Here is a 144,179-nt window from a genome sequence, read left to right on the forward strand (position 1 = left end):
TACGGGAATTGGGTGATCTTTGCAAAGACATCTGCCGCACACGTTAGAAAACATATCGAGAACATTACAAAGGAAGTGTTCATCTCCACTGACGTACTGTGTTGCCGACATCTGACGTGCTTAGTTAGTAACTTTTGCAAAAGAAGTCAGTGCTGTGGCGTCAGTGGAAGGCAGGGTAGAGGTGTACGTGTGTAGTCCCAACATTTCGTCAGCGCGCACAAGCCCTCTTCTCTGTGCTGTTGTAGCTGTAAGATCTGCCACTGCTGGCTGCCCTTAGAATGCTACGATCCTAGCAGGCGTCTGTGCTGCGTGTGGACGTACAGAGTCTCGTCTACCGCTGTCAGACTCTATCACGTCATCAATGATAACAGAAACAACAGACGCAGCACGTCGAACGTGTGTGACAGTTGTCCGAAAGTACAATCCCGCTACTCGGAAGGGAACAACTTGACCCCTTTCAGACTATCTGGTTGACTGTAGGAAGCACGAGTGCGTCTCTGTGGCATGGCCGCCTGCTTGCTTCATACGTTTGCACCACACTGTCTGTGAATATTCCCTATTAAAGGGTAGACTCAGACGGCACTTTCGTACCTATGCCACTAAGCTGTCTGTTGGCAGACGATGTTCAAACCAATATCAGTACATCTACATGCCGTCATCGGATCCAAATCGGCGTTGTCTTTCCAATTGTAGTAATTTTTTTTATCGGCAGTGTATTTCAGTAACGTGTACCTTCTGTATGGACGAATATAGAAACTTGGAGTAAAATTCAACTTAGACATTGCTGGTTTTTATGAATGATGGCTGCAGGATTCCTGCTGCACCCATCTCGCTTACTCAACTGCTTTCTCATCCATGGTACACAACAAGGGGAACAAGGCACGTACATACCACGGTCGTGTGATGGAAGGGTAAATCCTCGAGTGCTCGTTTCATATGTAAAGAGGACTGAACAGAGATTTGCACGTAGTCCACAGAAATCTGGTCGTTGTGCCAGTTAGCCATCCCTAATGTGTCTATCTGGTGTGGTTTGAGGCAGCTTTTGTGTTTCATCACATGTAAGTTTCAATCACAGGTAGCCCCTCATTATTGTGATAAACAATTATGCGTAGACTTTTATGAATTCATCCAGGACTTGTAGATGGGAGATAACTTGTGTACATCTTGGCACAAAATAATAAGGAAAGGTGGGCTACAGAGTGCTGCAGTAGTTTCCGTCATAGGAAAGCTGTGGAGGGCCAGAAATGTTTAGCGAACAAGTTAACACGATTAATAGAAGATTTACTTAACTTGTATTTCTCCAAGCATACAAAGGCTGATTACAATTAGAGCAGCAAGAGATAAAGTCCATCTATCACAAGGTTACCAAGGATGAGGCTCTGAAACAAAGCCAAAACGCCGGTGTCGGAGTTTCGACTGGGTGGCGTCTACATAGCGTTACACAGCGAAGAAGCACCAAGTGCGAGTGGGCCACTTGGCTGCCGCCTGGCATCTGTACTGTGGTGTCTGAGGGTGTTGGTAATCCAGAAAAGCTGTAGCTGTGGCTCAGCTGGAGTGTACTACTTAGTCCTCCGGATCCCACACGTCCGCTATCGGCGTCTGATGGCACCTTGCAGTTCTGTTGCCAACTTTGACAACTTTACGGTGGTATCGATACGTGATACCACAATAACAACGCCCACTCACGTTTAGTGTTAACTGATGAGACCACGTTGCATTTGAGTGTGAAAATGAAACCTACATCGCAATAATATGGGGACACTGCAGCCACATATATTCAGTTACTGAGAACCTCTCTGGAGCTTCGTCTGTTTGCACCGCTTCCCAGGAGAGATATATGACTTATTCTTTTTTGTGGAAAGAAGCAGTTAATCACGTACCTGAACATGTTGGAGGCAGTTTTTTTTCATAATTGGGAGAATACGCCCCAAATTTCATTTTTCTGTAGGGCACAGCATTATTTCAGTGGCACCTGCATGTACGAGAGGACTTCAGAAACTGAGTTACACGTTACTGCGGTAGGCCAAGTAACTTTTATTGGATGTTGCACTATTCCTCAAAGAGACGCAGATACATAACATGGTCGGATTGTCCTACCGATCATTCAGTTCCTCGACGACAGAAATCCGCTCCTTGGTCACGGAACTGTTCTCGAACCTCTGTATAAAGGTCCTCATTGTTCGAAAATCTCTCTCACTGTAACTGTCCACACAGCCTGCTGACAATGTGGAAAAAGCGTAGTGCTAGAACTCGACTTCCCAGTCAGCATCACCGTCGTCTGTGCGACCTTGGGTCCAATTGCTGGCCTCATATCGCCATATCTGGACGCAGAATTGCATTTGGTCCATATACTGCCGGAATTTCATGGTGAATCTGTCTGCGATTAAGACGTTTTGCTGACAAGAATCAGACTGTCCTGCGTTCTTCAACCTCTGAGTATTTCTGGTCGCTGCACCATTGCAGTCACATCCCGTGATGCACGGGTTTTCTGTAACACAGCAGAAATGTGTCTGCAGGAAACCCGCAGCATTTACTCTCTTCTAAGAACACGCTAGTCTTGTTATTCTCTGCTCGTCTCGAGGATGGCATTTGTATCTTAATTTCTGAAGTTCATAAGTAAGAACATTTCTTAAAATCACTGTACTCGCATTCCGGAAGACGACAGTTCAAATCGGCGTCCGGCCGTCCAGATTTAGGTTTTCTGTAATTTCTCTAAGTCGCTCCAAGTACACTACTGGCCATTAAAATTGCTACACCAAGAAGAAATGCAAATGATAAACGTGTATTCATTAGACAAACATATTATGATAGAACTGACATTTGATTACATTTGCACGCAATTTGTATGCACAGATGCTGAGAAATCAGTACCCAGAACAACCAACTCTGGCCGTAGTAACGGCCTTGATACGCCTGGGCATTGAGTCAAACAGAGCTTGGATAGCGTGTACAGGTACAGCTGCCCATGCAGCTTCAACACGATACCACAGTTCATCAAGAGCAGTGACTGGTGTATTGTGACGAGCCAGTTGCTCGGCCACGATTGACGAACGTTTTCAATTGCTGAGAGATCTGCTGCTGGCCAGGGCAGCAGTTGAACGTTTTCTGTATCCAGAAAGGCCCGTACAGGACCTGCAACATGCCGTCGTGCATTATCCTGCTGAAATGTAGGGTTTCGCAGGGATCGAATGAAGGGAAGAGCCACGGGTCGTAACACATCTGAAATGTAACGTCCACAGTGCCGTCAATGCGAACAAGAGGTGACCGAGACGTGTAACCACACCATCACGCCGGGCGATACGCCAGTATGGCGATGACGAATACACGCTACCAATGTGCGTTACCGCGATGTCGCCAAACACGGATGCGACCATCACGGTAATGTAAACAGAATCTGGATTCATCCGAAAAAAAGACGTTTTGCCTTTCGAGCAGCCAGGTTCGTCGTTGAGTACACCATCGCAGGCGCTCCTGTCTGTGGTGCAGCGTCAAGGGTAACCGTAGTCATGGTCTCCGAGCTGATAGTCCATGCTGCTGCAAACGTCGTCGAACTGTTCGTGCAGATGGTCGTTGTCTAGCAAACGTCCCCATCTGTTGACTCAGGGATCGAGACGTGGCTGCACGATCCGTTACAGCCATGCGGATAAGATGCTTGTCATCTCAACTGCTAGTTATACGAGGCCATTGGGATCCAGCACGGCGTTCCGTATTACCCACCGATTCTATATTCTGCTAACAGTCATTGGATCTCGACCAAAGCGAGCAGCAATGTCGCAATACGATAAACAGCAATCGCTATAGGCTACAATCCGACCTTTATCAAAGTCGGAAACGTGATGGTACTCATTTCTCCTCCTTACACGAGGCATCACAACAACGTTTCACCAGGCAACGCCGGTCAACTGCTGTTTATGTATGAGAAATCGGTTGGAAACTTTCCTCAGGTCAGCACATTGTTCGGTGTCGCCACCGGCGCCCACCTCGTGTGAAGTTCTGAAAAGCTAATCATTTGCATATCACAGTATCTTCCTCCTGTCTGTTAAATTTCGCGTCTTCAGCACGTCATCTTCGTGGTGTAGCAATTTTAATGGCCAGTACTGTAAATGCTGAGATTGTTCCTTTGAAAAGGCAAAGACGATTTTCTTACCCATCCTTGAATGTGTCCGAGCTTGTGCTCCGTCTCTATTGACCTTGATGTTTGCGGGACGTTAAATCGTAATCCTCCCTTCCCTTGCTCAACGACGGAATAATCGTAACGTGTGTACGGATCTCACAGCCCAGCAGCATCGTACTCCAAGGTCGCCAGATCTCAAGATATGTGATTCTCTCGTTCTCCCCGCCCCCTTTTTTATTTTCTTTTTTTTTCATAGCAACAGTTTTGACAAATTGTCTATTATCTCGACGTTTATTGTGTCTGGCCCTGAAAAGCGCATTGAATATTTATGAAAAGTAAATGAAAACCTTTAACTTAAACGTAAGAGGAAAAAAAATCAACACAAGGTCCTGTAGGAATGTACGTAATAATTAAACCCTCAGAAATGTGGATGGATTTTTTGAAAAAAAATAAGTTTTTAGTGCTACCTATATGTCAAATTGAAATCAAGTGGCGGCCGGTGTGGCCGAGCGGTTCTAGGCGCTTCAGTCTGGAACCGCGCGACCGCTACGGTCGCAGGTTCAAATACTCTCTCGGGCATGGATGTGTGTGATGTCCTTAGGTTAGTAAGGGGACTGATGACCTCAGATGTTAAGTCCCATATTGCTCAGAGCCATTTGAACCATTTATACTCTAGTTTATATTCCCATTCAAATCGGATTAATCTTTCAGGAAAACCCTGTCTTACAATGTTAACTGCGGGTTGACAGTTTGTAAAAGTCCACTTTACCGGTGGGAAATCGCACCGGACTGACTCCAATCTTTTTACTCCTCGGCATTCATTAGTGACTATGGTCCACCGCACGTAAGCTCATCTGGAAGGATGTGCACAGAGCACCCGCAGCAATGCCTTTACCGATTAGCTGGCAACGTGGGCCGCAGTGCTGACATTCACACCATGTGTGGGCGCGGCGGTCCACATACTCAGCGACCGAGTCGGCCATGACGTCTGATTACGTGTGGGACGCCACGCAGGCGTTTCTCACCACAGACATCACTGTCGTAGTGAATCTACATCTACACTCACACCCTGAAACCATTGTCAAGTGGCTGGTACCCACTATACCTCGGACTTTTCCCGTTCCATTCGGCTACATAATGAGGGGGAAACGAACGATTAATCGTATCTGTGAGCGCTGTAATTAGTGTATTCTTGTCGTAGATACGCCTCTGGTAGGGATACTTAGGACATTGTAGTATATTCCTACAGTCCTCAGTACACTTGACCTTGGAACTCGGTAAGTAGGATTTCTCAGTATACTTGGCATCCACCTGTGCAAGCGCACAAATACCATTACCACTACGATGTATCGAATGCTCCTCTAACCCTACTCTACTGGACCAAAGATCACAGGTGAAATGGCCGCTCAGTTGGAGAGAGAGATGAGCATCTGTCTCCAGCAGAAAACGTGAGAAGGTGATTAAGCCGTTGGCCCGTAAGATCGACTCATGAAACGAACCAATAGTAGTTGAAGTGGGGCCCTTTCTTTTTTTACTTATTTTTTTTATCAGTCTTGTGAATGATTTGATGAAAACCCACCTCGAGTTTTTGTGCTATGCCAACCTCTTCATCGTTCATCCCAGAGTAGCACATGCAACCTATGTCCTCGATTATTTGCTGTAGTATTCCAATCTTTATCTCCATCTACAGTTTGTACCCCTACAGCTCCCTATGCTACCATGGAAGTTATTCCCTGATGCTTTACCATCCTGTCCTTTCTTCTTGTCAGTGTTTTCCACATATTCCTTTCCCCGCCGATTCGGTGGAGAACCTCCTCATTTCTTACCATATCAGTCCACCTAATTTTCAGCATTCGTCCGTAGCACCAAATCTCAAATGCTTCGATTCTCTTCTGTTCATGTTTCCCACGGTCTGTATTTCATTGACATGCAATGCTCTACTCGAGACACACATTCTCTGAAATTTCTTCCTCAAAGTAAGGCCTCTCTTTTTGGCCACTTTTCATTACTTTCGTGTACCTTCGATTTACTCTCAGTCCATATGCTGTACTCATTAAACCGTTCATTCCATTCAGAAGATCCTTTCACGTACACCCCTTTTAATCACAGCGCTTAGTTCTTGATCTTCCACTCTTATTATTCCATCTCGGCTCTTGAACATATTCCCACGCCCGGGTTCCCGGGTTCGATTCCCGGCGGGGTCAGGGATTTTCTCTGCCTCGTGATGGCTGGGTGTTGTGTGCTGTCCTTAGGTTAGTTAGGTTTAAGTAGTTCTAAGTTCTAGGGGACTTATGACCACAGCAGTTGAGTCCCATAGTGCTCAGAGCCATTTGAACCATTTGAACCTCTTGAACATATTGAATATTATTTTTTCCCTATAACTTACCCCTATTTTTCTAAGAATTTCGAATATCTTGCACCAGTTGGCATCCAATGTTCTAATGTGTGTGAATACTTACGGGACGAAACTGCTGAGGTCATCGGTCCCTCGACTTACACACAGCTTAAACAAACTTAATCTAACTTATGCTAAGAACAACACGCACACCCATACCCGAGGGAGGACTCGGAACCACGGTCGGGAGGGGGGGGAGGGGGGGCGTGCAATCCTTGACATGGCGCCTTAAACCTCACAGCCACTCGGCGCGGCTAGCTGACATCGTCGAACGCTTTTCCAGATCGACAAATCCTATGAACTTTTCTTGATTTTTCTTTAATCTTGCTTCCAATATGAACTAGAATGTCAGAACATCCTCTCAGGTGCCTTTACCTTTCCTAAGGCCAAACTGGCGGTCATCTAACACATCCTCAATTTTCTTTTCCATGTACACGGAACGGTAAACTTGGCTTTACAGCAACTCTACATCTACATCTGCATGAATACTCTACAAATCACTTTTAAGTGCCTGACAGAGGGTTCATCTAAACACCTTAACAATTTTCTATTATTCCAATCTCGTACAGCGCGGAAAGAACGAAGACCTATATCATTCCGTACGAACTCTGATTTCCCTTATTTCATCGTGATGATCGTTTCTCCCTATGTAAGTCGGTGTCAACAAAATGTTTTCGTATTCGGAGGAGAAAGTTAGTGATTGGAATTTCGTGAGAAGATTCCATCGCAACGAAAAACGCCTTTCTTTTAATGATGTCCAGCCCAAATCCCGTATCATTTAAGTGACACTCTCTCCCATCTTTCGCGATAATACAAAACGTATTGCCCTTTTTCGATGTACTCCGTCAGTCCTATCTGGTAAGGATCCCACACCGCACAGCAGTATTCTAAAAGAGGACGGACAAGAGTAGTGTAGGCAGTCTCCTTAGTAGATATGGTACATTTTCTAAGTGTCCTGCCAATAAAACACAGTCTTTGGTTAGCCTTCCCCACATTTTCTGTGTTCCTTCCAATGTAAGTTGTTCGTAATTGTAATTCCTAGGTATTTAATTGAATTTACGGCCTTTAGATTTGACTGATTTATCGTGTGACCGAACTTTAACGAATTTCTTTTAGCACTCATGTGGATGACTTCACACTTATCGTTATTTAGGGTCAACTGCTAATTTTCGCACCATTCAGATATTTTTCCTAATTCGGTTAGCAATTTGGTTTGATCTTGTAATGACTTTATTACTCGCTAAACGACAGCGTCTTCTGCAACAAGCTAAGACGGCTGCTCAGATTGTCTCCCAAATCATTTATATAGATAAAGAACAGAAAAGGGCCTATAACACTACCTTGTGTAACGCCAGAAATCACTTCTGTTTTACTAGATGACTTTCCGTCAATTACTTCTCTGGAAAGAAGTCACAAATCCAGTGACATAACTGAGACGATATTCCTTAAGCACGCACATTGACTCAAAGCCGCTTGTGTGTTGCAGTGTCAAAACCCTTCCGGAAATCTAGAAATACGAAATAGATCTGAAATCCCTTGTCAGTAGAACTCAACATTTCATGCGAACTGCAGAATCTTAAAAGGCAATGGATAACTCTACTGATAATATGAATATTATGTATGTTCATGTAAGCTGATTGAGCTTTACACAGACGTATCAATTTCTTTCCAAACACTCGACATATACTATACTCAGTAATATTAATAAACTGCTTCATTTAGAAAGCCCTTGTTTAACGTAGTATATTTACTGAGTTTCTTATATTGAACTGTAGACCGAGGCTGCACACGTCTCATTTCCATACAGTTAAGGGAATTATTGCAGTTATATGTGTACCTGGAGAGTAAGTTGTCCGGTAATGCCGTCTACAAATAGCCCGATATTAAATCAGATCTATGGCAAAAACCAGGCCAAGCAAATGAATAATCTACAAAATCGTCAAACCACAAGGAAACTTACACTTTCAAGCATCTGCTGGTTTAGATTTGCTACTATCCACATGAAGCTGTCCCATGTGTGCAACAAACCTGTGACCACATGTGTTTCCGTTCTTTGAATAAGTTCAATGCTTCTTATAGCCCTGTTTGTTACGGGTCCCGCACACTTTAGCAACATTCTAGAATGGGTTGTGTAAGGATTATGTAAGCAATCTTCTTTGTCAACGGACTGTATTTTCGCAAATTCTGACAGTATCCTACCAATGAAATGAAGGCTACGACCTGCTTTACCTGTGACAAAGCCTATATCAAAATACGATTTCAGATCCCTGGAAACTGTTACACTCATATATATGAACGAGTTGATTGATGAGGCAACAAACTGATTAATCTTTCAAACTCTCCCACATATTCTACCCACGTATAATGTTTCTTATCACAGTAGGCTCTAAATAATCTATTGAGTTCTCTCATCACTCTCTCGCTCATGTTGGATTGAGGATGGTACTTTGAAATGTAAATGGGTTTTATATCTAAGTCATTTAATATTCGCTAGAAAAATTATTACCTTTGATAGAAAAGTTATGAAATTTGTAAGCATTGCCCCTGACCACTTCATTAGTATGAACGTCACCCTTACGTTTGTCTGTTCATCCCAAATTTTGAGTTTATTTTAACGCTACTTCCATATTATCTACATTTTTACTCACCTCACATAGTTTAGGTTTGTTTTCTACTTTCTTTTCTATTTCTCTCAAACGATCCTGAATCGTATTTGTATTACCATTACAAACAGCTTCTATTCATGATACTTCACGGCTAAGGACTGCATTTCCATCCTTTAAGTTAACGACTTGTTTGTTTTGTCTTCCATGGGTGTCTTTGCAAATTTTTTTTTACCCTGATCATTTGTTAATTTAATGACTTTATTCCTAACTGACAATGCAAAAGTATCTTGAGCTTGCATGAGATCATCTACTTTCACTACTTCATCATCAATCTTACGATTAACCTCTTTCTTACATTTGTCTAATTTTTGACCCCATTCTTTAATCTCGTGTTCAATTCTTTTCTCACAAGCCCCTATTCTAGTTTCATGAGAATCAATCATGGTCTCTTAATGTTTAAACTTACGATTAATTTCTGCTATCCGCTCGGTTGTTGATTCTATCTTATCAGCAAGCAATTTTTGCCCTTTCTTTAATTAATTTGAATCCTTTTTTAATACTTTTTTCCCCAGTTCGATCTTTTCTTCTACATTTTTAAATTGTTTTTGTCCCTGTTCTACCTTTTCTTCTAATCCTATTTTTAATTCTTTTTGCCCAGATAACAACTCCATTAATATTTCAACCACACTTTGTTATCTTGTGTAGACAATGTATCAGCTGATGCTGTTCCATGGCTTAATCTACTTCTTCTATTTGTTTATTCATTAGCAATGATGGTGTCAGAAATCACCTCTGACATCACGATTCATCATATTTAACTTATCATTAAAATTCAAGTCATCTACATCAGAATCCACCTCTCCAGTTTCACTATTGCTACTATCCGAAATTATGTTTTCTTGGAAAACTTCAGTTCCTACATCACACGATTCTGGTATGTAGCTATCATCCATTTCATTTTGTACACTTTCCTCATCTACCATTGAATCTAATTTTTCCTGTACATTCTCCATTAGTGACTTTAGGTTAATACGCTCTTATATTCGTAATTTCATCTGGCATGACCTGTAATTTGCTTGCCTCTTCTATTTCGTTACCCTGAGGATAAACTGCCTGTCTGCTTCTAAGATAGTACTGCATTTCGCGTTCCCCCGACATTTTGTTATTAAAGAAATTATTACGAAACAATTTAACAATATTCTTAAAAATCGTTGTCAATACTAGCTTCCTCTCCATACCTGTAAAGTGATTAGCCTACAAGCTACCTTCTTCCCGGCGCGATGCTGCTGCTTTCCGCGTTATTTTTGCCCTGTTTGGTGTCTTTGGCTGTCGTAGTCAAACACAGACACTTATCTCTGACGTTGGACTGCAGCTGGTGGAGGCGACAGGTTTTCCTTCCATCTCATCCGCCTCGCCTGCTGTAAGCTGCTCTGCTAATCACTCCCTCGTTGTGGTGAAGTAAAACGTAATCCCTCTGGACCGCGCACACACTTATAACTTTTGGCGTTTTCGCCTTTTCATTTTCAACTACACGACGCGGATTAATTGGCGGCATTTATAAATTTTGTTGCCCAACAGTTCGCCGTTTAACAATCAGAGCAGTGTCTGAGTTAACAGGAGTTGACAAGGAAAGTGTCGAACAAGTTTACCGATTTTTTCAATGCTTGCATCAGTTTTTGCTGACAATGGTCTGCCAGTGCGAGTGTCATCACTGGTGTCTTCGCGGCCATCTTTAAATCGTTTAAACCACTCAATCACTTGTGTTCGCGATAAACAATCATCGCCGTACACTTGTTGTAACATTACAAACGTTTCACTTGCAGATTTTCCTAGTTTGAAACAAAATTTGATGTTAACACGCTGTTCTTTCTGTACACTCAACATTTTCCGACGCACAGACAAAACGTCAACTACTTAAAACAGACGCCACGGGCAGACTGAGTGCAGGAGGCAGATGAAACTCGAGCAGTAGGCGGAGCGAGAGTCACGTGACAGGCCACGCGACTTTCAGCCTTATTGCATTCGTTTTATTGTTTCACCAGTCCTAGTCCGGTTTTTTTCTAGCCACACCTCGTAAAGGTAGGCGACACTTCTCATTAATGTATCCTGTTTGGTTATTATTCAAATATTCACGTATTTACGCTGTCTTTTACAACACTCGATATAGCTTTCTTAATTGTATGGTAACTCTTCAATCCAACTTCCGAAATATGATGCACATGTCCGGCTCTCCGGTACGCACTAGACAGAGAAAGTATTACATATACACACCTAAGTTACGCCCGATATAGAGTACAACATGTTCGGCTCTGAAGAACACCCATAATAGAGTGACTATTATGTATTCTCATCTAAGTAACACACGATACAGAGATACGTATTGCCGTGCGGTTCTAGGCGCTTCACTCTGGAACCGCGTGACCGCTGCGGTCGCAGGTTCGAATCCTGCCTCGAGCATGGATGTGTGTGCTGTCCTTAGGTTAGTTAGGTTTACGTAGTTCTAAGTTCTAGGGGACTGATGACCACAGATGTTAAGTCCCATAGTGCTCAGAGCCATTTTTTGAGATACGTATTCAACCCTCCAGAACGCCCGAAACAGAGTGACCAGCGCGGACGAAGTACGTCGTTTCTCAGGCGCACCAAAGCGGCCCGAAGGTGTCCGAAGCACTTCGGTTGCAATATCGTTACTCTCATGTTTATCAAAACTAGTTAAATTTAATAGAAAGAAAGATAGACTATTGGGGTAACCATGGGAGATTGTCATACTAAAAATTGAGTCAAATATAATGAAAAGTTCAGTACAAACGGCGGGCTCTCCCACGGGACTGGTACATACTATACCATTTTTTGCTTGTACCTCACTCCACTTTGGTACCACGTGCTCCTTCACGTGTAACAAGCTGCATCAAGGCGAGCTTCTAGCAAAATAAAATACTGGCGACCACAGCCAGGAATATCACACTCGTATTTACATGTGTCTTACAATTCATGGTGATACAGTTTTTTTTCTAATCAACGCCTACAAATACTCGGAAAAATGTTTATATGGCTCGCTACGCACCATAGCTCGCTCTTCCCAGAGTCCTTCCAACAAATGTCTCTCCCATTCGCCTCCCCTAATATTGTTTTGGGTAATCACTCAGCTCATATTACTTCTTAACATTAACCCTCAACATTTAAAATATTTGTTGTTCTCTAGATGTCCACTAATTCGTAATCACATGCTGTCATTTTTTTCTCTTTGTTACAGGCATTATCTTACATTCATTGACTTCTAAACAGAGCTGCCGCTCATGACACCAAGTGCAAAAAACCCTGTCCAAGTCTTTGCGTACCCCCTTACTGTCGTCCAACGACGGTATTATCTTGTAAACAACAGCAGTGTTAAGGAAAAATCTTAGACAGCCGCTTATCCACTATGATAAATCATTTATATAGATTCTGCTAACTGTACTGGTTGTGTCAAGCTTCGTTGTGTCCCAAGCCATTCGCCTCCAGAAGAGGATGCTGCCTTATATTGGTCAAATATTCATCAATCCAGTCCCATATTTGATAAAACACTCCGTACGATCGTATCTTGGTTAGTAGTTAATGATGTAACAGAGTGTCCAATCCCTTTCGTAAATCTGGGAAGACAGAATTTACCCATTACCTACGTATAATGTTTGCAACATGTCGTTTGCAAATAAAGTCACTTACGTTTCAACCAGGAGTATAATACTGTTTGAGTACAGAATGTACTCTATGATCCTCCAACAAAGGACCCAAAGGCGTGGGGCCTGTCTGGTGGCCGAGAGGTTCTAGGCGCTACAGTCTGGAACCGCGCGACCGCTACGGTCACAGGTTCGAATCCTGCCTCGGGCATGGATGTGTGTGATGTCCTTAGGTTAGTTGGGTTTAAGTAGTTCTAAGTTCTAGGGGACTGATGACCTTAGAAGTTAAGTGCCATAGTGCTCAGAGCCATTCGCACCACTCAAAGGCGTGGCGCATTTTGTATTAAACACAACTGGGTATCCGTCAAGCCTTCATGCAGATTTATTTGATTCTCAACCAAGCGTATGCCAATATTCATATCGGTCATTTGAGAGTCTGTGCCGTGGCCAAACTATATATGGTAGTTTCATGACCCGTAAAAACATTGTTAGTTACAGAATTGCTGATTTCTGTTTTCCGTCTGCTGTCTCTAGTTCTAATGGCAGACGGATTCAAGAGACATTGAATGAAAATTCTGAAGCCGCTCATTCAGCCGCTCATTGACTTTATGACGAGAATTTTCTAGGATATCTGTTAGGACATGACTGTGGAAATTATTTTACGCATCACGCATAAAGGTTCTCGCTGATGCATGAGCTGCTATTAACTTTTCTCAATCAGCTTCCTGTATTCCCTTCTGTGGCGATAATTTCATACTCTCTATTTTCGAAACATCGTTCGAATGGTACTTTCGCTATCTTTTATTGCCTTATTTAGAGATTACTTACCAAGATCGCAATTTATAACGTCCCTCAGTTTTAAGTACAACTGTTCTATGTTTGCCAGATCTCAACTAAATTTTTTAGTTCGTCCCAAAGGTAATTTGACAGTGATTACCCACCAACGTGATCAAACGTAAGCACTCTGTCGTTCTTGGCAACATTTTTCCCTTTGGTGACCATCGTTCCTGTAAGACTATCGAAGTTACTAATCTGTATCCCACCGGTAAGACTCACTAAAAGTTCGGATCTCTTTGTGGCAAGGAGGTCTGAAATACTTTTTGGCTTGTGGTTTTCGTACTGATTGTTCCATATTGATGTCAGACAAAGTTTACAGCATTATCAAAATATCCACGGGTGTGCTGCCGGTCTATAGTGTCCAACGGGCACAATATTTCGGCGATCATACATGTCGCCATCATCAGGTGAACTGACGGACTGAGCTCCTGTGAACGTACCGGCACGGAAATCCGTACGCTATTGCTGCTCAGAGGGAACTGGGTTCGGTCGCGGTGGCGGCCGATTTAAATACCCTCCGCCCGCGGCGCGCTCCCTCCGCCGTCCGCGCCCCGCGCCACGGTCGCGCGGTGTAACAGCATTAAATCGCAATTATGTTCACCATTACCGTTCGGCAGCGAATTTGCCTTTTTTTCAGTCGGATCTTGGCAGGTTACAGTGAACAGTTGAATGGTAGGGTTGTTCTTGTCAGGATCGACAGCAAACCAACACCGACAACAATAGTTCAGGTATAGATGCCGACGTCGTAAGCTGAAAATGAAGAGATAGAGAAAATATATGAGTATATTGAAAGGGTAATACAGTACGAAAAGGGAGATCGAAGTGTAATAGTCATGGGGGACAAGAATGCAGTTGTAGGGCAAGGAGTAGAAGACAAAGTTACAGGAGAACATGGGCTTTGGACAAGGAATGAGAGAGGAGAAAGACCAATTGAGTTCTGTAATAAATGTCAGCTAGTAATAGTGAATACTTTGTTGAAGAATCACAAGAAGAGGGGGTATACTTGGAAAAGGCCGGGTGATACGGGAAGATTTCTGTTAGATTAAATTATGGTCAGGCAGAGATTCATAAATCAGATACTGGATTCCACGGCGCATCCAGGAGCTGATATACACTCAGATCATAATGCGGTAGTGATGAAGAGTAGGCTGAAGTTTAAGACAGTAGTCAGAAGGAGTCAAGTTACAAAGAAGTGGGATACCGAAGCACTAAGGAATGAAGAGACACGCTTTAAGTTCTCTAAGGCTGAATGCGGTAGTGAGGAACAAATGAGTAGGCAGTACAGTTGAAGAGGAGTGGACATCTCTAAAAAGGGCAATTACAGAATTTGTAAAGGAAAACATAGGGACAGGAAAGGTAACTGCGAAGAAGACATGGGTAAGAGAAGAAAAACTACAGTTAATCGATGAAAGATGAAAGCACAAAAACGTTCAGGGAAATTCAATAACACAGAAATACAAGTCGCTGAGGAATCAAATAAACAGCAAGTGCAGGGAACGTAAGACGAAATGGTTGCATGAAAAATGTGAAGAAATCTAAAAAAAAAGATTGTTGGAAGGACTCAATTAGCATATAGAAAAGGTAAAGCAATCTTCGGTGAAATAAAAGCACAGATGCTAATACTAAGAGTCCAAGTTTAATTCCACTGCTAAACGTAGAGAAGAGAGCGGATAGGTGGAAAGAGTACATTAAAGACTTCTATGCGGTGGAAGATTTGTCTAATATGATAGAAGAAGAAAAAGGAGTCGATTTAGAAGAGAGAGGGGATCCAGTATTTGAATAAGAGTTTGAGAGAGCTTTGGAGGACTTCACATCAAATAAGGCAGAAGGTATAGATAACATTCCATCAGAATTCCTAAAATCATTGTGGGAAGTGACTACAAAACGACTACTCACCTTGTTGTGTAGAATGTATGATTCTGAGGACATACCATCTGACTTTCGACCTGGAAAAAGAGTTCGACAGTGTGAAATGGTGCAAGATGTTCGAAATTCTCAGACAAATAGGAGTAAGCTATAGGGAGAGACAGGTAATATACATTATGTACAAAAACCAAGAAGGAATAATAAGAGTGGACGACCAAAAACGAAGTGCTTGGATTAAAAAGGGTGTTACACAGCGATGCAATCTTTCGCCCCTGCTGTTCAATCTGTACAGCGAAGAATCAGTGATGGAAATAAATGAAAGGTTCAGGAGTGGAATCAAAAGGCAAGGTGAAAGGATATCAATGATACGATTCGCTGATGCCATTGCTATCCTGCGTGAAAGTGATGAACAATTACATGATCTGCTGAATGCAACGAACAGTCTCATGACTACAGTACGTGGACTGAGAGTAAATCAAATAAAGACGACAGTAATGAGAAGTAGCGGAAGTGAGAACACCGAGAAACTTAATATCAGGTTTGACGGTCACGAAGTAGATACAGTTAAGGAATTCTGCTACCTAGGCAGAAAACCAATGACGAACGGAGGACATCAAAAGCCGACTAGCACTGGCAAAAAGGGCATTACTGGCCAAGAGAAGTCTAACAGCATGAAACATAGGCTTTGATTTGAGGAAGAAATTTCTGAGAATGGAGCACAGCATTGTATGGCTGTGAAACATGGACGATTGGAAAACCAGAAGAGAATCAAAGCATTTGAGACGCGGTGCTACAGACGAGTCTCGAAAGTTAGGTGGACTGATAAGGTGAGGAATGAGCAGGTGCTGCGCAGAATCAGAGAGGAAAAGAACATTTGGAAAACACTGACAAGGAGAAGGGACAGTATGATTGGACATTTTTAAGACATGAGGGAATGACTTCCATTGTACTAGAGGGAACTGTAGAGGGCAAAACTGTAGAGGAAAACCGAGACTGGAATACATCTAGCAAATAATTGAGGCTGTACGTTGCAAGTGCTACTCTGAGATGAAGAGGTTGGCACAGGAGAGGAATTCGTGGCTGGCCGCGTGAAAGCAGTAAAATAAAAAGGTAGAGAGAGAGAGATGTGCAGGTTACAGTCACTGCCTAATGCTAACGTATGCTCGTGGCACTTCGGTGGTATCGAGTTTTGGCTATCTTTGAATGACACTTCTACCAATGTGTCTGAATCTGGACGTCAGTAGAAACATTTACCTATTAATATCTGTCCGCCAACCTCTGTTCCTCATATCTATATTAGTCAGCAGTCAGATTTAATTTGTGACTCGTTAGACCTAATGATTCTGCTTGCTCCTCCTCTTGAAGAATTTAATCTACCTTTCTGATATACGTTCCACGCGATAACGAAACTATCATTACTCTTGGGTTTGAACCATCAGGTCCTAGAATGACGAGGAGACGACTGCTGTCTATGAGAGAGGTGAGATTTGGGACTTCGACCCGAGTACTTCGGCAGTTAACAACCAAAAATCTGAGGTTCTCAATGTCTGCATTTGCTATCTGCTTCTTGAAGAAACATTTTATTTATTTATTAATCTTATGGCGTATTTAGATGTCAGGCAAAATATTAGATACAAAGGAACATTTCAATGGTAAAAGACAAACAAGTGTGCGTTGTAGTCGAGTATCGAGAGCGGGTAAAAAGTATCAATCACAGCAGAGATACTGCATTGCAAAGCGTTAGCGTGAGGCTGCACTGAGATGTTAAGAAAAGCCGTACCTCTCGTAGTTCTGAGGCATCACTGCCACGCCTCTGCCTTCAAATAACGTTTCAAATGGTTCAAATGGCTCTGAGTACTATGCGACTTAACTACTGAGGTCATAAGTCGCCTAGATCTTAGAACTAATTAAACCTAACTAACCTAAGGACAACACACACATCCGTGCCCGAGGCAGGATTCGAACCTGCGACCGTAGCAGTCGCTCGGCTCCAGACTGTAGCGCCTAGAACAGTCCGGCCACTCCGGCCGGCTCAAATAACGGTACCAGATGCCAGGAGGGTAGTTCTGTTAGAGGCCAGATCCTGGCCACTTCCAAGAAGTTCCTGTCGGAGTAACGTCGTTGTGCTGCCTACTCGCCGTGCCGCAGGCCACGTCAACCGTCAGGGAGTGAAAAGAGACTTTCGTCTTCTGTGAACTGTGCCTACAACGCAACGCTGTCAAAACTGTGTCAACAAGTGTCTACAAACTTGTGTATTCTAGTAACTGTAGTGAAGTCACAGAACAGCCATTCTGAACTTGTACCATTTCACCGCTCAGTAATTGTGGCACATGTTGTGTGTTCTGAACCACAACTCCACGTGTGCAGTTTCATAGCTACAGCCGAGCCCATCCAGCTATGATAAGTTTTGTTGTAATTAATAAATTATTACTTATGAAGAGTATTCTAATTCACTTGATAATTACCAGCCACCTCATTGTCCAAGACGTCGGCCACAACAAAGTGTAAATGTGAAAGTAAAATATATCAATAATAAATTGTTTAATCAACTCTATCGCAGATGAGGATAATTTGACCAGGTCCACCATATCACCTTGATAGACTCGTGCAAAGCTAGTTCAAGTCTGTAGTAGAAACTCTACAGGTCCACATTGCATAACGCAGAGGAACTAGAGTACTGGCCATTAAAATCGCTACACTAAGGAGAAAAAAGGGTATTCATTGGATAATACCTGATTAACGGGTATTCATTGGACAAATATATTATACTAGAAGTGATATATGATTACATTTTCACGCAAATTGGTTATATAGATCCTGAGAAATCAGTACCCAGAACAACCATCTCTGGCCGTAATAACGGCCTTGATATACCTGGGCATTGAGTCAAACAGAGCGTGGATGGCGTGTACAGGTACAGCTGCACATGCAGCTTCAACACGATACCACAGTTCATCAAGACTAGTGACTGGCGTATTGTGACGAACCAGTTGCTCGGCCACCATTGACCACACGTTTTCAATTGGTGAGAGATCTGGAGAATGTGCTGGCCAGGGCAGCAGTCGAACATTTTCTGTATCCAGAAAGGCCCGTACAGGACCTGCAACATGCCGTCGTGCATTATCCTGCTGAAATGTAGGGTTTTGCAGGGATCGAATGAAGGGTAGAGCCACGGGTCGTAACACATCTGAAATGTAACGTCCACAGTGCCGTCAATGCGAACAAGAGGTGACCGAGACGTGTAACCAATGGCACCCCATACCATCACGCCGGGCGGTACGCCAGTATGGCGATGACGAATACACGCTTCCAATGTGCGTTCACCGCGATGTCGCCAAACACGGATGCGACCATCATTATGCTGTAAACAGAACCTGGATCCATCCGAAAAAATGACGTTTTGCCATTTGTGCACCCAGGTTCGTCGAGTACACCATCGCAGGCGCTCCTGTCTGTGATGCAACGTCAAGGGTAACCGCAGCCATGGTATCCGAGCTGATAGTCCATGCTGCTGCAAACGTCGTCGAAATGTTCGTGCAGATGGTTGTAGTCTTGCAAACGTCCCCATCTGTTGACTCAGGGATCGAGGCGTGTCTGCACGATCCGTTACAGCCCCGCGGATAAGATGCCTGTCATCTCGACTGCTAGTGATACGAGGCCGTTGGGACCAGCATGGCGTTCCGTATTACCCTCCTGAACCCACCGATTCCATATTCTGCTAACAGTCATTGGATCTCGCGGCAATGTCGCGATACGATAAACCGCAATCGCGATGGGCTACAATCCGACCTTTATCAAAGTCGGAAACGTGATGGTACGCATTTCTCCTCCTCACACTAGGCATCACAACAACGTTTCACCAGGCAACGCCGGTCAACTGCTGTTTGTGTATGAGAAATCGGTTGGAAACTCTCCTCATGTCAGCACGTTGTAGGTGTCGCCACTGGAGCCAACCTCGTGTGAATGCTCTGAAAATCTAATCAATTGCATATCACAGCATCTTCTTCCCGTCGGTTAATTTTCGCGTCTGTAGCACGTCATCTTCGTGGTGTAGCAATTTTGATGGCTAGCAGTGTAACAATATACTGGTAGCCAAACAACCTTATGATTGCCTGGCTAAATACATGTGAAAAATTTTGAACAAATAATAATTGGTCTATCTAACACTGTATTTTTATTGGCGGGTCGCAACTCCAACTAATCTAATGACCCACGTTCATCGCATAAGTGTTCTGCCACCTAAGTGACTTTTGGTGCTATATTGGAGACGCAGCGTACGATCAAATCACTGTATGTATCGGTCCAGATCATTTTAATTGCCTTATTTACAAAATTTATTTATTTCTATTCATGGGTCATATTCGAACCAAAAATTCGTTTCCAGTCCATTTACCTCAAACAGGCTTTTAATGACTATCTTAGCAGAAGCCAGAAAACCTGGCAGAAAGGCAGAGACACGTATTTAGTGGGGAAGTATAGCAGACTGAGTGTACGCTCCTTATTACAAAAGGTTATTAATTATCAGTTGTCCAAAAACGTTTTCTATACATTATCTGACCAGTCAACACCGTGCCCTACCATTTCATTTATTTTGCTAAAGACAAATGTTAGTCTGTTCCCTTACATAAGATCCAACAATCATTAGTTAATCAGTTCCACTTTACACTGAAATCCTTTTGTTTTGTTTTCAAACATTGACTTACAAGATCTTATGCAAAGAATACCCCAAAAGAATTTAAACAGCAATATTAAAACAAGTTCTTTTAAATAACCTCCATTGAACAAAGTAACATTTCAAGTAGAAATTTAAAAAAAGAAACAGACCATACTAGAGGACAGTTGTTTTACAATACTCTATAAATTCACAATTCCAGAGGATAATTTTTATTAAATTTTCACAAGTTAAATCAGTCTACCAAAAGCATTTATGAGAGCTCTTGATAACAAATAATTTAAGCAAAACTCACGCAGAAAATGATCAGCTTAAGTTCTCATGCGATCAATTACAGTTAGTTATCCAAAGGAAACACAGTTTATAAAATTCGGTTAACCGTCAACAGTTATCAACATATTAACCTGAGAGCAGTCCACTATTTGCGGTAATTACTACATAGTGCCAATACACACAGTTGCTAAACAATAAAAAGTCCAGAGTACGCAGTGGGTTGTTACAATAACAGAAAAGATAACCTTTTACCAATGTACGATGTATAGACTAATCTTACTTAAAATTACTTAGCTTTTACCCACTCCTTGGACCGGTCATGCCTTTGTACTAATCGTACCACACTTTCCAGGCCTGACTACCAGAACAACAGGTTCTTCTCGGCCAATACAGAAGGTTACAGTTCGTCCCTTATTTCCACCAAACCGAATCATCTTATTCGTTTCCAGCGCTGTCCATACTTCTCCCCCCCTCCCTCCTTAGAAGATCACCTTTACAACACGGTTATACAGGTTCTAAAACAAGATCACTTCATGAGATGAAATCGAAACCAATCCTCTCACTTTCAAAGATCAAAAGTTTCAAAAGTTCCAAAAGCGAAATACCACGTATCTAAACAAAATGGCTACCAAGGCGTGCCATCTTCTTCGTCTGAATTAGCGAAAGTCTGATCCTGAGCCTTCGTTGACACAATCACGCTCCTCTGCTCCCAGCAGCCTCACCAGAGCCATCCATTCGCTAGCCGTTACTCTCACAAACTCTGACTGTGCATGCAAAGCCACTCCCCTTCCTCCTTGCCTGTGGGCGCCCTTTCCTTCGCTGGCCTCGCACGCTTCTTTCAAACCACCAAAGACATAGTGTATGGTCAGTTTTAATCGGACTCTGTTGGTGATCAGAAGCTATTTTCTTTTATATTAGCAATGTTTATTATAGATCAGAGATGGTATTCCTACAGCTTCACAGGGGAACATCCCTTTATTTTAGACTATCCTTTCACCCATGTCTTTGTCTGTGTACGTTTATGTCACATTTAATGCACACATCTCTTCCTCCCTCCTCTCTTGGTCCTCCTTCGCCTCCCCATCTGCCTCTGTCATCCTCACCCTCTCTCTGACCATCTCCTTCTCCCCCTCTGTGCATACCCTTCTCTTTCTTTCTCTGTCCCTCTCTTCCTTGCTTCCTTTCTGCTAATCCTGTCCCACTGCCTCTCTGCCCACCTCCCCTTCCGTTTCTCTCTGCCCCTCTCTGCCCCACCCCCTCTCTCTGCCCATCTCCTGCACTCCCTCTCTCTGCCTCCATATCATCCCCACCCTCCCTCTGCCCATCCTCTACTACCCCTCGCCATCTGTCCAAATCATCTTCTCTACCTTCTCTGTCTGTCCCCTCCTTCTCATCCTCCTCCTCCTCCTCCTTTCAGTCTATTTCCTCCTCCACCTCTGTCTGTGGCCTACTTCCCAATCCTCTGTCAATCTTCTCCTCCCCCTCTCTCTGTCCATATACTCCTCTGCCTTGCTCTGTCCAACCTCCTCTCTATCCATCTCAAAGTGCCCCTGCCATGCTCATCGATATGTTTAGTCGCTGCAATACACTTCAACAAAGCATGTCAATACTACTCCCACAACAAGCTTGTCATGCAGGGCAGGCTAAATGTCAGGGGCTTCAAAATCACTCATTTGCCCCTGGTGCAGAGGCCAACATGCTAAACAGATCAGTTATACAGACTAATACTACACCAACACATCATACCTGTCATGCAAGGCTGCCCCCATGTTAGAGAACAGAGAAAACCGAACTTTACCCTAATAGGCAGGCAGCATTGCAAAGCAAGTTGATTTGAGAGGCCAATACTGCTTTTTGCATAGGGCAGCCTATACACCAGAGTCTGGAAGAAACACATTTGTGCCTGTGTCTCCACTCTTATAGGAGCTAGGAGGTTATAAATGCTACAATGCTGATACACATTAGGATGATGTTTCTGAAATCTATTCTGGGTTTGGTAAGAGATCTTGCATATATATATATATATATATATATATATATATATATATATATATATATATATATATAACAGACTAGCCTCTTCCCCATGTCTTCAGTCTCTTGTGTATCTTCAACAGATTTATTGCATACATCTCCTGCTTCCCCCTTTCTGTTTACATTACTTTCCCATTACTCTATCTCCCATCCTCTCTCTCTCTCTCTCTCTCTCTCTCTCTCTCTCTCTCTGTCTCTCTCTCTCTCTTTCTCACACCCCTCGTCCTGCCTCCTCGCTTTCCCACTTCATCCATTCTTACCCCTTCCCTCTCCCAACCCCCTCTGCTCTCTCTCTCTCTCTGACAATTCGTTTCTCCCCCTCCTTCTATCATTGTAATCCTGCCCCTCTCCCTGTCCACCTCCACCTCATCCCTCTATCCCTCTCCCTGTAAATCTCCTCCTCATGCTCTCTCTTTCCATCTGTTCCTTCTCTCTGTGTTCAACTCCTCCTACCCTCTCTCCCTGTCCATTTCATCTACCTCCCCTCTCTTTGTCCATCCTCTCTAGTGCCCATCCCTCCATAGCCATCTGTTCCTTCATCTCTCTCTCTCTCTCTGTCCAGACCATCTTCCTCACACTATCTACCTCCTTCTTCCCCACTTTATCTCTCTGTCTCCTATTCTGCAACTCTCTGTCTACCCCAGCTCCTCCCTCCCTTATCGTATCCCATCAATAGACTCTGTCTGTCCGTCTCTTCTGCCATCACTCTCAGTATCTGTCCATCTCCTTCTGCCCCATTCTCCCTATCTGTCCGTCACCTCATGACCTCCCAATACCTATCCTCATCACATGTATGCCCATCTCTTTCATCCCTGGTTCGCTGTCCATCTGCTGCTTAACCATGTATTTCCATCTGCCCACCCCCCTACATCTACTGTATTTCTCATACCTCTAACAATTCCCTTCTCCTCACAACATTTTTGACAATCTCCTCCTCCCCTCTCTGTCCACAATCTCCTTCATCCGTCTCAACATCCCCACAACCATGTAGACATGCATGTTTTGGCACTACAAATTAGGCTGTCACTTCAACTTTCAGGCAAGGCAGGGAGGAGGAGATGGATAGAGAGAGAGAGGGGAAGAAGAGATGGATCAAGAGAAGTGGTACATGGATACAGGCATGAAGGGAGTGCCTTTGTTTCCTGCTACTTGATGTGTAGTGTGCCACACAAAGCAAATTAATTACACAGGCCGATATTACACCCACATAACATGCCAGTTGTGCAGAGAAGACTATATGGAATGGGCTGTAAAAACAAACTTTCCCACCACTCCTGTCGGACTATGAAGCCTGCTGTTTCTGTACGAATTTTTTTAAAATCAGTTCTTGGATTTAGAAAGAGATAAATAGATCACAGACATATATATATACACATACAATCTCCTTTATATACAAACTGGCCAAATTCTCACATATATGCCCATGTGCATGTATTCACATATGTTGCATATATCGCTTCCCTCACTCTGTGCTCATCTCCTCCTCTGCCTTCTCACTGTCAATCTCCTGCCCCCTCAGTCTGTCTCCTTTTCTACCTTTTTCTGTCCATTTCCGCCTTCCTTCTCTGTCCAACTCCTCCTCCACCCTCTCTATATGCCTATCCTCTTCTGCCTCCAGTCTCTGGCTATCTCTCTTTCTCACCACACACTCTTTCCATCCCCTACCATCTCCTTTTTCTCCGACCATCTCCTCCCACCCTCATCTCTCGTTCCATTTCCTCCTGCCCCAGCTTCCTATCAATCTCCTCCAGACCACAGCTCCCTATCCATTTTCTCATCTCCACCTCTCCATTTTCATGTCCCCTTCTCCATCTTCTTAAGTAACGTCTATCTCATCTCTCTTTCCACCTCCTCCTACTTCTTCCATGTCCATCCCCTTCTCTATCCACCTCAGTGATCTGACACCCATTCTCTTCATGTCTTCCTCTTCCTCAACACTTTGCCCATCTTTCCCAAAAACTCTGTCTGACCATATCTTCCATCATTATCTCTCTCTTTTTACTCCTCCCTTTTCTCAGTTAATCTCTTCCACCTGCCCACTGCCTTAATACTTTTTTCACCTGCCTCCTACTTCTCATGCTCCTCCACTCTATCTGTCCCTTCCCCTCTGTCTCTCACTTCCCTCCTCCACCTCACTCTGTATTCATCCCCTCCTACTCCCTCTTTCTATCCACCCTCTCCTCATTCCATTTCAGCCTTCCCCCAGCTGCACCCATCTGCACGTGTAGGCCTGCAGAACAGGTCAGTAAAGCAGCTGGGGACTACTCCAAGACAAAAAACCTCTCACATAAGGCAGTCTATATGTCTTGAGCTGCAAAACTATTTCTTGCCCCTGCCCTTTGGGTTGTTCTGTGAAGCACACCTCTTGGTCCATCTCTTCCTGCTCCCACAATACCTATCTGCCCCCTTCTCTCTGACTGTCTCCTCCTTGCTCCAAGTGTCTTTCAGTACTCCATGTCATCCTCACTCCCTGTCATGACCCTTCTCCTCCTCACACCTGTCAGCACTTTCTCCTTCTCAACCACCTCTCTGCCTATCTCCTCCTACCTCTGCCCCTCTTTCCTCTCCTTGCTTTGCCTACAACCTAGCCTCCCATCTCTCCCATTAATCCTGCCCCTCTCTCAGTCCATCCCCTCCTGCACCCTCTCTCTGTACATCTCCTCCTCCCTCTTTCTTTGTCCACCTCCTCTTCCCTCCCTTCTCTGACCATCTACTTCTCGCCATCTCTCTCTCTTTCCATATCCTCCTCACCCTTCTCTTTCTGTCTTATCCTCCCCTTGTCCCTGATAATCTTGTAAACGCTGCGCTAGTGCACACGATACTCCTTAAAGCCTGTACTACAGTAAGTTGACGGGCTTCACCTTAAGAGAAAGGATTTTTGTATAGACATTGACTGTGTGTACCTGAATGGAGGCAAATCAGACTTACACCCACTCAGTAATAACAATGATACGCCAAGCAAGTCCGAAATGCAACTACACGTCAGGACGGACAAGAAACAACACAGAAGATGTTACCAATTTGTTAATAATACGGTCGCCAGCCTAATTAGGCAGTAACTGACTTTCTTCCCTGTACAAGTTGATGTACGTTCGAGCATAACAACACGTAGTAACACTGCATAATATAGTAAATTTTAGAACCAGAAAATCTACTGAACTGATAATTTCACTTTCTGTACCAATATGGATAAACCATAAATACACAACATTACACTATAATGTTTACTACGAAACTTCGTACTGTCTATTGATCTGATTAAAATCGGGCATAGGTTACCCTAGAAATAGCACTTTCGAAACACACACACAATGTCAATTTTGATAAATGTAAAACACTGACAAATTTTGGTTTTTGTATTGGCTTTAACTTTGCTGGTCTAATCAGTTTAGAACACTTCAGAATTCAAATGAATAAGAAAAAGGGGGGGGACCCTGAAACTGTTACGATCACTGTATTAAAACAATTAATTTATTGAAATCATTAAGCACTCAAAATTTCCACTATATAAGTTACTACTCTTTTTAGCTTATTTCCTGCTCATTTAATTACCATTATATCTGCCTCAAAATAGTTAAACTTCATTACTAAACCAATTTCAAAATTATCTTCCCACTTTGTCAGACCTTTGTTATTTACCTATAGATTCATTAACAAAACAGTTCTTTAAACATCATTCTAACATAGCTAGGTCTGCAAGTAATTATTATTAACCTAAACTTTAAATCTTCATCTCGGGACACTCGGATTGCACAACATGTGGAAAGGACCCTGTCTAGGTTAGTTGTGAGGATAATTAAATGATAGGACAGTTCTGGTAAAATTTAAGTTGTTATTGAACAGTATGGAACAAAAGTAGCACTGGTCCACACGAATACAGTACTAAAAGCTTCAACCTGTTCGTATCGATGCGGCGGTCGGCAGGCAGCGAGATGGCGAGGCACAGGGCACACATACAATCACAGCAATGGCTCTTGATGTATCGGCACTTTGATTCTTCTTAGCGTCGCAATTCTTTTCCATTTAGTGCCTATGGAATTTTGCCATGCTGTATAGGGGTCGGGACGGCACATCCGAGGCTCAATGAAACTACGTCTTCCAGGAGAGCCTCCTCGATCCAGAACGTGTGGCTCAGACCAATGCCCAACTCCGACTACTATTGCTGAGCCCGTTATGCCATGCAGCGCCCGTGTGCATTTTCCCGCGCTCGCCTGCCATCCACCTTTTACCGCTCCCCTACAGACAGGGTATTCACCAGAGGTTTTGCATTCTACATATCCCAATACATTGCCTACGTATGGACCAGACGCACAATTAAACATCTTACAACAGATTCAACGTTTCTTATATTTCAATTCTGTTACAATATTGTTTGACATTTGACATAAACATTAATATTCACATCGAAATTTGTTTACAGTTTTCTTAACACAATGACATGAAAAGAAAAGAAATGAAATCAGAACATCGATTACACTAATTTATCGAAAATCAGAAGAAAAAATTATTATATGTACAATAGTACAGCGTTGTTGTTGTTACAATCTCCTCCTCTACTTCTCTATTTCTACACTTTCTCCACCCCTTTTCTTCACCCATGTTAGCTTGCCACTCTCCTCACATCACCCAATTCATCTCTGTTTACCCCTCTCCCTGCCCCTGTCACTACCCTTCTCCTTCTGCACCATCTACTCAAATATGTTCAAATGTGTGTGAAATCTTGTGGGACTTAACTGCTAAGGTCATCAGTCCCTAAGCTTACACACTACTTAACCTAAATTATCCTAAGGACAAACACACACACATGCCCAAGGGAGGACTCGAACCTCCGCTGGGACCGCACCACCTACTCCTCCTCCTCACATCAGCATATTCATCTCTTCTTACCCCTCTCCCTGCCCCTGTCACTACTCATCTCCTGCACCACCTACTCCTCCTCCTCACATCAGCATATTCATCTCTTCTTACCCCTCTCCCTGCCCCTGTCACTACTCATCTCCTGCACCACCTAATCCTCCTCCTCACATCAGCATATTCATCTCGTCCAACCCCTCTCCCTGCACCTGTCTCTAACCATCTCCTCCTGCCCCACTCCCACTATCTGTTTACTTCTCAACCCTCTCATTATCCATCTGCTATTCCCTATTCCTTGTTCCTCACTCTCCCCTCCACCTTTCTTTTTGTGGTCTAAGCAGAGCTGGTCTTTGAAATTGCAAGATTTTAAAACTCTTTGGAAAGATGTAAACAGATGTTTGTGAAAATGCTAAGTTATGATTTACCTGTTACTTTGCTCTGTGTATGAAATCGCCAACACAAATGTAAGTAAACGTATTAACATATTACATAATCAAGCTATTAACATAATGTACACACTGTAACAGGTTTATCCTTCCACACAGGTTTATTTTTCGATTCTTAACCCCACTGGCACACACAGTTAAAATCAGCTGAAGTATAAGTAACTGTGTAATGCACCTGATGATGGCAGCATGCTGTCGAAATGCATTGTGCTAGTAAAATATTAGTAAAAAGTGACTGCAGCAGTATAAATTATTCCACGTAACTATAAGTCTATTTCAACTCTATTTCTCTTCGAGTCTCCTAGACCCTAGCATTTTTTACAACAGAAGTTTTGATAGCGACAGGAGGACAGTAGATCGCAAATTATGAGTTTTCAACTATTTCAGTGTCACATGTTGAATGGGTGGCAAATAACTAAAACTAGGTATTAAACAGAACTCAATTTTTCTGCAACAAGTATCGACTTTACAGCATCATGTGGCAGGTTTTGCAGTTCCAAGTGATGTAAAGCACATACCAATGATAGCAAAGTATGCTAAATACATTATCATTCAAAATGTTGCCCAAAAAGGAAGGAACTGACAGAGGTGTTGAAATACAACTTCCGAATAGGAATTTATTCTCTTAGCAGTAACAGTGGCACACCCGTGCAGTGCCTGGTGCATTTGTTAGACTGCACTTGAAATTGCAGAATGGGCTGTTGCCACTTTTACGATTTTGAACACTTTCTCCAACGTACAACATTTCTGAGTATCTTTGCTGGACTTATGGAACGTGACCTCTAATTGTCCATGTTGTTTCGGATATTCCAAATGTTTCACTGTCTCAGGATTACGTGTAGTGTCATACGATGGTATGTCCAAGGTGTTCGTATTTTAACTCCTCTGCCATTTCCTTCAATTTTTGAGCAACATTTGAATCATCATGTAAATAGTTAAGTTTGTCAGAAACGATGAAAAGTTGAACTAGTTTTGTACGTTTACTCGAAAAATTACCTGGAAGGCTTGTAGCTCAACATAAGGATTTTGAAGATAATTATTCCCAATGTTAGCAATAATCGCAAAGAAGGAACCAATCCGAAAGACTCTTCTCCACAATCTAGGTACGAGTTTCGCCTGCTTAAGAATTATTTTCATTGCAGACCTAATTATATCTCCCACTCCATACCGTTCCCTGATCCATTTTTTCCTATCCTAGTAATTCCCAACATATTCCCCATTACTGGCAGCGTATACCGCAGTTTTCGAATAGTTTCTCGTTACGTGATCATGTCCCACTGTTATTAAGTCAAAGGTGGCAACAGACCAATTTTGAACTGTACTTTTCACACGACAGTAAAACCTTCGTTTGGGAATCCATTTTTCATTTTCAAAAACACTTCAGGTTATTTTTACTCTTATCCATTTCTTTTGTTACTCGTGCAGTCATTGTCTTGCCTAAATACAAAAACCCATCCAATGCTTCTAGGAATTAATTGTTCATTTTTACTATTTCTGGTCAGTAATTTGGCTTCATATTACTTTGCCCTCGTTACAATATTTCTCTGTTACGTTTATCCACATCTGTTGCCTTCACTAGAGCCCACCATTACAATATTGTGTCATCAGGGCGACAGATATTTCTTTCTATTTTTCCCAATTTAAGCACAGAAATTTTCCTTTGTGGCTGCTGGGAATAGTTTTGTTGGTACATAATCTCCCTATATGACTCCTCTTTTAATTCCTCAACTGTCACTCCCCTGCTGAAGTATAATAGAAGCTCTAGCATTGCACATACGTTGTTCCGTGTACCGACGTGCAAGATGAACCCTAACTCCATAGACAAAATTTCGAAGTATTTAAAGGGATGTTTTCCGAGAATTTTCATATGAGACAGTGGTGGTCTCCTGTGGCTGGTTACTGAATAATTGGAAAACAGTAGATTGATCGCTAAGGTCCGGTCTCATGGCCAGCTCGATCAACGAACGTGACTCCTATGGACTTCTTCTTCTGAGAGCTTCTGAAGAGCGTAGTATACAAGGCACCTACCGAAAGTTAAACGGACCTGGTTGCTAGGATTATCGCAGCCGTGCAAGCAGTCCATAAGACTCCAGGGCTTCTCGATCACTTAATACAGTCGATGGTGCGTCACTGTACACTCTTCCGTGCTCTTAGTCGTCGATATTTTCGTCGATACCTGAGCTGAACAATTCTGCATTTGTCGCGTCCTGCATTATACACAGACAGAACACAGACTCAAAAGTGTGCGTTTTTCGTCTGTGGTTACTGAATTACTCTGTGTTTTGTGATTGTACCGTATCTTTTTCGCTGTTGCGAAGATATTTGCACAGAAAAAAAGATAACTGATGTAGGTAACGGAAGAAGTCTCCTTAAAACAAAATTCTAAGAAAATATCATCGAACAACATCCGAAATACTGTCGGTGAAGTTCAGGTTTGCCATGTGTATTGAATTGGTTCTAGTTACACAGATTTTCGAGTGTAATGACTTTACTGGAGACTAGAAATCTACTCTGTAGGAATGAGCATGGGTTTCGGAAAAGACGATGGTGTGAAACCCAGCTCGCGCTATTCGTCCACGAGAGTCAGAAAGCAAAGGAAGTAGGTTACCGTACACTTGTTCGCCCACTGCTCGAATATTGCTCACCAGTGTGGGATCCGTACCAGATAGACACAAGTTCCCAGGTAGAGGCCGTGTTTCTTGACTTCCGCACGGCGTTCGATACGTTCCCCACAGTCGTTTAATGAACAAAGTAAGAGCATATGGACTATCAGACCAATTGTGTGATTGGATTGAAGAGTTCCTAGATAACAGAACGCAGCATGTCATTCTCAATGGAGAGAAGTCTTCCGAAGTAAGAGTGATTTCAGGTGTGTCGCAGGGGAGTGTCGTAGGACCGTTGCTATTCACAATATACATAAATGACCTTGTGGATGACATCGGAAGCTGACTGAGGCTTTTTGCGGATGATGCTGTTGTATATAGAGAGGTTGTAACAACGGAAAATTGTACTGAAATGCAGGAGGATCTGCAACGAATTGACTCATGGTGCAGGGAATGACAATGGAATCTCAATGTAGACAAGTGTAATGTGCTGCGAATACACAGAAAGAAAGATCCTATATCATTTAGCTACAATATAGCAGGTCAACAACTGGAAGCAGTTAATTTCATAAATTATCTGGGAGTACACATTAGGAGTGATTTAAAATTGAATGATCATATAAAGTTGATAGTCGGTAAAGCAGATGCCAGACTGAGATTCATTGGAAGACTCCTAAGGAAATGCAATCCGAAAGCAAAGGAAGTAGGTTACCGTACACTTTTTCGCCCACTGCTCGAATATTGCTCACCAGTGTGGGATCCGTACCAGATAGGGTTGATAAAAGAGATACGTAGAGAAGATCCAACGGAGAGCAGCGTGCTTCGTTACAGGATCATTTAGTAATCGCGAAAGCCTTACGGAGATGATAGATAAACTCCAGTGGAAGACTCAGCAGGACAGACGCTCAGTAGCTCGGTACGGGCTTTTGTTGAAGTTTCGAGAACATACCTTCACCGAGGAGTCAAGCAGTATATTGCTTCCTCGTACGTATATCTCGTTAAGAGAGCATGAGGATGAAAACAGAGAGATTAGAGCCCACACAGAGGCATACCGACAATCTTTCTTTCCACGAACAGTTCGAGACTGGAATGGAAGGGAGAACCGATAGAGGTACTCAAAGTACCCTCCGCCACACAGCGTCAGGTGGCTTGCGGAGTATGGACGTAGATTTTGTAGAAAATGAGTAAAATACTTTCTCAAATCTGTTCGTTGCAGAAAAGTGGTGTTTTGACACTTAGTTTTTGTACAGATGTGTATGTTGATAAAGGTTTCAGAAAGATGGAAAGCGGCATCCAAACATTCTTACAACAGACGCCTTTGCACAAAGAGATCAATAAATTAGGCGCAGTGGAGTTCAGAAGGCAATCAGATTGTAGTGCGAAGTGTGATACTTAACGGAAAGAAGTGTGATACTTAAAGGAAAAAAAAGTATGTAAAGGACTGTGTCACAGCTCAGTAGGTAGTTCCGGGAGTTGCAGCTGCGGAGCTCATCTTGTGAGCGGCTGCGCTATTAAGGCGTGCAGGGCTGCTGTGACGCGGGTTGTCTCGTGCGTAGACTGCTTTCAGCGAACTGGTGGCTGGCAGCTTGTGGTCGAGTGGCCGCACACGCCCCCCGCCTCCAGATACGCATCGGCTGCAATCAACAGCAATCACCATAAATGTTTGCGGAATAATATGGGCCTCGCGGCGCGGCGCGGCGGCGTTGGCAGGCCTGCGCGGCGCTCCTCGCCGTGGCGACGCTGCCGCCTGTCACCGCCGCTGAAATACGGCGCCATTACCTGGCCGCATCCCGCTAATGCCCCCGTTATATATACCTGCGACGTTTCATCACCGCCGCTCGTCCGCGGTCGCGCTTAACACGCTGTGGCGATTTGTGCCAGGCACGTTCCTAGACTGTGCGATCTATTAAAATTTTCCAGCTCTCTCGATAACTCGGGAAAATCAGTGGCCAGCACTGGAGAAAACTGCCGCAGCCACTGGATAAAATACGATTTACATGAACTCTGTGACTAAACAAATACGTCTACATTTAAAATAAATCAAATTCAAAACCCTTATAGCTGCAAAGTTGAATCACGTCATTTTCTCCCACTTTAGATGATAAATGTACCACGTTACTCTACATCTACATCTACACGCATACTCTGAAAATCACATTTAAGTGCCTGGCATTGGGTTCATTGAACCACCTTAACAATTCTCTATTATTCCAGTCTCCTATAGCGCGCGGAAAGAATGAACACCTATATCTTTCAGTACGAGCTCTAATTTCGCTTATTTTGTCGTGGTGATCGTCCCGCGCTATGTAGGTCGGTGTCAACAAAATATTTTCCCAGTCAGAGGAGAAAGCTGAAGATTGGAATTTCGTGAGAAGATTCCGACGCAACGAGAAACGCCTTTCTTTTAATGATTTCCTGCCCAAATCCTGTATCATTTCTGTGACACTCTCTCCCATATTTCGCGATAATACAAAACGTGCTGCCTTTCATTGAACATTTTCGATGTACTCCGTCAGTCCTATCTGGTAAGGATACCACACCGCGCAGCAGTATTCTAAAAGAGGACGTACAAGCGTAGTTTAGGCAGTCTCCTTAGTAGGTCTGTTACATTTTCTAAGTGTCCTGCCAATAAAATGCCTTTGGTTAGACTTCCCCACAACATTTTCTATGTATTCTTTCCAATTTAAGTTGTTCATAATTGTAATACCTATGTATTTAGTTGAATTTACGGCTTTTAGATTAGACTGATTTATCGTGTAACCGAACTTTGAATTCCTTTTAGCACTCATGTGGATGACTTCACCATTTTCGTTGTTTATGGCCAACTGCCACTTTTCGGACCATTCAGATATTTTCTCTAAATCGTTTTGCAGTACTTTGATCTTCTGATGACTTTGTTAGTCGATAAACGACAGCGTCATCTGCAAACAATCGAAGGCGGCTGCTCAGATTGTCTCCTAAATCGTTTATATGTAAGGAACATCAATGGGCCTATAACACTACCTTGGGGAACGCCTGAAATCACTTGTGTTTTACTCGATGACTTTCCGTCAGTTATTACGAACTCTGACCTCTCTGACAGGAAATTGCAAATCCAGTCACATAACTGATACGATATTCCATGAGCACGCAATTTCACTACGAGCCGCTTGCGTGGTACAGTGTCAACAGCCTTCCGGAAATCCAGGAATACGGACTCGATCTGAAATCCCTTGTCAATAGCACTCAGCACTTCATGTGCACTCACACAAATCATATGAGAAAATGATCATGAAGTGCCAAATGACCTTTCTTTGTTGGATTAATTGCTATAAGATCTAATCTTCTTAAGAAAAAACAGCTACAAGTTACATTTTTATCATTTGTTACAAAACTCAAGTTCAGTGTGTATTACGGATGTCAGTAATTTGTGCCATTAACCTGCCTGACGAAACTGGAGAGCATTACACTATGAACACCTAGAGCGAACCTTATTGGACTAATGGTGCGGTAGATAGGAGTGAATAAAAATAATTTTCAGTTAAAAGAAAAAAAGAAAAGAAAAGTGGCACTTCACTTCACAGAGACCGTTGAGTAGAAACAACAGTGTTAATCCTGTTATTTCCTTATTTATTGGTCTTTGTGGTGAATAGGAACTTGTCGAACTCTGTTATGGATGTACGACAATAAGAAAAATTTTCCTTCAAAAAATGTTTTATTCAGTACAAAAACTAAAAATATTACATGAATTGTGATATTGTGTTCCGTTTTCCAAATAAATATTGTTATATCTCTAACTGTTATATCTCTAATTACTTCCTAGCAACAACAGACTGATGAACTTGGTTTGTTTGTTGATACAGTAGGTCATATGTGTTACAAAACGACTCCACATTTGTTAAAATAGATGTCATTAATCGATCTTGTTTTTCTTTGTAAAACCGATGTGATCAGTGTGTTTGCTTTCTTAATAACATATTTTACATGATTGCGATGTAAATTACTGCTTACTTTTTTCATATAATTTAATCACAGCATGACCTCCTGTGTTGGGAACAGTGCCCAGTGGTTCTTCATTTCTATCAAATACTTTGTTTATCCATAGAAACATTGAGTATTAGTCTTTCTGTTCATCCCACAAATTCCGAAAACACAACAATACATTTTCGATTAGAAAAAACACATGTCAGATTAAAGTATACTTTAAAATTAAACTTTTGATTAATGAAACTGGACTGTAAATTTGCTTACAGTAAAACAACACAATTTAGATTGGTTCTTACAAATAAAGTTCTATCATACAGTGAACAAAACCTCAACTGACAGTACCGCCCACTTTGAAATTTGTAATTTCTCCGTTAGACTGGTTCACTACCAACCTCGACAATCAGATCGTTGAATTATATTCTCATTTGTCCTGTGACACGAAGCTTCGTTCCTATTCACTCCACTGTCTCTATCACCACACTTTACGCTACTGCGGTAGTTCCGTGCCTGTGGGGATCGTTAACTGAAATGGCACCCCTGTACGAGCATATTTTGTGTATTTTCTTCACAGAGTATAATTTTTCCTACAAATGAGAAATGGTGTGAGTATATGATGGGCAACGGGTTTACATAATGATATTGAGAGGTTTACATGAAGGTCGCAACACAGTCAGTTATTTATATATTCGTCAGGTCATGTCAATGATTCTCTTATAGAAATGCATAACGACTAAGTTTGCAGGATATGTACACATGATTAATGATAACATTAGTTCTGTTCATATACATCTACAACTACATGGATACTCCGCTAATCACACTTAAGTGCCTGATATAGGGTTCATCGAACCTCCTTCAGAATAATTCTTTATTATTCCATTATCGAAGAGCGCACGAGGAAAACGAATACCTACATCTCTCCATGCGACCTCTGATTTCTCTTATTTTATTGTGACGACCGTTTGTCAGCGTCTAGGTCGGCATCAACAAAATATTTTGGAAATGGAACAGCCCAAGCGATTATATTAAATGGACCTATAATCTTCCGTGGCTGCAGGGTTAATTTTACTCTGGACGTCTCTACTCGATGAAAAAATTCATGTATGGATGAAAGGACTTGGTGTACTTGCTGAAAATGTAACTGTAACTGGAGATATTACCTAGTTCTATAATTATTAATAAAGTGAGATCCCTCACTTTAGTAACCGGGGAGCGTACTTTGCGAACCGGGGACTGAAGGATACAGCAGTTTGAAAAAATTCGAGAACATAGTGCCGCACTGCCTGCTGAGCGCCTAGCGAGTCGGTGAAGCAACCCGCACGACTTGGCTTGAAAAAGTTGGTGATGGAAATTTCGTGAGAAGATTCCCCCGCAACGAAAAACGCCATCTTTTCAATGATGTCCATCAAAAATCCGGTATCGTGTCCGTGACACTCTCTCCCCTATTTCTCGATAATGCGAAACGAGCTGCCCTCCTTTGGACTTTTTCGATATCCTACTTAAAAAAAATGGTTCAAATGGCTCTGAGCACTATGGGACTCAACTGCTGAGGTCATTAGTTCCCTAGAACTTAGAACTAGTTAAACCTAACTAACCTAAGGACATCACAAAAGTCCATGCCCGAGGCAGGATTCGAACCTGCGACCGTAGCGGTCTTGCGGTTCCAGACTGCAGCGCCTTTAACCGCACGGCTATATCCTACTTAAATCCTGTGTGGTAAGGATCCCATACAGAACAGCAATACTATAGCGGAGGACGAACAAGCATAAAGTAGGCAGCCTCTTTAGCAGATCTGTTGCATCTTTTTGTGTTCTGCCAATAAAACATAGTCTTTGGTTTGCCTTCCCCACAGCCTTATCTATGTAATCATTCCAACTAATTATTGTGATCGTTCCAGATCATTCATTCATTATTTTAATTTATATGTATTTAATCGAATTGACAGCCCATAAATTTGTGTGATTTATCGTGTAATCGACATTTAACGGATTCCTTTTTTGTATTCATGTGGATGACCTCACACTTTTCTTACTGAGATACAATTGCCACTTTTCGCACCATTGACATATCGTGTCTATGTCATTTTGCAACTGGTTTTCATCTTCTCATGACTTTACTAGACGGTAACTGACACCATCATCTACAAAAAATCTAAGAGAACTGCTCATATTATCACCTAAATCTTTTATGTTGATTATGAAAAGCAGAGGACCTATGATACTTCCTTGAAGAACACCGGATATCACTTCCGTTTTACTCAGCGATGTTCCTTCTATTTCTACGACAGGAAATCACGGATTCAGTAGCACAGCTGATGCGCTGATCTAAAGCACGCAGTTTGATTATGAAGTCTCCTGTGAGGAACTACATCAAAAGCCTTCACGAAATCTAGAAATTTGGAATCAATCTGAGATTCCCTATTGATAGCACTCACTATTTCGTGCGAATAAAGAGCTAGTTGTATATCACGAGAACATTGTTTTCTGAATTCGTGCAAACGGTTTGTTAAAATACTGTTACCTTCGAGGTAATTCACACCGTTCGAACGCAGCGTACGTTCCAAAATCCTAATGCAAATCGACGTTAGTGATATGGCTTTGTAGTACATGGGATTACTCCTATTTTCTTTCTTGAACATTCGAGTGACCTGTACAACTTAATACTTACTTTTCGGACAAAATCATGATGAACGTTTTGTGGGATGCCAACGTTGGGAACTAACAACCGATGCTCGTAACGGCCAAAGCGACACATGAGTGTATTTTTTAAGTCTCCTGAGGACATAATAGGACGCTGTCGAGAGGAAGGGCCCTGAGAAACTGTCCAAAGTGGCATCTTTGTTCCTTGATCGAGACCCAGCTGAATCTTAACAGGACCCAGTAATATATGCTATATCTTTGGGCTGCCAAATTTTGCCTCAAGCTCCTCATTGTCCTGCTACTACACCTAATGACTTCTTCCTCTTTCTTTGAATGAAGAAACCATTGCTTGGCAGGCATTTGCAGGAACACGACGAAATTATTTGACCAGCAGAGTATTTCCTCAACAGCTAAAATGCAAATTTCTCCAACCAACGTCTCCGTCTACTCATCCAACGTTGAGAGAAATGTTAGCAGTGAAGGATGAATATGTGAGGGACCAATAACTTCAGCCGATTTCATAGTCGAATCTTCACATTTTGAGAGGTGTCAAGTGAAGAAATACACTAAGATGAAATATGCTGTTTTGTGAGTAATGGGATATCGTCGTTAATTCGTAATAGATTGATTAAGAAGTGCACATTACACTTCTCCTCTTCTGGTGGACATATTATAATAATTTATTTTTTTAATACAATCGTCTTGATCACTTAATATATTTGTTTATTATAATGTAGTTATAAATTAGAAATCGTAGAACAACGCTCATTGTCACTGTTAATGCTAGCCATAATTTTATTTGTCTTCGCATTCAATAAACGAAATGAACGATGGTGGTTCCAACAAAACAACGTCCTCTTCCCTCCAGGGATTTCCATATTAGCTCACGCGGGATTAGCCGAGCAGTCTAGGGCGCTGCAGTCACGGACTGTGCAGCTGGTCCCGGCGGAGGTTCGAGTCCTCCCTCGGGCATGGCTGTGTGTGATTTTCCTTAGGATAATTTAGGTTAAGTAGTGCGTGAGCTTAGGGACTGATGACCTTAGCAGTTAAGTCCCATAATATTTCACACACATTTGAACATTTTTGGATATTTCCTATAATCTGACCTGGTGCGGATCCGAAAAATTCGAGTAATGCTCAACAATGGGTGGCGCTAGTTTCCTTTATAGATAAGCTACGTTTGCCTTGAATTCTCCTAGTAAACCGAGTCAGCCATACGGGTTCCCCACTATTTACCTAACGTGCTCGTTCCATTTCCTACGGCTTTGCAGCGTTACGCCTAGATATTTAGTCTATGTGACTGTGACAAGCAGCACAACACTAACACTTTATTCCAGGATTACACGATTGTTTTCCCGCCTCACCCGTATTAACTTAGTTTTTCTGCATTTGCAGCAAGTGGCCTTCATCACACAATATAGAAATTTTGTCTCAGTCATACTGTATCCTCCCACATTCACTGAATGACAACACTTTCTCGTAGATTACAGCGTCGTCAGCAAACAGTTGCCGATTGCAGTTCATGCTATCCATCGGATCATTTATGTTTGCGCTCCGTCTGAAAAGCTGAGGCATTGTAATAAAAAATTATGACCAGGTTTCAAGATAATTACTCGTCTTCCATCGGCCAATACACCATTAGTAATCGTCGTGCAAAGTAAATGAAAGCAGCAGCAGCAGCGTGATTTCAGCGCTGAGGGCGCATCCATACGCTCAGTCCTCGTTATTTCCAACAAACTTCGCGTGACGTCACTTACTACCTAGGACAGTAGCGTGCTCTACAGCTGACGCGCGTTGCCGGCGCCCGTCTACTCGGGGGGCGGCGCCCACCTGTGCTACACCCATTTTCACATCACAGTCTAATTCACCGTCGTGATTTCAGTATCTGGTGCTTTCTGATTGTTCCTACTATGTCTCAATTTGCGCCAATCCCATTGTTGTTGTTGTGGTCTTCAGTCCAGAGGCTGGTTTGATGCAGCTCTCCATGCTACTCTATCCTGTGCAAGTACCTACTTCAACCTATATCCTTCTGAATCTGCTTAGAGTATTCATCTCTTGGTCTCCCTCTACCATTTTTACCCTCCATGCTATCCTCCAATACTAAATCGGTGATCCCATTGATGCCTGAGAACATGTCCTACGAACCGATCCATTCTTCCAGTCAAGTTGTGCCATAAATATCTCGTCTCCCCAGTTCTATTCAATACCTCCTCATTAGTTATGTGATCTACCCAACTAATCTTCAGCATTATTCTGTAGTACCACATTTCGAAAGCTTCTATTCTCTTCTTGTCTAAACTATTTATCGTCCACGTTTCACTTCCATACATGGTGATACTCCATACAAATACTTTCAGAAACGACTTCCTGACACTTAAATCTATACTCGATGTTAACAAATTTCTCTTCTTCAGAGACGCTTTCCTTGCCACTGCCAGTCTACATTTTATATCCTCTCTACTTCGATCATCATCAGTTATTTTGCTCCCTAAATAGCAAAACTCACCTACCACTTTAAGTGTCTCATTTCTTAATCTAACTCCCTCAGCATCACCTGATTTAATGCGACTACATTCCATTATCCTCTTTTTTGCTTTTGTTGATGTTCATCTTATACCCTCCTTTCAAGACACTGGGAATTCCGTTCAACTGCTCTTGCAGGTCAATTGCTGTCTCTGACAGAATTACAATGTCCTCGGCGAACCTCAAAGTTTTTATTTCTTCTCCATGGATTTTAATTCCTACTCCCATATGGTTTCTGAAATATTGTTCTGGGGCATTTCTATAACTTCTTGTAGTAGACTTCAGCCCGGCGACTGATTTTGATTCAGCTCTCCACACTGTTCTATCCTGCGCTAGCCTCTTCATCTCGCAACATCTACTGCAATCTACATCCATTTCGATCTGCTGACTGTATTCATCTCCCTGAACAATTTCTATCCCCCCCCCACACACACACACACACAGACGTATACACTTCCATCAAGTGCTGAATTGGTGGTCTATTGATGTGCCAAAACGTGTCCTATCAATCCATCCCTTCTTTTAGTCAGGTTATGCCCCAAATTTCTTTCCTCCTCAATTTTGTTAGGTACTTCATTATTTATGCCACCTGCCACCTACTCTCCAACATTCTTCTATAGAACCATTTTTAAAAGCTATTTTTCTGTTCTCCGATTTGCTTATTGTCCATGTTTCACTTCCATGAAACGCTAACTACAGGCAAATACTTTCAAAATAGACTTGACAGCGTTTAAATTTATATTCCATGTCAACAAATACCTCTTCTTCTCAAACGTCCTTCTTGTGTTTTCGAAAGGACATTTTCTATCCTCTCTATCTCAGCCCTCATCAGCCCAAATAGTAAAACTCATCTACTACTTTTAGTAACTTATTTGCTTATCTAACACCCTCAGCATTATCTGATTTAATTCGACTACAATCCATTACCCTTATTTTGATTTTGTTGATGTTCACCTTATATGCTCCTTTCAGGAGAGTGTCAGTTCAGTTCGCCTACTCGTCCAAGTCCTTTGCTGTCTCTGACAGAAGCACAGTGTCATCGGCTAACTCTAGTGTTTTTATTTCTTCCCCCTTAACTTCAATTCCTTTTCCAAATTTTTCTTCTGTTTCCTTGCTGTTTGGCAACATACAGATGAATATAATCAAGGATGGGATACAACCATGTCTCACACCTTCCCCATTCACTCCTTCGCTTTCATGCCCTTCGACTCTTATAACAACAGTCTGGTTTCTGTGCAATATGTATATAACCTTTTCCTCTCTGTATTTTGCCCTTGCTGCCTTTATCTGTGCTAAGAATGTACTCCACTTGATATTGTTATAAGCTTTCTCTAAGTCTACCAATGCTAAAAACATCGATTTGCCTTACTTTACCCTATCTTCTAAGATAAGTCGTAGTGTTAGTATTGCCTCACGTGTTGCTACATTCCTCCGGAACTCAAGCTGAATTTTATCGAGGTCGTCTTCTATCGGTGTTTCCATTCTTCTGTAAATAATTGGTGTCAGTGTTTTGCAGTCATGAGACTGAGGTGAAAGTTGGATAGTATTCACACCCGTAAGCACCTGTATTTTTTAGAATGTGAACTGTTACGATCTTCCTGAAGTTTCGAGGGTATTTCCCCTGTCTCGTGTATCTTGGGTACCAGGCGTTTACTTATTTTAAAGCTTAAAATAGTACATACCATCCCCATTATTTGCAAATTTAGTTAACGGTGTTGAAGTATGTGAGCCTATAAACACAAGTGTAATATACATCTGAATTATCATACTGTCTATCAGATGTGGCTACTTTCCAAAGCGATTAACTAACTACTTGATCTATATGACGAGTAGTATGGCAGTCTATGTGGTCAGTATTGACTTATTTTCGTAATTTGTATGTACAATATACAAAAACAGAAATTAGACTTTTAGAACATGTTTGTAGGCCCACTTGCTTCCGAAGTATTTTGAAAGCCAAGCACATATTGTATATCATTTTATGTTTTAAATGAAGCACTTAATTATAATGTGATTACAGACCTGACATCTCCATTTTATCAGAAAAAAATTATTTTATTGTTATGTCCATTTCTGCGAGATCTTTTTGGTGGTGTATCTTCTTCTTTCGTTTCACTCTCTTTGGAATACGACGTATCAGTCATTTCTTTGCATCCAGTATTTTTTCATACTTTCTGACCTTTTTGGATTCACTGCTACATATCATTTGCTGTGATGTTGCTGCGGTGTGAATAAATCGGCGTTTTGGATCCTATGGTTTTATAAAGTTTGTTGTTACGTGTCTTACTGAGCAATATTTTGAATGGGGTGGTTTTATACTATTTTTGTCCTATTGTGTGACTACGTAACAGTGATAGGCACCACGACAACGAGTCGAGACGTTAGTTTGTTTGCATTCCATATTTAACCTTTCGCTGAGAACTGAATCAACCGTATTTCACAATACGGCAATAATTGTAAATTTCGACACAGTAATAGTGACTACACCTCATAATACTTAATTTTTGTAATTATAACAGGTTGGTGCCACTGTAATGCAGTCATTATTCTGTTACGCAAATTGTACCTTGCAATAGAAATGTCAGAATTAAATTGTATAGTGCTTTACTCATTGTTTGAGAACTTGGTTGCTTTCTTAAAGAATATGAAACACGTTATCTCTCGCAGTCACGGGCTACTCCTTTTGTACACTGTGCAAGCCACACCTGGTTTCTGACACCTGTGGAAGATGCTTTATCTAACTTGGGGTTATAGAACGATCTCTTCATAATTCTTGTAAATGGAGCTTTCTTCTAATTATCTACAGCCTATAGATGCTTGGAAGAAACCTTTTCTTGTGCTAGCTGCTGTAGAGTTTTATTTATTCTCTACCAGTTTCAGTATTGGTAATCATCTTTACAGGAGTTACTCCAAGATACAAGACAAGAATTACACAAGTATGTGATTTCCTACAGTCTTACAACATGACAGTAGAAACAAAAACATAACGTTAGTCAATTGGTCTAAAATATTCCTCTGCCAACTCTGCCAAATGCGGAAGCGTCATGTACAAAATGTGAATAATTATGACAACAAATGTTTCCGTTAATTTCCTCTAATTATTTGATTAGGTAATAATTGGAAATTTCTGTGTTATATGCATCTAATGAGTAAGTCAGTTTAGACTAATAATTTCAGGGTGCTCCACCATTATTTTTATTGGACTAGACTGTCCTTAACTCAGTTATCTTTCCTTTTTTGTGAAATAATGGCTCATCTAGTGGTATTGTCGCAGGTTGTCCGAGATCTCAGTTTGTAGGCAGGTATAAATACCATATGGGTAATGTAGATAAATTACTGACATTCGTACGTAAGTAACTGATTGAATTACCAAATCATAGAATGACAATGATGAGATAGTAGAAAAAGAGAAAAGGGCTTTTGCGGGCGGAAAAATGTTTGAATGTAAAATTTCGAAGCTGAAATACTTTTTGTGTGTAGTAGTTATTGTTATGTATGACCTACATAGATTTCGTTGAAAAATATGACTCTCGCTAATACTTTTGCTGCTATTTAGATTACAAGTAAAATTTGTTACTATCACGATGTATGACAGTTAACTATCCTCATGTAGTATAATCTTCCACAAAACCTTTTTATTTTAATTTAATGACATGTTTGTTAATAAATATTCTTCCAAATTGAAAAAATATTTTTAGTGCATGATGCTGTGTAACACAGTAAACACCCAATACATATGGAGGATTTGAGTGCTATAGATTCCTTCAGTTAGTGAAAGAAAAACACGTGTCTTGAGGGCTTATTTAGTTTTGTATGCAACTGTGACATATTCTTGGGTTTTTTGGGTACTGTACTCCTCTCACCATTACTACCAGACGCCATCTTGACTTGAATGCTTATTCCATGTGTGGTCAAACAATAATACAGTAGACATATCTCAAATACGTAGCTGTAGTGTGATATTCTTTGATGTATATGTAATGTCTAATTCTTTCAGTATTGCAATTTTATCTTTGAGCTGTATTATGCCCTGTATACTGCACATCGATGGACTACTTTTTCCTGTTAAGATTAAGTGTGTGTAAGCTATCAAGCTTCGATAGTGTAAATCTACTACAGTGCGAACTCTCTGACACAAAAATGGTGATAATTAGTCACATTTTATAGTTTATGTTGCCGTATTTGGTAGAGATGTATTTTTGAGCAGTTGATGTACATTATATAAGTACGAGTATAACGTTGCTTCAAATCTTTTTGTCTGCTTTCCTGTTATAAGTTTGTAGGAAATTACATACTTCTGTTATTCTTGTCTTGTACCTGTGAAGATGGTTGCCAGTACCGAAAACGGCAGATAATAAATAAAACTCCACAGCCTTTGCCATAAAAAAGATTTTTTCCTTGTAAATGTGTTAGAGTTGGGGCACTGTATGATGGCTAACTGGCTATCTACTTTCCCCTTATTCCAGGTGTTTTCCAGTTGTTGTTAGAAATAAACTTTTGAAACGTGTTGACAGGAAGAACCACTTTGCTACTTGGTGCTATTAGTGGGCGGAGCAAATGGTCATTGCAATAGTCTCGATTCTGCTCCTGAGTCCAATTGGCTGAAAGCCCTGGACGTATAACAGCTTTGAGGAGATGGTTGGAGAGCTGTGTAATCGTGATGCGGCTGTGAGTTCTCCCATTTGTAGGGAGCAGGTGGTTGGCCCCGTCGGTCTAGTTAGCGTGCACATGATCGGCAGGAACAGCCAGCACGACAAAACGTAGATCCATTAGCCAGCTAGAAGTGATGTTTACAGTTCCAGGTAGACGTCTTTCTTCTTTCTTTCTTTCTTTATACTCGCCTTGTCACACGTCACGTAGGGTCGGCGTTGCCCTTCTGGATCCTTCTCCTCGATAGTACTCTATCCATGACCTCTTCCTCCTTCCATCCTTTCTCCGTTAGGTCCCCGGATATCCTTCCACCTCATCTTCGGTCTTCCTCTCCTTCTCGCTCCTTCAATCTTTATATCTTCAACTCTGTTTCCGACATACCCTTCCCAGTTTCTCTGTAAGTGTCCGTACCACCTTCGTCTGCTCTCTTGCATCTTTTCCCCATGGGTCCCACTTTCACAGCTACTCTAACAAATTCATTTCTAATCCTGTCCTTCCTTGTTACCCCACACATCCAACTCAGCATCCTCATTTCCGCCACTTCCGTCTTCCTTTCCTGGGCTACTGTGATTGGCCATGTCTCTGCCCCATATATCATAGCAGGCCTTACCACTGACTTGTATACTTTTCCTTTCAACCCAATGCTCACCTTGTTGTCACACAACACTCCATTCATTTTCCTCCAGTTGTTCCAACCGCAATTTATTCGGTGTTGTATCTCGCTTTCCAGTCCTATGTCCCTCTGTATGTTCGACCCCAGGTATTTAAATTTGCAGACCGATTTCAGCTCACCATCCTGGATCTTGCACGACCTCATCTGCACATCCTTCAGTACTAAAAATTCTGATTTTGTCCTGTTAATTTTCATCTCTCTTTCTTCTAGTGCCTTCTTCCAATCCTCCAGTTTTTCCTCAAGTCTGCATCGACAGAGGATGACAGCTGGAGGATTGGAGGAAGGCACTAGAAGACAGAAGGATGAAAATTAGTTCCAGGTACACGTATTTGAATCTAATTGGAAGTAATAAATTCCGTTTTTTTAATAGAAATCTTCAGTGTACCTTTTCCAAAATAGTACTCAGCACTTGAAGTCTCTCTGAATAGCGTTCGATTGCTACAGGACATTTGTTAACAGTATAGTATTAACAATTTTACCAGCGCCTTTGGTGTCATAGCAGAGCCGACCGCCCTTATTTAGACTGATTTAGCGGTGTAGCTCTTCCGATGATTAATCTGCGTCCGGAAACAAATGTTTCCCAGGAAATCTGGCGGAGCTGCACGTCGCGTGATTTCTCAAGCGCCGCAAAGCGCTAAAAATGTGTGGGTCAGTTTGAGGCCACTGGAGGTGTGATGACGAGGCGAAAGGAGCAGTTGGAATACTTTGCCTGAACTGTTGCAAACTGACTTTTATCAGCGCAAAGGAAGTTCATGCACAACGGAGTTCCTCCTTGTCTCAGCCGCATTGCAGATTGCTCGATGCTGGAACTGGAATTCTCAGGAGGTACGACGAATTGGTTAATACTGACAGAAGTAACAAACACAGTCGTGCACGTAGCGTTTTAGTTTATTGTGGGACACCTGTGAGAGGGAATGGTTCAGAGTCCAAGTTGTACGAGGGCTGCCACGACCCCCTGGAATCCGGCGTTGAAGTCGAGCGCGACCTCGTTGTGCTGGTAGTCGGTGCGGTTGTCGTAGTAGGCGTCGTAGGCGTCCGGCCCTCCAACCAGACCGCCGTAGAGCACTTGAGGGTTGGGGTCCAGCGTGCTGAACTGCGTCCAGTCGCAAGTCGCGGGAGCTTCGGGGCACGACCTGTCGATACAGAACAGCAGGAAACTGTAACTAGGATACACCAGGCGGCTTAGGAGACTTGGTCAGAGATGTACATCCAAGACACAAAACCACAATGTTTAATGCAGTGTTAGACATTTTCATCACTCTTTTGTGACTAAATGCCACAGAAAGGGGCAGGAAAATGAGGGTGAGATGCCTTGTATGTTGCCATGCGAACATATGAGGGTCACTCCAAAAGAAATGCACACTATTTTCGTAAAAATATAGTTTTCATTCTGCACGTGTGAAAGTTTTACAGTTTGTAGATACATCCTTCCCGCTTGTTTTCAAACATGGGATTGATGGCATTTCCAGGAGGATAATAAAAGCTTGTTCCCAAGAAATAAATGGTTCAAATGGCTCTGAGCACTATGGGACTCAACTGCTGAGGTCATTAGTCCCCTAGAACTTAGAACTAGTTAAACCTAACTAACCTAAGGACAACACAAACATCCATGCCCGAGGCAGGATTCGAACCTGCGACCGTAGCGGTCTTGCAGTTCCAGACTGCAGCGCCTTTAACCGCACGGCCACTTCGGCCGGCCCCAAGAAATAAGTGGGATTCTTAGCCACATATGTAATAGCTCTCTAAAGCAGGGTATTTTCCCAGATAGACTGAAGTATGCCATTGTTATACCACTGCATAAAAAAGGGGATACGTCTGATGTCAACAACTACCGCCCAATCTCTCTTCTGACTGCCTTATCCAAAATTCTTGAAAAAGGAATGTATTGTAGAGTAGCTTCACACCTTTGTAAAAATAAAGTTTTAACAAAATGTCAGTTTGGTTTCCAGAAGGGTTTTTCAAAGGAAAATGCTATATATACTTTCACTAATGAAATATTAAATTCTCTAAGTAACCGAAAGTCACCCGTTGGGTTTTTTTGTGATCTATCAAAGGCTTTTGATTGTGCAAATCATGGAATACTTCTACAAAAGCTCAAGTACTGTGGTATGAATGAGACAGTCCTCAAATGGTTTAAATCATACCTAACTGGAAGAGTGCAGAAAGTTGAAATAAACAGTTCACATAAAATGCAGAAAACAGAGTATTTCTCAAACTGGGGAACAATCAAGAATGGGGTGCCGCAAGGTTCGGTCTTGGGTCCTCTGCTGTTCTTAATATATATTAATGACTTGCCATTCTATATTCACGAAGATGCAAAGCTGGTACTTTTTGCCGATGATACAAGTATAGCTATCACACCCGATAGACACGAATTACCTGGTGAAATTGTAAACGTTGTTTTTCAGAAAATCATTAAGTGGTTCTCTGCAAATGGGCTCTCATTAAACTTTGACAAAACACAGTATACACAGTTCCACACAGTAAATGGAATGACCCGATTAATAAATATAGACTTCGATCAGAAATCGGTAGTTAAGATAGAATATTCAAAATTTCTAGGTGTATGCATTGATCAGGGGTTGAACTGGAAAAAACACACTGAGGATCTGCTGAAACGTTTGAGTTCAACTATTTATGCTATTAGGGTCATTGCAATTTTTGGCGATATACATCTGAGTAAATTAGCTTACCACGCCTATTTTCATTCCCTGCTTTCGTATGGCATCATATTCTGAGGTAACTCATAATTGAGTAAAAGAGTGTTCATAGCACAAAAGCATGTAATCAGAATAATTGCTGGAGCTCATCCAAGATCATCCTGCAGACACTTATTTAAAGGGCTAGAAATCTTCACTGTAGCCTCACAACATATATATTCACTTATGAAATTTGTTATTAACAATCTGAACGAATTCAAAAGTAATAGCAGTGTACATGGCTAAAACACTAGGAGAAAGGATGATCTTCACTACTCAAAGTTAAATCTAACTTTGGCTCAGAAGGGGGTAAATTATGCTGCCACAAAAGTCTTTGGTTACTTACCTAATAGCATCAAAAGTCTGACAGATAGACATATAGCATTTAAAAGGAAATTAAAAGAATTTCTTAATGGCAACTCCTTCTACTCATTCGATGAGTTTTTGGATGTAGTAAGTGGGTAATTTCCCAACTTCCACAAAAAAAAAAAAAAAAAAATTTCGAGTGTCATGTAATATTTTGTCTAATGTAATATCTTGTATAGACACATTTTATTAACCTGACACGTTCCACATCATTACGAAGTGTCGTATTCATGATCTATGGGACAAGTACTAATCTAATCTAATCTCTAATCTAATATAGTTCAACTTGTTCCCGTATGTGGCGCAGTCACAGCATGTCTTCAAGATGGCTGCTACACTTGACGTTCGTCAGAAGCAACGTGCTGTCATAGAAGTCCTGTGCTGTGAAAACGAGACAGTGGGAAACATCCACAAGAGGTAGAAAAAGGTGCATGGAGATGCTGCCTGTCGATTGCAGTAGAGTTAGTCGGTGGTCAAGCAGGTTACGTGAGGGAAGCGGGCACGGCAGTATTGAGGATTGTCCTCGCAGCGGCAGGCCTCGTACTGCACACACTCCAGACAATGTGCAGTGAGTTAACGAATTGGTGACTGCTGACAGACGCATCACAGTGAACGAATTGTCACGCTACTTTGGGATAGGGGAAGGAAGTGTTTGCCGAATACTGCAAGTGTTGGCGTTAAAAAAGGTTTGTGCCATGTGGGTTCCCAGGATGTTGACTGTGGCTCACAAAGAAACAAGAAAAACGGTATGCAGCGAACTTTTGGAACAGTACGAGAATGGTGGAGATGAATTTCTTGGAAGAACTGTGACAGGTAATGAAATATGGCTCCATCATTTTTCACCAGAGGCAACCAATGGAGTGGCATCATGCAAATTCACCCAAGAAAAAAAATTCAAAACCACACCTTCTGCTGGAAAAGTTAAGGCTACGGTGTTTTTCGATTCCGAAGGACTCTTGCTTCTGGACATCATGCCAAGTGGAACCACCATAAAATCTGATGCATAAGTGACGACACTGGAGAAACTTCAAGCTCTACTGAGTCGTGTTCGACCACATCGGCAAAAGCAGGATGTTTTGCTGTTGTACGACAATGCACGGCCACATGTCAGTCAAAAAACCATGGAAGCGATCGCAAAACTCGGATGGACAACACTGAAACACCCGCCTTACAGTCGTGACCTGGCTCCACGTGACCATCATCTCTTTGGGAAACTTCGTGGAACAAGGTTTGAAGATGATGACTCCCTTGTGCACGCTGCCAAACATGGCTCCATCAGGTTGGTCCAGAATTTTTACCGTGCGGGTATACAGGCGCTGGTTCCAAGATGGCGTAAGGCAGTTGAGAGGTATGTAAATTATGTGGAGAAATATATTGTTCGTAAAGGATGTATCTACACACTGTAAAACTTTCAAAACATGTAGAATGAAAGAGGGATTAAAAAAAATAGTGTACATTTCTTTGGAGTGACCCTCGTAAGTAGATCACTGGCTGTGCGTCTTTAGACTTGCAACGGGGAACTTAAAGTGCTACCAATGCGGTAGCAGTGAGGTGGCAAAGAGCGAGCGCATCCTCTGCACTACCCGCCCTCCTACTTGCACACCACTGTAGCTGGCCGACTACTCACGCGGCACGGTGGTGCGCCCTGAGCGGCGGGTTCTCGCCGAAGCCGACCAGATAGCTGCGACCCGTGTCCCCCAGGATGTAGCCGATCTGCTCCTTGGCCAGCGCCTGGTTCTCCTCCGTGTTGATGCCCAGTGCCGCTGCCTGCGAAGACGCAGAGGACAATCGTATCTGTGGTCATCCCTGCATTAGCAATCTAATTTGTGTACTTCTATTTCCGTTAAGCACACTTTGCAAACTGATTTATGAGATGACGCATTTATTACAGTAGGGAACATTAAAAACTAATACATATATTACTTAAAGAAATCCATGTAAGACCAGCATTATCAATCGATGGTTATTTCACTTGCAGGAAGGTAACTAATTTATATCACAACTACTTCGACTCCCAAACATTTACCTAATTTTCCTATGTTTATTCTTTACAATAATGTATTCCTAAAAATTTAATATCTTCTCATCATACACTACTATTAAATGGAAACCAATAATATGCCCTGTGTATCAATACTAATTTCAAGGTCACTGTCCTACGTGTTACTTTTCTTGAGTGAAATGGAATACTGACTGGTTGAAAGCCTCCTATTTCCGTATTTGAACTAAGCAGAATAAACAACTAGAGTTTCGGAAGAGAAAATGAGCACAAAATATTACCTCTTTTAAACAACTTTTTTTCCATGAAGGAAAAGTTATAGTGATCTGACTTATTTGATTTAAGAAGCAGGAAAGACCATAGCGCAACGAGTAATTCAGTGAAAAAGGGATTGGAACATATATTTAAATCAGTGCAACATTACGATCAACACATTACAATCTCCTAATACGACCTCCATGTACAACCTCCAAGTACATTTATTACCTTTGCAATAAGAGGATGTAAAACGTCACTTTGTGTGGTCTAACACCTATTCACAATTAACATCAAGTACAATAGTCAGTCTGAACATATTCAAGATCAGCAGGAATACTCGAACTTCTCTGCAACATACTTGCTGTAAAATGCATGCAATGAAGTTGAAAATACTTCTCCTGATAGCTCAACCGGAAAACGATTCTGCTGAAAGCAGAACATGACTGGTGAAAGGCTCTAGCTTAAACCAATGCATTTAACCTTGATCTCAAAGACAGTACATTTATAAAGCTGAAAACGCTGAGAATGAAATACTACGCCAGTGAGTGCATACAAGCCACGATCACCGTAATTGTCTCTCGGTTGCAACGTAGAAAATGGTCATCGAAATGAAACACCAGAGAAAGAGTCCCCGTAATTCATCTGGTCCCAACGATCCAGGAAACACAAGTATTCTCTCTCGGGACGTCTACTCGGGGATGCTCATGAAACTGCCATAGTGACACGGAATTGGTCAGCTTCTCCTCCGAGGTACAGTGTACAGATGTACCTCTGCTGCGCAGCCAAAAACTGTAACATTCGTGACACACTAAAATCATGCATAGTGTATCCTTGCACTAAGCCAGCAACTAATACCCCGCAGTAAAGATAAATTACTGAAAGAGGTTTTCTAATGGACGACTTTCAACGTGAAAGATTGCTAAGTTGCATTGCTATACTTCTCTCCCAGGGGGGATCAGGCCGCAGTAAAGATAAATTATTGAAAGAGGTTTTCTAATGGACGTCTTTCAAGGTGAACCACTGCTGAGTTGCATTACTATACCTCTCTGCCAGGTGGATTAGGCCAGTACGTGACATTAAGGACTCGTGACACCCATTGAAACATCATGCAGTGCCTTTTGCATGTCCACAACTTAACAGAATTGGTGGAAGCTATAGCACCAAAGTTGAGGTGGATGGTCACCACTTACGCACACGCCCCAAGAATTGAGCACCTCCCAGCAAGAGCTAGGGAGTGTCACATCAGTTCTATCAGCAAAAGTTGATCATCTCTCGCTGTCTCTTCTCTAACATTCTCAAATATTGGCCTTGAGCTAGTTCTTACATTTTATTGGCCACTTTAGGTTCCTTGCTTCACTGACAATACATCTTAAAAACATTTGTTGATCTTTCATGACATCCCATGCTAAGAGAAAACATACTTGATAAAATTCTTCATCCTGAAAGACTTCTAAAATAGTGCTTAGTTTCCCGATGCACGACAATCCTGCAAGGTATCGTGCACTCTTACCTTCACTGTGCATTTTTACTGCACACGTAGTGACCAAGCAAGTAGAGTCTTTTCTGCGTGTACAATGGAATGGGGCTTGACTGGACTGTCATTGTCTGTTTACATGAGCTATCTCCATATGTTTCCAGAATGCTCTTGTGCAGTCACAAGACAATACACGGTATAGACCACGATGTGAACCAATAGGAGATCAATAAATCTTCTGACTGCATGTGTTGCGGTTATTTATTTATTCAAATAATACAATGTGTCTGGCTGGTATAGGTACAAACAATAGGGGCAAGTCAGTGGTAGTGAAACAATAACATAACACTTTAAAAAGTCTGGAATCCAGTGTTCACACCAACTTGATGCATGCACAACTACAGTCATACCAGTGTCACAACACTGTTAATGTCCTAGGCTTCGTTTATTTTGAAACACAGCACCCATTTACAAAGCGATAAACTCTCGATGGATTTATCGTCCTTTTGGATGTTGAGGTGTTTCCAATCCAAATCGCTGATGCGTAGCCTTCATCCAATTGGCAGTGTGAGGGCAGGCGTTATCGCGCAACAGGATGATCCTGTACAAGAGCATTCCAACAGCCCGAGAGCAAACATCAAAACCAACAGTGGAAACATCCCACACCTTCCAGCCAAATAAATCCCAAATTCTTCACACAAGTTCCGGTAAGGTCACGATGACCCCCTTCTTCGACTGCAGAGCCACTCTGTTTGGTTAGTTGCTCGAGCGAGGAATCAGAATCAATGTGCAACGCTTCTAAGGCACTTTGCAGAAACTGCAACGCGCCATAAAATCAAAACGCCCACGAGTGGTGTCAGACGTATGATACCGTTGCACAATAATGCCCACCTGCACATTGCTAATCAGACGAAGGCTGCGCTTCAGCAATTTGGTCGGGAAACACTGCAAAATCCTTTTGTTGAATACACATCTTTCTCTGTGTGATTTGGCGACATGAAGAAAGACAAGCGTGGACATCGGTTTCAGTCGGACGAGTAAGTGCAAGAGTGGGTGAGGCTGTGGATCCTTCAATGGCCGGCCGCTTTTTATAAAACTGGAATTGATCGTCTCGGCTCCCAGTGGGATAAATGTCTTAACACGCGCGGTGATTATTTTGAAAGGCGGATTTCGGTTTTCAATTGACTGTCCCTTATATGTTTATCAGGATTATCTACTTGTTTCATTGTCCACCACTCGCCGTCTTAGTTTTTACCTATAATAGTGAAACTACCTTTATATTACAGGAAGCAGACATGACTTGCTCATATTATTGCAAATAGAGACCAATGACTGCAGATTCACCAGCTGCGACATAGTCGCGTATACGATCAGTGATCCAATACTGTCAAATATTTTTTATTCCAATCTTTGATCACAATAGCAATTCTTTTGACGATGACCGGTTTCAATCCGTAATGACCATCCTCAGATCTACAATATACAAATATATACACCTAGTGAGCGGAGTGTCTTTCAACACAATACAGCAATACGAATCACAATATACTATGTATAACTAGGGAAATGTACAGATAAAATACGGTAAAATGTCGCTATACAGTAGCGACATCTAGGTAGGATGTAGGCAAACAGATTTCTGGCAGCTACTGTACTTCAGTAGCCACTTGCAATAATGACTGTGTGGACGATGTGACCTATTCTACACCTTATTTTAGATCTGTGTGACGATGCTGTGCTGATTATATTTATATGTTTTGACGATGCCTTTATGGCCTTATCACTTTAGGACATGGTGTAGAAAAGGTACGTTTTACCGTATTTTATCTGTACATTTCCCTAGTTGTATATAGTATATTTTGATACGTATTGTGTATTGTGTTGAAAGACACACTGCTCACTAGAGCTATATATTTATATATTGTAGATCTGAGGATGGTCATTACGGACTGAAACCGGTCATCGTCAAAAGAATTGATATTGTGATCAAAGAATAGAATGAAAAACATTTGACTGACTGTACAGTACAGCGCAGGAACGGAGTGTGTGGATTGTTGGTTCAGTCTGTCTTTTATTGCGTAAAGACTTACAGTAGAGTTAAACAAGAACACACACCTCAGTTTCTGTTAGTTCTGACATTAATGGCAAATGGAGAGAAAACAGAGATGTATCGGTTTTTCTACTTCACTAACGGCTGCTCATGCAGATGACACTATCAACGGGTAAACAAAGATAATGATAACGTATTGTTTAAATATTCACGAATTATTATCCCCTGAAACGACAGTCACGTTAGTTCTGGACGAAGCCGCTCTACAGATTATTTCCGACAGACTTACCTTGAGACAGGTCAAGGCGACGTTGGCGGCCAGTCGGAGGTTCCCCCAGTCGGAGAGGTAGAGCAGTCTCAGGGGAGTCCGCTGCTGCTGGTGCACCATGTACGTGCAGTGGTTGGTCAGCAGAGTGATGAACTGCTCGTCACCCGTTATGTCCGCCAGGAGCGCCTGCAGCCCAGGCAATTATGTCACCCACAAACCAATCCAAAAGCCTCCCAAATCTCATGCTTCAATTTGACCGAAGAACATTAATCCTTCTGTTAACCCTTTCATTAACGATAAGCTCTTTAAAGTCTGTTGTGAAATTTTGAGTCCCCTTCAGTTCCGTAAATTGTTTCTTAGAGCACCAAAAATTGTTAGACTTTGTGAAATAGTGAGACAATTATTATAACTCTTTTTTACGAGAAGAGTTATTCAGTCTTTCAACCCTGTCTTGATATTGTAGCTGTACAATGAAATTTGCCATCAGTACTTGCTATATACACAACTTGTTAAGTATTTTCAGAACGGAGGTAGAGTACTATAATCAATGCTACGTACAAATCCTCATCAAAGATGAAACAGAAGAAATGCTTATCAAATACAGCTCAAGAAGAAGGGAAAGCAGAATGGTGGAAGGAGTATATAGAGGGTCTACACAAGGGCGATGTACTTGAGGACAATGTTATGGAAATGGAAGAGGACGTAGTTGAAGATGAAATGGGAGATATGATACTGCGTGAAGAGTTTGACAGAGCACTGAAAGACCTGAGTCGAAACAGGGACCCTGGAGTAGACAACATTCCATTAGACCTACTGACAGCCATGGGAGAGCCAGGCGTGACGAAACTCTACCATCTGGTGAGCAAGATGTATGAGACAGGCGAAATACCCGCAGACTTCAAGAAGGATATAATAATTCCAATCCCAAAGAAAGCACGTGTTGACAGATGTGAAACTTACCGAACTATCAGTTTAATAAGTCACGGCTGGAAAATACTAACGCGAATTCTTTACAGACGAATGCAAAAACTGGTAGAAGCCGACGTCGCGGAAGATCAGTTTGGATTCCGTAGAGATATTGGAACACGTGAGGCAATAGTGACCCTACCACTTATCTTAGAAGATAGATTAAAAAAAGGCAAACCTACGTTTCTAGCATTTGTAGACTTACAGAAAGCTTTAGACAATGTTGACTGCAATACTCTCTTTCAAATTCTGAAGGTGGCAGGGGTAAAATACAGGGAGCGAAAGGCTATTTTCAATTTGTACCAGAAATCCAAATGGCAGTTATAAGAGTCGATGAACATGAAAGGGAAGCAGTGGTTGGGAAGGGAGTGAGACAGGGTTGTAGCCTCTCCCCGATGTTATTCAATCTTTTATTGAGCAAGCAGCAAAGGAAACAAAAGAAAATTTCGGAGTAGGTATTAAAATCCATGGAGAAGAAATAAAAACTTTGAGGTTCGCCGATTACACTGTAATTCCGTCAGAGACAGCAAAGGACTTGGAAGAGCAGTTGAACGGAATGGATAGTGTCTTGAAAGGAGGATATAAGATGAACATCAACAAAAGCAAAACGAGGATAATGGAATGTAGTCAAATTAAGTCGGGTGGTGCTGAGGGGATTACATTAGGAAATGAGAGACTTAAAGTAGTAAAGGAGTTCTACTATTTGGGGAGCAAAATAACTGATGATGGTCGAAGTAGAGAGGATATAAAATGTAGACTGGCTACGGCAAGGAAAGCGTTTCTGAAGAAGAGAAATTTGTTAACATCGAGTCTAGATTTAAGTGTCAGGAAGTCGTTTCTGAAAGTATTTGTATGAAGTGTAGCCATTTATGGAAGTGAAACATGGACGATAAATAGTTTGGACAAGAAGAGATTAGAAGCTTTTGAAATGTGGTGCTACAGAAGAATTCTGAAGATCAGATGGGTAGATCACATAACTAATGAGGAGGTATTGAATAGAATTGGGAAGAAGAGGAGTTTGTGGCACAACCTGCCTAGAAGAAGGGATCGGTTGGTATGACATGTTCTAAGGCATCAAGGGATCACCAATTTAGTACTGAAGGTCAGCGTGGAGGGTAAAAATCGTAGAGGGAGGCCAAAAGATGAATACACTAAGCAGATTCAGAAGGACGTAGGTTGCCGTAGGTACTGGTAGATGAAGAAGCTTGCACAGGATTGAGTAGCATGGAGAGCTGCATCAAACCAGTCTCTGGACTGAAGACCACGACACAACAATAGCTCAAGAGTACAACTTTCCAAATCAATCGAGGTCTAATTGTACAGGGGTCTAATTGTACAGGTGATCTTCAAGCAAGTTTCCAACTGTTACTGAAATATTACCCCAATATATTTTTTTTTTCAACACTATCACCAATGAAAATATGATCAAGTGAGCTACTTTATTATCGGTGACTATTTCTAGTAATAAGCCCACCTTTAGACGGCGGCATGCTATCTTGTCTAATTTCAAATGCTTCTCAGGGAACAGACCAGTATATTTGTAAGACTTCATTTTATCGTATGTCGTACGGTACCAGTACATAATTCATTAAGAGGTAAATATTGTCGCAAGGCTTGACTATGATGAATATTTACTGCATTTCCAGAGATTGGACAAAAATATGGAAACATCGTCGAAAATACCTGCTTGAACTTAAATGCAGATGCTGGCCAAACCTGATGTTACGCTGTCGTATTTGACCAGGAGCGGCAGCTGTGCAGTGTCCTCAGTACAGTACAAGTATCAATCGCGGTCAGAACAGTGTTCTGTGCAGCCGTGATTATATCATGCCGCAGGAAAGTGAATTCGAACGTGGGCAAATTATTGGTGTTCGTTTGGTGCGTACTTTCGTTATCAAGGTAGCCGAAGTGTTTTGTGTTTCAACAGGCACCGTATCGAAGATGAAACCGCATACAGGGAAGCGGATACACATCGTCCGCTAAGTCACAACGCTTACGAAAATATACGCTGAGTGTGCGTGACGCACGTTTACTAAAGACAATTGTGATGAAAAATAAGATGACGACACAGCTTCACCGCAGAACTGAATGCCGCTCTTGCAGAAAATTTCAGCACCAAGAGAGCTCCATAAGCTGGAAATTGAAGGAAAAACCTGACGCCGAAGCCGTAAAACCTGGACTGTGGACCAATGGAAGAAAGTCATTTGGCGACATGAGTCTTGTTTCAAACTGTTCCAAAATTTATTTCCAGTTCATGTCTCTAGAGTGAAACACGACGGGGATTCTGTGATGATCTGAACTGTCATATCGTGGCATTCCATGGGCCTCATGGTTATTCTGCAAGACTGCGTTACTGTCGAGGATTATTTGACAATTTTGGCTGTACCTCCCATCGTACAATGTTTGTTTCCTAATGATAGTGCTGTGTTCCAAGACCGCAGGGCCGCTGTTCACACATCTCACATGGTCCAGGACTGGTTTTGTGAGCACGAGGATGAAACGTCACACCTCCCCTGGCCACCAGTCACCAGACCCCATGTTACTGAATCTTTGTGGTCTACTTTGGAGAGAAAGTTGCGTAATCGCTACCTCCAATGTTACCTGAACTTGCCACTGTTCTACAGAAAGAATAGTATAAGATCCCCTTGTAACCCATAAAGAACCTGTATATACCCATTATGAGACGACTAGAACCTGTTTCAAACGCCAGGTTTTCCCACAACATATTACGCGTGAGAATGTGTTATTTTGCGATGTTTTGATATTTTTCCCGCCCCCGTATGTACCGTATCTGACATGCTTTCCAATTGGAGATGGCTAACACCACGTTTTCATGTTAGGTAAGTGGATATAGCACCATCCTGAATTTTAACTTTACGATGTTCTTTAAAAAGATGATCACTTTTGTGGATTTTATCCTCAGTATCATTAGTGTTAATATGACAGTATGTTTTCCATGTACAAATTAGCATCAGTAGGACGAAGAAATGTTTTGAGCTATGTATTTTCTTACTACATGTTCACTTTAGGGGAATGAGGCACCGTTTTATAGTGCTTTTAGGTGACAGAAGAGGTGAGTTAAGTATCCCGAAATCCTTTGCTTGTGAGTTAGTAAATTTTCAATAAATACAACTGTATGCTCAAGCAAACTGAATGAAAAGAAGTTACATATTTCTTCTGTACATACTCAAGAACCTCAGATTGTCTGGAGTGGTACGACATTCAGTATATTCCATGAACATTGAGCAATACTCGATTTTCCACTTTCATATACTGTCACCAGTCAACTCTGGCGATGGATATCTTAAGGACGGAATATTATTAAATTGAGACATTTCTTCCGTTTAGTAAGAACAACAAATGTATTTTATCTTCATCTTGAATGGGTTCCCAGCAGATCTCAGGATACTTATTGGATGCTGCGACATTTCTATCTTCGGTTTACTGTTCCAAATGGTTCAAATGGCTCTCAGCACTAGGGGCCTTAACATCTGAGGTCATCAGTCCCCTATACTTACAAGGGGAGGCCGCCAATTGTGAAATTCAGATTCTATTCATACTGCGCATAATAAAAGCCCATGGCCAGAGGTGTAATGTGGCAAAGCACCAAGATGCACTTCTCAGCCGTTGTCGAGAAAATCGACAGTTAAAAGAAAACGTTGCCGTGAAATACACTCTACGATTAACAATTTTCTGCAGCGTCGTGGCGCACCGGTATGCGCTCGGGTTCGTAATCCGAAGGTCGCCATATCGAATCTCGCGCCATGCAACATTTTTTTATTATTAGTTTTTTGTAATTCATATATATATATATATATATATATATATATATATATATATATATATATATATAAACTATTAATGAATTGCTTATGCATGTTGGTGAAGGCGGATCGCTCTCCACTTGTACCGCCTCCATTTCTTCGCTTGTTTAACAGGGTGTAACAAAGCTCTCACGTCCGCACTGATTTTCGAGGATGTTATAAATTGCGCTAGGGACCGCATCTACCTTCTTTCGAAGTTAGCAGGCAACTACGCTGTTATGCGGCGGCTCGTTTCGGCCCATTCAACATCTGTCCTTCAAGTGTAAAGAGCGAGTAACTGAGTTTATATTTCATACCTGCCACAGCAAATTTGTGTTCGTGGGGTTTCTATTCTAATTCGAACGTGTGACTTACGCTGTACGTATTCGTTTCGGAATATCGTTTCTACGTCTTCCGTTAACTATACGTGGTTAACATTATGAAGACAATTAATAACATTTGTGAAATATAACTTTGTTTGCGGAAAACATAATGATGTTCGAAGTCGCCAGTTTTTCCACGACAAACGACTTTCAACAACTTATTATACGCATAATTGTTGCAACTGATTGCCGGGAATTTTATATATATATATATATATATATATATATATATATATATATATATATGTGTGTGTGTGTGTGTGTGTGTATGTGTCTGTGTGTGTGTCTGTGTGTGTGTGTGTGTGTGTGTGTGTGTGTGTGTATATACACACATTTGAATTACAAAATACAAATACTAAAAAAAAAAAAAATTGCATGGCGCGAGATTCGATCCGACGATCGTCGGATTACGACCCCAAGCGCTTACCGCTGCGCCACGACGCTGTAGAAAATTGTTAATCGTAGAGAATATTTCACCGCAACGGTTTATTTTAACTGTCGATTTTCTCGACAACGGCTGAGAATTGTATCTTGGTGCTTTGCCACATTACACCTCTGGCCATGAGCTTTTATTATGCGCAGTATGAATCGAATCTGAATTTCACAATTGGCGGTCTCCCCTTGTTAGAATTACTTAAACCAAACTAACCTAAGGACATCACACACATTCATGCCCGAGGCAGGATTCAAACCTGTGACAGTAGCCGCAGTGCGGTACCGGGCTGAAGAGCCTAGAACCGCTCGGCCACAGCGGCCGGTTACTGTTCCATTTTCGATCGCATCAGTCTTTCACAAACTTACCTTCACGGCATATATTAACCTACATCTTGCACACATCCTGGAAGAGATTGGCACTCTCGGCAAAGCAATGATTCAATTACCGGTCTGAGACTCCGATAATAGCTACGTATCTCAGACCTTTCACATAAGATGGCCTCTTCGCTCTGAAATTTCGTTTTCTTTTCTTGTCGTCACAGAAGTTGCATCTTTTATCCGTAAATTTCCTGGTAGCGCAGAGGAGAAGACTAGCATCAAAGAGTTTTGGTATCTATTCCAGGTGTTCTCTGTTAAAAATACAAAAAGCCTTTCATTAAAGGTGTCTTTAAATTTCTCAGTACACTCGGGAGGTGTTCCTTAGATACCTGAACTGGTCTTGACGCTGCTTTGCATAGCGCGCTTAAAAGTCTAGCTCCAATGTAACCTCTTGTTATTTCATTACCTTACGAAAGAAAACGTCTTTTTTAAAGAAGATATAAGTTGAATATTCCTTTCTCCTTATTCTTTTCTTCTCTCACTTAACATCTGGTAGTCCCCACTCTCAAGATATTTTGTTCCATTATATACCTCTGTATAACTGTTCCTCACAATTTCGTCGATTATCGCTTCCCTGTTCTGTGTAATACGTCTTATTTTGATGATTTCTTCGTTTTACCTTTTGTCTGTTATTGCTACGCTTCCAGTTCTTCATTGGAATTCACTCTTTTTCTGTAAGTGCTGCAGATGTAGTTTCGAAACGTCCTCTCAATTTAGCACAACGCTGAGACATCATTTCGCCTTACAATGACGATAAAAATTTCCATGTAAGATAATTTGTTGAATGAGCAAGCTTTTTCCCCGTTCCAGTCGTTCAACTTAATTCAGTGTAATAGACATTGGTTTCCTTGGAGAGGAAAACTGAATCCACTGTTCTTCCTAACCAACATTCACCTTCGATTTTCTTTTCCAATTGAATTCATCGATGCATTACCTCTTCATTACGAGCAAGTTTAGAGATTTTTGGCGTTTCGTTTCTCGATTTTCCAACTACGGAGTCTTAATGTAGTAATAACTGTCTTAACAGAAGAACACTCGAGGTTACATTACATTTTATATTTTAATTTCGATAAACGGTTTCGGTTTATATGACCATCTAGAGACCGGAGGCTCTAATGAGCGAGGAACCGACACTCACAACAGTCCATGTGTTCCAACTCCACACATCACCTGAGCCTCTGATCTGAAGATAATCATATAGACCGAAATGGTTTACCGAAATTAAAAATAAATAATATATTGAAATTTGGACTTTCTTTAAACCTATAATTTACGATCGCTGAGGTTTCTAAACGACTTGAAAATTTATAGTGATAACTATGAAGAAGTTTTACCGATTTTCATTGAACGTTTTGTATATTTTTGTGAGAGAAATCGCTAGGAATTTTATGGTTTCTGCCGTTCGAGTATGTTCCTCGGGTGTCAATGCTACTTTAAAGTCCAACAGATGATCGATCATAATCTTAGGAGATTGTCGTCTGCCACGTACAAATGCTTTATAGGGAACAGTAGGTGCGTCTTACATGTGATCAGAAGTCGGTCATGCCAACAATCTCAGCCGATAGTGAAAAGAACTATGGCAACTATTAAAAATTAACAATTCATGATTTTCAATCATTTATAAAAGAAAGGAAAATTCGGTAAAGGTGCACAGCGAAAATTGACACATGAGATAGTACACGATAACAAAAGCACTAACGTTCCGACAAACACAGGTCCGCAAATGAGCTGTTTCTAGCATATTTGCTGGAATATCGTTAACAGCCACCTCTGAGAAATGTAACTCTTCGATTAAGTCCGTGCCTAATGGTGACACAACTGAATCTGTTGCCTACTTTAACAAGGAATTCCTTGCGGGCATAACATGGTACTGCCAAGGGGGTTGGCGGAAGAAAGTGTTAACCTACAAGAGCGAATTTTGAATACATCCGTGTTATATGTTTGTATAAATTCAAAGAAAAGTACGTATATACAATGAAACAAAAAAACTTATATAGGAAACAGTTCTATTGGCACTCGTTATTATGAACTAGCCTCCTCGTAACTTTTCTTCAAATAGTCGTCCTCCTGAATACGAGTCCAGGGTGCTAACCGCTGCGCGACTTCGCTCGGTGCGGGCCTTGGGAACGAATCTTGCGTGGAAATCGGTTTCAGGTAAAATATCGGTGTGGTGTGGAACTCAGAATTTTCTTTATAAATATTAGTTATTAAAATCCACTTTTGGCATAGTAAATTCTAGGAGGAGCCTTAGGTCCACCAGTGCTTCATTGCAGCACTATCACTACGCAGTAAACCAGTTAATTCAGTAGACAAATGAATATTGTTAAATTGTAGCCGATGCACTAAGGGCTACGAAGTTTTACGATGCATTTAAGTTTTCATGGCTGTATGCCACTCTAGTCATTCAGCGATAGGATATACACTCCTGGAAATTGAAATAAGAACACCGTGAATTCATTGTCCCAGGAAGGGGAAACTTTATTGACACATTCCTGGGGTCAGATACATCACATGATCACACTGACAGAACCACAGGCACATAGACACAGGCAACAGAGCATGCACAATGTCGGCACTAGTACAGTGTATATCCACCTTTCGCAGCAATGCAGGCTGCTATTCTCCCATGGAGACGATCGTAGAGATGCTGGATGTAGTCCTGTGGAACGGCTTGCCATGCCATTTCCACCTGGCGCCTCAGTTGGGCCAGCGTTCGTGCTGGACGTGCAGACCGCGTGAGACGACGCTTCATCCAGTCCCAAACATGCTCAATGGGGGACAGATCCGGAGATCTTGCTGGCCAGGGTAGTTGACTTACACTTCTAGAGCACGTTGGGTGGCACGGGATACATGCGGACGTGCATTGTTCTGTTGGAACAGCAAGTTCCCTTGCCGGTCTAGGAATGGTAGAACGATGGGTTCGATAACGGTTTGGATGTACCGTGCACTATTCAGTGTCCCCTCGACGATCACAAGTGGTGTACGGCCAGTGTAGGAGATCGCTCCCCACACCATGATGCCGGGTGTTGGCCCTGTGTGCCTCGGTCGCATGCAGTCCTGATTGTGGCGCTCACCTGCACGGCGCCAAACACGCATACGACCATCATTGGCACCAAGGCAGAAGCGCCTCTCATCGCTGAAGACGACACGTCTCCATTCGTCCCTCCATTCACGCCTGTCGCGACACCACTGGAGGCGGGCTGCACGATGTTGGGGCGTGAGCGGAAGACGGCCTAACGGTGTGCGGGACCGTAGCCCAGCTTCATGGAGACGGTTGCGAATGGTCCTCGCCGATACCCCAGGAGCAACAGTGTCCCTAATTTGCTGGGAAGTGGCGGTGCGGTCCCCTACGGCACTGCGTAGGATCCTACGGTCTTGGCGTGCATCCGTGCGTCGCTGCGGTCCGGTCCCAGGTCGACGGGCACGTGCACCTTCCGCCGAACACTGGCGACAACATCGATGTACTGTGGAGACCTCACGCCCGACGTGTTGAGCAATTCGGCGGTACGTCCACCCGGCCTCCCGCATGCCCACTATACGCCCTCGCTCAAAGTCCGTCAACTGCACATACGGTTCACGTCCACGCTGTCGCGGCATGCTACCAGTGTTAAACACTGCGATGGAGCTCCGTATGCCACGGCAAACTGGCTGACACTGACGGCGGCGGTGCACAAATGCTGCGCAGCTAGCGCCATTCGACGGCCAACACCGCGGTTCCTGGTGTGTCCGCTGTGCCGTGCGTGTGATCATTGCTTGTACAGCCCTCTCGCAGTGTCCGGAGCAAGTATGGTGGGTCTGACACACCGGTGTCAATGTGTTCTTTTTTCCATTTCCGGGAGTGTAGATAAACTCCAGTGGAAGACTCTGCGGGAGAGACGCTCAGTAGCTCGGTACGGGCTTTTGTTAAAGTTTCGCGAACATACCTTCACCGAAGAGTCAAGAAGTATATTGCTGCCTCCTACGTATATCTCGCGAAGAGACCATGAGGATAAAATCAGAGAGATTAGAGCCCACACAGAAGCATACCGACAATCCTTCTTTCCACGAACGATACGAGACTGGAATAGAAGCGAGAACCGATAGAGGTACTCAGGGTACCCTCCGCCACACACCGTCAGGTGACTTGCGGAGTATGGATGTAATGTAGATGTAGATGTAGACTCGAGGCCAAACTGAGAAACTCGCACTGAGGTTTGGTAGTGTGAGGGACCTTGCAAGAAAACACATCTATTTTAAGATGTCCGCAGAGGAAGAAATCGTATACACAAAGATCAGGGGATCTTACAGTCCACAGAATGTCACTGATACATAAAATGACTCGCCTGCAAACAACTGGCGAACGGCTGCCACCGATTGTCCAGTAATATGGAACATGGCTTCGTCCTGTTGAATCAGCACGTTTTTCATGTGATGTAAAGAATGTTCCAAGCATATCAACATACCGAGCGGATGTTAGGATGTTATATCGCTACAATGCCACACTTACGTTCAAAAAAATAAGGGCCAATGACACTGTGACACAATACAGCACACCATACTTTATCCTTGATCGTATGTAAAGGACAATCGAGAAACTCACAAGGATTTTTCTGCGCCCAGTGACGAAAACTATGATTGTTAACACATCAGTTAAGATCGAAGTTGGCTTCGTCGGACATTCGTATTTTGTTAAGGAAGCTCTATGACCCCATCTCGCGGATTTAATTATTGCGCAATATGTAGCTTATAGTTGCCGAACTTCAATTCGTGTAGTATTCTTTGTACGCTTTGTCGCCCAGTCTCTGGTGTACAGATTCATGTTGCCGAACGCAGCGGGGAAGACTCCTTTCGATGGGAACTCTAGCAGCTGCAAAGTTCTCTGGTGAACGTACCTTTCGAACGCCACCTTGAGGTTCCTTTTCAATCCTGGAGCAGTTCCCTCAAACAATCCTGTTGGCAGGACATCCGGAACTGAACATTATAGCAGAGGTTGAAAATACCGCTTCAGTTGCAAATTACTTTATTTTCACACGACTTTCGGACTGTTATAAGCCCATCCTCAGGCGTCGTAGCTGTGCTGTGGTCCTCGAGCGCCGTGTGTACCAGGCGCGGTGTGCCGCCTATGAGCGCAGAACAGGGGGACCACAGCACAGCTAAGACACCTGAGGATGCGCTTATAACAGTCCGAAACCGTTCGTGTGAAAATAAAGTAATTTACAACTGAAGTGCCGCGTGTACCAGGCGCGGTGTGCTGCCAATGAGCGCAGAACAGGGGGACCACAGCACAGCTAATACACCTGAGGATGCGCTTATAACAGTCGGAAACCGGTCGTGTGAAAATAAATTACAACTGAAGCGGTATTTTCAACCTCTGCTAGTTCCCTCAAAATTACGCACCCATTTTGCAACCATATGAACGGATGACATACGGCCATGACGTCCTAGGTGTTAATGCTGTGTAAATACAATTTGCGCCGCAGTCACACTGTCAACATGCTTGTGAAACGCTCACACAGCGATAGCACTTTCCTCACTACACCGACGCTGCATGATTACTAAATTGCACAGCGTTCACAAAAACCATCCACTGCTTCTGATCAATGTCGGGTCTATACTGTGGACAACAGTAACGTTCAAAACTTCCCATTTCCCTGCGCCACCCTGTATATTTGTGTTAACAATAAAAAAATTTCATACTGAAGTCCGTGGCACAATTTTATCACCACCCTTGCTTACTAGAAAGTTTTTGCTTCTATTATTACATACTTTCACGCATATCAATTTTCGTTGTTAATTATGGTAGCCTCTATACGAGGAAACATTACACACAGAATGTAATGGGCATAAGTGCAGATCTTTTACGTGCTGCCTTAATATGAACGCAGGCAACGGCCTTGCCGCAGTGGATACACCGGTTCCAGTGAGATCACCGAAGTTAAGCGCCGTCGGGCGTGGTCGGCACGTGGATAGGTGACCATCCTGGCCGCCTTGTGCTGTTGCCATTTTTCGGGGTGCACTCAGCCTCGTGATGCCAATTGAGGAGCTACTCGGCCGAATAGTAGCGGCTTCGGTCAAGAATACCATCATAACGACCGGGAGAGCGGTGTGCTGGCTCCACGCCCCTCCTATCCGCATCCTCCACTGAGGATGACACGGCGGTCGGATGGTCCCGGTAGGCCACTCGTGGCCTGAAGACGGAGTGCTTTTAATATGTACACAGGTCAGTCGGTTGGCTTGTTTTTTCTCTGCATCGAACAGTCTTTCCATAGACTCATCATATAATTTACTACTTGATGTTTTCTGCATGATCATAACTGCTCCACTAATTGGAGTGCACTTCTCAGTATAGGCAAACCGCTTGGCACTCACGTGTCCACACTTCAACGCCTGACCTCCTGTCCAGGGGAACTAAGCATTAACAGCTTGCTCTTGCCTTATGTACTTGGAGGTACTGCACAACCTAAAGCATACGATTTGTAATAGCTATAATTATTAATCTGCAAATGACGTTAATACTGATGTAACGTTTTTCAGTACGCCGCCCTCTGTCCCCAACAGAAATATCTGCACGATTTGCAGTAGCTTGGCTTAGGCGAGAAAACATTCCTCAACTGGTAACAGGTACTGATGCCTAAACGAGGATGAAGGTCATGAAAGTGAGCAATTGGAGCAATGTGTTAAAGTGGAATGGGGACAATCTGAAATCAGGAATTATCGAAGAACGTTAAGAATTAATTGCACAAAAATGGTACTAAAAGAAGAAATATTGGAAAGTAGAGGTGAGGAGAGAAGCATACGGAAATTCTTACCAGTAGAAGAGACAAATGATAGGATAGTTGTTATTGCACCCAAGAAGGGTTTGAAGGTGCTGGAAGGAGCAGCAGAGGAGAAAGAGTAGTAGAATCAAACAAAGACCATAGCATGTTAAGCTAATGATAAAGGTTTTTTGGTTATAGTAAGCACGTGGGAAGAAAACTTTTGGTGCAACAGAAAACAAATAAAGTACTACATAGAACCTGCCACATATACACGTTTAGATAAGGTATAACGTCTATGCGTTGAAAGACTACGTACTGTTCTCTGTTGTGACTGAGATGAAAAACAGTCATCTGAAATTGTCCTATTGGTCGTAAGACATTGGCATTTAGGAATTGTCTAACATTACCACAATGCCCATCGTCTTCTGGTCGTAGCTGAGGTTGTTGGAGATGTATTGCAGCTGGAACTCCTCGAAGAGCTCCAGGGCCCTTTGCATGTACGATTAGTCCCCAGTTGCCTTGTACACCCAAACGTAGCCCCACACCAGCTCATCTGTGTAGCCGGACGACCTGAAATGAGCACAACAGCTATTATGTAGAGTTTATGGTTGGCGTGAATCCATCCACACAGTTTCCAGATAGCATAGTATAGGTGAGATAATGAGAAATTAATAACGAACACACCATGGTATACACTTTGAGCTTTGTGCCACTTGTCGTCAAGACCAGCAAGACCACAGCTAACTATCGACCAAAGAATTGCTGTCAAACACTGCCTAGCTTCACCAGAAAAATGTAATATTCTCTTTAATATACCGAATTCTTATTCATAGGAGCACAAATTCCAGTCATATCATCCACACGTTTTCCCTGGTTTCTTTTAATCACTTGCGGCGATTGCTAATGCGGATTTTTCAATGAGGCCCAACCTTTTTAACACTGAGTTCGTACTTCTGGACGTTAAATAATATCCCTCCGGAGCTCTTCAAAACATGAAGCCGTCATGAGGAGTTTTCTGAAAATAATCTATCCTCCTCTGTCGTGTTACGTAATGGTTACATATGACATTGTGAATGGAAGCAAGCACGTAAAGTTACAGAACAAGTAAGTTATATCTCATCCATTCAGCCGGCCGGTGTGGCTGAGCGGTTGTAGGTGCTTCAGTCTGGAACTGCGCGACGGCTACGGTCGGAGGTTCGAATCCTGCCTCGGGCATGGATGTGTGTGATGTCCTTAGGTTACTTAGGTTTAAGTAGTTCTAAGTTCTAGGGGACTGATGACCTCAGATGTTAAGTCCCATAGTGCTCAGAGCCATTTGAACCATTCATCCATTCATCCGATTGTACACATGCTAGTTGTGGTCATAATAACACGTCAAAATCAAACTAAAAAAAAATTTATCTCAGAAGAATCCAGGTAATTTCGTCGATGAAGACGCATAAACTTATACTGAAAAGCTTGAGCTTCGTGAACAGATCTATAACAGCATGTTAAATCTATCTGATACTGAATCCATGAAATTTATGATGTAAGATTTTGTAACAGTCTTACAAGAGCTATGTGTGCATGTATTAAACCAAGGACCTAGAAACGACGGGGAGGCTTCGTCCCACCGTAGCCCTTAGTGATTCACAGCCCCACAACAGGCCACAACAGTCCACCCACCCCACCGCCGCCCCACACTCAACCCAGGGTTATTGTCCCCAGTGGACCCCCACCCCCGGGAACGTCTCATACCAGACTAGTGTAGCCCTAAATCAGGGCTTCACAACATACGTGCTCGGGGAGCAAGCTGTGAGCGGCAAGGCGCGAGCACGGAGCAGCGCGAGCACGCTACCCCCCACTACCGGACCAGAGCGGAGAGTTGGGAGAGTCACGTGGGGCACACAACAGCTGCCGCCAGTCAATGTGAATCCGCGGCCACCTGCAGGGATATCACTCACGAATTATTACTGCGACAAATGAAACAAATAAAGGAGAATGTACACGTGCCACATAATTTTATTAGCTTAGTGTATGCCTCTACCATCTGTAGACACTGAAACTAAAGAATTCCACGACAATCCTATATTTTCAACACTTTCTTCAACACTACTTAAAATATGACCTCCGGTTGTAGTGTTCTTCAAGGCTACTACATCGGGGAGCTCCTCCCTCACCTGAAGATCTCTGTTAACACCTCTAATAAATATGGCAAGCTGCGCTGTTCCAGTGATATCAACACTTTCGTCCAGAGCTAGAGAATACGCCATAAAATCTTAACAGATATTTGCAAGCTGGCTCTGGACGTCGTCTGCCATGTCCTGTATGCGACGCATAATGGTCATGTTAGATAATTGCACAATCCAAAACTGTTCAACTTGAGATGGACACAAATGTTCCGTTGCAACTACCAAACATTCTTTTATTAAATCGCCATCAGTTAAGGGGCGCAGGGATTTTGCTAAAAGCAAAGCAATTTTGTAACCCACTCTGAGAGCTGCCTCCGTTGATTTTTCTTCGTCGTCCAGATCTTCTTCTGATAGCTTCCTTTTATGTTTAATAACTTCCTGTGCACGATCTGGTCAATCACATTTTCCACGTCCGTAGTCTTTCGCGTAGTACGACATATAATGTCGCTGCAAATTAAATTTCGTAAAAGAATTCAGCGTTTTGTGACATACTAAACATTTTGGTACGACATATAATGTCGCTGCAAATTAAATTTCGTAAAAGAATTCAGCGTTTTGTGACATACTAAACATTTTGCAACACCATCTTTTTCAGTAAACAGATACAATTCCTCCCAATGGGGGTTGAACTGCGAAAGCATGGTTAGGGTTATACAACGGCGACTTCACTCTGTTAAGAGCTGATCGTAGTACTTTAAACGTTACACAGTCGGCGCGAATTCAATAGGCACGCTGCGGCCCTATTCAAACGTGCGCGCGCATTTCCCCTCCCTCCCCTCCCACGGTACACCGCGAGCTTGCAGCTGCTCGCGAGCACGTGCCTGAGCAGACGCGAGTACTCGCGCTCAAAACCGGCCAGTTGTTAAGCCCTGGCCTAAATGTTTGCGTGGTAGAATAATTATGGTGTACGCGTACTTGGAAATGGAGTTCGCGCAGCAATCGCCGACACAGTGTAACTGAGGCAGAATAAGGGCAACCAGCCCGCATACGCCGAGGTAGATGGAAAACCGCCTTAAAAACCATCCACAGACTGGCCGGCGCACCGGACCTCGACATTAATTCGCTGGTGGATTCGTGCCGGAACCGGTATGCCTTCCCGCGCGACTAGCCGGGCGGGTACAAGAGCTACCTACCAACAACTTTCATTCACTTTATTTTTACTCACTTGGCTATACATATTCCACACACTCGTCGTTAGTATCTCGCATTGTTTCTGCTGGTTATGTTGCCCTGCGCCGGCTGATGTGGTCGAGCGGTTATAGGCGCTACAGCCTGGAACCGCGCGACCGCTACGGTCGCAGGTTCGAATCCTGCCTCGGGTATGGATGTGTGTGATGTTCTTAGGTTAGTTAGGTGTAAGGAGTTCTAAGTTCTAGGGGACTGATGACCTCATAAGTTAAGTCCCATAGTGCTCAGAGCCATTTGAACCTTTTTTTTTTTTTTTTTTTTTTTTTTTTGTGCTCTGCTATTGCTACGTGTCATTGGTCACTAAGCACCTACAGGAATTGCCAGTCAATATGTATGTTTCACTGATAAAGCAACTTTGGTTGAACCATATTTTACAAAATGTATAACACTGTGCTGTCCGTGAAAATGTTATTTATTCTGCTACCGATTTCGGTTTTAAACCATCATCAGTGGCAGAAAAATTGTCGCAGATGTATCACACGTCATACATGCTATGACGTATGTTCCCACTGTAAATGACGACCTGATCGTTGTGATCGCACTGATTCTCGACTGGGTATAAGTCACTGTAATTTGGAGGCCAGGAGAGTACGCTTAACTCTACCTGGTGCTCTCTGAACCACGAACGTACAGTGCAAACTGTGTGACGTGTTGCATTGTCCTGTTGACAGGTGCCATGGTGCTGAGGAAAAAACAGCCTGCATGGAGGGGTGAACGTGCCCCCAAGGATAGGTAAATACTCTTGTTGATCCATTTTCCCTTTCAGAATGGCGAGATCATGCAGGAAACTCGACTAAAACAGTCCCGAGACCATAAGGCTCCCTCCTCCTGGCTGGACCCTTCCGACGATTGTTGCAGTGTCTTTTCTTTTGGACGTTTCAAGCAGATGGAGCACAAAACGTGATTCATCTGATAAGGCGACCTATCACCTTTCAGTGGACACCCAGCTGCGGGATTGACGTGCAAATCCAAGCCTTCGTCGCCAATGAATAGCAGGGCAGCTGCATAAACAAGGCACCTGCTGCTGAGACCCATACGGAGCAACGTTCGCAGAACGGTCACTGAGCTGACATTGTTGGTAGCCTCATGGTTCATCTGAGCGGTCGTTGCTCAGCAGTTACGCGTCCGTTCCCCCGTACACGTCTCCGCAGCCGTCGTTCGCACCGGCCATCCCTCGCCCGTGCTGCACCAAAGTTGCCTCGGTGGCTGTTTTGGATAAGACCATTTAGCAATCACGGAGTACTTTAACCACAGAGACTCGTGAACAGTTAACAAAATTTAGCCGTTTCGGATATGCTTCCAACCTTGGCCCGAAAGCCAATGATGATGGCCTTTCCAGTGTCAGCTAAATCGATCCGTTTCCGCAATACGACAATGATTGCACTGTTTTCCGTGTCCTCCGGACACACTTTATATACCCTGCATCGTTAGTGAGCTGCTATTCCAATATGACTTCGAATACAGGCACTGATCACATTAATATGCAGTCAATTTGTCGGTCGAAAATTCTATTTGAACACTGGTTGCGTGTGCCAGCCGCGGTGGTCTAGCGGTTCTAGGCGCTCAGTCTGGAACCGCGTGACTGCTACGGTCACAGGTTCGAATCCTGCCTCGGGCATGGATGTGTGTGATGTCCTTAGGTTCGTTAGGTTTGAGTAGTTCTAAGTTCTAGGGGACTGCTGACCACAGATGTTAAGTCCCATAGTGCTCAGAGCCACTGGTTGCGTGATAGAACATGATGTTATGAAAGATGTAAAATGGATATACGTTCGGCGGCATTTATTGGTATTCCACAGCGGCAGGCTAGTTGCCCATCGAGACCTCCTTGTTTTACCATTCAGCGTTTGTCTGGATCCCACGATATGAGAGTACGTCTGAACAGCGTTCGTTCCACTGTGCAGTATCGTAAAGCCGTGTAGCGCACCTCGAGACGGGAGGGGAGTTTGCCCGCAGCAAGGGAAGTGTCCACACGAACAGTATGACGAGGTCTGGGGCTTACATAGTGTGAGCAGCAGGCACGGCAGCAGGGGAGACGCGGTCACTGTGGTGCGTTCAAAGACAGCAGCAGACACAGGAGGGCCTCCACGCCGTCTTGCGAAACGAGTTCCAGTTTTGGGTACATCATCACGGTGGCAATATCATTGCGTGGAGGCTCCGAGGAAAACGATGCCAGATTGCATTCGTCATCGACATAATCGGCCACCGTCATGCGTGACGGTAATGAGGTGCCTTTGTGTACACAGCACGATCAACTTGGGTTCGGTTTTGTACAGTAGCCACCATTTTATGATGCCTTAATGGCGGTTGCTACGAGGTCGTACTGGTGTTATCTTCCACTACTCAGCTATTATGGCGCATATTGCCTAATCTCTGCAACTTCATGGATTCGGCGATGAGTAGCTACTACAGAAGACTATTTACTAGATAAATTTCAACGTGGTGGCTGTTTGCATCCCGTTCAGCTTCATGAACAGTCATTATCACTCACGCAGGTCAAGGTGATTGCAAATTCCTTATGTTCCTGTCCTAAAGTCCTATTTTTAAACGTTAACAAATTGGTAGCTACTTGCCAGTTGTACGGCTTACCTCCAGTGCTACAGCAAATTTTAAAGGAGTTAATGATGCCGAGGAACACAGTGCTGGTAGGACTCACGTGTAAAACTCAGCCATGTCGGGGATGGAGTCGGTGCAGAGCGCCCTGTAGGTGTCGGCGAAGTTGAGCAGCTCGATGGCGGCGTTGAGCAGAGTGGCCGAGTACTCTTCGTCCACCGACTGGAACACGATGGACGCCGACGCCAGCGCCGCGGCTGCCTCCCCGGCGGCGTCCGTCCCTGCAGCAACCCGTCGAGTGTGCTCAACGCTACAGGAAGACTACATGCACAGTGGACGTTAGGCTAGACGGAAGTTATTCATACCACCAAGAAACCGAAGAAAGTCACACTTACAAGGACGAGCCAAGTCTTTACGACTACCTGCTTAATAGTTTTATGGTCCAGCTTTGGAACATAATACAGCAGCATTTCTGTGTGGCATGAACTCGACAAGTCCTTGGTACATTTACGGAGGTATGTGGCAGGAAAACATCTCTTCACAGCTCAAGCAGTTCCCGTAAATTACAGGCCAGTCGTTTGTGGAAACAGAACTGGCGACCGACAGCGACGCACATGTGGTCCATTGGGTTTAGATTTGTCGTATTTGGTGACCAAGATATCAAGTCATTTCAGTATGATGCTCCTCGAACCACTGTAGCAAGACACCCTGCTGGATTCTGCTATAACCTACGAGGAAGACATAAAACATAAAGGGATGCAATTGGTTCGTCACAATTTCCACGCAGTCCGCGGCAGACGTGGTGTCTTGAGTTACTACCGTAAAGCCAGATGGAACCCTAGGTGACTGCCCCTCCTTTCCATACCACAACACTGGCCCCATCGCCAAACTTATGTAGCGTGGTGCATGTTCCGGTCAGCCATTTGCCTGCATGACAGCGTACCCACACACGACCTGGTGTAACTAGAAATGTCGTTCATACGACCAGCTGACATATTTGCACTGATGCTGCGTTAGGTGTCGATGATCCCGTGCCCACTACAGTCGTGAGTGACGATGTCGTTAGGTCAACATGAGAACACGTGGCGGTCGTCTGCTTTGGAGCCTCATGTTCAGCAATGTACGTTGAACGGTGTTCTACAAAACACTTGTACCTGCGTCACCATTGCACTATGTCGTCATATCTGCCACAGATTGCTGCTTACCTTGCTTACCAGAGACAGTAGCCCTCTAATTTCCACATTCTGTGATGAGGCGTTGACATCAACACCTTTTCACCTACTTGTCGTTTAACCGTCCTTCAACCACTTTCTGAAGATGCTCGCGACAGTAGCATGTGAACGGCTGTCCGGTTTCTCAGTTTCCGAGGTGCTGGTTCCCAGGCGGAGGGCATAACAATCTGACCTTCCCCAAAGTCACTCTCATCAGTGTATTTCTCTATCTTCTGCCCGTGTTGTTGTTGTTGTGGTCTTCAGTCCTGAGACTGGTTTGATGCAGCTCTCCATGCTACTCTATCCTGTGCAAGCTTCTTCATCTCCCAGTACCTACTGCAACCTACATCCTTCTGAATCTGCTTAGTGTATTGATCTCTTGGTCTCCCTCTACGATTTCTACCCTCCACGCTGCCCTCCAATGCTAAATTTGTGATCCCTGGATGCCTCAAAACATGTCCTACCAACCGATCCCTTCTTCTAGTCAAGTTGTGCCACAAACTTCTCTTCTCCCCAATCCTATTCAATACCTCCTCATTAGTTACGTGATCTACCCACCTTATCTTCAGCATTCTTCTGTAGCACCACATTTCGAAAGCTTCTATTCTCTTCTTGTCCAAACTGGTTATCGTCCATGTTTCACTTCCATACATGGCTACCTACACTCCATACAAATACTTTCAGAAACGACTTCCTGACACTTAAATCTATACTCGATGTTAACAAATTTCTCTTCTTCAGAAACGCTTTCCTTGCCATTGCCAGTCTACATTTTATATCCTCTCTACTTCGACCATCATCAGTTATTTTGCTCCCTAAATAGCAAAACTTTACTACTTTAAGTGTCTCATTTCCTAATCTAACCCCCGCAGCATCACCCGATTTAATTTGACTACAATCCATTATCCTCGTTTTGCTTTTGTTGATGTTCATCTTATATCCTCCTTTCAAGACACTGTCCATTCCGTTCAACTGCTCTTCCAAGTCCTTTGCTGTCTCTGACAGAATTACAATGTCATCGGCGAACCTCAAAGTTTTTACTTCTTCTCCATGAATTTTAATACCTACTCCGAATTTTTCTTTTGTTTCCTTTACTGCTTGCTCAATATACAGATTGAATAACATCGGGGAGAGGCTACAACCCTGTCTCACTCCTTTCCCAACCACTGCTTCCCTTTCATGTCCCTCGACTCTTATAACTGCAATCTGGTTTCTGTACAAATTGTAAATAGCCTTTCGCTCCCTGTATTTTACCCCTGCCACCTTCAGAATTTGAAAGAGAGTATTCCACTTAACGTTGTCAAAAGCTTTCTCTAAGTCTACAAATGCTAGAAACGTAGGTTTGCCTTTTCTTAATCTTTCTTCTAAGATAAGTCGTAAGGTTAGTATTGCCTCACGTGTTCCAACATTTCCACGGAATCCAAACTGATCTTCCCCGAGGTCCGCTTCTACCAGTTTTTCCATTCGTCTGTAAAGAATTCGCGTTAGTATTGGCACTAAAATGATTCCCCATTCATCTCTGCCACACGTATACAGGGTGTTCCACAAATCTTGAGAAGCACTTGGAAGGATTGTCAAGGGTATCTTAAGGAACACATCAAGGACAGGGATCTATGTCCGGAAATGTCATCCAACGACGTTACAGAGAGTTGAAGTTATATGCGCTGGTACGTATCGCTAGCCCAACCCTTCGGCAGCAAACATGGCTCTGTACACTGACGAACTGCAGGCGTTATTCAGTTATCGCGACTGATTGCAATGTTCACCAGTGGAGAAGATGGAGCTAAGTGCTTCATAGACAGGCCACGTCTCCTATAAATGCACTGCTCTGTTGCCTTGTTAGATGACACTTTCGGACATAGGTCTCCATCTGAAGTTTATTTCTCTTCTCAATACCGAAAAAATGGAGGTTTCAAAGGGTTCCAGGAAAAAGTAACCGTGGATGGAAACCCGTGTCCTAAACTGACATCTCCGGGGACAATGGAGCATCCCAGCCACAGGAAACAACGCAGCAGCTAGCTCCATCTTCTCCATTGGCGATGGTGACGATCAGCTGCGATCACTGAATAGGAAACAACATTCCGAGACTTCCCCTCTATGGTCCGTCAGCGTACCAAGTCATGTTTGCTGCTTAATGACAGGTACCGGCACCTGTAACATCGATGCTCTGTAGCGTCGCTGTGTGACGTTTCCGCACATGGGTTCCTACCTTTGATTTGTGCCTCAGGGTACCCTTCACAATCCCTCGAAGTTAGTCGCAGCATTTACGAGACATTCTGTATACTTTCCTTACTGTGTCACGTGGCCACAGTGCCACCAGGCCACATTCAGTGATGCGATGGACAATGGTCACATTACGTTATTGCTCATCAGCGTAATATCACACGATGGCAATATCAATTCGGACGACACTGCTCTAATCTCTGACCGAGTGAGACGACGCAGTGGTAACACACCGGACTCCTTTATAGGACGATGGTCGTTCAAATCGCCGACAGGATGGTTTATTTGAAAAAACACACCCAATTTCCTTTCCCATACTTCCCAAATCCGAGTTTATACTTCGTCCCTAACGACCCTTTCGTAGACGGTGTATCAAATATCTGTGCCATCGTATGTGCAAGCGAAGCCGTGGATAAAACTCTATACACACTGCAAAGACTGGTGAATGCACTACATCAATGGCCCATGAAAAGAAATTACCCTGCATACGGTTTAACGAAATACACTACTGGCCATTAAAATTGCTACACCACGAAGATAACGTTCTACAGATGCGAAATTTAACCGACAGGAAGAAGATGCTGTGATATGCAAATGATTAGCTTTTCACAGCATTCACACAAGGTTGGCACCGGTGGCGACACCTATGACGTGATGACATGAGGAAAGTTTCCAATCGATTTCTCATACACAAACAGCAGTTGACCGGCGTTACCTGGTGAAACGTTGTTGTGATGCCTAGTGTAAGGAGGAGAAATGCGTACCATCACGTTTCAGACTTTGATAAAGCTCGGATTGTAGCCTTTAGCGATTTACCGTATCGCGACATTGCTGGGTTCAGGAGGGTAATACGGAACGCCGTGCTGGATCCCAACGGCCTCGTACCACTAGCAGTCGAGATTTCAGCATCTTATCCGCATGGCTGTAACGGATCGTGCAGCCACGTATCGATCCCTGAGTCAACAGATGGGGACGTTTGCAAGACAACAACCATCTGCATCAACAGTTCGACGACGTTTGCAGCAGCATGGACTATCAGCTCGGAGACCATGCCTGCGGTTACCCTTGACGCTGCATCACAGACAGGACCGCCTGTGATGGTGTACTCAACGACGAACCTAGGTGCACGAATGGCAATACGTCATTTTTCTGATGAATCCAGGTTCTGTTTACAGCATCATGATGGTCGCATCCGTGTTTGGCGACATCGCGGTGAACGCACATTGGACGATTGTATTCGTCATCGCCATACTGGCATACCACCCGGCGTGATGGTATGGGGTGCCATTGGTTACACGTCTCGGTCACCTCTTGTTCGCATTGATGGCACTTTGGATAGTGGACGTTACATTTCAGATGTGTTACGACCCGTGGCTCTACCCTTCATTCGATCCCTGCGAAACCCTACATTTCAGCAGGATAATGTACGACCGCATGTTGCAGGTAGTGTACGGGCCTTTCTGGGTACAGAAAACGTTCGACTGCTGCCCTGGCCAGCACATTCTCCAGATCTCTCACCGATTGGAAACGTCTGGTCAATGGTGGCCGAGCAACTGGCTCGTCACAATACACCAGTCACTACTCTTGATGAACTGTGGTATCATGTTGAAGCTGCATGGGCAGCTGTACCTGTACACACCATCCAAACTCTGTTTGACTCAATGCCCAGGCTATCAAGGCCGTTATTAAGGCCAGAGGTGTATGTTCTTGGTACTGATTTCTCAGGATCTATGCACCCAAATTGCGTGAAAATGTAATCCCTTGTCAGTTCTAGTACAATACACTCCTGGAAATTGAAATAAGAACACCGTGAATTCATTGTCCCAGGAAGGGGAAACTTTATTGACACATTCCTGGGGTCAGATACATCACATGATCACACTGACAGAACCACAGGCACATAGACACAAGCAACAGAGCATGCACAATGTCGGCACTAGTACAGTGTATATCCACCTTTCGCAGCAATGCAGGCTGCTGTTCTCCCATGGAGACGATCGTAGAGATGCTGGATGTAGTCCTGTGGAACGGCTTGCCATGCCATTTCCACCTGGCGCCTCAGTTGGACCAGCGTTCGTGCTGGACGTGCAGACCGCGTGAGACGACGCTTCATCCAGTCCCAAACATGCTCAATGGGGGACAGATCCGGAGATCTTGCTGGCCAGGGTAGTTGACTTACACCTTCTAGAGCACGTTGGGTGGCACGGGATACATGCGGACGTGCATTGTCCTGTTGGAACAGCAAGTTCCCTTGCCGGTCTAGGAATGGTAGAACGATGGCTTCGATGACGGTTTGGATGTACTGTGCACTATTCAGTGTCCCCTCGACGATCACCAGTGGTGTACGGCCGGTGTAGGAGATCGCTCCCCACACCATGATGCCGGGTGTTGGCCCTGTGTGCCTCGGTCGTATGCAGTCCTGATTGTGGCGCTCACCTGCACGGCGCCAAACACGCATACGACCATCATTGGCACCAAGGCAGAAGCGACTCTCATCGCTGAAGACGACACGTCTCCATTCGTCCCTCCATTCACGCCTGTCGCGACACCACTGGAGGCGGGCTGCACGATGTTGGGGCGTGAGCGGAAGACGGCCTAACGGTGTGCGGGACCGTAGCCCAGCTTCATGGAGACGGTTGCGAATGGTCCTCGCCGATACCCCAGGAGCAACAGTGTCCCTAATTTGCTGGGAAGTGGCGGTGCGGTCCCCTACGGCACTGCGTAGGATCCTACGGTCTTGGCGTGCATCCGTGCGTCGCTGCGGTCCGGTCCCAGGTCGACGGGCACGTGCACCTTCCGCCGACCACCGGCGACAACATCGATGTACTGTGGAGACCTCACGCCCCACGTGTTGAGCAATTCGGCGGTACGTCCACCCGGCCTCCCGCATGCCCACTATACGCCCTCGCTCAAAGTCCGTCAACTGCACATACGGTTCACGTCCACGCTGTCGCGGCATGCTACCAGTGTTAAAGACTGCGATGGAGCTCCGTATGCCACGGCAAACTGGCTGATACTGACGGCGGCGGTGCACAAATGCTGCGCAGCTAGCGCCATTCGACGGCCAACACCGCGGGTCCTGGTGTGTCCGCTGTGCCGTGCGTGTGATCATTGCTTGTACAGCCCTCTCGCAGCGTCCGGAGCAAGTATGATGGGTCTGACACACCGGTGTCAATGTGTTCTCTTTTCCATTTCCAGGAGTGTATATTTGTCCAATGAATACCCGTTTATCATCTGCATTTCTTCCTGGTGTAGAAATTTTAATGGCCAGTAGTGTAGCAACGAGGTGATATTAATTTTAAATATCTATATCTGATACTTCACAGAATGAGATTTTGACTCTGCAGCGGAGTGTGCGCTGATATGAAACTTCCTGGCAGATTAAAACTGTGTGCCCAACCGAGACTCGAACTCGGGACCTTTACCTTTCGCGGGCAAGTGCTCTACCAACTTAGCTCTCCTGCGAAACTTGCAGAACTAGCACTCCTGAAAGAAAGGATATTGCGCAGACATGGCTTAGCCACAGCCTGGGGGATGTTTCCAGAATGAGATTTTCACTCTGCAGCGGAGTGTGCGCTGATATGAAACTTCCTGGCAGATTAAAATTGTGTGCCCGACCGAGCACATGGCTAAGCCATGTCTCCGCAATATCCTTTCTTTCAGGAGTGCTAGTTCTGCAAGTTTCGCAGGAGAGCTTCTGTAAAGTTTGGAAGGTAGGAGACGAGGTACTGGCAGAAGTGAAGCTGTGAGTACCGGGCGTGAGTCGTGCTTCGGTAGCTCAGTTGGTAGAGCACTTGCCAGCGAAAGGCAAAGGTCCCGAGTTCGAGTCTCGGTCGGGCACACAGTTTTAATCTGCCAGGAAGTTTCATATCAGCGCACACTCCGCTGCAGAGTGAAAATCTCATTCTGGAAACATCCCCCATGCTGTGGCTAAGCCATGTCTCCGCAATATCCTTTCTTTCAGGAGTGCTAGTTCTGCAAGTTTCGCAGGAGAGCTTCTGTAAAGTTTGGAAGGTAGGAGACGAGGTACTGGCAGAAGTGAAGCTTTGAGTACCGGGCGTGAGTCGTGCTTCGGTAGCTCAGTTGGTAGAGCACTTGCCAGCGAAAGGCAAAGGTCCCGAGTTCGAGTCTCGGTCGGGCACACAGTTTTAATCTGCCAGGAAGTTTCATATCAGCGCACACTCCGCTGCAGAGTGAAAATCTCATTCTGGAAACATCCCCCATGCTGTGGCTAAGCCATGTCTCCGCAATATCCTTTCTTTCAGGAGTGCTAGTTCTGCAAGTTTCGCAGGAGAGCTTCTGTAAAGTTTGGAAGGTAGGAGACGAGGTACTGGCAGAAGTAAAGCTGTGAGTACCGAGCGTGAGTCGTGCTTCGGTAGCTCAGATGGTAGAGCACTTGCCCGCGAAAAGCAGAGGTCCCGAGTTCGAGTCTCGGTCGGGCACACAGTTTTAATCTGCCAGGAAGTTTCATATCAGCGCACACTCCGCTGCAGAGTGAAAATCTCATTCTGGAAACATCCCCCATGCTGTGGCTAAGCCATGTCTCCGCAATATCCTTTCTTTCAGGAGTGCTAGTTCTGCAAGTTTCGCAGGAGAGCTTCTGTAAAGTTTGGAAGGTAGGAGACGAGGTACTGGCAGAAGTGAAGCTGTGAGTACCGGGCGTGAGTCGTGCTTCGGTAGCTCAGTTGGTAGAGCACTTGCCAGCGAAAGGCAAAGGTCCCGAGTTCGAGTCTCGGTCGGGCACACAGTTTTAATCTGCCAGGAAGTTTCATATCAGCGCACACTCCGCTGCAGAGTGAAAATCTCATTCTGGAAACATCCCCCATGCTGTGGCTAAGCCATGTCTCCGCAATATCCTTTCTTTCAGGAGTGCTAGTTCTGCAAGTTTCGCAGGAGAGCTTCTGTAAAGTTTGGAAGGTAGGAGACGAGGTACTGGCAGAAGTGAAGCTGTGAGTACCGGGCGTGAGTCGTGCTTCGGTAGCTCAGTTGGTAGAGCACTTGCCAGCGAAAGGCAAAGGTCCCGAGTTCGAGTCTCGGTCGGGCACACAGTTTTAATCTGCCAGGAAGTTTCATATCAGCGCACACTCCGCTGCAGAGTGAAAATCTCATTCTGGAAACATCCCCCATGCTGTGGCTAAGCCATGTCTCCGCAATATCCTTTCTTTCAGGAGTGCTAGTTCTGCAAGTTTCGCAGGAGAGCTTCTGTAAAGTTTGGAAGGTAGGAGACGAGGTACTGGCAGAAGTGAAGCTGTGAGTACCGGGCGTGAGTCGTGCTTCGGTAGCTCAGTTGGTAGAGCACTTGCCAGCGAAAGGCAAAGGTCCCGAGTTCGAGTCTCGGTCGGGCACACAGTTTTAATCTGCCAGGAAGTTTCATATCAGCGCACACTCCGCTGCAGAGTGAAAATCTCATTCTGGAAACATCCCCCATGCTGTGGCTAAGCCATGTCTCCGCAATATCCTTTCTTTCAGGAGTGCTAGTTCTGCAAGTTTCGCAGGAGAGCTTCTGTAAAGTTTGGAAGGTAGGAGACGAGGTACTGGCAGAAGTGAAGCTGTGAGTACCGGGCGTGAGTCGTGCTTCGGTAGCTCAGTTGGTAGAGCACTTGCCAGCGAAAGGCAAAGGTCCCGAGTTCGAGTCTCGGTCGGGCACACAGTTTTAATCTGCCAGGAAGTTTCATATCAGCGCACACTCCGCTGCAGAGTGAAAATCTCATTCTGGAAACATCCCCCATGCTGTGGCTAAGCCATGTCTCCGCAATATCCTTTCTTTCAGGAGTGCTAGTTCTGCAAGTTTCGCAGGAGAGCTTCTGTAAAGTTTGGAAGGTAGGAGACGAGGTACTGGCAGAAGTAAAGCTGTGAGTACCGAGCGTGAGTCGTGCTTCGGTAGCTCAGATGGTAGAGCACTTGCCCGCGAAAAGCAGAGGTCCCGAGTTCGAGTCTCGGTCGGGCACACAGTTTTAATCTGCCAGGAAGTTTCATATCAGCGCACACTCCGCTGCAGAGTGAAAATCTCATTCTGGAAACATCCCCCATGCTGTGGCTAAGCCATGTCTCCGCAATATCCTTTCTTTCAGGAGTGCTAGTTCTGCAAGTTTCGCAGGAGAGCTTCTGTAATGTTTGGAAGGTAGGAGACGAGGTACTGGCAGAAGTGAAGCTGTGAGTACCGAGCGTGAGTCGTGCTTCGGTAGCTCAGATGGTAGAGCACTTGCCCGCGAAAAGCAGCGGTCCCGAGTTCGAGTCTCGGTCGGGCACACAGTTTTAATCTGCCAGGAAGTTTCATATCAGCGCACACTCCGCTGCAGAGTGAAAATCTCATTCTGGAAACATCCCCCATGCTGTGGCTAAGCCATGTCTCCGCAATATCCTTTCTTTCAGGAGTGCTAGTTCTGCAAGTTTCGCAGGAGAGCTTCTGTAAAGTTTGGAAGGTAGGAGACGAGGTACTGGCAGAAGTGAAGCTGTGAGTACCGGGCGTGAGTCGTGCTTCGGTAGCTCAGTTGGTAGAGCACTTGCCAGCGAAAGGCAAAGGTCCCGAGTTCGAGTCTCGGTCGGGCACACAGTTTTAATCTGCCAGGAAGTTTCATATCAGCGCACACTCCGCTGCAGAGTGAAAATCTCATTTTGGAAACATCCCCCATGCTGTGGCTAAGCCATGTCTCCGCAATATCCTTTCTTTCAGGAGTGCTAGTTCTGCAAGTTTCGCAGGAGAGCTTCTGTAAAGTTTGGAAGGTAGGAGACGAGGTACTGGCAGAAGTGAAGCTGTGAGTACCGGGCGTGAGTCGTGCTTCGGTAGCTCAGTTGGTAGAGCACTTGCCAGCGAAAGGCAAAGGTCCCGAGTTCGAGTCTCGGTCGGGCACACAGTTTTAATCTGCCAGGAAGTTTCATATCAGCGCACACTCCGCTGCAGAGTGAAAATCTCATTCTGGAAACATCCCCCATGCTGTGGCTAAGCCATGTCTCCGCAATATCCTTTCTTTCAGGAGTGCTAGTTCTGCAAGTTTCGCAGGAGAGCTTCTGTAAAGTTTGGAAGGTAGGAGACGAGGTACTGGCAGAAGTGAAGCTGTGAGTACCGGGCGTGAGTCGTGCTTCGGTAGCTCAGTTGGTAGAGCACTTGCCAGCGAAAGGCAAAGGTCCCGAGTTCGAGTCTCGGTCGGGCACACAGTTTTAATCTGCCAGGAAGTTTCATATCAGCGCACACTCCGCTGCAGAGTGAAAATCTCATTCTGGAAACATCCCCCATGCTGTGGCTAAGCCATGTCTCCGCAATATCCTTTCTTTCAGGAGTGCTAGTTCTGCAAGTTTCGCAGGAGAGCTTCTGTAAAGTTTGGAAGGTAGGAGACGAGGTACTGGCAGAAGTGAAGCTGTGAGTACCGGGCGTGAGTCGTGCTTCGGTAGCTCAGTTGGTAGAGCACTTGCCAGCGAAAGGCAAAGGTCCCGAGTTCGAGTCTCGGTCGGGCACACAGTTTTAATCTGCCAGGAAGTTTCATATCAGCGCACACTCCGCTGCAGAGTGAAAATCTCATTCTGGAAACATCCCCCATGCTGTGGCTAAGCCATGTCTCCGCAATATCCTTTCTTTCAGGAGTGCTAGTTCTGCAAGTTTCGCAGGAGAGCTTCTGTAAAGTTTGGAAGGTAGGAGACGAGGTACTGGCAGAAGTGAAGCTGTGAGTACCGGGCGTGAGTCGTGCTTCGGTAGCTCAGTTGGTAGAGCACTTGCCAGCGAAAGGCAAAGGTCCCGAGTTCGAGTCTCGGTCGGGCACACAGTTTTAATCTGCCAGGAAGTTTCATATCAGCGCACACTCCGCTGCAGAGTGAAAATCTCATTCTGGAAACATCCCCCATGCTGTGGCTAAGCCATGTCTCCGCAATATCCTTTCTTTCAGGAGTGCTAGTTCTGCAAGTTTCGCAGGAGAGCTTCTGTAAAGTTTGGAAGGTAGGAGACGAGGTACTGGCAGAAGTAAAGCTGTGAGTACCGAGCGTGAGTCGTGCTTCGGTAGCTCAGATGGTAGAGCACTTGCCCGCGACAAGCAGAGGTCCCGAGTTCGAGTCTCGGTCGGGCACACAGTTTTAATCTGCCAGGAAGTTTCATATCAGCGCACACTCCGCTGCAGAGTGAAAATCTCATTCTGGAAACATCCCCCATGCTGTGGCTAAGCCATGTCTCCGCAATATCCTTTCTTTCAGGAGTGCTAGTTCTGCAAGTTTCGCAGGAGAGCTTCTGTAAAGTTTGGAAGGTAGGAGACGAGGTACTGGCAGAAGTGAAGCTGTGAGTACCGGGCGTGAGTCGTGCTTCGGTAGCTCAGTTGGTAGAGCACTTGCCAGCGAAAGGCAAAGGTCCCGAGTTCGAGTCTCGGTCGGGCACACAGTTTTAATCTGCCAGGAAGTTTCATATCAGCGCACACTCCGCTGCAGAGTGAAAATCTCATTCTGGAAACATCCCCCATGCTGTGGCTAAGCCATGTCTCCGCAATATCCTTTCTTTCAGGAGTGCTAGTTCTGCAAGTTTCGCAGGAGAGCTTCTGTAAAGTTTGGAAGGTAGGAGACGAGGTACTGGCAGAAGTGAAGCTGTGAGTACCGGGCGTGAGTCGTGCTTCGGTAGCTCAGTTGGTAGAGCACTTGCCAGCGAAAGGCAAAGGTCCCGAGTTCGAGTCTCGGTCGGGCACACAGTTTTAATCTGCCAGGAAGTTTCATATCAGCGCACACTCCGCTGCAGAGTGAAAATCTCATTCTGGAAACATCCCCCATGCTGTGGCTAAGCCATGTCTCCGCAATATCCTTTCTTTCAGGAGTGCTAGTTCTGCAAGTTTCGCAGGAGAGCTTCTGTAAAGTTTGGAAGGTAGGAGACGAGGTACTGGCAGAAGTAAAGCTGTGAGTACCGAGCGTGAGTCGTGCTTCGGTAGCTCAGATGGTAGAGCACTTGCCCGCGAAAAGCAGAGGTCCCGAGTTCGAGTCTCGGTCGTGCACACAGTTTTAATCTGCCAGGAAGTTTCATATCAGCGCACACTCCGCTGCAGAGTGAAAATCTCATTCTGGAAACATCCCCCATGCTGTGGCTAAGCCATGTCTCCGCAATATCCTTTCTTTCAGGAGTGCTAGTTCTGCAAGTTTCGCAGGAGAGCTTCTGTAAAGTTTGGAAGGTAGGAGACGAGGTACTGGCAGAAGTGAAGCTGTGAGTACCGAGCGTGAGTCGTGCTTCGGTAGCTCAGATGGTAGAGCACTTGCCCGCGAAAAGCAGAGGTCCCGAGTTCGAGTCTCGGTCGGGCACACAGTTTTAATCTGCCAGGAAGTTTCATATCAGCGCACACTCCGCTGCAGAGTGAAAATCTCATTCTGGAAACATCCCCCATGCTGTGGCTAAGCCATGTCTCCGCAATATCCTTTCTTTCAGGAGTGCTAGTTCTGCAAGTTTCGCAGGAGAGCTTCTGTAAAGTTTGGAAGGTAGGAGACGAGGTACTGGCAGAAGTGAAGCTGTGAGTACCGGGCGTGAGTCGTGCTTCGGTAGCTCAGTTGGTAGAGCACTTGCCAGCGAAAGGCAAAGGTCCCGAGTTCGAGTCTCGGTCGGGCACACAGTTTTAATCTGCCAGGAAGTTTCATATCAGCGCACACTCCGCTGCAGAGTGAAAATCTCATTCTGGAAACATCCCCCATGCTGTGGCTAAGCCATGTCTCCGCAATATCCTTTCTTTCAGGAGTGCTAGTTCTGCAAGTTTCGCAGGAGAGCTTCTGTAAAGTTTGGAAGGTAGGAGACGAGGTACTGGCAGAAGTGAAGCTGTGAGTACCGGGCGTGAGTCGTGCTTCGGTAGCTCAGTTGGTAGAGCACTTGCCAGCGAAAGGCAAAGGTCCCGAGTTCGAGTCTCGGTCGGGCACACAGTTTTAATCTGCCAGGAAGTTTCATATCAGCGCACACTCCGCTGCAGAGTGAAAATCTCATTCTGGAAACATCCCCCATGCTGTGGCTAAGCCATGTCTCCGCAATATCCTTTCTTTCAGGAGTGCTAGTTCTGCAAGTTTCGCAGGAGAGCTTCTGTAAAGTTTGGAAGGTAGGAGACGAGGTACTGGCAGAAGTGAAGCTGTGAGTACCGGGCGTGAGTCGTGCTTCGGTAGCTCAGTTGGTAGAGCACTTGCCAGCGAAAGGCAAAGGTCCCGAGTTCGAGTCTCGGTCGGGCACACAGTTTTAATCTGCCAGGAAGTTTCATATCAGCGCACACTCCGCTGCAGAGTGAAAATCTCATTCTGGAAACATCCCCCATGCTGTGGCTAAGCCATGTCTCCGCAATATCCTTTCTTTCAGGAGTGCTAGTTCTGCAAGTTTCGCAGGAGAGCTTCTGTAAAGTTTGGAAGGTAGGAGACGAGGTACTGGCAGAAGTGAAGCTGTGAGTACCGGGCGTGAGTCGTGCTTCGGTAGCTCAGTTGGTAGAGCACTTGCCAGCGAAAGGCAAAGGTCCCGAGTTCGAGTCTCGGTCGGGCACACAGTTTTAATCTGCCAGGAAGTTTCATATCAGCGCACACTCCGCTGCAGAGTGAAAATCTCATTCTGGAAACATCCCCCATGCTGTGGCTAAGCCATGTCTCCGCAATATCCTTTCTTTCAGGAGTGCTAGTTCTGCAAGTTTCGCAGGAGAGCTTCTGTAAAGTTTGGAAGGTAGGAGACGAGGTACTGGCAGAAGTAAAGCTGTGAGTACCGAGCGTGAGTCGTGCTTCGGTAGCTCAGATGGTAGAGCACTTGCCCGCGAAAAGCAGAGGTCCCGAGTTCGAGTCTCGGTCGGGCACACAGTTTTAATCTGCCAGGAAGTTTCATATCAGCGCACACTCCGCTGCAGAGTGAAAATCTCATTCTGGAAACATCCCCCATGCTGTGGCTAAGCCATGTCTCCGCAATATCCTTTCTTTCAGGAGTGCTAGTTCTGCAAGTTTCGCAGGAGAGCTTCTGTAAAGTTTGGAAGGTAGGAGACGAGGTACTGGCAGAAGTGAAGCTGTGAGTACCGAGCGTGAGTCGTGCTTCGGTAGCTCAGATGGTAGAGCACTTGCCCGCGAAAAGCAGCGGTCCCGAGTTCGAGTCTCGGTCGGGCACACAGTTTTAATCTGCCAGGAAGTTTCATATCAGCGCACACTCCGCTGCAGAGTGAAAATCTCATTCTGGAAACATCCCCCATGCTGTGGCTAAGCCATGTCTCCGCAATATCCTTTCTTTCAGGAGTGCTAGTTCTGCAAGTTTCGCAGGAGAGCTTCTGTAAAGTTTGGAAGGTAGGAGACGAGGTACTGGCAGAAGTGAAGCTGTGAGTACCGGGCGTGAGTCGTGCTTCGGTAGCTCAGTTGGTAGAGCACTTGCCCGCGAAAAGCAGAGGTCCCGAGTTCGAGTCTCGGTCGGGCACACAGTTTTAATCTGCCAGGAAGTTTCATATCAGCGCACACTCCGCTGCAGAGTGAAAATCTCATTCTGGAAACATCCCCCATGCTGTGGCTAAGCCATGTCTCCGCAATATCCTTTCTTTCAGGAGTGCTAGTTCTGCAAGTTTCGCAGGAGAGCTTCTGTAAAGTTTGGAAGGTAGGAGACGAGGTACTGGCAGAAGTGAAGCTGTGAGTACCGGGCGTGAGTCGTGCTTCGGTAGCTCAGTTGGTAGAGCACTTGCCAGCGAAAGGCAAAGGTCCCGAGTTCGAGTCTCGGTCGGGCACACAGTTTTAATCTGCCAGGAAGTTTCATATCAGCGCACACTCCGCTGCAGAGTGAAAATCTCATTCTGGAAACATCCCCCATGCTGTGGCTAAGCCATGTCTCCGCAATATCCTTTCTTTCAGGAGTGCTAGTTCTGCAAGTTTCGCAGGAGAGCTTCTGTAAAGTTTGGAAGGTAGGAGACGAGGTACTGGCAGAAGTGAAGCTGTGAGTACCGGGCGTGAGTCGTGCTTCGGTAGCTCAGTTGGTAGAGCACTTGCCAGCGAAAGGCAAAGGTCCCGAGTTCGAGTCTCGGTCGGGCACACAGTTTTAATCTGCCAGGAAGTTTCATATCAGCGCACACTCCGCTGCAGAGTGAAAATCTCATTCTGGAAACATCCCCCATGCTGTGGCTAAGCCATGTCTCCGCAATATCCTTTCTTTCAGGAGTGCTAGTTCTGCAAGTTTCGCAGGAGAGCTTCTGTAAAGTTTGGAAGGTAGGAGACGAGGTACTGGCAGAAGTAAAGCTGTGAGTACCGAGCGTGAGTCGTGCTTCGGTAGCTCAGATGGTAGAGCACTTGCCCGCGAAAAGCAGAGGTCCCGAGTTCGAGTCTCGGTCGGGCACACAGTTTTAATCTGCCAGGAAGTTTCATATCAGCGCACACTCCGCTGCAGAGTGAAAATCTCATTCTGGAAACATCCCCCATGCTGTGGCTAAGCCATGTCTCCGCAATATCCTTTCTTTCAGGAGTGCTAGTTCTGCAAGTTTCGCAGGAGAGCTTCTGTAAAGTTTGGAAGGTAGGAGACGAGGTACTGGCAGAAGTGAAGCTGTGAGTACCGGGCGTGAGTCGTGCTTCGGTAGCTCAGTTGGTAGAGCACTTGCCAGCGAAAGGCAAAGGTCCCGAGTTCGAGTCTCGGTCGGGCACACAGTTTTAATCTGCCAGGAAGTTTCATATCAGCGCACACTCCGCTGCAGAGTGAAAATCTCATTCTGGAAACATCCCCCATGCTGTGGCTAAGCCATGTCTCCGCAATATCCTTTCTTTCAGGAGTGCTAGTTCTGCAAGTTTCGCAGGAGAGCTTCTGTAAAGTTTGGAAGGTAGGAGACGAGGTACTGGCAGAAGTGAAGCTGTGAGTACCGGGCGTGAGTCGTGCTTCGGTAGCTCAGTTGGTAGAGCACTTGCCAGCGAAAGGCAAAGGTCCCGAGTTCGAGTCTCGGTCGGGCACACAGTTTTAATCTGCCAGGAAGTTTCATATCAGCGCACACTCCGCTGCAGAGTGAAAATCTCATTCTGGAAACATCCCCCATGCTGTGGCTAAGCCATGTCTCCGCAATATCCTTTCTTTCAGGAGTGCTAGTTCTGCAAGTTTCGCAGGAGAGCTTCTGTAAAGTTTGGAAGGTAGGAGACGAGGTACTGGCAGAAGTAAAGCTGTGAGTACCGAGCGTGAGTCGTGCTTCGGTAGCTCAGATGGTAGAGCACTTGCCCGCGAAAAGCAGAGGTCCCGAGTTCGAGTCTCGGTCGGGCACACAGTTTTAATCTGCCAGGAAGTTTCATATCAGCGCACACTCCGCTGCAGAGTGAAAATCTCATTCTGGAAACATCCCCCATGCTGTGGCTAAGCCATGTCTCCGCAATATCCTTTCTTTCAGGAGTGCTAGTTCTGCAAGTTTCGCAGGAGAGCTTCTGTAAAGTTTGGAAGGTAGGAGACGAGGTACTGGCAGAAGTGAAGCTGTGAGTACCGAGCGTGAGTCGTGCTTCGGTAGCTCAGATGGTAGAGCACTTGCCCGCGAAAAGCAGAGGTCCCGAGTTCGGGTCTCGGTCGGGCACACAGTTTTAATCTGCCAGGAAGTTTCATATCAGCGCACACTCCGCTGCAGAGTGAAAATCTCATTCTGGAAACATCCCCCATGCTGTGGCTAAGCCATGTCTCCGCAATATCCTTTCTTTCAGGAGTGCTAGTTCTGCAAGTTTCGCAGGAGAGCTTCTGTAAAGTTTGGAAGGTAGGAGACGAGGTACTGGCAGAAGTGAAGCTGTGAGTACCGGGCGTGAGTCGTGCTTCGGTAGCTCAGTTGGTAGAGCACTTGCCAGCGAAAGGCAAAGGTCCCGAGTTCGAGTCTCGGTCGGGCACACAGTTTTAATCTGCCAGGAAGTTTCATATCAGCGCACACTCCGCTGCAGAGTGAAAATCTCATTCTGGAAACATCCCCCATGCTGTGGCTAAGCCATGTCTCCGCAATATCCTTTCTTTCAGGAGTGCTAGTTCTGCAAGTTTCGCAGGAGAGCTTCTGTAAAGTTTGGAAGGTAGGAGACGAGGTACTGGCAGAAGTAAAGCTGTGAGTACCGAGCGTGAGTCGTGCTTCGGTAGCTCAGATGGTAGAGCACTTGCCCGCGAAAAGCAGAGGTCCCGAGTTCGAGTCTCGGTCGGGCACACAGTTTTAATCTGCCAGGAAGTTTCATATCAGCGCACACTCCGCTGCAGAGTGAAAATCTCATTCTGGAAACATCCCCCATGCTGTGGCTAAGCCATGTCTCCGCAATATCCTTTCTTTCAGGAGTGCTAGTTCTGCAAGTTTCGCAGGAGAGCTTCTGTAAAGTTTGGAAGGTAGGAGACGAGGTACTGGCAGAAGTGAAGCTGTGAGTACCGAGCGTGAGTCGTGCTTCGGTAGCTCAGATGGTAGAGCACTTGCCCGCGAAAAGCAGAGGTCCCGAGTTCGAGTCTCGGTCGGGCACACAGTTTTAATCTGCCAGGAAGTTTCATATCAGCGCACACTCCGCTGCAGAGTGAAAATCTCATTCTGGAAACATCCCCCATGCTGTGGCTAAGCCATGTCTCCGCAATATCCTTTCTTTCAGGAGTGCTAGTTCTGCAAGTTTCGCAGGAGAGCTTCTGTAAAGTTTGGAAGGTAGGAGACGAGGTACTGGCAGAAGTGAAGCTGTGAGTACCGGGCGTGAGTCGTGCTTCGGTAGCTCAGTTGGTAGAGCACTTGCCAGCGAAAGGCAAAGGTCCCGAGTTCGAGTCTCGGTCGGGCACACAGTTTTAATCTGCCAGGAAGTTTCATATCAGCGCACACTCCGCTGCAGAGTGAAAATCTCATTCTGGAAACATCCCCCATGCTGTGGCTAAGCCATGTCTCCGCAATATCCTTTCTTTCAGGAGTGCTAGTTCTGCAAGTTTCGCAGGAGAGCTTCTGTAAAGTTTGGAAGGTAGGAGACGAGGTACTGGCAGAAGTGAAGCTGTGAGTACCGAGCGTGAGTCGTGCTTCGGTAGCTCAGATGGTAGAGCACTTGCCCGCGAAAAGCAGAGGTCCCGAGTTCGAGTCTCGGTCGGGCACACAGTTTTAATCTGCCAGGAAGTTTCATATCAGCGCACACTCCGCTGCAGAGTGAAAATCTCATTCTGGAAACATCCCCCATGCTGTGGCTAAGCCATGTCTCCGCAATATCCTTTCTTTCAGGAGTGCTAGTTCTGCAAGTTTCGCAGGAGAGCTTCTGTAAAGTTTGGAAGGTAGGAGACGAGGTACTGGCAGAAGTGAAGCTGTGAGTACCGGGCGTGAGTCGTGCTTCGGTAGCTCAGTTGGTAGAGCACTTGCCAGCGAAAGGCAAAGGTCCCGAGTTCGAGTCTCGGTCGGGCACACAGTTTTAATCTGCCAGGAAGTTTCATATCAGCGCACACTCCGCTGCAGAGTGAAAATCTCATTCTGGAAACATCCCCCATGCTGTGGCTAAGCCATGTCTCCGCAATATCCTTTCTTTCAGGAGTGCTAGTTCTGCAAGTTTCGCAGGAGAGCTTCTGTAAAGTTTGGAAGGTAGGAGACGAGGTACTGGCAGAAGTGAAGCTGTGAGTACCGGGCGTGAGTCGTGCTTCGGTAGCTCAGTTGGTAGAGCACTTGCCAGCGAAAGGCAAAGGTCCCGAGTTCGAGTCTCGGTCGGGCACACAGTTTTAATCTGCCAGGAAGTTTCATATCAGCGCACACTCCGCTGCAGAGTGAAAATCTCATTCTGGAAACATCCCCCATGCTGTGGCTAAGCCATGTCTCCGCAATATCCTTTCTTTCAGGAGTGCTAGTTCTGCAAGTTTCGCAGGAGAGCTTCTGTAAAGTTTGGAAGGTAGGAGACGAGGTACTGGCAGAAGTGAAGCTGTGAGTACCGAGCGTGAGTCGTGCTTCGGTAGCTCAGATGGTAGAGCACTTGCCCGCGAAAAGCAGAGGTCCCGAGTTCGAGTCTCGGTCGGGCACACAGTTTTAATCTGCCAGGAAGTTTCATATCAGCGCACACTCCGCTGCAGAGTGAAAATCTCATTCTGGAAACATCCCCCATGCTGTGGCTAAGCCATGTCTCCGCAATATCCTTTCTTTCAGGAGTGCTAGTTCTGCAAGTTTCGCAGGAGAGCTTCTGTAAAGTTTGGAAGGTAGGAGACGAGGTACTGGCAGAAGTGAAGCTGTGAGTACCGGGCGTGAGTCGTGCTTCGGTAGCTCAGTTGGTAGAGCACTTGCCAGCGAAAGGCAAAGGTCCCGAGTTCGAGTCTCGGTCGGGCACACAGTTTTAATCTGCCAGGAAGTTTCATATCAGCGCACACTCCGCTGCAGAGTGAAAATCTCATTCTGGAAACATCCCCCATGCTGTGGCTAAGCCATGTCTCCGCAATATCCTTTCTTTCAGGAGTGCTAGTTCTGCAAGTTTCGCAGGAGAGCTTCTGTAAAGTTTGGAAGGTAGGAGACGAGGTACTGGCAGAAGTGAAGCTGTGAGTACCGGGCGTGAGTCGTGCTTCGGTAGCTCAGTTGGTAGAGCACTTGCCAGCGAAAGGCAAAGGTCCCGAGTTCGAGTCTCGGTCGGGCACACAGTTTTAATCTGCCAGGAAGTTTCATATCAGCGCACACTCCGCTGCAGAGTGAAAATCTCATTCTGGAAACATCCCCCATGCTGTGGCTAAGCCATGTCTCCGCAATATCCTTTCTTTCAGGAGTGCTAGTTCTGCAAGTTTCGCAGGAGAGCTTCTGTAAAGTTTGGAAGGTAGGAGACGAGGTACTGGCAGAAGTGAAGCTGTGAGTACCGAGCGTGAGTCGTGCTTCGGTAGCTCAGTTGGTAGAGCACTTGCCAGCGAAAGGCAAAGGTCCCGAGTTCGAGTCTCGGTCGGGCACACAGTTTTAATCTGCCAGGAAGTTTCATATCAGCGCACACTCCGCTGCAGAGTGAAAATCTCATTCTGGAAACATCCCCCATGCTGTGGCTAAGCCATGTCTCCGCAATATCCTTTCTTTCAGGAGTGCTAGTTCTGCAAGTTTCGCAGGAGAGCTTCTGTAAAGTTTGGAAGGTAGGAGACGAGGTACTGGCAGAAGTGAAGCTGTGAGTACCGGGCGTGAGTCGTGCTTCGGTAGCTCAGTTGGTAGAGCACTTGCCAGCGAAAGGCAAAGGTCCCGAGTTCGAGTCTCGGTCGGGCACACAGTTTTAATCTGCCAGGAAGTTTCATATCAGCGCACACTCCGCTGCAGAGTGAAAATCTCATTCTGGAAACATCCCCCATGCTGTGGCTAAGCCATGTCTCCGCAATATCCTTTCTTTCAGGAGTGCTAGTTCTGCAAGTTTCGCAGGAGAGCTTCTGTAAAGTTTGGAAGGTAGGAGACGAGGTACTGGCAGAAGTGAAGCTGTGAGTACCGGGCGTGAGTCGTGCTTCGGTAGCTCAGTTGGTAGAGCACTTGCCAGCGAAAGGCAAAGGTCCCGAGTTCGAGTCTCGGTCGGGCACACAGTTTTAATCTGCCAGGAAGTTTCATATCAGCGCACACTCCGCTGCAGAGTGAAAATCTCATTCTGGAAACATCCCCCATGCTGTGGCTAAGCCATGTCTCCGCAATATCCTTTCTTTCAGGAGTGCTAGTTCTGCAAGTTTCGCAGGAGAGCTTCTGTAAAGTTTGGAAGGTAGGAGACGAGGTACTGGCAGAAGTGAAGCTGTGAGTACCGAGCGTGAGTCGTGCTTCGGTAGCTCAGTTTGGTCGTCGGCCCTCGGCGGCCGTGGCGAGCGGACGCGCGCTGGTGTTTACGTCTCTGCTGCTGCCGGCTGAGCGCTGTTTACGGTGAGTTGACGCTATTGTAGCGTACACAGTTAATGGTTATTGTGTGGAAAATGCCACGAATTGACTATGAATGAACTAGCACGAAAAGATACTTTGAAATTAAGTTTCGATCCGAAATATGCACGACCTGAAGCTTACGAACTCGAAGCATGGATTGCGAATGTTTTGAAACGATCTTTTGACGAAATAATTGGTGTACATCTTTCGATCGTTAGCAGTACTGCGCACATAAAGTTTAAAACTGCTGAAATATGCGATCAAATAGTTCAGTCATGCGGTGATAGCCTTAAATTTACTCACAGCGATGGTAATATTGGCGAAGTGCATGTATCTCGTGCAGGATTTAGTGTCCGCACAGTTAGAATTTTCGAACTACCTTTTGAAGTTCCTGCCGACGAAATAAATGCAGTTTTGAAAAATTATGGCACGATTATCAGCAATATTGCGGAAAGGTGGATGTCCTTCAAAGTTCCTGTCTTGTACGGTGTTCGACAGGTGAAAATAGAACTGGAGAAACACATTCCATCATATATTACGATCTGTGGATACAGGGCAATTGTTATATACAATGGACAGCCTCGCACTTGCTCTGGGTGTGGTGCAACTGATCATGTTCGCGCACAATGCGTACAGAGACGAGTGACACAGTTGCCACCAGGCGAAAGTGTTCCTAGTAACAAGATGTCATCAATGCCTCTAACTTATGTGGCGGCAGTCCGTTCGATGATGGCAGCGACGGAGGTCACTCACATGGACACAACTGTCAACACCACCGAAGCTGACCAGACACCAATGGAGACTGCCACCCCAGAGGGCAACGCTGACACCACCCCCGACGTGACGATGAAACTGACCGATCCGGAGGCTACGTGTTTGGTTAGCGCCCAGGTTGGCGAGAAAACCCAAGATGTTGAGAATGATCCGCGCACCGACAAAGGAGCGGATTCTAAATCAATGGGAAGCGACGACAACACCGGATTACCAATCTGCAGCTCTTCCTCAGTGACTGTGGCAAATGAAAGGGCTGACATTTCTCCTAAAAAACACAAACAGCGACGGATCGCTCACAAGGATGCTGAGAAAACAGCTCCACTGCTGCGTGAGAAAGGTGCGCAAATTGCCCGCGAATTAACGGACGCAACTCTTGGCAGGACAGATGCGAAGCAATCGAGTGGCCACGACCAGGCGATAAAAGTGGCCACGCCGAACTCTGGGGTTGGAAATCAAGCTGCAGCAGACGAGGATCGGGTCTCTCAGCAGCTCCTGAGAGAGGGGCGAAAAGAACAGCGTCCAACGGGAAAGGGCTCAGATCAGAAGATGGACATGTCAAATGCAGGCAGCTGGGCTGATGATATCGAGGACATGTCGGTGGATCGAGGACTGATTACGTCTGAACCACCAAAGGAGGCTATGCCAGCCGGGAGAGCAGAATTACTTGTGACACGACAGCTTTCAACGAACCTGAGAAAAGATGATGATTCGGATACGTATTAATTTCCTCACCGACATCATGCTTTTGCTGACTGGTCAGCGACTTTTAACATAGAGAACTTCATGCCTACTTTTCAGGACTACAAGATAGTCACTGTAAACATAAACAAAATAACTTCAGAGCTGAAGATACACAGTCTCCGCGATTATTTGTATAGCTGTGATGCAGACATCGCGATGCTGCAAGAGGTGGCTCACCATTTCCTACCTGACTTTTCTGGGTATGACGTACTAACAAATACCATCCCAGATAGCTCCTCAGGCACAGCTCTGTTATTAAAAGAGGGTATTATTGTCTCGGACGTGGAAAGACTAGAGTCTGGCAGAGGAATCTCGTGCCTTATTAATGGAGATCGATTGATAAATATCTATGCTCCCTCGGGGAATCAAAAGAGAGCTGCCAGAGCACATTTTTACGCTACTGACTTATTGTATCTTTTACGGAGGAATGAGGAGGACGTGATCGTCGGCGGGGATTTTAATTGTGTTTTAAAGCCTAAAGACCAATGGCCGAACTTTAACGGTTGTGCGACACTTGCCGAAACTGTTCGACTGATGGACCTAGAAGACACCTGGGAAATCCTGAACGGGGACCGACAGTGTTTTACGTATTTTACCGCTCAAACTGCCAGCCGACTAGACAGAATTTATGTAGGAAAACGTCTGCGGGACAAGATCTCTGCAACGGAGACGTGGCCGTTGTACTTCTCCGACCACGAGGCATATCACTGTACAATCCGAATGGTACGGCAGGGAACGTACCGTGGCAGAGCAGGTTGGAAGCTGAATGTTTCAATACTCAATGATCAAGGTTTAAGAGAACGGGTGCAGGAAGTATGGGGTCTCTGCTCACGCCGACAACAAACTTTCCCGTCGGTTACGCTGTGGTGGTGCCGCTGCGCAAAGCCCAAGCTTATTAATTGCTTGAAAGGTTACAGCTGTGAAAGGAGCCGGCAGCAGAAAGAGCTTTTCGAATTTTATTTTCGATGTCTCCGTGAGCTGTCTTCTGCTCCTCATGTCACACAGAAGAACTTTGTACGGATCAAAAGGATTAAGGCGAAGCTAACACTATTGAAACGAAGACAACTGGAAGGAATTAAAATACGTTCTCGCGATGGTAACAGCGCTAATGACGAAAGCCCATCCTCCTTCCATCTTGCGAAAGAGAAACGCCGCGCTAGACAGAAATTGATTCACAGATTAAAAACAGAAGATGGCAGTGTCACCACAACCCAGAATGAGATAAAGGAATATATAACCGACTATTACCGACGGCTGTACATGTCAGAGCCCACGAATGACGAGGCAATTACGACCATGAAAAACTACCTTACAGCGACCCTCGACGAGACGGACAGACAACTATTACTGTGTGATGTCACTGAGGAAGAACTTCGGGAGGCTTTGAGGAAGGCTCAGGGTAATAAATCGCCCGGGGCCGATGGCCTACCCATTGAATTCTACAAACAATTCTGGTATTTACTCGAACATTGCTTTCTGAACATATGTAATGAAATTAAAGCAGGTCGGCAACTACCAGCAGGATTCAGTGATAGTCTAATTGTACTCGTCCCCAAAGAATACCCACCAGATGATGTCAATAAATTTCGTCGTATTTCCCTCCTCAACTCCGATTACAAAATTGTGGCCCGCGTTCTAGCGGCGAGAATTAAACATGTTTTACATAAAATCATACATGATAGCCAGACAGCAGCCGTCCCTGGTCGAACGATCTTTAGAAGTCTGGCAGATTATAGGGAGATCATCTCCTTTAGTGCTATTACCCAACCGAAGGCTGCAATTTTAGCTCTAGATCAATGCAAAGCCTTTGACAGGATCTCGCACAGCTACCTTTTTCAAATTATGAACCATTTAGGTTTTGGTGACGGTTTTATTACGATGGTCAAAAATATGTACACCTCTGCTTGCTCTAGGACCGTCATCAATGGCCAACTCTCCCGGCAGATAACTATTGAGCGATCTGTACGACAAGGCTGCCCCATGTCAATGCCTCTTTTTGTCATTGCCATTGAGCCACTTGTTCGTTTGCTGAACCGTACGCTTCAGGGCTTAACCCTGTATTCGACGACTGTAAAATGTGTGGCATACGCGGATGACATAAGTGTCATCGTACGTTCGGAGCGAGACCTACAAGAAGTAACTATTAGTGTACGGAAGTATGAAAGAGCCTCATGCTCAAAGCTCAACTATCGCAAGACTAAACTAATGCCGATCGGTAGTGGGTTTAGAATCGATGATAACTGCCCATATATAGTACACGAGAGTATCAAGCTGTTGGGAATACGAATGAGCCGCTGCCCTCTGAAAACTACTACGGACAACTGGCAAGAGCTTCTGGCTATGACGAGAGGTTGTCTCCAGCAAAATAAAGGCAGAGAACAGGACCTCATACAAAGAGTGCAGTTTATCAATAAAATGATACTTTCGAAAATATGGTATGTAGGGCAGACAATCCCTGTGGTCAACAGCATTTCCAATCAAATAATGACGGCAATTGGTTGGTATATTTGGAGGGGTGAAATATTCAAAGTGGGAATAAATGTTATTACTCTCCCACCAGAGAAAGGGGGCCTAGGGCTAATAGATGTTGAACTTAAATGCAAGGCTCTTCTTATACGGAGAACTATTCAGCTGTTTCAAGACTACCCAGACAGCGCGCTCCATGTGGCCCTACGGATGTATACACATACTAATATGGCAATACCGATAAACCTGGGGGAAACCCACTACAATGCCAACCACATCAGGATGTTTCTCCTCGAAGTTAGTTACCTCCGAGCGAAACTGAGCGCACCAATACAGGACGTTACAACCGCCCAACTATACCGGATAATGAATACTGGTGGAAGAGTAAACCGCATGGAAACGAAATATCCCCTACGTGATTGGGCTCAAATCTGGAAGAACATCCACAACAAAGTGCTCGGAACAAATATCAGATCAACGTGGTATAAAGTAGTTAATGAGACCATACCTACGAAAGAAAAATTACACAGAATACGATTGTCGGCAACTGACAGATGTGGAGAGTGTGCCCTCATAGACAACTTGCTACACAGATGTGTCTGCGGAGAAAATAAATTGGTCTGGGAATGGTGCAGAATGAACCTTGCCTCTATCTGCAGGACAGCTAGACAGACAATCTCTATCACATCGGTGTTGCAACCTGATGGCACTTACTACCCCATCACGAAGAAAAATATATGGACATGGCTCACAGGACATACTCTGCATTACCTAATTCAAGCCGAAGATGCGCCATCTTACCAGGGCTACAGAGTATATCTAGCCACACAAGCGCAACTGCTGATGAAGGATGACAAATACAGACAAAAGTTCACGAACTATATACCAGCATTGAGAATAACGACACTATGAACGACAACGACGATGAACAAAAACGAACAAGGAACGACGAAGTAGATGTAAGATGAATGCACTGCGTCCGACTGTTAATAACGTTGATGGCAGTGTTGTTTTTTTTTTTTTAACTGCCGACATAGGAGATCACATACAAACGGGGAGAAAGAAATGAGACCAAGCTATATGCTTGGGGTATACCATAATAGGCAACCCTCGAGAAGACGAGCGTTGAGTGCCGTCAACGAGCCGAGATGTCTCACGCAAAGAATAGTGGAAACAAACAATTTAAAAAGAAAACTTGTTGTATATTTAAAAAAAGTTAAAAAAGATAAAAAAACAGAAAACCAACAAAACACGATGAAAATAAAAGTTTTGCAGCAAAGAGTCATCAACAAGGAATGAAACGTTTCCCTTGCTGCAGAAGCAACGCACCTTGAACTTTCCACTGCAGTGACAACACGTTTTCCTTTCTTGATGCAGAAGAAGCGTCCTTTGTGTTCAACGTTCTTTTAATGGCATAGAAGCCAGGCCGAGAAGGCAGAAATTGGCGAGCGCAAGGACGGGTTGAAGGGGAGGAAGGAGACCCAAAAAAAAAAAAAAAAAAAAAAAAAGTTGGTAGAGCACTTGCCCGCGAAAGGCAAAGGTCCCGAGTTCGAGTCTCGGTCGGGCACACAGTTTTAATCTGCCAGGAAGTTTTATATCTGATACTGTTATTGGCAAAAGTCATACGTGGGATGGATCATAGTCGTATTTTGCCTGAATCTTGACCAATAAAGCTTTTTAGCTTTTCACACAGTCGACTTCGATATTTTACTTGTCAACCGTAGCAGCTTAAATTTCTCGCGAAGTGCAATACAGTGGCTCCCCTCACACCTGTCGACTCGCCAACAGTGCGTCGTATCCGGCTCCATAGAGTCACACTGGAGGCAGGCAGTATCAGGCGCTCACATGGCTCGCTATTAGACCCTATACCCTTCTTTTTGTACGTCGCTGTAGATATAACCTGGTTGAATTCCCGTACTTTGTTTGAAAAAAGTGTCATCAGTTTTGTCCTACTGCAAACATCACATATATGCTGATGAGCTGCAGTTGTATCTGTGTGAAAAACCAAAAAACCTGAAAACAGAGATCGAGATCGAGAATTTCAGCACTGTTATAATGGGCGCAGAATATAAAGTTCAACCCATCCAAAACCCAAGCGGTACTGGTTCATTATTCTATGCTCATTGGCCCTAAATGGTTGGGAATACCTAACATTTTTAACCCTAAATAGGACAAATATTAACTTCTCCCCCTCACCAAAGCCTCTAGAACTAATAATATATGAAAATGTAAATTAAACTGAGCTCGTAACAACAATGTGCAGGAAATCACCGCAGCTCTTCTTGCACTATAAAAATATAAAAAACGTTTCCCTCTTAACCTGTAAAAAAAAACTTGTAGGAACCCTTGCAATTCCAGTTATTGATTAGAGTGATATTACCCTGCAAGGACTTTCACAAGAATGCTCGAGGCGCCTGGAACTGGTTATGAACGCCGGTGTTCGATATATCTCTTAAGTTCGACTCTTTCATCATATTTCACAATCATGTGCACAGCAATCCTGGCTAAATGCAGTGAAGCGCAGAGCTTTCCAAGCCCTCTGTCTTCTCTACTGTCTTACGAACGTACACTGTTCCTCACATCTCTACTGACCTTACCGCTCTTGCCTGACTTACATGTCGTGAACACCCTGTCCCATCAGATCAAAATCCTTTCTGTGCCATTTCATCACTCAGCCACTTTCTCTAAGCCCTTTTCAGTAGCAGTAACTCGACTTCGGAATAACCTCCCACATTGTTTTAGAGGACTGAATAACATATCCAGTTTCGAAAGAAATTTTATGACATATGTACTGAAGGAACAATAGTGACTACTGTTGTCACAATACGAACTCGTTGCCCCTTTACATCTTTCTTTCCAACCAGATCTTCCTCATTTCCTAAGATTTCCCTTCCCCAGAACTCGCTGTATCAGAAGATAGCTTTTTGTAGACCTACAAATTCATTTTTTATCAGCCACTATCTTTATTATTACTATTGTCATTATTATTATCAGTATTATTGAAAGCATCAGTGGTATACATACTGCCAGTATTAACGTTATTAACCCTTAGTCAGTACTATTAATTCATAAGATCTGTACAGACACTTACATCATTTTATTACTACTTCTCATATTAAAATTAAAGGGCAAGGGAAAACGTAAATAAGTTTATGGAATCATCCCTTCTTTTCTTTCATTATACGAATGATTTAATTTGCAATTTGTACAGCAAGGCTTTCGAATCATGGCATGGAATGGAAGAGGATAAGGGCAGAGAAGTTTTAGTGTACTTCACAGAACAAACAGATTACGGAAACGAACTGTAGATTTATTACTCGACAAGGGTGACTTGCCAACATATAGTTCACCTCAAGACGTTCTTGGGATTCATCAAAAACATTAAACTTCTCGTGAATGATTCGTTAAGAATCGTACTACAGTGACCAAGGCAATCGTAAATAGGAAAACAGTCAATTTTCCTCTTAGTATTACGGGGAAATTACAACAGGGAGAGGCAAGAAAACACTCAAAATCATTTATTTACTGTTTCACACAGGAAAGCTATACCATCTACTCCTTGAGCTCATCCTAATTCTGAATTCAGAGAGTAAGTCATACCAACAGGGTTGTGCCACTGACTTTTGTACTCAGATCAACAGTAAGTGTCCAAATTGGTATGAACATCATAAAATCAGATATCAGAATGGGCCTCCCGTACGCATAGGTAAACACGTTCACTCAGAATGTAGCACCTACCAACTAAATAAGTGACTTAGATTCCGTATATTAGGGCCCAGAAGCTCAGAAACACAGTGGGGGTGGAGCACAAGAAATCAACTTACACAGATAAGTTACGAATTGAGAAAATTCCGCATAATTCAGTATACATGCAAATGGTCGTACAAATCAGTATATCGTGGTCAACCCCTAAAAAGTATGGTTTTAAGCTAGCCACACATCGTGTAGCACGTGAAAAGAGCAAACCCCAGATCTGTAGTAAGTCTGAAAAGATACGTAAAATCGCAATTAATGGATATTATACACCTGGAAGTACTCGTTAAATTCTACATACTGCGAGGAAAAATGAGGAAATAAAGGAGAATTTATAAAGCACACAAGTATTCGCTTGAATAAAAAGCAGTGTGAGTGACTCTGTATGCAGTAAGATATTACAATCCCATGGACATTATGGACACGTGATAAAGATAAGTGGCGAGCCGAACAAAGATTAATACATTACAGGTACCAGGCAATGACCGAAAATTACTATACAATAATCACTGACATGGAATTTCAGAAGAATAGGAACACGTAAGCAAGGAAAAATGCTACCTTCTATAGTAAAACTAACACTTATGCAGGGTCTACAACCGAAATAATCAAGCCCATTTCACGTGTATCGTACACGGAGAAGAAAGCACGTATTTGGCTTAAATTTGCAGATGAAAAGAGCTCGTGACGTAACTAAACAGTCACCATAGGTGAAAGAAAAGGATTAATTGTCCACTAGAAGCTAGTTAAATTAAATCATTATCTTTATCCTTTCGACTAGTTGACTAAGAACCGTCCAACACCACTTTCAGAACGAAGAGACAAGACCAGCCACTTTGTTGTCAAGAGTGGGGATAACTTTTCGTTAGCATGGGGATGAGAGTACCAGCATTCCCCAGGGGATGCTTTGTCCCTGCTCTCGGTTCTGTTCAACGAGCTCTCTGTGTTACCCACTACAACAACCCAGTTACGCTGGCAATGCAGAGCTGTTACCTGACACCTACTGACATGTGGAGACAAGTATAACACATCATCATTCACACATTGATTCACACATGAACACATATAGAGAAAATGAGCCAAAGAAAGGGGTTGTGAGCAAGTAAATTGACATACTACATTCGCTCTACCCATCTGGCAAGCCTCTGTAATTGTGGCAAAGTAAAAAAAAAGTAAATAAATAAAATATCAGGACAATAGAAAAGTGCCCTTAAGGAACGTGACGTGGCTGCAACATTGATGGTGGTGGTTGTTGGGATGTTTAAGGGGGACTAAACAGCGAAGGTCATCAGTCCCCCCAACATTGATGTTCCCATATGTATATACAAATGCTATTTTTTAACCTTTGATCGATCGCGAAATGGAAACCACAGTCAAAACTCAAAAATATTTTATTTGCAAAATTTTGCTACACTTTGCAACTACTTCTCCACATAGTCGGCTCCCGACTTAGATATTTTTCGTAGCATACTACGAACTTTACAATACCCTCGCCAAACAAGGCAGCGACCTGTGATTTCCGCCAACTGCCTACACTGATATGCAGTTTTCTGTCCGTGCCAAAATTCTCCTCATAGGCAGCGGTATATCTGAGTGAAGAGAGGAAAACCAAACATGATGAGAGCCAATTCTCTGCTGTGTGATGGGTAGTCAAAAACTTCCCACTGTTCGATAATTGGCATGAAGGAGGAAACAGGTGACAGTTACACTGTGCTGGCTGCATGAAACCAGGCGAAACCCCTCAACAGGAATTTCACACCTGCTGGGAGACACTGTAGTTGTAGGCATCCTTACATGTTCACTGTGCGCTCGAACTGAGAAGTGCGGCGATGCGGCGTGAAGCAATAGATTGGCAAGATAGAGAGTACAGACAGTGTGCAACATATCTCCGCAAAGATTCCCCAGATTTACACTGTGGTTTTAATTCAGCTACCAATCTGAGGTTGAAAAAAATAGCCATTATATATCCCATATACACTACTGGCCATTAAAATGGATACACCACGAAGATGACGTGCTACAGACGCGAAATTTAAGCGACAGGAATAAGATGCTGTGATATGCAAATGATTAGCTTTTCAGAGCATTCTCACAAGGTTGGCACCGGTGGCGGCTCCTAGAACGTGCTGACATGAGGAAAGTTTCCAACCGATGTCTGATACACAAACAGCAGTTGACCGGCGTTGCCTGGTGAAACGTTGTTGTGATGCCTCGTATAAGGAGGAGAAATGCGTACCGTTTCCGAGTCAACAGATGGGGACGTTTGCAAGACCAGAACCATCTGCACGAACAGTTCGACGACGATTTCTGCAGCATGGACTATCAGCTCGGAGACCATGGCTGCGGCTACCCTTGACGCTGCATCACAGACAGGACCGCCTGCGATGGTGTACTCAACGACGAACCTGGGTGCACGAATGGCAATACGTCATTTTTTCTGATGTATCCAGGTTCTGTTTACAGCATCATGATGGTTGCATCCGTGTTTGGCGACATCGCGGTGAACGCACATTGGAAGCGTGTATTCGTCATCGCCATACTGGCGTATCACCTAGCTTGCTGGTATGGGGTGCCATTGGTTACACGTCTCGGTCACCTCTTGTTCGCATTGATGGCACTTTGGATAGTGGACGTTACATTTCAGATGTGTTACGACCCGTGGCTCTACCCTTCATTCGATCCCTGCGAAACCCTACATTTCAGCAGGATAATGTACGACCGCATGTTGCAGGTAGTGTACGGGCCTTTCTGGGTACAGAAAACGTTCGACTTCTGCCCTGGCCAGCACATTCTCCAGATCTCTCACCAATTGGAACCGTCTGGTCAATGGTGGCCGAGCAACTGGCTCGTCACAATACGCCAGTCACTACTCTTGATGAACTGTGGTATCATGTTGAAGCTGCATGGGCAGTTGTACCTGTACACACCATCCAAACTCTGTTTGACTCAATGCCCAGGCTATCAAGGCCGTTATTACGGCCAGAGGTGTATGTTCTGGGTAATGTTTTCTCAGGATCTATGCACCCAAATTGCGTGAAAATGTTATCCCTTGTCAGTTCTAGTACAATATATTTGTCCAATGAATACCCGTTTATCATCTGCATTTCTTCCTGGTGTAGCAATTTTAATGACCAGTAGTGTATATGCTGTGCGCGCGCGAGAGCGAGTGCGCGGGAGTACGTGTGTGTGTGTGTGTGTGTGTGTGTGTGTGTGTGTGCGTGTGTGCGTGTGTGTCGTCTTCTGGTGCTTTCCAATTTCTGTCAATACCAGAGTCGTTGCTGTACACTATTTGATGTGATCGTACAAGGAAAGAATAGCAAGGGCCTTTCTGGTACATATGGCAGATCGCCAGTGATGGACGCACCTGTTATGCTGGTATGAGATGGTAGGTGGCCATAGGCTGGAATGGAGAACTACAACCTTAAAGACCTGAAGAGAAACTCACCTGGGAAGGACTCGTTGAGCAGGTAGGCTGGCCTGGGGAAGTCGATGTCCTCGGGCCGGCCCCAGTAGTTGTGGTCGGCAGTGCCGTTGCCCACCTGCAGGTAGAGCTGGTTGGGCTGGGGGTGCGCCTTCAGCAGCCAGTCGGTGCCCCACTTGATGGCGTCGCGCACTCCGTCCAGGGCGCCCGCCTGCTGGTAGCCCTGTTCGAACTCGATCGCACCCCACGACAGCACAGTGAACGCTGATGCCGCGGGGAACGTGAACTTGACATAGTCTCCCGCTGCAAAAATAGCACACTCTTCGATACCTGCCAGGCGCTTGCGTACGATTTTTAATGTATGGTTTAGTAACTGTGTACAGTATCTCAATATGAATTACCAATTTTGCCTGGAATTCATGTATTTTAACTAAGTCTTCGACTCATTCCCAACGGAAACTGTACTGATACCACTTGTTTCAAAGTATGTTAGTATCCTGAATAATTTTGTGTTTAGGGAAGATAGAAAGGAATGTCACATGTGCACCATTTCCCCGCTATGGGTCCATGAATATTGGGCATTTGTGATATACAGAGATGGTGTTAAGACTCCTGTGTGATGAATATTGCTTCAGAGATGTTTCTGAATACGTCGTCTCTTTATATTAATGCGCAACTGGTACCCGCATGCTAAACGAACAATGGATGCAGCTTCAGCTAAACAGGCGAGCATCTCTTTCTATCAGTGTCTCCTACACCAAACGCTTTGTTCTCCTCAAGAAAATAAATCCATGAGAGTGAGGTTGGGAGAACGTAGTAGCTACTTAGCATATCCCTCCCATTTCACCACAGTTGTTGTCCGCCCCTGGTAGCTAAATGGTCAGCGCGTCGGTATGTCATACCTAACGGCCCGGATTCGCTTCCCGTCTGGGTCGGAGATTTTCTCCGATAAGGGACCGGGTGTTGTGTTGTCCTTACAATCATCATTTCATCCCCATCGACACGCAAGTTGTCGAAGTGGCGTCAACTCGAAAGACTTGCACCAAGCGAACGGTCTACCCGACGGGAGGCCCTACCCATACGGCATTTTCGTTTACCACAGTTGTTGAGCTCATTGTCTGAACGTTCTCTGACATCAGCATCAAAGTGTGGTGGGACCTCATCATACTGCAACTACATCATTGCCTGACTGCTGGTGGGACAGTATCAAACCTTTCTGGTATTTCTTCGTGCGATATTTTCCTCGTCTTCCATTTCTCTGTCCATTTCCTCGTCCTACCTTTTCTGCCCTTTCCCCCTCCTCCGCTCTATGTGCGTCTCCTTCTCCACAATATCTGTGTCCATCTCCCCTCCCCTCCATCCTTCTCCACGTTATCACCCCTACTCCAACAGGAGGTTGCTCATTCTTACCCCCACAGTATTCCTTTCCAGAGAAGAGTATGAGTACCGAATTTGCTTGAAATCGATCCACAAGTTTAGGAGGACCTTCTTACCTGTGGTTTTACCCACATACGCACATGCAACATATGGTTCAAATGGCTCTGAGCGCTATGGCACTTAACATCTGAGGTCATCAGTCTCCTAGAACTTAGAACTACTTAAAGCTAACTAACCTAAGGACATCACACACATCCATGCGCGAGGCAGGATTCGAACCTGCGACCGTAGAGGTCGCGCGGTTCCAGACTGAAGCGCCTAGAACTGCTCGGCCACCCCGGCCGGCCATGCAACATTCTTCACATATATTCCACATGCTTCACACATATTTGTACACATAATTCTCCCGTCTCTACAGCGGATTTTGCTCTGCAGTTTTGTTTTCATGCAGCTCAATGTTTATGAAGTCACATCTCCTGAACTATGTCTCAAGTAATCACATAATTTTATAGCTGCATTAGTTAAAAAGACTGAATAACCAATGAAAGAATATCGGCTTACGGGACGGGGCGTGGAATGTCAGAAGTTTTAACGTGGTACGGAAGCTAGAAAACCTGAAAAGAGAAATTCAAAGGCTCAATCTAGATATAGTGGGGGTCACTTGTGAGGAATGGAAAGAGACAAGGATTTCTAATCAGCAGATGAGTATAGAGTAATATCGAAAGCAGCAAAGATTGGTGTAACGGGAGTAAGATTCGTTGTGGATAGGAAGGCAGGGCCGAGAATGTGTTAATGTGAGCGGTTTAGTGATAGGGCTGTTCTTATCAGAATCGACAGCATATCACCACCGAGAAAGATAGTTCAGGTATACCATGCCGACGTCGCAAGCTGAAGATGAAAAGATACAGAAAGTATATGAGGACATTGAACGAGTGTTTCAGTACTTAAACGAAGATGAAAATATAATAGCCATGGGAGACTGAAATGCGGTTGTAGGGGCAGAATGAGCAGAAGAAAGAATATGAGCTTGGTGTCAGTAATGAGAGAGGAAAAAGACTAATTGAGTTCTTCAATAAATATCAGCCGGCAATGTAGATATTTCGAAATCAGGTACTGCATTGTAAAACGTACTCAGGAGCAGATAAAGTCTCAAATCGTAATTTAGTAGTGATTAAGAAAGTCTGAAGTTTAAGAAACTACTCAGGATGAATCAATACGCAAAGATTTGGGATTCGGAAGTACCCAAGAATGAAGAAGCACGCTTGAAGCTCTCTGAGGCTACAGACACTTCCATGAGGAACAGATCAGTAGGCAGTTTAGCTGAAGGCGAACGGACATCTCTAAAAAGGGTGGTCACACCAATTGAGAAAAAGAACATAAGTACAAAGAAGGTTACTACGAAGAAACCATGGGTAACAGAAGAAATACTTCTGTGCTCGATGGAAGAAAGAAGTACAAAACCGTTCAGGGAAAATCAGGAACACACAAATAGGGTTGAAGTAAATAGGAAGTGCAGGGAAGCTAAGACGAAACGGCTACATGAGAAAATGTGAAGAAATCGGAAAATAATTACTGTAAGAAAGACTAACTCAGCATATGCAAAAGTCAAAACAACCCTCGGTGAGATTGAAAGCAAGGGTGATACAATTTAGAGTGCAATGGGAATTATACTGTTAAATGCAGAGGCGAGAGCGGATAAGTGGAAAGAGAACACTGAAACCCTCTGTGAGTGTGGAAAGATATGCCTGATGCGATTGCAAAAGAAGCATGAGTCAATGGGGAAGAGATAGGGGATCCAGTATTACAGTCAGAATTTAAGTGAACTTTGTAAGACTTAAGATCAGATAAGGCAGAAGGGATAGATAACATCCCATACAAATTTCTAAAAACATTGCGGGCAATAGTAACAAAACGATTATTCACGTTGATGTGTGGAATGTATGAGATTGGAGATATACCCTCAAACTTTTGGAGAAAGATCATACATACAATTCTGAAGATAGCAAGAAGAAACAAGTGCGAGAATTATCACACAATCAGCTAAACAGCTCATGCATTCAGTTTTCTGACAAGAATAATATAGAGAAGAATGGAAAAGAAAACTGAGAATGTGTTAGTTGACGATCAGTTTCGTTCTACAAAAAGTAAAGGCAGCCGAGAGGCATTTCTTACGTTGTGGCTGATAATGGAATCAAGATTAAAGAAAAATCAAGACACGTTCATAGGATTTGTTGACTCGGTAAAAGCGATCGACAATGCAAAATGGAGGAAGATGTTCGATATTCAGAGAAAAATAGGGGTAAGCTATAGGGAAAGAAGAATAATATACAAATTTACAAAAGACACGAAGGGATAATAAGAGGGGAAGATCAAGAACGAAGTGCTCAGACTATAAAAGGCGTAAGACGGGGGTGTAGTGTTTCACCCCTACTGTTCAAGATACACATCGAAGAAGCTACCGTGGAAATAAAAGAAAGGTTCAAGAGTAGGTGAAAGGATATCAATGATAAGATTCTCTGATGACATTTCTATCCTCAGTGAAAGTGAAGAAGAATTACAAGATATGATGAATGGAAGAAACAGTCTATCGAGTTCCGAATATGTGTTGAGAGTAAGTCGAAGAAAGACGAAAATAATGAGAAGTAGGGCTGAAACGAGAACAGCAAGGATTGATGATCACGAAGTAGATTACGTTAAGGAATTCTGCTACTTAGGCAGGAAAATATCCCATGGTGGACGGAGCAATGAATACATCAAAATCAGACCTGCACTGGCAAAAGGTCATTCCACAAATATCAATCTGAGGAAGTAATTTCTAAGAATGTACGTTTGGACCACTGCATTGTACGGTAGTGAAATATGGACCGTGTGATAACAGGAAGAGAAGAGAATCGATGCATCTGAGTTGTGGTGCTGCAGACGAATGTTGGAAATAATGTGGACTGATAAGATAAGGATTGAGGGTCTTCTGCGCAGAAACGGAAAGGAAAGGACTGTATGGAGAACATTGACAATAAGAAAGAACAGCATGGTAGGACATACGAGGTGTGGCTAGAAAAAAACCGGACTAGTACTGGTGAAACAATAAAACGAATGCAATAAGGCCGAAAGTCGCGTGGCCTGTCACGTGACTCTCGCTCCGCCTACTGCTCGAGTTTCATCTGCCTCCTGCACTCAGTCTGCCCGTGGCGTCTGTTTTAAGTAGTTGACGTTTTGTCTGTGCGTCGGAAAATGTTGAGTGTACAGAAAGAACAGCGTGTTAACATCAAATTTTGTTTCAAACTAGGAAAATCTGCAAGTGAAACGTTTGTAATGTTACAACAAGTGTACGGCGATGATTGTTTATCGCGAACACAAGTGTTTGAGTGGTTTAAACGATTTAAAGATGGCTGCGAAGACACCAGTGATGACACTCGCACTGGCAGACAATTGTCAGCAAAAACTGATGCAAACATTGAAAAAATCGGTAAACTTGTTCGACAAGATCGCCGTTTAACAATCAGAGCAGTGTCTGAGTTAACAGGAGTTGACAAGGAAAGTGTTAGGCAGATTCTTCATGAAAGTTTCAACATGAACAAAGTGTGTTCAAAAATGGTTCCAAAGTGTCTCACAATTGAACAGAAGGAACGCCGAAGAATGATTTGTTCTGACATCCTGGAAAACATTGAAAGTGATCCCACCTTCTTACAAAATGTTATTACTTGCGATGAATCGTGGTTTTTTACTTACGATCCCGAAACTAAACGCCAATCGATGCATTGGAAAACTCCTGGTTCTCCACGACAAAAAAAAGCACGAATGTCAAAATCGAAATTCAAGGCAATGATGATTGTTTTTTTTTTTGACATCAAAGGGATTGTGCACATTGATTGGGTACCAGAGGGACAAACAGTGAATCAGCATTACTACATTAGCGTCCTGGCTACCCTACGTGAGCGAGTACGGAGAAAACGGAAATATTTGTGGAGAAAAAAGTCATGGATCCTTCACCAAGACAATGCCCCAGCTCACAGTGCGTTGTCAGTGAAGACGTTTTTGGCAAAACACAACATTCCCATCTTAGATCATCCACCCTACTCACCTGATTTGGCCCCCTGTGACTTTTTTCTTTTCCCTAAAGTCAAGTCAGCTTTGAAAGGAACTAGATTTGAGACTGTTTAAGCTGTAAAAAAAAAAGCGACGGAAGTAATGTATGGACTTACCGAAAATGATCTGCAGCATTGCTATGAACAGTGGAAAATTCGTATGGAGCGGTGTAGAGACCGAGGAGGAGAGTACATTGAAGGAGATAACATGAAATTGTAAATAATTGTAAATAAATGTTTTTTCCAGCATCAGTCCGGTTTTTTTCTAGCCGCACCTCGTATGTTAATACATCAAGGGCTATCTTCCATGGTACTAGAAGAAACTGTAAAGAAACACAGAGATTTGAATACCGTCAGCAAATAATTGAGGACATATGTTGCAAGTGCTTCTCTTAGATGAAGAGGTTGGCACGGGAAAGAGGTTTGTAGCGGGCCGCATCAATACAGTCAGAACACTAATGACTCGAAATTCTGCGGCATATTCGGATACTGAATGTAAATGTTTTGGGAATAGAGTCAGTAGCAAAGAAGTAATAAATTTAAACGTCTTGCATGATGCGGTAGTTTAGCCCCCTTTCCCTCTGTGTGTAGGTAACGGCCTTGCTGTAGTGGATACACCGGTTCCCGTCAGATCACCAAACTTTAGCGCTGTCGAGCGTGGCCGGCACTTTGGATGGTGGACCATCCGGGCCGCCATGCGCTGTTGCCATTTTTCGGGGTGCACTCAGCCTCGTGATGCCAACTGAGGAGCTACTCAACCGAATAGTAGCGGCTCCGGTCGAAGAATACCATCATAACGACCGGGAGATCGGTGTGATGACCCCACGTCCCTCCAATCCGCATCCTCAGCTGAGGATGACACGGCGGTCGGGTGGTCCCAATGGGCCATTGTGCCCTGAAGGCGTAGTGCTGAGTGCCCTCTATGTGTAAGACTTGTACATCTACGAGTATTATATATTTGTGGTTATTGTTCAGGCAATGTACCGCAAAGGCTGGAGATTGAAGAAGCCTGATACTACCTTTTGCGGAACATTGCCTGAACAATAACCACAAACACATAATAGATGTTGAGCTCTTACACACAGAGGAAAAGGGAGCTAAACCAATTCGAAATTTTAGGAATTAAAAGATGGATGTGTAGGCCCCAACACTTACTATCCCGTGGTCGTGCGGTAGCGTTCTTGCTTCCCACGCCCGGGTTCCCGGGTTCGATTCCCGGCGGGGTCAGGGATTTTCTCTGTCTCGTGATGGCTGGGTGTTGTGTGATGTCCTTAGGTTAGTTAGGTTTAAGTAGTTCTAAGTTCTAGGGGACTGACGACCATGGATGTTAAGTCCCATAGTGCTCAGAGCCATTTGAACTTACTATTAAAAGAGCAACCAATTCAGCTGTTGACCTCTTTTGGATCCGATTACAACTCGAGGATAGAAGCAAAGCTTTGGGCCTCAGAACATCAATAGATAAAAAGTTCTTGGCTGACTCACAACTTTAGTCCCGTTATGTTAGTGCAATTGCTGAATTATGTAAGTCCGCATGTAATTTGTTAAAAAATGATCAATGAAGTAATTTTCGATTAAGATATGGATCGATATCTGAAGAAGTTAAGTCTGCTATCTTTGCCTTATCATTTTTATCTGTGCATTATCATCTTTGGGAATCAGTAATGTACTTGAAAATGGGCTTATAACCAGAAACCTAGGTTCTGCAGTAACATTAATAGCAAAATTTGTGAAACAAGGCAAAAACAGTGTTTGTTCATTTAATTAACAACGTTTTACCAAGAACTCAAAGTTAATTCAATTAAAATGATTCTGAGAATGTACGGTTGGAACACAGCGTTGTATGATAACGGAGCATAGACTGTGGCAAAATCCAAGCTTGAGATGTGGTGCTACAGAAAAACGTTGAAAATTAGGTGGACTGATAGATCAAGGAATTAGGATTGCTGTAGGTTATTTCTTTTAGTGTTCTATAATTTAGTGCACATGCGCAATTTCTGCAGTTAACCATTTGTGAAAACTCATGAGTAATATATTTTCTGGGTTTCTAATTCATATTCATTTAGAGGAAATAACTGTATTCGTCAAGAAATGTTAATGTAGTTACCTGTTAAATAACCCGTGAATCTGGCTGGCTGTGTACTAGAACGACAAGCTGTGACGTTAGTAATTTTTATACCGGCCCCAGCAAACTTGCTAGACTACAATAAACTGTTTAAAAATTTAAAACTGTCCATTCGGAAATACACTGACTGAAATGAACATAAAGAACAGTGTGCTTCAGCAGTTGGTGAAATATTTTAATGGTATTAGGCGTTCTGATTCTGTCATATGAAGTGTTTTACAGATCCGTAAGTATCAAAATAGGGCGGTCGTAGAGTACTTGCAAATCGTGAAATATAAAAACACTTCTTTTTTACACGTTGTGCAAAGTCAATGAAGATCCACAAAAAGTATGCCTCGCTGCAGTAACATTTAGGAAAAGTCAGTGCTTCATTAAAGTGTGAAATTACCACATTTGTCTACAAAAGCTAACGCTACTGTTTCCGCGTCATTTTTCGATATTTTTAAAACATACCGTCGAAGTAGCCTTGCGTGAGGTCTTCGCCGAAGATTCCTTTGTCGTCGAGACAAGAGTCCTTGCGCCAAGAAACTAGAGGATCCATGCCGGTCAGTTTGCCAGAGCGCTGGGCCTGATAGAACAGTAGCGACTTGTAGATCACCTCAGTGTAGTTGTATGTCGCGCCTGCGAAACACGTCACAGAAAAAAAAATTAGAGGGAAACGTCTCATAAAACTGGCCAGCATGTATATTTACGGTAAATTAAACTGATTTTGTATATGAACTGACACAGTCGGAGTCATGCGGGAATATCACATTCGAATTATGTAAACATTATATTAATTCCCCCATAAAAAATTAAAATTAAGCTTCAGAGCCGTACGAGATATTTTTACATAACGACTGTCTATTAAACGTTAGTCAGTGCGCTATTAACTTGATGAGCATAAAGTTATCTAACCGAATGCGACGCCGACGATCATCAGCAACGACAGGGCAGCCAGACGAGCCATGGTTGTAGCCTATCTGCTAAATTCCCTCAACAGACTCATATATATAGACATATGCTCTCATTCGTATTGCTATATTCTTTTTTATCGCAGAGGATTCTGTTAGTAAACACATCTGTTTACCATCTGCAACGCCCATTGCCTTTGCCACAGACGTTAGCATAACGCTACATTTGTCTGAGTGCTGTCTTACTAATATGGGCAGGCTAGAGGTGACAATTTCTTTATGAGTTTGTTTTGAATGTCTAGCACAAACGAGGCTGTTCCAGAGAACCACGCGTCTCGTGCACTACACGCTACAGTGTGTTTTTTTCAATGCAGCTTTTGTTCCCGACTCTTCAGTTTGATCTTCCTTGTCAAGCTGAAATGTAACAGTAGACGCTATTGCGTGACTATGAGAGAGTCCCCGTTGAGCACACGTGTGACGTCATGCGGAGACACTAGTGGGTGGAGCCAGCAACAGCTGCACCGGCTGGTGTCTGCAGAAGCAACTGACGCTAGGAAGTAGGTAGACGTCGGCAGCGCACGCTGAAACTCGTAGAACACTGGTGTGCCCTCAAGTCCATGAATCTACATTATAAATAATCTACCGCCTTCCAGCAACGGCTTATTTTATATTTCGTACTTACTATTTAATGTGTTGCACTTTTTTATGTGCTTGAGAGCTAATCAGTACCTTGGTATTGCTCGAACATCTTCCTGTCAACCGAGCGAGGTGGCGCAGTGGTTAGCACACTGGACTCGCATTCGGGAGGACGACGGTTCAATCCCGTCTCCGGCCATCCTGATTTAGGTTTTCCGTGATTTCCCTAAATCGCTTCAGGCAAATGTCGGGATGTTTCCTTTGAAAGGGCACGGCCGATTTCCTTCCCCATCCTTCCCTCACCCGAGCTTGCGCTCCGTCTCTAATGACCTCGTTGTCGACGGGACGTTAAACACTAATCTCCTCCTCCTCTTCCTGTCATCTTTCTTTTAATGACCATTTTCATGACAAGTAACGTCTGCAGGGGCAAATAAAGCTCCGGTTAGAGAACTTTAATCACAATGTTCTAAAATAATGCATCGATAGTTGTCTTTTTCCAAAGCTGTTTCACAGAGGAAGACTGCACTGAAGTTCCTTCTCTAGATTGTCTCACAGATGACAAAATGGTAGATATCGAAATAGATGACAGATGGATAGAAAAACAAAATCGCTTAAAAGACGAAAGGCCGCTGGACCTGATGGGATACCACAGAGTACGCGAGGGAACGTGCCCCCCTTCTTGCAGCGGTGTACCGTAGGTCTCTAGAAGAGCGTAGCGTTCCAAAGGATTGGAAAAGGGCACAGGTCATCCCCGTTTTCAAGAAGGGACGTCGAGCAGATGTGCAGAACTATACACCTATATCACTAACGTCGATCAGTCGTCAGTCGTAGAATTTTGGAACACGTATTATGTTCGAGTATAATGACTTTACTTGAGACTAGAAATCTACTCTGTAGGAATCAGCATGGGTTTCGAAAAGACGATCGTGTGAAACCCAGCTCGCGCTATTCGTCCATGAGACTCAGAGGGCCATAGGCACGGGTTTCCAGGTAGATGCCGTGTTTCTCAACTTCCGCAAGGCGTTCGATACAGTTCCCCATAGTCGTTTAATGAACAAAGTAAGAGCATATGGGACTATCAGACAAATTGTGTGATTGGATTGAAGAGTTTCTAGATAACAGAACGCAGCGTGTCATTCACAATGGAAAGAAGTCTTCTGAAGTAAGAGTGATTTCAGGTGTGCCGCAGGGGAGTGTCCTAAGACCGTTGCTATTCACAAAATACATAAATGACCTGGTGGATAACATCAGGAGTGCTAATTCTGCTAGGTTCGCAGGAGAGCTTCTGTAAAGTTTGGAAGGTAGGATACGAGGTACTGGCAGAAGTAAAGCTGTGAGGACGGGGCGTGAGTCTGGCTTGGGAAGCTCAGTTGGTAGAGCACTTGCCCGCGAAAGGCAAAGGACCCGAGTTCAAGTCTTGGTCTGGCACACAGTTTTAATCTGCCAGGAAGTTTCAATACTTTCTCTCTTAATGACGAACTGCCCCAAAATATGATGCCATATGAAAGCAGTGAATGAAAATAGGTATAGTAGGCTAATTTACTGATATGTTTATCACCAAAATATCCAATAATCCTAATAGCATAAGCAGCTGAACCTATCCGTTTCAGCATATCATCAATGTGCGTCTGCCAGTTCAATTTGTCATCAATGTTCACACCCAGAAATTTTGAATATTCTGCCTTAGCAACAGATTTATGTTCATAGTCTATATTTATCAGTGATGTTATCCCATTTACTGTACATAATTGTATAAACAGTGCTTTCTAAAATTTTGGTGAGAGTACATTTGCAGAGAACCACTTAATAATTTTCTGAGAGACATTATTTATAATCTTCTCATCTGATTCTTGTTTGTAGGGTGTGATTACTATAGTTGCATCATCAGCAAAAAAGCTGGCTTTGCATCTTAAAGAATATAAAGTGGAAAGTCATTAATATATATTAAGAACAATAAGGGACCCAAGGCTGATCCCTGTGGGACACCATTCTTGATACCTCCCCAGTAAAGAGGACTCTGCTGATTTTTGCAGACTATCTGTGCTGTTAATTTCAACCTTCTGCAGTGTTACAGTTAAATATGAATCAAACCATTTGTGCATTGTCCCACTCATTCCACAATACTTACGCTTATCCAGAAAAATTTCGTGAGTCACACAATCAAAAGACTTTGACAGATCACAAAAAATCCCAGTGGGTAATGTTCAGTTATTCAATGCATTTCATATTTGATCAGTGAAAGCATATAAAGGTGAAATATTTTTCTATCCGGAAAATTTCCCTGTGACGTATATACCACTAAGGCCAGTACTTATTAAGTTAAACAAATCTTTATAATTCTGTTTGTAATTCGATCAATACCAGAAATTGATTTCCTGAACGTTGACTCCAGTCCACGCTATGTATTTAGGCTCGTTTGCGTAGGATGTCGGCTGCGTCCTAATACTTTATTTTGTTGTCGTGTTCATCATTAACGCTGCACCTGCCTGCAGTCTTTCATCCGTAATTTTTCAGGAAGCACTGAAGAGCAGACTAGCGTCAAAGAGTTTGGTTATCTGTTGCAACCATTTTCTGCTCAGCATACAAAGCGCCTTTCATTAAAGATCTCCTTAAATAATTAAATAAACGTAAGAGCTGTTCGTTAGGTATCCAAACTGGGTCGTTACTTTGTAGGGTACGCTCAAGGAAGTGTTCTACTGGTAACTCATTATTAAGTTGCAAAAGAAAGTATCTGTCTTAAAGAGAGCGGAACGCGAATTCCCCTTTTTCCTTTTCCTCCTTTTTCTCCATTTAATCAACAGCTTTTAGACAGATTTCCTGTATTCTCCTGTTTCTTGTTATTTTGTGCCATAGTTTCAAATCTGAGCAAGCAGTCTACGCAGTTCCCTCGATTCATTATCTCGTCATTCTTCGATACTTTGATAATTTCTTTGTTTTATATTTTGTATGTAGCATTATTCTATTTTCCTTTATGCTCATTCACTCTAGTTTTATCTGTGCTCAAGACGCAATATTTCGAAAAAGTGTACTCATCTTTAGAACGATGTTTGATACCATAAAATGTCTTATATTGGCAGAAGTAAATCTCAGGTGAGGTATTTCCTTGACTGTACAATAAGTTTCCTTTCACCAGCCGTTTGCCTTAATTGAGTTTTTAGCTAATGGGGTCCCTACGACATTATTGTAGAAACTGTTGATGTTTCAAACGAAGAACCTTCTTATATCGTTTACGTTGCCGCCGGTGACATTTCGTTTTCTAAATGAATTCTTTGGTACACTGCTTTTTCAACCTACGTTAATGTAGAGAGTTTGACGTCTTGTTTCTTGTTCTTCAAGGTATGAATCGATAACAGAGATTTTTCAATTTTGGTGAATAATAAGTGTATAGAAGTATTTACAAGTTTGTTTTTGTTTGTATATTTGTGACAGAAATCGCCAAGAACGTAATGAATACCACCATTAGAATACGTTTCACTGTTGTCGACTCTACCTTAAAGTCGAACATACGATTCACCTAATATCGATAAAAGGTAAGAGTCCATTTGTTGTCTCCCAGCCGAACGATTGACAAAAAGTCGAACGCCTTTTCAAAAACAACTGGCGTCGCTGATACCAGCGGATAATGACAGAGACTCACAATAAGCTGTTCTGTGGTTTCAGGCCGCATCAGCTGGTTAACTGCCCATGAGCTTTCGGCAGAGATCTGCTCTGCTATTATCAAGTGTTTCATTGACTGTCAACAACTTGGCAATGGCAGTGGAGATCTCTGCTAGAAGCTCGTGGGAAGTTAACCACTTGACATGGTTTGAAACTCAAGAATATTATTGGATATCAATACCAAGCATGCAATCATAAACAAAGACTTTTGTCTGTAGAGAGCATATATATCGTAGCAATTCGCGGAAGTGAAAAACAAATCATAATTCGCAATTATTTGCAAAAAAAAAGAAAAATTCTGCTGCCACCAATACAAGAATGAATTACACATGCAACAGTGATACCTGTAGTATATTGACAAAAGAGAAGAACGTATTCGTCACTAAAAAAATTCGACTAATATACCATATTCAAAGGGACATTCATGAAAGAATGAAGGTGTAGTACAGTATTGCATGGAAATTGAATGTGGATCAATAGACATATGTAAGAAAAGTAAATGGAAACGGCTGAAATATGTTCAAGCAACTTACAGGACAGTGCCTTCGACAACCGCTGACGTTTCTACCGGTGAATACCGCATCATTTTCAAGGCAGATATGTAATGGAAGATCTCTGTGCTTCAACAGGCGGGGATATGTCGTCCAAGGACCATAACACAGCATATGCAGAAAAACGACAAACACAACCAAAGTTCACAAATGTCAAAAGTTATCCATAAAGAATATTACTTACCAACGGGTGAGCAAGTACACGTTAACTCCACCCCTCTAACACTGTGTGGTGACATTGGTTGTTTACATGTGTGTGTGTGTGTCTCCTTCTGCTGAAGGCGTGTTATCGTTTTTGGTGGGCACAGTCCTATCTGCCGACTGCTTAATTTTCCTTTCACAGCGCTTTCGTTGCTTTTACCCCTATGATGTCCATCTATAGAAATATCGACAGTTGTCGAAGATGTTACCGATCTGCAGCCCCATAAGTTGTTTGAACATTTTAATCGCCGGGAGAAATTTAAGTTTCATGTGTGAAATACGATACTATCGAAGAACAATATGAATTAAGGGGCAGCTAAGGTATGAATAGAGCAGGTAGTAGAGAGAGGAGGTAAGGTGAGTAGCCTACATAAGACATTTACCAGATACGTGACGATGCGGTGGAACATCTGTTACAGCATCCAGAAACATTTGTAGCGGTGCGAAGAGCAGTAATGCGGAAAACCAGTAAGACAAGAAAAAAATCTATAAAATGTTGTAGAGAGTGTTTGGCACAGCAGCTACGAAGAATCTGGAAATTTTGCGCAAAATAGAAGGAAATTGAGTTTCAGATGAACGACTGATCACTGGGAAACGATCCAGATATAATTAACTGCAGAAACTACGATTCCAGCCCACTTAGTGGTTTTAATTTTAATTACTTGTATATCTTCACGTTGGGAGTTTGGTGTGCGTCCGCCATTGGAGAAGGCTTCTTAGATTTCAGTACAACATGAAAGGCGTAAGATCACTTCTGCCTGAAGCAAACCCTGTTGTTGTTGTCGTCTTCAGTCTGTGATTGGTTTGATGCAGCTCTCCATGCTACTCTACCCTGTGAAAGCATCTTCATCTCCCAGTACCTACTGCAACCTACATCCTTCTGAATCTGCTTAGTGTATTCATCTCTTGGTCCCCCTCTACGATTTTTACCCTCCACGCTGCCCTCCAATACTAAATTGGTGATCCCTTCATCCCTTAGAACATGTCCTACCAACCGATCTCTTCTTCTGGTCAAGTTGTGCCACAAACTCCTCTTCTCCCCAATTATATTCAATACCTCCTCATTAGTTATGTGATCAACCCATCTGATCTTCAGCATTATTCTGTAGCACCACATTTCGAAAGCTTCTATTCTCTTCTTGTGCAAACTATTTATCGTCCATGTTTCACTTCCTTACATGGCTACACTTCATACAAATACTTTCAGAAACGACTTCCTGGCGTTTAAATCTGTACTCGGTGTTAAAAATTTTTCTTCTTGAGAAACGCTTTCCTTGCCATTGCCAGTCTACATTTTATATCCTCTCTACTTCGACCATCATCAGTTATTTTGCTCCCCAAATGGCAAAACTCCTTAAGTGTCTCATCTCCTAATAAAATTCCCTCAGCATCACCCGACTTAATTCGACTACATTCCATAATCCTCGTTTTCATTTTGTTGATGTTCATCTTATATCCTCCTTTCAAGACACTTTCCATTCTGTTCAACTGCTCTTCCAAGTTCTTTGCTACCTGTGACAGAATTACAATGGTATCGGCGATCCTCAAAGTTTTTATTTCCTCTCCATTGATTTTAATACCTACTCCGAATTTTTCTTTTGTTTCATTTACCACTTGCTCAATATTCAGATTGAATAACATCGGGATGTGGCTACAACCGTGTCTCACTCCCTTCCCAACCACTGCTTCCCTTTCATGCCCCTCGACTCTTATAACTGCCATCTGGTTTCTGTACAAATTGTAAATAGCTTTTCTCTTCCTGTATTTTACCCCTGCCACCTTCAGAATTTGAAAGAGAGTATTCCAGTGAACACTGTCAAAAGCTTCCTCTAAGTCTAAAAATCCCCTACGGGGATATAAAACGTATGTTGCACATTGGGCAAAGATTTAAACATTATATTGGAAAAATATGAGAGACCTATGAGTTTTGATAGCGTGTATTTCAAGTAACTTATAAGAATCAATAAGAGATCGTGATAATCACTTGCAAAATGTTACACTACATATACATACCAAAATTTCATTTCATATGGCACAGTATCTGTGTGTCGAAGGACTGCCTGCTATTCTGTAGTGTAATTTGTATGTATCATTCATTATCTATAACTGTTGATCTGTTTGTAGAAATTGTTTGTCGAGTATAAGCTTTTCGAGTTTTTAAAACTTTATCACAATGCCCATCATCTTTTGGTCGTAGCTGAAGTAGCTGGAGATGTACCTCAGCTGGAACCGCTGGAAGAGCTCCAGGGCTCTCTGCAAGTACTTGTCGTCACCAGTGGCCTTGTACACCCACACGTAGCTCCACACAAGTTCGTCAGTGTAGCCGGACGTCCTGCAACAAGCACTGCAGCTACGGACTGGTATTTATTCGCATGGAGCTCCCATCCACAAAGTTTGCACGTATGCTGGTACATGTGACGCAACAAGAAAGGCAGGAAGCGGATCACTTAGTTTTATAACATACAGTGTCGTACATCTCACGGTCGAGTAAAACACAAATCGCGCGGCAGTACCCGTGAGCCGGTCGAGTGGTATTGTAAATGAATAATTATATGCGGGAATTTCTAATGGCCCGACAGTAGCTCTCTCTGTTCACCATCCGCTGCAGACGAACAACTGGAAATGGTTGCATTCAGCTGACTTAAAAGAGCGCCACTGGGGAGGCGCAAGGATACTTCTCCGCGGTTTGTGTTACCACAGCCGCTACCCTGGAACCGCACCTTTAAGGTGTACACACACTTCCGAACTGAGCGGCTCAGAAGGCACACACGAGGATGTTGTTCACAAGTGTGCGCGTTTCCCACGAGCGAGAGCCACTTGTAGGTCTTTCAGTCAGCACAAATTGGCGGCCATTCCCTGCGTGCAAGATACGATTGCGCGCTCGGCCGGCCGGGGTGGCCGAGCAGTTCTAGGCGCTTCAGTCTGGAACCACGCGGCTGCTGCGGTCGCAGGTTCGAATCCTGCCCCGGGCATGGATGTGTGTGATGTCCTTAAGTTAGTTAGGTTTAAGTAGTTCTAAGTCTAGGGTACTGATGACCTCACATTTTAAGTCCCATAGTGCTGAGAGCCATTCGAACCATTTTTTGATCCATTGCGCGCTCACGTGTCCAGACGCTCGCGCCATACGTACGCTCAGTAGAGGCTCTCTGATTGCCAAGCATTCACTAGGCGCTCGCGAGCGTGCTACTCTCAGTGTATGATATACAGTTTCAACCACCATGCCACTTTGCTCGGTTACACACTAATATCCCAGGCATGTACGGACCAAATATTGGATTATATACGCTGCTTTGTCTCACTAAGAACTACAGGGCACCAGTTATTTACCTATTGGTTCAAATGGCTCTGAGCGCTATGGGACGTAACATCTATGGTCAGCAGTCCCCTAGAACTTAGAACTACTTAAACCTAACTAACCTAAGGACAGCACACAACCCAGTCATCACGAGGCAGAGAAAATCCCTGACGCCATTTACCTATTCAGCGGAACATAAATTCTCGTCTGACTATTTTCGTTTCAGTTTCTTCCATTCCCTTCATTAGCATGAGGCTAATGCCAATACGATCTGTTCAATGACGACAAATCTGGTTCCCACAACCTCTCTTGACGGAGTTAGTACATCACTGATGTACGAGGGCAGTTCAATAAGTAATGCAACACATTTTTTTTCTGAAACAGGGGTTGTTTTATTCAGCATTGAAATACACCAGGTTATTCCCCAATCTTTTAGCTACACAACACTATTTTTCAACGTAATCTCCATTCAATGCTACGGCCTTACGCCACCTTGAAATGAGGGCCTATATGCCTGCACGGTACCATTCCACTGGTCGATGTCGGAGCCAACGTCGTACTGCATCAATAACTTCTTCATCATCCGCGTAGTGCGTCCCACGGATTGCGTCCTTCATTGGGCCAAACATATGGAAATCCGACGGTGCGAGATCGGGGCTGTAGGGTGCATGAGGAAGAACAGTCCACTGAAGTTTTGTGAGCTCCTCTCGGGTGCGAAGACTTGTGTGAGGTCTTGCGTTGTCATGAAGAAGGAGAAGTTCGTTCTGATTTTTGTGCCTACGAACACGCTGAAGTCGTTTCTTCAATTTCTGAAGAGTAGCACAATACACTTCAGAGTTGATCGTTTGACCATGGGGAAGGACATCGAACAGAATAACCCCTTCAGCGTCCCAGAAGACTGTAACCATGACTTTACCGGCTTAGGGTATGGCTTTAAACTTTTTCTTGGTAGGGGAGTGGGTGTGGCGCCACTCCATTGATTGCCGTTTTGTTTCAGGTTCGAAGTGATGAACCCATGTTTCATCGCCTGTAACAATCTTTGACAAGAAATTGTCACCCTCAGCCACATGACGAGCAAGCAATTCCGCACAGATGGTTCTCCTTTGCTCTTTATGGTGTTCGGTTAGACGACGAGGGACCCAGCGGGAACAAACCTTTGAATATCCCAACTGGTGAACAATTGTGACAGCACTACCAACAGAGATGTCAAGTTGAGCACTGAGTTGTTTGATGGTGATCCGTCGATCATCTCGAACGAGTGTGTTCGCACGCTCCGCCATTGCAGGAGTCACAGCTGTGCACGGCCGGCCCGCACGCGGGAGATCCGACAGTCTTGCTTGACCTTGCGGCGATGATGACACACGCTTTGCCCAACGACTCACCGTGCTTTTGTCCACTGCCAGATCACCGTAGACATTCTGCAAGCGCCTATGAATATCTGAGATGCCCTGGTTTTCCGCCAAAAGAAACTCGATCATTGCCCATTGTTTGCAACGCACATCCGTTACAGACGCCATTTTAACAGCTCCGTACAGCGCTGCCACCTGTCGGAAGTCAATGAAACTATACGAGACGAAGCGGGAATGTTTGAAAATATTCCACAAGAAATTTCCGGTTTTTTCAACCAAAATTGGCCGAGAAAAAAAAGTGTTGCATTACTTATTGAACTGCCCTCGTACCTACACCAATCTTCACTACATTAAGCTGTTCTCATGATTTGAGATAGAGCATACCTAGCGTCGTCGTTTTATGTAGTGCACTCCGTGTGAAGAGACGCTCATAAGCTATTAGACAGCTACATCTGAACCATTAACTGAATTGTGTATGTGCAAGAAAATACATCAACACAGATGTCATATATATCTCATCTGTGGAAAACCTCAGAACATTCGTCGATGAGGAAGCACAGTGAGGTTATAATGAAACTTTAACTACCTGACTCAGTGTGGACGGAACTTTTTTACCATAAGGCTACTCAACTTTATAGGATTGACGATCAGACTGTGCACTGCAGGATTTCCGTAGTTAATAGTTTTAGTATCATTACTTGCTGGTGCCGATATGACCGTTTAGTGCTGAAACACAAGCATCAGTGTGCATTACAGTTTCTGTCAACGAGAGCGTAGACAAGGTAAGCAGGTGTCTACTCGTAAAGCTGTTTTATCAAAATAACACCAAGAGTGATACATTTGCAGAAAGGTTCAATCAAAACTTGAGTTTGATTTCAAACACGTACCGGACTCTTACGATAATAGTTGGTGGTGACTTTAATTTACCCTCGATATGTTGGCGAAAATACATGTTTAATTACGGAGGTACGCATAAAATATCTTCTGAAATTGTGCTAAACGCATTCTCTGAAAATTACTTCGAGCAGTTAGTTCATGAGCGCAGGCGAATAGTAAACGGTTGTGAAAACACACCTGACCTCTTAGCAACAAATAACCCTGAGTTAATAACCAGCATCAAAACCGATATAGGGATTAGTGAACACATGCTTGTCGTAGCGAGACTGAATATTGTAATCCCCAAAGCCTCGAAAAATAAGCGAAAAGTATTCCTATTCAAAAAAGCAGTTAAAAGTTCACTTGACGCCTTCCTGAGAGACAATCTCCACTCATTCCAAATTAATAATATAAGTGTAGACCAGATGTGGCTTAAATTCAAAGAAATAGTACCGTCAACAATTGAGAGATTTAACCAAATAAATTAACAAAAGACGGAGCTGATCCTCCTTGGTACACAAAACGGGTTAGAACACTGTTGCAGAAACAACCAAACAAACATGCCAAATTTAAACAGAAGCAAAATCGCCAGCTGCCAAATTTCTGTTACGTACTTCGCAACACGAAAATACACATATTGGTGGAATAAAAAGTGAAATATGGCAAAATAGTGAAATATAGGTAAAGAAGCAAATGGAAAAGAGAACTTACCACACGGAAATATCGACGAATAACGGAAGCTCGCCTAGACAGACAGTAATGAAAATCACATACCCACACTCACAACAAACACAACATTACGAAACCTCTCTCTCTCTCTCTCTCCCCCTCTTCCATACACACACACACACACACACACACACACACACACACACACACACACACACGTTCACCAACCCCCCTTCCCTCCCCCCCCCCCCCGAAATTAACTGAGATGTTTGGGACGGTACATTTTGCCCACATGTTTAATGAAACATTTAAACGGGCAATATGCCTGCGGAATGCTTTGTCTCCAAGAATACTCATCTAGATGGCTTTGAAGAGTCGAAATCTGGCGTTTCCCTTTCCCAATGAGAGATTTTACCGCTGTTAGTGCAGGCGCCTGTCGATAGAGATCTAAATTCAATGTTGTGGTTTGCTACAAGATGTTGGTAACCCCTATCCCCTTAATCCCTATAAGAAGAAAACCCCTTCTGAAATAACAATAGAACCCTCTGCAACGTGATCTTCAATTAACCTAACCAAAACTTCCTTACTTCTATTTGGTACTACTCTAAACACTACATCATCACAATGCTGACCTGGAACAACTGCCCCCCACACCCATAATCCCACCGGAGGTTCCCCCCTATTGTATTTCCTTTTCCCAAAATGAGATTCGTCAATTTCGACCATAACGCCCCCCCCCCTTTTCAACGGCCCCCTATATTTCATATATTCCACACATCCACACAGGATATCTTGAACACCAACAATATGTGATTTTCTTTATATCTCTCAAGGCGAGCTTAGATTTCTCGAACCACGTTCCTCGTCTAATGGACCGCCACAACCGATCTTTGCTGCAGCGCCATACGAATAAGTCGTGAGTACGGCGACTTGATACACTCGTGAGTCGCATATGTTCGCCGCACTCACGACATTGAACGTATTCCGCAATGAGACCACACATTTGCAGGAAGCAAATTGTGGTCAACATGTCTTGGCCCATGACTTCCCTTAAATCGTCCAGATTCATTGGGATAGACAAATCCATTCCTATAAGCGAAAATAAGACACTACAAATTGTTCTATAATAAAAAACTAATAATCCACATTACCTCAATATCATTACGAAAAACATTAAGTACCGTCTGAATAAGAAACAAACAATTAACTTAATTAAATCACACGTTTAATGATTTAGCGAATATCAAGCGATGGCTTTTAGATTCACATTCAATTATTTTAATGATAGCGCTTATTAGAACATAGAACTGCTTTATTATCTATGCCTCGAAGTGAAGACATTACTACCTATGACTAAGGAATGACGTCATTGTTCAAAGCCGACGGGTTGTATCCCCTACTTCACTAGACCCCCAAGTTTGGCGATCCTTTACAGAAACTCGAAACTTAGTGCGGAGTTCAATGCGAGACACCTATAACAGTTTCCACAACGAAACTTTATCTCGAAACCTGGCAGAAAATCCAAAGAGATTCTGGTCGTATGTAAAGTATGTTAGCGGCAAGAAACAATCGATGCCTTCTCTGCGCGATAGCAATGGAGGTACTATCGAAGACAGTGCTGCCAAAGCAGAGCTACTAAACACAGCCTTTCGAAATGCATTCACAAAAGAAGACGAAGTAAATAGTCCAGAATTCGAATCTAGAAGAGCTGCCAACATGAGTAACGTAGAATTAAATATCCTCGGAATAGTGAAGCAACTTAAATCACTTAATAAAAGCAAGTCTTCTGGTCCTCACTGTATACCAATTAGGTTCCTTTCGGAGTATGCTGATGCATTAGTTCCATACTTAACAATCATATACAACAGTTCGCTAGACGAAAGATCCGTACCCAAAGACTGGAAAGTTGCACAGGTCACACCAATATTCAAGAAAGGTAGCATGGGTAGTTGACAAGATTTGGGCTGGAAATCATTAAATGAAAGGTGTTTTTCGTTGCGACGGAATATTCTCACGAAATTCCAATCACCAACTTTCTCCTCCGAATTCGAAAATATTTTGTTGACACCGACCTAGGGCGGAACGATCACCACGATAAAATAGTGGAACTCAGAGCTCGTACTGAAAGATGTAGGTGTTCATTCTTTCCGCGCGCTATACGAAATTGGAATATTAGAGAATTGTGAAGGTGGTTCGATGAACCCTCTGCCAGGCACTTAAATGTGATTTTCAGAGTATCCATGTAGATGTAGATGTAGAAGAGTGCTCCTGCTCTTCGCGAGTATCGTCGCATTGAAGGAATGCGGAGAGGTCCTCATTCAGCACCAGCGCTGAAGAACGTGATTCGGTAATTCGAATGAACTGGCATTCGGGATTGCTCCTGGGAGATGTCGACGGCCAACTGCAGCACGAATCGTTGAAGAAGTTCCTATTGCCATTGCTGCGAATTCTGGAAGCAAAGTGCGATCTTCAAGCATTCCACGAGCAGTGTCACGACAGCTGAACATTCCATGGTCCAGCATTCGAAAATTACAGTGAACAGTTCTGAAATGGTACATCTAGTGCTGTTACAGGCTATCGTGGATGCGAATGATCGTTACAATGAGCAAAGTTTGTAACATGGAACGTAAACATGGAATGCAATTAACAAACTTTGCGGTCTCATGTGGTTATTCATTTCAATGGTTTATCCATTATTTTTCTTCCGCATGTGCATCCAAATGTTTCCACAAAGTTTCAATATCTTATGAACACTCGTTTTTAATGGGAGCCCCTGTTAAGTAGCGAAAGTTTAATTATAACCACACTGTATTATAGATGGAACGTAAACTTTTATGGAACGAAACAAGCTTGAATACGCTTTGCGGGAGTCCAATAGCAAGTAAAACCGAACTGATCTTCTATCCATGTAATTTACAATGGACGAATTTCTAACAGCCTTACCATGGTTTCCCTTCATTTCTTCAAGCAGTTTTGACAGCTACCCACTTCGTTATAATTCGTGAGTACAGTAACTTCTTGGATTTTTGAGCTTTCTGCTGCAGATGTCGTTTCTGTTGCTGCCGTACCGCTTCAGTCAGCAAGAGAGTATATGCCACGAAACCCGTTTATAGGTAGTCCTTTTCAGGACGAATCAGACAAACCATATTTCCGATTAAAATTAGTTAGAGCTGACGAATTTGTCAGCTAAGTATTGAGACAATCTCACCAGCAAAGAGAGACTGTCTCTCACATCTGATGTGGAGAATTATGTAAATCACAATGTTTCTCACGTCTAATATTGGAGAATGGTGTGGATGTAATAGAAATACAGGTGACTCATCCTAAGGACGATGCAGATAGAAGAGGAAAAATAAGTAGCTTTACAAATTCTACGACAAATAATGATTAGGAATTACCACATATGTCAAGACACAAAAATATAAATTTCACACTAACTCGTGAAGATAGGTTATGGGAGATATTGAAGTTGTCCTGCCATTTTCACTGCGGTTAATATCTACAAATACACGAGAGCTAGCGGCCACGGTCCCCTAGTAATGTTTTAGCATGAGCCAGGAGTCTGTAGTCGTCCCCAGCTGAGTGATCAGCGTACATGGCTTCCAAATGGAAGGACCGAGTTCGACTGCCGGTGATGCCGATGATTTTTTCTTGATGAGAGGTCTGGTAAGCGTTGAACATAGCTTCGTGATGCCAATTGAGGAGCCAATTGATAGAAATTCGGCTGCTTCGAGTTTTAAAAATTGGTCAAAATGGTCAGGTGAGCAGTTTGCTGACCCCGTGTCACTTCACACCGCATCTGCACGATGCAGAAAGGCAGTTTAGTTTAGTTATGTCATGTTCTGTAGGTCATTTTCACGATTATTTTATCGATATTTTCACGATTATTTTATCGATATGATGTGGAACAAGCCAGATTACAAGTTATATATACACACATGAATAGTGCTAATACTACTATTACTGAAATTTTTAGTTCTACACATGCAACTACATTTAGAGGTACAATTTTTTTTTTTTTACCAGTTCTGAAACAGAAACTCGTCCATGGATTAGAGGGAGTTGTCCAAAAGAAATGATCTTAAGCTAGATTTAAAACTTGATCTGCTACCTGCCAGACACTTTATGTTGTTGGGCAAATGATCAAAGATTTTTGTTGCTGAGTAATGTACTCCTTTTTGAGCAACTCACAGCTTCAATAACGGATAGGAAAGGTCATTATTTTTCCCTCTAGTGTTTTACATATGAACTTCACTCTTCTTCTTCGTTGAGTGAACACCACTAATTATTCTCACTGTTCTCTTTTGTGCAATCAGTACTTTATGTCTAAGTGGTGAGTTACCCTAAAAAACTATTCCATGAGGCATTATTGAGTTGAAATATGCAAAGTACGTTAGTAGGCTGATCTGCTTATTACCAAGATTAACGATTATATGAATTAGCTCAGTGATATGCTTCTTCCAGTTCAATTTGACATCGATGTGAACACCCAAAAATTTGGAGAAATCTACCCTGTTAACTGAGCCCTGTTTATATGCTACATCAATTGTCGGTATGACTGACTCTATTCGGTGTACAGAAATGAATATAGTGAGTTTTTTTCTAAATTAAGGGAGAATCCATTTTCTGAAAATCAGTTAATAATTCTTTGAAAGACATCCTTAACAATACCTTCTGCTGCCTTTTCTGGAATGGGATTGATAGTAGCACTCGTGTCATCTGCAAAAAGTACTAATTCTGCTTGCTGAACGTTAAGTGAGATTTCATTCACATGAATAAGGGACAGCAGAGGACCGATAATTGAACCCTGTGGGACTCCCTTTGTGATAACTCCCCAATTACTAGAATATACCACCCTCATAACATTATTTGTGTTACTTAGCACAACATTTTGCTTTCTGTTCGTTAAGTATGATTCAAACCAGCTGTGTGTATTGCCTTCAATTCCACAAAACCTGAGTTTTTCTAAGAGTGTGACATCATCCACACAGTCAAATGCCTTGGAAAGACCACAAAAAATACCAATTGGAGATAATTTCTTATTTAGGGCTTGTATTATGTGATGGCTAAATGTGTAGATAGCATTCTCAGTCGAGTAACCCTTCCAGAATCCGAACTGAGACATGCTGAGTAAATTATTTTCACTTTAATGTGAGACTACTCTTGAATACATAACTTTTTTCGAATACTTTAGAAAGTGAAGTCAACAATGAGATTGCTCTATAATTATTTAAGTCACTCTTGTCCCCTTTCTTGTGAAGAGGTTTGACAATTGCATATTTCAATCTGTCTGGAAAAATTCCCTGTGCCAGCAAAGCATTACATATATCACTAAGGACTCCACTTATTAAATTAGAACAACACTTCAGAATTCTGTTAGAGACTCCACCAACACCACATAAGCTCTTGTTTTTCAGTATATTTATAATTTCCTTAATTTCACAGGGAGATGTTGGTGCCATTTCTAAAGGCCTAAAGTCCTGTGGAATGACATTTTTAACATGTTTCTTTTTTTTTTGCTTCTTCAACTGAACTCTTTAACCCTATTTCTGCTTCTACATTCTGAAAGTGATTGTTAAAAATACTTGCAACTTGTGAATTAACACTTACAACATCATCATTTAGCTTTATTGCTATGGTATGCTGTGCATTGTCAGGCTGCCCCGTCTCCCGTTTCACAATGTTCCATAGAGTTATTATTTTACTATCCACAATATTAATTTCTGTCAGAACACATAAGCTTCTCGACTTCTTAATGATTTTCCTTAAAATATTACAGTATCTTTTATAGTAAGCAAGTAACGTCGGATCCCGACTTATTCTGGCATGTGCATATATTTCCCTCTTCCTCTTACACGATATCTTAATCCCATAGTGATCCATTGCTTCCTTGACTTTGTAATGGCTGTTTCGGATACCGTTTCAGGAAAGCAACTCTCAAATGTTGAGACAAATTTACGGTGAAATAAATTCAATTTTGGCATCAGTATCATTTTCTGTGTATACTTCATCCCATTCTACCTCTTCTAGGCTGCTCTTAAAACCCTGCACCCTGTTCGCATCAATAAGCCTCCCTGCCTTGGCCGGCCAGTGTGGCCGAGTGGTTCTAGGCGCTTCAGTCTGTAACCGCGTACCGCTACGGTCGCAGGTTCGAATCCTGTCTCGGGCATGGCTGTGTGTGATGTCATTACCTTAGTTAGGTTTCTGTAGTTCTAAGTTCTAGGGAACTGATGATCTCAGATGTTAAGTCCCATAGTGCTAAGAGCCATTTGAACCTCCCTGCCTTGTATGAACTTGCCTGAAGCCTTACTAGGTGCTGTATGTGTTATTTACATTGACTGTGCATCATGATCAGATAGCCCATTAACAACTGGGTACACATTAATTGTTTCTGCCTGAGCACTGTCTATGAAAACGTTCTCGGTAGGTGACCTACTATCCTGCTGATCACGAGTTGGAAGATTTACAACAAATTCTAGATTGAAACAACCAAACAAAGATTCTAGCTCATTTTTTCTATCCGTACCTTTTAAGAAATCTACATTAAAATCACCAGAAACTACTAACTGCTTCTTTTTGTCTGATAGGCAGCTCGAAACTGCCTCTACATGCCGGTCAGCGGACATCCTTGGACCTGCAAGGCATGGACGACGACCCCGTTTGTAGTGTATAGTCGTCATTTTAACAACCAGAGCCATGTGTAGGGATATGCGAAGTAAGACAAAAATGGAGCCGCTATCAGAAATGGGCGGAAGTGTTAAATCTCCATATTGTGCACAATGCTAAACAGATAGGCACGTTTGGATCTGAAAGCTGTAAAAGGAATTACTGTCCTATTCTCTGTAGAGTTTCCATGTCTAGGGTCAGTAACGACAGTGTGACACCAAGAAAATGTAAGACGGCATTAACACAGAGCCAACACTAACCTGTAATCATCCAGTATGCTTCGATGGAACATCCAACGTGCAGAGTGTGTCCCCAAATGCAGCCTATTTTGATAGATTTGTGGGTGCTCTAACATATAATGACTAAATGGTTCATACTACGAGTATTTCGACGACCGTGAGTAACTGGAGAGACACGGGAATGTAGCGAAAACTACATGCAGTATTAGTAATCACAGAGTGAAAAAAGATCTGAAGATCTGTTTTTCAATGAGGTTTACTACATTTGTAATACCGACTCTTCTCACATCTCAGTCACTATAAACGGGACATTTCTGTCAAAAATAGGAATTTTTGCTTATAACAGGTCCCTAATGCCACCTGCGCAATTAACTGAACTTAATTTCAACGCATTTCACAGACTTCTATATCGACTAGCGAGTAGAACGTCCCGAGGTGACGAGAGGACTCATGTGTAAAACTGAGCCATATCGGGATGCAGAGCGCCCTGTAGTGTCGGCGGAGGTGAGCAGCTACACTTGAACACGATGGACACCGACGCCAGCGCCGCGGTCTCCGCACCGGCGGATTCCGTTCCTGAAACGACGCCAAACGACATCTCGTCTTGATCCCCTGACAGTGGCGCAAGGGATTCATAGTCCCGACCCCTCCAGGATAACCTTGTTTTTCGGGTATTAGTAAGATCTCAGCGGAATATTGGAGAAACAAATGAAAGAAACCAAGGCTACAAGAGACCACCAACAAATACATTTCGATACATACATTTGAAAACAGCCCATAAATTCTCAACTAAGGTTTCCAGTTCCTTCACCAGCAGGGCAACTAAAACCTGACACTCGTTAAAGTTACCTATTGTTGGTCAACGTAGCTCATGTAAAGTCGGTAAACAAAGCAGGTCAAATAAATTCCTCGCATACAATACTGGCCATTAAAATTGCTACACTAAGAAGAAATTCAGATGATAAACGGGCATTCATTGGACAAATATATTATACTAGAACTGACATGTGATTACATTTTCACGTAGTTTGGGTGCATAGATCCTGAGAAATCAGTACCCAGAACAACCACCTCTGGCCGTAATAACTGCCTTCATACGCCTGGGCATGAGTCAAACAGAGCTTGGATGGCGTGTACAGGTACAGCTGCCATGCAGCTTCAACACGATACCACAGTTCATCAAGAGTAGTGACTGGCGTATTGCGACGAGCCAGTTGCTCGGCCACCATTGACCAGACGTTTTCAGTTGGTGAGACATCTGGAGAATGTGCTGGCCAGGGCAGCAGTCGAACATTTTCTGTATCGAGAAAGGCCCGTACAGGACCGGCAACATGTGGTCGTGCATTATCCTGCTGAAATGTAGGGTTTCGCAGGAATCGCATAAAGGGTAGAGCCACGGGTCGTAACACATCTGAAATGTAACGTCCACTGTTCAAAGTACCGTCAGTGCGAACAAAAGTTGACCGAGACATGTAACCAGTTGCACCCCATACCATCACGCCGTGTGATACGTCAGTATGGCGATGACGAATACACGCTCCCGATGTGCGCTCACCGCGATGTCGCCAAACACGGATGCGACCATCACGATGCTGTAAACAGAACCTGGATTCCTCCGAACAAATGATGTTTTGCCATTCGTGCACTCAGGTTCGTCGTTGAGTACACCATCGTAGGCGCTCCTGTCTGTGATGCAGCGTCAAGGGTAACCGCAGCCACGGTCTCCGAGCTGATAGTCCAGGTTTTTCCAAACGTCGTCGAACTGTTAGTGCAGATGGTTGTTGTCTTGCAAACGTCCCCATCTGTTGACTCAGGGATCGAGACGTGGCTGCTCGAGCCGTTACAGCCATGTGGATAATACGCCTGTCTTCTCGACTGCTAGTGATACGTGGCCGTTGGGATCCAGCACGGCGTTCCGTATTACCCTCCTGAACTCACCGATTCCATATTCTGCTAACAGTCATTGAATCTCGAACAACGTGAGCAGCAATTTCGCGATACGATAAACCGCAATCGCGATAGGCTACAATCCGACCTTTATCAAAGTCGGAAACGCGATGGTACGCAGTTCTGCTCCTTACACGAGGCATCACAACAACGTTTCACCAGGCAACGCCGGTCAACTGCTGTTTGTGTATGAGAAATCGGTTGGAAACTTTCCTGATGTCAGCACGTTGTAGGTGTCGTCACCGGCGCCAACCTTGTGTGAATGCTCTAAAAAGCTAATCATTTGCATATCACAGAATCTTCTTCCTGTCAGTTAAATTTCGCGTTTGTAGCACGTCATCTTCGTGGTGTAGCAATTTTAAGGGTCGGTAGTGTACTTTCTTTCTCCAGAAACCGCTCTCCACAACTGTTACTCTTTAAAGTAACGCTGTACTAGTGTTGCTCGTAAAAGTTCATTCTAAGGCTCAGGAACCCTTAGCATACCTATATTTAAACATATGGGACGGCTTTAATGATTATTATGAGTCGAATCCTTATATCTGACATGCACCGGCATTTGAGGGGATGTTATGGAAGAATTATCCAAACGTCAAATATAGCCAAATCACGCAGCCAGTAGGCTGTCAGCTTTTGCACAGCAGAGCAACATCGAGAAATTCATAAATGCAATTACAGGTGTAGGAATCAGTACACAATATGCACTAGTAGCGCATTTTCGTTCTGAATATCTGAGTTCGTGAGATTGTATTATCTCACCACAAAACGTTCACTGCCTAACCGACGAGCTACTGGCGTACATACAGGGTGTTTCAAAAATGACCGGTATATTTGAAACGGCAATAAAAACTAAACGAGCAGCGATAGAAATACACCGTTTGTTGCACTATGCTTGGGACAACAGTACATTTTCAGGCAGACAAACTTTCGAAATTACAGTAGTTACAATTTTCAACAACAGATGGCGCTGCGGTCTGGGAAACTCTATAGTACGATATTTTCCACATATCCACCATGCGTAGCAATAATATGGCGTAGTCTCTGAATGAAATTACCCGAAACCTTTGACAACGTGTCTGGCGGAATGGCTTCGCATGCCGATGAGATGTACTGCTTCAGCTGTTCAATTGTTTCTGGATTCTGGCGGTACACCTGGTCTTTCAAGTGTCCCCACAGAAAGAAGTCACAGGGGTTCATGTCTGGCGAATAGGGAGGCCAATCCACGCCGCCTCCTTTATGTTTCGGATAGCCCAAAGCAATCACACGATCATCGAAATATTGATTCAGGAAATTAAAGACGTCGGCCGTGCGATGTGGCCGGGCACCATCTTGCATAAACCACGAGGTGTTCGCAGTGTCGTCTAAGGCAGTTTGTACCGCCACAAATTCACGAAGAATGTCCAGATAGCGTGATGCAGTAATCGTTTCGGATCTGAAAAATGGGCCGATGATTCCTTTGGAAGAAATGGCGGCCCAGACCAGTACTTTTTGAGGATGCAGGGACGATGGGACTGCAACATGGGACTTTTCGGTTCCCCATATGCGCCAGTTCTGTTTATTGACGAAGCCGTCCAGGTAAAAATAAGCTTCGTCAGTAAACCAAATGCTGCCCACATGCATATCGCCGTCATCAATCCTGTGCACTATATCGTTAGCGAATGTCTCTCGTGCAGCAATGGTAGCGGCGCTGAGGGGTTGCCGCGTTTGAATTTTGTATGGATAGAGGTGTAAACTCTGGCGCATGAGACGATACGTGGACGTTGGCGTCATTTGGACCGCAGCTGCAACACGGCGAACGGAAACCCGAGGCCGCTGTTGGATCACCTGCTGCACTAGCTGCGCGTTGCCCTCTGTGGTTGCCGTACGCGGTCGCCCTACCTTTCCAGCACGTTCATCCGTCACGTTCCCAGTCCGTTGAAATTTTTCAAACAGATCCTTTATTGTATCGCTTTTCGGTCCTTTGGTTACATTAAACCTCCGTTGAAAACTTCGTCTTGTTGCAACAACACTGTGTTCTAGGCGGTGGAATTCCAACACCAGAAAAATCCTCTGTTCTAAGGAATAAACCATGTTGTCTACAGCACACTTGCACGTTGTGAACAGCACACGCTTACAGCAGAAAGACGACGTACAGAATGGCGCACCCACAGACTGCGTTGTCTTCTATATCTTTCACATCACTTGCAGCGCCATCTGTTGTTGAAAATTGTAACTACTGTAATTTCGAAAGTTTGTCCGCCTGAAAATGTACTGTTGTCCCAAGCATATTGCAACAAACGGTGTATTTCTATCCTGCTCGTTTAGTTTTTATTGCCGTTTCAAATATACCGGTCATTTTTGAAACACCCTGTAGTAGTCAGTCCAACTTCTGACCCTATTCAGAAGACGTCTGGAACATTCGGCAGAGTGTTCACATTCACTTTCAGTTTCTCTGAGCTATACAATAATCAGTATCCCTCTCTGTAAATCTGCATTACCAGACTGAGACTAATAGTACGAATGGCGTTGCGCAACACGTCCGTGACAGCTAGTGGCTCGGTCCCCGCATCAGCGTGCCAAAGCACGTCTTCGTATCTGTTCCTCTGCGAGACCATTTACACGAGCCCACTCTAAAACTAAAAGATGTTAACCCAACATTAATTAATTGAAAATGATCTACTAACGACAGTTTCCACACTTACTGATTTAACAAAAGAATACAGAAACGTTAATTAACTTGAAGAGTTGATTAGATTAGAATACTGTGACATTCTGTACGTCGGTTCTTCATGCTGTAGACCTCCAGAGGAGGACATCTCCATGAGAAGGGGCACCTCTAAAAATAACCACGCTACACAAGCTATACATAAGCCCCCAAGCTTCTAAAAATTCTGGGAACCCATAGCTTCTGGCGCACTAGATATTTTATCTGCCTTTCTGGTCTGCCACGGGTTTACCACCCAGAGTCGCCTATAACCCTCTCTACGTATAGGTTACAAGCAAGCCTTTGTCAGTTGACACCCCTACGCGTTACGAAACTGTGTTTGATGTAAATAAAAAATAAGTTACAATGATACAATATACTGAGTCTATTTAAGCAAAACCTTTAGAAAAATAATCATTAACATGAAGTTAAAAAATATTTAAGCAAATGAGAGACATCTATAGAATAAAAGTATCAGGTGTAGTTGTTACGCTCCAAATTCTCCATTATTGTGTGTTGCCAGCTACCTCATTCATGTCAGCGTAAGTGCTGCGTTTCGCGTCATTGACAATCTGCCTTATCCCTGCAAATCATCCCTTTCACAATTCATAAAGCTGCAGCTGACAATGCTTCCTTATGTGGCACTATGTGCCAAATTATTCTATCTCTTCAATATCTATCGAGCAGTTCTTTCTCTGGTTCGCTGCCGACTTCATCAATGCTCATTCGATCAGTCCATTTACTCTTCTACAGTTACTAGTAACACCACCTTTCTGAGGCTCCTAATTGTTCCACTGTATATTCCATTTTGTCCCTGTTTGCTGTCCATACAAAACTGTTCTCCAAACATAGCTTTTCGTGCTTCTGTTTCTGGTATAACGTTTAAATGGTGGAGTGCTAGCTTCTTTTTTCCAGAAAGCCCGTTTGACTTGGATTACCCTGTTGCTATGGCTTTCTTGTGCTTTCCTTCACTATCCCTGTAGTCAAATAAGACACCTACGTCGTAAACGGGGAAGAATTGTATAAATACTTCAAGAAGAAGAACGGCAAAAGTAGATCATGGTTGTTGTCAAGCATTCATTGAGAACGCTTGGAGAGCTACATTCCGGCGGTGACTGGGACTCCATGATTGGAGACTGCCGCAAAGGACTGCAACAACCAACTGAAGTTTAACTGATTGCAGCAGTCTTCTCCGAGACGTGTTCGTGAGCTAAGCGTTTGACTTCCATGTTAATTTCAGTTGGATCACTGTACAGCCCAAAGCAGGTACCCATTCTAGGGAAAAGCAGTGTTCCTTGTGGCCGACAGCCTGAACGAACGTGAGAGCATAATCGTCTCAGACACTGTATTTTTGTCCATTAGCTTCAACAAGTAGTGGCTTGCATTCATGTCAGTTGTAGGACAGCAGGATCCCTTCACTGAACTGAACATACACCAGCGAGAATGTCTGTGTCACAACTTCTCAGACATAATGGTAGTAATATGTCAGAACAAACTACACTCCTGGAAATGGAAAAAAGAACACATTGACACCGGTGTGTCAGACCCACCATACTTGCTCCGGACACTGCGAGAGGGCTGTACAAGCAATGATCACACGCACGGCACAGCGGACACACCAGGAACCGCGGTGTTGGCCGTCGAATGGCGCTAGCTGCGCAGCATTTGTGCACCGCCGCCGTCAGTGTCAGCCAGTTTGCCGTGGCATACGGAGCTCCATCGCAGTCTTTAACACTGGTAGCATGCCGCGACAGCGTGGACGTGAACCGTATGTGCAGTTGACGGACTTTGAGCGAGGGCGTATAGTGGGCATGCGGGAGGCCGGGTGGACGTACCGCCGAATTGCTCAACACGTGGGGCGTGAGGTCTCCACAGTACATCGATGTTGTCGCCAGTGGTCAGCGGAAGGTGCACGTGCCCGTCGACCTGGGACCGGACCGCAGCGACGCACGGATGCACGCCAAGACCGTAGGATCCTACGCAGTGCCGTAGGGGACCGCACCGCCACTTCCCAGCAAATTAGGGACACTGTTGCTCCTGGGGTATCGGCGAGGACCATTCGCAACCGTCTCCATGAAGCTGGGCTACGGTCCCGCACACCGTTAGGCCGTCTTCCGCTCACGCCCCAACATCGTGCAGCCCGCCTCCAGTGGTGTCGCGACAGGCGTGAATGGAGGGCCGAATGGAGACGTGTCGTCTTCAGCGATGAGAGTCGCTTCTGCCTTGGTGCCAATGATGGTCGTATGCGTGTTTGGCGCCGTGCAGGTGAGCGCCACAATCAGGACTGCATACGACCGAGGCACACAGGGCCAACACCCGGCATCATGGTGTGGGGAGCGATCTCCTACACTGGCCGTACACACTGGTGATCGTCGAGGGGACACTGAATAGTGCACGGTACATCCAAACCGTCATCGAACCCATCGTTCTACCATTCCTAGACCGGCAAGGGAACTTGCTGTTCCAACGGGACAATGCACGTCCGCATGTATCCCGTGCCACTCAACGTGCTCTAGAAGGTTTAAGTCAACTACCCTGGCCAGCAAGATCTCCGGATCTGTCCCCCATTGAGCATGTTTGGGACTGGATGAAGCGTCGTCTCACGCGGTCTGCACGTCCAGCACGAACGCTGGTCCAACTGAGGCGCCAGGTGGAAATGGCATGGCAAGCCGTTCCACAGGACTACATCCAGCATCTCTACGATCGTCTCCATGGGAGAATAGCAGCCTGCATTGCTGCGAAAGGTGGATATACACTGTACTAGTGCCGACATTGTGCATGCTCTGTTGCCTGTGTCTATGTGCCTGTGGTTCTGTCAGTATGATCATGTGATGTATCTGACCCCAGGAATGTGTCAATAAAGTTTCCCCTTCCTGGGACAATGAATTCACGGTGTTCTTATTTCAATTTCCAGGAGTGTATATAGGATGCTCATACACTGAGGTTACGAAAGTCGTGGGGTACTCCTAATGTCGTGTTGGACCTCCTTTTTTTTCGTTGCAGGCAGTGCAGCAGTTTGAGGTGGCATAGCGTCAACAAGTCGTTGGAAGTGCCCTGTGGAAATACTGGACCATGGTCCCTCTATAGCCATCCACAATCGCAAACGTGTTGCCGGTGCAGGATTTTGTGCACTACCTGACCTCTGCATTATGTCCCATAAATGTTCGACGGGATTCATGTTGGGGGATCTGGGTGGCCAAGCAATACGCTCAGATTATTCAGAATGTTCTTCAAACAAATCGCAAACAAATCTGATCTGGTGACATGCATTTGTCATCCACAAATATTCCACTGTTGTTTGCAAGCATGCGTTCATTAATGGCTGCAAATGATCTCCAAGTAACCAAACACAACTATTTGTAGTCAATGATCGATTCAGTTGGACCAGAGGATCCAGTCTATTCCGTATAAACACAGCCCACACCAGTATGGAGTCACCACTAGCTCTTTCAGTGCCTAGTTGACAACCTGGGTCCACACTCGAACCAAACCATAGGCCCTCACCAGCTAGAAGCGGAACCCATCTAACCAGGTCACGGTTTTCCAGTCATCTAGGGTACCGATACGAAGACGAGCCCAAGAAAGGCGCTGCAGGAAATGTCGTGCTGTTAGCATTTACACTCAGGGCGTTCATCTGCTCCTATAGGTCGTTAACGCCGAACTTCGACTCACTAGCCTAACAGATACGTTCGCCGTACGTTCCACATTGCTTCCTGCAATTAATTCACATAGTGTCGCTTGTCTGTTAACACTCCATCCGAACGCCACTGTTCCTGGTCGTTAAGTAAAGGCCGTTGGCCTCTACGTTGTCTGTGGTGAGAGTGTGGGGCGGCGGGTGGAATAATTGTCATAAATGTTTATTGTGATGTAGAAAAGATGCATTTCCCGACCGATTAGCAACATATGTGGGGCGGCGGGTGGAATCATTGTTATAAATGTTCCTATTAGATTTATTTATTGCTGTTGCTTGCCGTTCTCAACACTTGCTCTCTAACTACAATATTGGCAACCAGAAAGTTATTAGCAAAACGTGAAGCCTGTAATTAGAATTCCTAGTGCCCACTTCATCTGAGAAATACGTTTATAGTTACAGCTTATAGTTCAGATGAATTAGGAGATTGTCTGGGATTCATAATCAGAAACCATTCTCTCTAAAATGTTCACTATATTCTGAACGTCATAGACCAAAAAAGAATGCACACAATCCAACTACCAGAGCAGTTCAAAGTCTAATGCGCTGATGCTACTATAACGGTTCAAATTGAATGTTTAAGTGAATGCTCGCCATAATTTGATGATAATGTTCATCAAACGCCACGCTAAATAATGGTAGAATGTCTGTCCCGCGGTGGCACGTGAAAATACGACATACGTAAACTGAAGATACATCATTAAAGTCATCCCAGAATTAACACTTCACTCGAAAACGATTTCATGGTTACGCGTATCCCGAGTAACTTATTACGGCATCCGAGTCTGTTTATAGCAATGATACCGACGCGACGCGACTCCCGGCACAGGTGGTGGACTCATCAGCATCTGCAGAGAACTGGGGCCTTACTCTCTCGTGCAGCGTTCTTATATATAAAACCGCGGTGCGGACGGCTAAGGGAACGCCTGGTCAAATCCGCTCTCCCGACTAGCCGCTGGGCTAGTAATTCACCACTTTAAATTATCGAATAAATCATTGCTTCCTTTGCTGATGTCTGATGAAGCTCTCAATTTAAATATGCAATCAGCACACAGGTAAGTAATCATAATAAAAGTCTGACGTGGCTAAGTCAAATATTTTGGGCGAGAGAATTAATTTAATTACACTACACGCAGTAGACGAGCTATGAACTTGCTCTTTGGAGATACGCTATAGCTATAGTTTTATAGTTATTCAGCTGAAACTTCACACATCTTTATGAGTATAGCAGATCTCCCTTCTACGTAAATTTAAACATCGTAGCTTTATTTATACTCCTACTTAATCTATCTTGCTTCCTTAATTTTTAAGACAAAAATCAGAAAATTATGAATTTCAACTAAAATTTTAATTTGTGAGATCCAGAATACTGTTTCTACTAAATTATTATGAAAAAGGAATCTAAATATAAATTTTTAAGTTTCTAGCTCTTTTCTGTTGCGCCAATGATTTTTACAGAAAAACATCCAAATTTCGAAAATGGTTAAAGTTATTGAACTGATATTTAACACATATTGATTTAATATTACTCCTGACATGCTAGAAACGTTTCAGGTTATTTACTTGATTTTTAAAGTATTGCGCAACATTTATGACGTCAGAGCTAGTTACAGCGGACTAGGGTGGCACACAATGGAAAGACAGATGTCAATTTTATGCGGCCTGAGTAGGCTGATTCCCTATAAGAGGTAATGCCTGAAATTTTTTAGTCTCGGCACAGTCTTGACCCTGTCGATCTCGGAATATTGAATTTCCTACCGATTTTCGAAATGGAATGTCTCACGCGTCTATTTCCAACTACCATTCCGCGTTAAAGGTCTGTTAATTCTCGTCGTGCAGCCATAATCATTCCAGAAACCTTTTCACATGAACCACTTTAAGATAAACAACAGCTCTGTCCATGCATCGCTCTTTTATACATTGTGTAGGCAATACTACCGCCATTTGAATATGTTGATATCGCTGCCCTATCACTTTTGTCATCTCAGTGTAATTCTAAGTCACCCTTACATCAGAAGTAGTGGATGGAAGCAACTCCAACTACCGTTAACTCACCCTCTCTTTCTGCCTACCACACGTACTTTGATTTACAGGAATATATGGCGACTGCTAGTTTTGAGTATATTATTTCCTTTCCTAACCCAGTCATTTGTTTAATGGTGATTTCAGCATGTATAAACGAGATTAGTTCTACTGTGTCGTTAAGCTGCTCGCAGAACCTTAAGCACAGTGGTGGGTCTGTTGACATGCTGCTGAGCCGCGTGCAGCTCTCATACGTGCCGTTTGTTCTTTGGTATTATGTCACAGCGGGTGGCGTCTTGTTTCTTCCTTACTTACGGATGTAATGAAGTTGCTGGCTTGCCTCCTTGAGTGGCAGCAGCAGCGCTTATCGATACTAGTACTGTCGTAGTTTCTTTGGTGTGACCGCTAGTATTTCCGGGTGGTGGTGGTGTGTGTGGTGCTCAGTCGGTGGCACGGAGCAGCCAGGAAATCTCGGCAGCGCGAGGCCAGGCTGGGACCGCTGGCAGCGTGCATGCGCTGTCGGATCGAGAGGTGCTAACTGCGAGAGGAACAAAGTTCGTTGCCCACCAAACCTGGACGATGAAGTTGAGTGATCAGTTACCCTGTTATGAAACCTCAAATATTGTGACATCTCTTTGTTCATTTGCAGGTTGTTGCTCCCTGGGCTCTTCAGGCTAGCAGCAATGTATGATGTTTTGGAGTCGACGAAATCTTGCAGCCATCTTCCAATATTGTGATTAATTATTAAATTGACTGTTACTTGCCAGTGAATTGCACCAGCGGTTTTCCGCCTTGTGGCCGTTAACGCCCCAGTTACCCGCACTGGTCGGTAGCGTAGTTTTCCAGCAGTGTGTCTTTCTTCGTCATGTTGATGTTGTCCAGTACGGCATGTAGTTCTATAGCCTTTTCAGTTGTTTTGTTCATATTTTGCTTAGAGTGGTTATTGTTCCCTTGGCTGTTTTTAGACGCCAACTTCTGAAGACGCAGTGCTGCTCGTATCCTCGTCCTCAGCCGATATTTTCCATCGTTGTGCCATTGGTCGGACGGAAGGGAATCAGTTACATGGTAGGTCGGTCCTTGAGCTGTCCCTGGTTTGGGTTTCCATCCAATTATTGAACTTAAACTCTTGGTTGCCTGTCTCGCCTCACCATACGTTTGAGCTGCTTTCTCAGGGCGACCCTTGGAACGCTTCTGAGCACCACTTGTTCTGTTTGTTTTATATTGTAACTTTTATTTTAGTTTGAAGCATTGTACAAGGCCTTCCGCCATGTATTAATTCAGTTCTTTTTAAATTTTACACACAGGCCTTCAGCCGTGTTAAATTTCTGAAGACTGATTTTATTTTAAAAATAATATTTTCCTTAAAACTTGTTCTATCTGAAATTGTTTGTAATCCAGGCCCTAAAACATTAGTTGTTCGATGTGTTAAGTGCGGCCTTCAGCCGAGGATTTACGTGAACCCATTTTAATAAGGCCTTCGGCTGTGTGTATTCTTTAAAGGAAATTTTTTTTATAAGAAGAGAGGCGTTTATTTTAAATTGTTTGTCTGACTTGTTGTTCAGGCCTTCAGCTGTTGTTTCAAATTTGTTTGTGGCCTTCAGCGGTGCAATAAGTTAATATTTTTTAATTAGGCTTTTGACCATTCTGTTGTAAGTTTTAAAAAAAAGTACTTGGTTTAAAAAATTGTTTATTAATGTGTTTTGTTTATAGTTGTGTTTCAGACTTGTAATGTAGGTCTTCAGCCGCTAAATGTTTTCAATTGAATGTTTTTTTTAAATTTTTTACCTTCTATTTTTAATTGCTTTTGATTTTTAAGCCAAGCCTTCAGCCGTTTTGGTTTTGGGTGTGGTTCAAATGGCTCTGAGCATTATGGGACTTAAAATCTGAGGTCATCAGTCCCCTAGAACTTAGAACTACTTAAACCAAACTAACCTAAGGACATCCCACACAACCATGCCCGAGGCAGGATTCGAACCAGCGACCGTAGCGGTCGCGCGGTTGCAGACTGAAGCGCCTAGAACCGCTCGGCCACAATGGCAGGCTTTCTGGGTGTGGCATCTCAATTTTTCTTTAACTAGGCCTTCAGCCGTACTGTCTAATTCTGATCTTTTAAAGCAATGTGTAAATAAGTGGTTCTTAGAAAAATAAAGTTGTGTGTTTGACTGGGCAACTCACAGCAACTGTTAAAGGCCATATCCACAACAGTAACCTTATCCTGTGCGCTCTGTGAGTACCTGCCAACCAGGTTTCAGCTGTCATCGCTGACAAGGTAGGTACGGAGCAGAACAGTAAAGTAACTAGATACTTGAATTATCAGAGTCGTAATGTCCCATTTAGAATAGTGGTATTTACGAATATAACCATAAGTCAGGTCACAGTGCTAGTAATTAAAAG

At 44.0% G+C, this 144,179-nt stretch overlaps 1 pseudogene; it reads right to left on the minus strand.

Annotated features, from left to right (window-relative positions):
• Nucleotides 1–45,674: 45,674 nt before the first annotated feature.
• On the minus strand, nt 45,675–113,394 carry LOC126195359 (endoglucanase A-like; annotated as a pseudogene).
• Between the last annotated feature and the right edge of the window lie 30,785 nt (nt 113,395–144,179).

The sequence above is a fragment of the Schistocerca nitens genome, chromosome 7 (genome assembly GCF_023898315.1).
Source record: "Schistocerca nitens isolate TAMUIC-IGC-003100 chromosome 7, iqSchNite1.1, whole genome shotgun sequence".
Taxonomy (NCBI): Eukaryota; Metazoa; Arthropoda; class Insecta; order Orthoptera; family Acrididae; genus Schistocerca; species Schistocerca nitens.